Raw genomic sequence first — 141,582 nt, 5'->3', positions numbered from 1 at the left:
AATAGTTGTCACATTTGTGGTTTAAGAAGTAATAAATATTTTTTTTATAGATACACTTTGCATATGATCGATAATTATTATTTCAATTTAATGATTTTCTTAGTATTAAATTAGAGGTAATATAGTTAATTTATTTAATAATTTAATATAACTTAGACAAATTTAATGACTTTCTTAAGAAATTTAAAATTTTAAACATGTCAAGTATTATGAAATAGAGATGGTATAAAAATTTAAATAAGAGTAATATTAGAATAAAATAATTAATACTATTTTGATTTTCTAAAATATCATCTAGATGAAAAAAAATTAAAACTTTCAAATTTAACAAAATGAATAAAGTATATAATTTCGCGTATGAACTTTTCATAAAAAAAAAACTGACACTATTAATTTTTATTTTGATCTATTAAATACTTTAATCATCAATTTTAAAAATTAAACTTACTGAACACTTTAGCTTAGCTTAAACCATTGAATAAAATCAAATCAATTACATAATTATAATATAATTAAAAATATGTAAAAATTATTACCTTAATAACATGATATAAATAAATTGAAGAAGTGGCTTCCTAGGGAGCAAAAATCTAGGATGTGTTGTGTTTTTCTGACAAATAAAAATACTTTTTTTCTGCACGTGCTAAGCACTTTTTCTAATGATAAGCTTCGGGTAATTGAAATTATGAGGTAAGTAAGTTGAGGCAATTATACATACATGTAATTAAAGATGTTGAGTCCACAAAAGAACAAGCAGGTCACGTGCTTTCCTTTCACATTAAGATTCCAATACACTAATACAGAAAAGGCAGAAGCAGAGGCACTAGTGTTTTCTGAAATCTTTTATTGTCCTCTTCTGTATTTTTCATGCCTGAGTCTGACAAACCCTTTTGGTGCTGTACGCGCTCTTTACAGCTCTTTGCCTTTGATTGAGTACGTCCCAACCCACCCACCCACCCACCAAGTTATGTCACCTTCATTTGCCAATTTCTTGCCATACATCATTTTTTAGGTTAATACCCCTTTAATACTATTATTAATGTTTGACTTGTACATCCAACTTCCTTCTTAGCCCCACAAGACACGTACAAAGCATTATCATTGAGGCATTGACATTCTGTCTAATCATGGATGATTCTTATTCTAATTTCTGATTTATCAGCTTGAGAAGGGAAAAAAAAAAAGTTAAAAATCAATTAGTTTCAAACCAAATTAATTTTTAAAATAAAAATTTGGAGTCAAAATCAATAGGAATTGGATTCTGTACATTAAAATTGAGGAAAAAAAAAATAGAACTAACTAAAATCAATCGGTTTAATTTGGATCGATCTCAATTCTTAGTTTTATGATCAGAACTGTTGGTCGCGAGAATTAAACTTATTAGTTTCAAACTATAATCACATTTATTAACATTGTGATTTTACCCATTTGAATTTCAAAAATAAGACTATAGAGGAAAAATAAATCATGGGACCACGTTTCATTTTCTCTTCATTTTAAAAGGAAAGTTGGAGGAAAATGATCAAATTATAATTTTACCCCTATTTATTGTACTTTATTGAAAAAAAAAAGAATAAATTCATAATTTTACTATTCATAAAATCATTTTCCTTCCTTATTTCCCTCTCAAATATCCAAACATCAAAAGAAAAAAAATTCTTATATATTTTTCCTCTTTATTTTCCTTCCATATTTTCTTTCCTCCCTAAATTGTAATCCAAACAGACTATAACGGCTAAAGCTCTTGCCTCCCAACCAAATGCGAGTAGCAATTGAAATTGTTTTGGGCCAACATCAAGATCAACGGAGGCCCAATCTTTGACAGTGGCCCAGGCCTCAAAGTCGGTCCGATGTTTGTAATAATATCGTCTCATCGTTGCAATTTCATCCGTAATTTCCAGTAGCAAGAAACAAAAATCAAGCTGAAGCAGAAGCTGAAGAAGACGGAGCTATTTTGAATTGATCTCAGTCGCATCATATCGCATCCTCTTCTTGAGGCCAAAGATGCCTCGAAAATGTGGAGGGAAATTAGAGACAGAGAAGCGGGGAAAACCCGTCCTATTTCCTTCACGAACCGGGTTAAGTCCAACCGGATCGCTAATCTTCAACTCTCCAATTACAAAGACATCGTCTCTCCTCATAGAGGCTCCGTCAACTCTCTTCAGGTACATAAATTAAGTTTTTCAAATTAATTTTACTTAATCAATAGCGATAGGCGATGTTTTGATCATGAAATCAGGTTGATTTGACAGAGGGCCGTTATTTATTATCCGGTGCATCGGATGCATCAGCTGCTGTTTTTGATATTCAAAGGGCTGCGGATTATGAAGGAGGAGGTGTTATTGCTAAGCACAAGTCAATATTTGTTGTTGACAAGCGTCATGAAGCCGGACATAAATATTCCATTGCTTCAGCTATATGGTACCCTGTGGATACAGGGCTATTTGTCACGGGTTCCTATGATCATTATATAAAAGTTTGGGACACTAATTCCACTCAGGTATTTACTATGTACTCCCTTGATGGTTTTCCTGGTCGTTGCTTTGTGGTCTTTTTTTTTTTGTGCTTGAATTACAGTTATTGCTTTGGTATTTATTTTGACAATTATTTGTTTGTTTTTTGTATGTCTGGAAGGTGGTGATGCATTTTAAAATGCCTGGAAGAGTTTATAGAACTGCAATGTCTCCGTTGGCAACTTCTCATATGTTGATAGCTGCAGGAACTGAAGATGTTCAAGTTCGACTTTGTGATATTGCTTCCGGTGCATTTGCACATACACTTTCTGGTCACCGTGGTAAGCTAGTTTGCAATTAATAACTTGAAAAGGTAGAAACTTTACAGTTTAGATTAGTGTCCTGGCTCATAGATTGGAACATTGGTTTAGGTTGCTGTTTGGTTTGGGTTTCCACCTTCAATGTGTAATATGAGCAATACAATAGTCTTATTCTAAACTCTGTTTTATGAGTTAACTTCCATCAGGGGGATGATAAAGGGACATTGTGCTATTTCCTTGATGACAGCTAGTGTTATGTCAGTGGAATGGTCAACTTCAAGTGAGTGGATTTTGGTTACTGGAGGATTTGATGGTGCCATACGGTTTTGGGATATCAGACGTGCTGGGTGTTTTCGTGTTTTAAATCAGACTGAGTCTCAGCTTGGGAGACGCCCACCAATTCTTTCACGCTCCATCACAAATAAGGTCCAGTCTCTCTCTCTCTCTCTCTCTCTCTCTATATATATATATATATATATATATATATATATATATATACATACACACACATGCCTGTCATGCAGAGTTGTTCCTCAGTGTGCACTCAAATTCGTATGTCATTATGAGCTGGTCATCTATTAAAATTTGTTCAAAGTTAGTTTAATAATTTCTTCTGTCTATTTTTTATAGTCACTTTGCCTCAGCATTCAGTTACACATTATTCTGCTGGCACAGTTCGAGAGTCCTTTTTCATCTATTAATAATATTCAGGTTTCAATTTTAAGGCCTTATCTGTGGCTCAAAATTTGTCTTCAAAATCACAGGCAGCACAAAAGAAATCAGCTAGTGGGAATGAAATGAGGAAGTCACCTCTTGGTCGAACTCCAGTCAAGGGACCTGTCAGGCGCAGATTACATCCAGGGATGTCATCTATGCTGGACAGTGGTGCTGCCCATTTTGGTGCTGTTACTGGTCTAAAAATGACTGAAGATGGAATGTATATTCTAAGTGCAGGTTTAGTTGTTTTCATTACCTTAAAATTATTTTGAGACTAATTCATTCTATAAAATTTGAGATGATACATGTGGTACCGAGACATGCATAATGAGTCTAAGGTTAAAGTGGCATTTAGTTAAATTGTTAATGGTCCTTTTGCAGATTGATAAAAGTCCTCCTGAACCCATTCTTCGATCTGCTGCTTTAACTCAAATACTCAATTGGGTTATTCATTGATATTACAGAAGTTGTTCAAAAGGATAGTCACAGGCTGTGGCAGTGTTGCAGTTATGTTCTGATTAAATGTTAGTTGAAGAAGGTGCACATAGTGTCTCATTGGGATAAAGCAGTAGGCAGCTATCTAAACATTGTTGCACTGGGAATAAAATATTGGAAGAGATTTGCTCAAGAGCTTTACTAGTAGAGCTTAGATTAGAAGTTAATTAATTAAGGTTTCCATTTTCTTTATTGGCCTGAACGAGTTGTTATTCCTTCCTCTCATATTTCATGAATGTTAAGAACTTCACCTGTAAGAGCAACTTTTTTTTCTCTATTTATTATTTGACTTTATCTCTATACTTGGATTTCAGGATCTGATTCAAGAATGAGATTATGGGATATTGAATCTGGCTGCAATACACTTGTGAACTTCGAAACTGCTCGACTACAAACCACCAAGCCACTTCAATTGGCCACAACACAAGATTCATCCCTTGTTTTTGTCCCATGCATGACAACTGTGAAGGTAGATGTCATTTCTGCCTTTATTTTCTGTGCGTATAATTTTTATTGAAAACGGAACAAAGGTACAGTTGTATTGGAACATTAGTTGTTACTTTTTGTTCTTTAGGCATTTGATGTTTGGTCGGGTAGGACTTTCATGACTTTTCGTGGTCATTATGAGGAAGTGAACTGTTGCTGGTTCAACTCACAAGATCAGGTTAAATCCTTTTCCCATTAACTTGATTCACAATTCTAATTGTATTTCTTATAAACTGGAGAAAGCAACATCTTTGCTACAATGTCAATTAGGTTTTATCAAACAGTTTAGGTTCTGAATCCCCTTATCCAGTACAATTTGTGAATATTAGATCAGAACTCAAAATCATGATTTATTCTTCTGTAGTTATAGATTTCTTTCCTAAGACCCGAGTAGTGTTCATGCAAATGCAAAGAGAAGCTTGTGCTGTTATTAGGCCCGCTTCATCAGGGGAAGAAGAAATATAACTTGATTTAAGGTTATTAGATCAGAAATATTAGATCAGAACTCAAAATCATGATTTATTCTTCTGTAGTTATAGATTTCTTTCCTAAGACCCGAGTAGTGTTCATGCAAATGCAAAGAGAAGCTTGTGCTGTTATTAGGCCCGCTTCATCAGGGGAAGAAGAAATATAACTTGATTTAAGGTTGTTCTGCAGTTTTTTACTTGAAACTTTTTTTTTTTTTTTCCATAAAAAAAGCATCTACATCACTGTTTCCTCACCATAAAGATTCACTAATCATGTATATATTGTTGCAAGTTGTGACTATTTGACTGATTTATTCTGTGACAGGAAATGTACACAGGTGGCAATGATAACCAAATTCTAGTCTGGTCTCCATCCAGATTGATTTCTAATGAGATGGTAGAACCTCTTTATTCATTCAATTTTTAAAATTTTTTATTCTTGTCCATCCATTTTAATTGCATGTGTCTCCAGTAAACAGATTTTAACCATTAGTAGCTGCAGATGGTTGGTTTCTTATTAAGTTTTTAACACGGATGCAGGAAACAGGGCCAGCTGAGGATCGGGATAACTGGAGCGATTAATATCAGCGGCTACATCTTTGTCTGCCACATATTTGTGTTTTCGCACGCTGTAACCTACATGTACGTGCCGGCTGACTATTCTTTATTTTGGGTCAACTTATATTGCCTTCAACAATAGATTGTGGTTTTTACCTCTGTCAACTGTAATATAAAAGGTTTTTCCTCATACTGATTCTGTAATTTACTTTCTTTTAATAAAATTGTGAATTTACATTTGGTATTGGCAGTTATTAATTTATTTGTTCAAATCATTTCAGTAAATTAGTTAATGAAATAATTCACCGTTCACAAAATAACCCTCCGCGGACCGCAGTCTTAAATTTCAAGCAATGTTTATTATTTATAGTTATGCCTTAATCGATTAAACCCATAAACCGAGCATTGAATAAAAATTTTGTTAAAAACAGATAATAAACTATTAAAATGAATAAAACCAATTGGATTCGTAATTTAATTTTTTAATCTGTGTAATTTTTTATTTTTTTATTTAATTAGTTTTTTAAAAAAATTTATATAAAAATAAAAGAAATAAATTTGAGAACCTCACAGTATTTACACATTTATCTAAATCATTATAGGAATAAAAACTTACATTTTAAATTAACAAGAATGCAGTTATAAGATGATCTAACCATTCAATTTGCTAAATCCATATAACTTCTGATTTATGTATATTGGAAACATAATAGTTCTTTAAAAATTACTCTCTAATTTATCGCTTTTCTAGCCAATGGCTCTCAATATTCTCTTATAGTTTTTATGATTTTAAACATAATAGCTCTTTAATTCTAATTTTTTAGTTTTCTCTCTTACTGTGATTTGTGAATTTTATAACTTTAAAATTTAGACTTTTAAAAAAAATAATGGCTAGTATTTTTTTTTTTTACGAGTTTTTGAACTCTTGAATATTGATGTTTATATGCCCTTACTATTGTTCTCTCTTTTCAAATCTATTTTGTTTCTCTTCAGAAAAAATAACATACACATTATTAGCTTGAAGAGTGCGACTCTATCTAAAGAGTAAGACTCTAAAATTTGAGCATTTGGTATTAACTTGGATAGGAAAAATTGAAGAACTTGTAGAAAACTGCCTTACCTCTCTGATTTCTGGATATTATTAAACGTAATACCTCTTTAAAAATTATTCTCTAATTTTAACCTTTATAGCTTTTAAACAAAAAATAACTTTTGATATCCTCTTATGATTTTTATAGTTTTTATGCAGATTGCTCTTAGTAACTCTTGATATTCTCTTTAATTTGTAAGTCCTATGACCTTCAAACACAATAACTTTTAATGTTCTTTCTTGTTATATTTATAAAGACTTTAAAAATAATGGCTTTCAATATTTTTTTTATGAATTTTACAGCTCTTAAATATTACTGTTCATGTTCTTATCATTGTTCTCTTTTCGGATGTATTCTCTTGAAAAAAAAAAACCTACACAATCTTGCAAAGTACTGAAGACCTCAAAATCTAGTAGATTTTTAACTGACTACGATAACAATAACAATCACAATAAGAATAAGGTTGATGACAAAGAAATTGTTGAAATTAACCTAGTATTTCTATCTAGTATGAAAGTCCAATTCTGCCTAATATTACCTAATATAATTTTGATTTAGACAAAACAAAATGCTGGTTCATTCTTAGGATACTAATCTTTTTTACAACCACGCACTCATTTTTTTTACTCTTAATTTTTTTTTATCTATATAATATTAAAGCATAAATTTTTTATTTAAATTAAAATAAATACAAATTGATTAATTTGTATTGAAATTTGTTGTCCAAACTACTTATATATAATGGTACTTTTACGTACTTAATTCTATTTTATATAATGAAATTGTTTGAAAATAAAAAGTTCAATCCAATTTCTAGATCTAATATTTCAATCCTTAATTTATAAAAAAAGATTTTTAATACCAAGAAAAAAAAATCAAATCATGACTCAATCTTCAGCCTCTATCCTCAACTCCAAATCAATATTTATATAATACTATAGTGAAAAATAAAAATAAAAGTAAATCATTTTTTTTTTTTGCTAGGTAAGAAAGAAACGAAATAAGAAAAGTACATTAGAAAAAAAAAGTATGCACATAATAAATTCTTAACACCCTAAAAGGTAAACTTAAAACAGAAATAAAGTTCTTTTTTTTTTTTAAATGCACAAATACTATTTTCTTTCAAGTCAAAGAGATTTAAAATATAAGAGAAAAATATTTAAAAAATTAAAAATACTTAATCATCTATTTATTGCAATAGATATATAAATCTTTTAACAATTACAAATTAATTCAATAATATAAAAATTATTTATATATATTTATTTAAAAAATAATTTTTATAAATTTTATCTAATCAATTAATAAAATATAATTTTCTAATTAGACTAAAATATTCCAGATTTTATTAAATGCGCTGAGATGAGATCTTATTATTTCCCTATTTCCATATTTATATATAATATAGATATATATATTTATCAAGAGCAAAAAACTCCCCTATTCTTATATTTAAATATAATATACATATTGCCGTCAACATGATACCATGAAAAGAAAAAAAAAACATTGAAGTCATCATAAAAACTTTATAATTTAAAAGGGAGAGATTAAAGTGTCAATGGAATCATAATTTTAAAACTTAATAGTTTGTTGAATTATAATAAAAACTTAATATTTTACAAATCAATTTCTCAAAACCGACAATGAAAATAGACAATTTTCTTTAAATTTGATATTGAGGAAAGAATCAAAGTATTGATAAAATAATAAATTAAAAATCTCATTATTAAATTAAAACAAAAATCTCTTTAGCAGCAGTTTAATTTGACTTGGTTCGATTTTGCGGTTTAGGCGATAAATAACATCATGCAAGGAAATAACATTCGACATTTATCTAGTAAACAAGGAAAAAAAAAATAACATCATGCAAAATATGAAAAACAAATTCAGAAAAATTATACCATCAAATACATATGATTTCGAATAGCTATTAAAAGTTTTTCAATTAATTTTTGAATATGTATTTTTTTGGTATATAAAAGTGAAAAAATATTATATAAATATTAATTGTACTAATCTAAGTCTCTACGTTTAAGAAGACTATCTAAAATTAGTAACTATAGTTGACTTATTAAGCTCATAAACTCCCGAGTAGACTATCTGATGTTTCTAATCAACTATTATTACCTATAATAATAGGTATTAAGTACATATAGACCCTCTAACATTGCAAATTAACTAAGCTCATAAACTAAGCAAACTACTAATTAGGTCTCCATGATTAAGAAGACTACCTAAAATTACTAAATAACTATAGTTGACTAGTTAACTATAATATTGTATACTTAACTAATTAATTATAATTAACTCCACTATTGCTAATTAAGTATAGTTATCTAACTAATTAGTCATATACTATCTAAAATATAAGCACTTATTAAAGTACATATTAAAGTACATAAACTAAGTACATAAACTATCTAACACATTAACTAATTATAGTTAATTAGTTTAATTAACTATAATTAACTATATTATTTACTGTAGTAACTATAGTTACTTTACTAAGTATAAACTAAGTTGACTATCGAGATTATAAAATAACTACAGTTAATTTTATTAACTCATTTTGTCGAATACCGTCACTCTCCCTTCACATTGCATAGAGAAAGCCTTACCTATATGCTTCTCTCTGGAAAAATCATATCTTCTTTTTAACGATTTTTTTTTTTTTTTAAGTGCTCAATCAACTCAAAGGCAATGATAATTTATGCCATTTCTTACCTCTGCCCTTGACGAGGAAAAAAATTACAAAAACTACCAAATAACCTACAGCTAGTTACAAATCTGCATAGTTTATCACTCATGAGTCATTTGAGTCCCACCAAAAATTTTGAAAAACTCCCCGAAAGATGGTTCTCTTCGAATAATATATCACGGCTAGAAAGAAAAATTTCACTTCCATCGACATAATGGAACATCTCACATGCAATTTGGCCAAAAGTGACATATTTCAATAAAGTGATATGTATTAGAGTTAAAAAAAACAAAAACAATCAAAGCTTACCAATGTTGTCTTAACTGCAGTTAATTCAAAATACTTGACCATGTGGTTGCGTCAAGTTAGATCACCACCGAGTTTAAGAAAAAGGTTTATCTTTACCGGTATCATTTTCTATGATACCTGCTACACAGCAATTTGGCCAAAAGTGACATATTTCAATAAAGTGATATGTATTAGAGTGAAAAAAAAAAAAAAAAAAAAAATCAAAGCTTACCAATGTTGTCTTAACTGCAGTTAATTCAAAATACTTGACCATGTGGTTACGTCAAGTTAGATCACCACCGAGTTTAAGAAAAAAGTTTATCTTTACCGGTATCATTTTCTATGATATCATTTTCTATGATACTTGCTACACAGTATAATTCCCTTATTTTTTTCATTGTCTTTTCATCTCTCTAAAACTTGAATTGATAGTTCTTGAACCAGACTAAAATTGACAAATGCTACCAACAATATTCACCGAATGTAAAACTAAAGTGGACCTTGAATATTCAGAAGCTCACGAGTCACCCACCAAAGTTTGCTAGTGTTTATTCAATTGTCTAATTTTCACTTACAAAATAATAAGAACCATCTCAGCCATGCAAAGACACACAAGAGAGAGAAAGAGATGATAGAAAGATGATATGCATACCAGCTGTTGGTGAGTCCTTTGTTTTGTTTTCATTTTGACCTTTCTCCACTTTGATCAACAATGCTTCTTGATTGGAGAAAAATGCATATAATCTCATAAACCTCATTTTAGAGTGCATCAAAGCTTTTGCACATACTTTAACATAATGCTTTGACATTAAGACACTAAGCCATAAGTAGCATTTTTTCTTAGTTTTGACTAAAAGATTAAAAAAATTAACAAGCAGCTTTCTCAATTACTTCTCAATCTCAAAATTTGTACTTTTGGGATCACCACTACCACACAATAAATCAAACCGGACACAATAAAATGCATCCTATTCACTTGACAGTTAATTGATACAATAAAAGCATCAAAGAACGATACCTGCTACAGCAATTCTCATTACTTGACAGCATAAATCCCTTGGATTTTTTTTTTTTTATCGCCGTCCTTTCACCTCTCTAAAACTTGAATTAACAGTTCTTGAACCACAGACTAAAATTGACAATTGCAAACAATGGTTCTCAAAACCAATTCAACGCAATATCCCACTCAGCATTGCAATCAATCAGAGATAAAAATTATGCCAAACCTTGTTCACATACCAAGAATGTTCACAAAATGTAAAACTAAAGTGACCTTGATATAAGCATATTAAAGGAGGCTCAGATTCGCCTTTTTCAAGCAGAAAAGTGAACATACAACCATGGCTGCAACAAAAGAGCTCAAAATCAGAAGCTCCTGAGTCACCCACCCAAAGTTGCTAGTGTTCATCCAATTGTCCGATTTTCATTAAAAAAATAACAGCATCATCACAGCCATGCAAAGACCCACAAGACAAAGAAAGAGATGATAGAAAAAGATAGGTATAGATATTGACAAACAAGGGTCAGCTCTGCAATCAATCAGAGTAGCTCTCCAAGAGCTAAGCCTCACCCTTCACTTCAAATATCTCCCCGAAGCAAACAGAACCTAAACAAAGATATTTGGAGAAATGGAGGCTCATATCAGATAGCCCTAATATCAAACAAGAAAGAAACACCACCACATCATGGCTGCAGCCAATAGCTACCAGGAAAACAGGGTGAAACCCATATTTAAGGACTGCCAAAGGCTGTCTAAGTTCCCACGAGTGGAGTTAACCCGCTGCTTGAAAAGCCTACCCCGCCAGAGGATGGGTGTTTCTTTTCTAATCTGATTTTAGGTCACTGATAATATCATCATAGCCTCATTAAGTTTACTAAAACTTCCAATCATTCCATCCAAACAAAGGGTAGAAGTGCAAGTTGAGGGTAGATTTATGCATTTGGCCTCTCTGTATGTACAGGGAGAAGGAGCTGTTGGCAAATAAGAAGATAAATCACAGGCTCCACCTTTTATCAGAGAGACGAGGTCAACCGCCCTAAAACCTTCAATCTCACGAGCTGTTGGCAAATAAGAACCTCATTCTCAAACTAATGAGCTAAAATTTCCACTGCACAAAAAACAGAGAAAGAAAGAGAAAGAAAGAGATGAAGTGAGGCTGAGATACGATTTTAATCAAACAACAAAAGGAACAAAGCGAATGTGGCTGCAATGATGGATCTATCTGCAAGAGATAGAAAATATTCACATTGCGCCGCCAAACAATCAAAATTGTTCCTTTAACGTTTGGATCTTGCACTCTAGAAAATAAGAATCGTCATAGCTTCTTTGTAAGCAGCAACAGAACCTTGGCAGAGATTGAACGTATCAGATCTCCGATCAAGTTACGCCGGTAATATAGTATTCATGGAACAGAGGGAGTACTAATTGACAATATATATATACGTACACATACGCGATTGTTTTATAATCCGACGGTAAAATCATCGGCTCCGCAGTCGTTGAGAGAGAGGAGCAACCGCCATACTGGGCCATCTCTCTGAGAGCAAAGCCATTCTTAAGAACATCATTATTGTCCATGTGGCCTTGCATATTCTTAAACTAGTGATGGCTTTGCATATTCTGAGAGCAAAGGTAGCTTTGTCATTGCATGTTATGTATTGGCAAAATCGTAGTAACTTGCAAAAGATTAGGCGTTTTACGAAAATATTTGCCTACTTGCCCTCGTTTTTTCAGTCAAAGGATAAACGCATCAAAAAAGGAGAGAGAAACAGAGCAGAGCCAACTTTTTTATGAAGGACAACAGAGAGAGTCAGAGACCAACCTAACAGCTACAAGAAGGTGAAGAAGAGCCATGGTTTATATAATTAATTGATTTTGATAATACGTAAGACTGATAAGCCAGGCCTAACTTAGGCCCTTCAAGAAATCTACCAACGTGTATAAATGACGTTTTATTTGTTATTTTCTGGAATTTTTTTTATTACGATAATGTTATATTTGAATATCTGGTATCAGTATTTTTTTACTAATTATAAACTCCAAAGATTCAAACTCACAATGACACCAGCAAAACCACCAAGCTAGTGAGAAATTATATCATTTGCTATATCTCCAAATTGAAACAATTTTTTCCAGTAAACTAAATAAAGTAACAGAAATTATTCTTCAAACAAACATTGACATCAAACAATTTTCCAACCAACAAACAAATAAAAATCCATCTCATTGGCTTCAAATGCTGAAAGATATTCCAGCATAAGTTGCAGCAAACCCTATATAATAAGCACATTGTTTGTATCAACTTATCTTTCAAAGTTGCTAGAATTCAACAAATAAAAAAAAATCAATAGGCAATTTTAAAAATCTATCCATCAACAGCAGCTAAATGTAAAGGGAAAGAAACAAAGATCCTAAGAAACTACAAATTCATACAAACAATCATGTCAAAGAAGCAGAACAAGCATCAAAACAACTATGTAATAATTCTCCTTCGGCAACATGCTAGCATTGAAAGCCAGAATGACAAAATAAAAATGTGCAAAATCAAGTGCGAGAATGAAAAGGAACTGAAGTACCTGTTATGTTAACCATAAAGAAAACAGGAAAAAAATACAAGGGTAAGCAGGCAGCCTTTAGTTGTCAAAATACAAGTTGGTCGATGTAGGCCAGAACACTATCAAGGAAGTTACAATTAATTAAGAGTATACAAGTTCACAATCAAAGTGACACTACTAAGTGGGGATTCACTAGACCAGCAGCAAATAACTTCACTACATCGTGTGACAAATCAGGAGAGCTAAAACATCATACATGACTCGGGCTCGAAGGACTGGGAAGCAAATGCATAAAAAGATTTTAACGAAAAAGCAGAATCATTAAGAAGACACCTACCTGAATATGATACACTGCCTGCTATTTGTTTATGCACTATAGATCAAAACAGAAACGATAAACTAGCATCCTACTCAATTGATACATCTAAAGCATCAAGAAGGATGCCTACCACGACAATTCTTCATAAATTATAACTTCATTCTCACAGTTGGCCTTCTACTCTCACACGGACAAAAATTGACAATCTTAGTGCTGTTAAACATATTGGAAAAAGTGTTCAATATAAAATATATATATATATATATATAAATAAACTCACAAATTTGATTTTTTAATATTGAATTTTCATGTTCGGTATCAACTACAATGTAAAATTTAACATGACTAAATCAAATTATATGATTTAAATTAATTTAGACCAAACAAACAAAGGATAGTAACATCACATCCACAGCTAAGGCAAACAGCTATTTGTCAAACAAACAAAGCAAAATCAGAAGCTCAAAGTCGGATGCCAATGGTCGCATCTATTCCCTACAATCAAAGTCACCCAGAAAATCGTATCAGCACAGCCTCAAATACACAAACAAATGATATGATTTAAATTCATTTAGACCAAACAAACAAAGCATAGTAACATCAAATCCACGGCTAAGGCCAAGAGATATTTGTCAAACAGACAAAGCAAAATCAGAAGCTCAAAGTCAATCCAGCCAATGGTCGCATCTATTCCCTACAAACAAAGCCTGGCAAATGGTATCATCACAGCCTCAAATACACGTGCACATACACAAACAAATGATATGATTTAAATGAATTTAAGACCAAACAAACAAAGGAGAGTAACATCACATCCATGGCTAAGGCCAAAAGCTATTTGTCAAACAGACAAAGCAAAATCAGAAGCTCAAAGTCATCCAGCCAATGATCACATCTTTTCCCTACAATCAAAGTCACCCAGCAAATGGTATAAAAGTCATCCAGCCAATGATCACATCTTTTCCCTACAATCAAAGTCACCCAGCAAATGGTATCATCACAGCCTCAAATACACAACATGCACATACACAAACAAATGATATGATCTAAATTAATTTAGACCAACCAAACAAAGGATAGTAACATCACATCCACGGCTAAGGCCAACAGCTATTTGTCAAACAGACAAAGCAAAATCAGAAGCTCAAAGTCATCCAGCCAATGGTCGCATCTATTCCCTACAATCAAAGTCACCCAGAAAATGGTATCATCGCAGCCTCAAATACACAAACAAATGATATGATTTAAATTAATTTAGACCAACAAACAAAGGATAGTAACATCAAATCCACGGCTAAGGCCAAGAGATATTTGTCAAACAGACAAAGCAAAATCAGAAGCTCAAAGTCAATCCAGCCAATGGTCGCATCTATTCCCTACAATCAAAGTCACCCAGAAAATGGTATCATCGCAGCCTCAAATACACAAACAAATGATATGATTTAAATTAATTTAGACCAACAAACAAAGGATAGTAACATCAAATCCACGGCTAAGGCCAAGAGATATTTGTCAAACAGACAAAGCAAAATCAGAAGCTCAAAGTCAATCCAGCCAATGGTCGCATCTATTCCTACAAACAAAGCCACCCAGCAAATGGTATCATCACAGCCTCAAATACACGTGCACATACACAAACAAATGATATGATTTAAATTAATTTAAGACCAAACAAACAAAGGAGAGTAACATCACATCCAAGGCTAAGGCCAAAAGCTATTTGTCAAACAGACAAAGCAAAATCAGAAGCTCAAAGTCATCCAGCCAATGATCACATCTTTTCCCTACAATCAAAGTCACCCAGCAAATGGTATCATCACAGCCTCAAATACACAACATGCACATACACAAACAAATGATATGATCTAAATTAATTTAGACCAAACAAACAAAGGATAGTAACATCACATCCACGGCTAAGGCCAACAGCTATTTGTCAAACAGACAAAGCAAAATCAGAAGCTCAAAGTCATCCAGCCAATGGTCGCATCTATTCCCTACAATCAGAGTCACCCAGCAAATGGTAACCTCACAGCCTCAAATACACATGCACATACACAAGCAAATGATATGATTTAAATTAATTTAGACCAAACAAACAAAGGATAGTAACATCACATCCACGGCCAAGGCCAAGAGCTATTTGTCAAACAGACAAAGCAAAATCATAAGCTCAAAATCATCCAGCCAATGGTCGCATCTATTCCCTACAATCAAAGTCACCCAGCAAATGGTATCATCACAACCTCAAATACACATGCACATACACAAACAAATGATATGATTTAAATTAATTTAGACCAAACAAACAAAGGATAGAAACATCACATCCACGGCTCAGGCAAAGAGCTATTTGTCAAACAGACAAAGCAAAATCAGAAGCTCAAAGTCAATCCAGCCAATGGTCGCATCTATTCCCTACAATCAAAGCCACCCAGCAAATGGTATCATCACAGCCTCAAATACACGTGCACATACACAAACAAATGATATGATTTAAATTAATTTAAGACCAAACAAACAAAGCATAGTAACATCACATCCATGGCTAAGGCCAAAAGCTATTTGTCAAACAGACAAAGCAAAATCAGAAGCTCAAAGTCATCCAGCCAATGGTCACATCTTTTCCCTACAATCAAAGTCACCCAGCAAATGGTATCATCACAGCCTCAAATACACATGCACATACACAAACAAATGATATGATCTAAATTAATTTAGACCAAACAAACAAAGGATAGTAACATCACATCCACGGCTAAGGCCAACAGCTATTTGTCAAACAGACAAAGCAAAATCAGAAGCTCAAAGCAAAATCAGAAGCCAATGGTCGCATCTATTCCCCATACAATCAAAGTCACCCAGCAAATGGTATCATCACAGCCTCAAATACACATGCACATACACAGACAGATACACTGCTGAATTTAGGGAAACTTTAATTTTATATTTTTTAGAAAAATATTTTCCAAGAAAACAAACAAGGCCCAAACAGCAACAGAGAAATCTATAGAAAGAGAAGGCTCAGATCAGATATGCCTTCAAATCAGACAGGACAGAAACACCACAACACCATGGCTGCAACAACAAAAAGTTGCCTCGCCAAGAAATTGAGTATTTCTCCTCAAGTCTGATTTTTAGGCTCACTGAATATAAATCATCATAGCCTCGCCAGTCGCCAAACAGCCACTCACACACAAGAAAGAAAGCAGATATATTGGTATAATGGCTGTTGCCAACATAAGAAACATAATCAGTAGTCACCGGCTCCGCTACCTATCAGAGAGGACAGTGTCAACCACCCTGAAGCCAACCGCCTCTCACTAAGAGCAAAGCCTCCTACTTAAACCATTCACACAGCAATCTTAAGGTAAACATAATTTATGCAAAAGCAATTTGGAATTTTTTATTTTAGAAAAAAAAAATAACAGAACAAAAATCGAAGAAAATGAAGAGCGAGAGATCCTAGATGAAGAGCTATTTGTCAAACCGACAAAGCAAAATTAGAAGCTCAAAGTCACCGAGCCAAATGTCAGATCAATTCCCTACAATCAAATTCACCCAGCAAATGGTATCATCACAGCCTCAAATACGCATGCACATACACAGACAGATACACTGCTGAATTTAGGGAAACTTTAATTTTATATTTTTTAGAAAAATATTTTCCAAGAAAACAAACAAGGCCCAAACAGAAACAGAGAAATCTATAGAAAGAGAAGGCTCAGATCAGATATGCCTTCAAATCAGACAGGACATAAACACCACAACGCCATGGCTGCAACAACAAAAAGTTGCCTCGCCAAGAAATTGAGTATTTCTCCTCGAATCTGATTTTCAGGCTCACTGAATATATATCATCATAGCCTCGCCAGTCGCCAAACAGCCACTCACACACAAGAAAGAAAACAGATATATTGGTATAAGGGCTGTTGCCAACATAAGAAACATAATCAGTAGTCATAATCAGTAGTCACCGGCTCCACTACCTATCAGAGAGGACAGTGTCAACCACCCTGAACCCAACCGCCTCTCACTGAGAGCAAAGCCTCATACTTAAACCATTCACGCAGCAATCTTAAGGTAAACATATTTTATGCAAAAGCAATTGGGAATTTTTTATTTTAGAAAAAAAAAATAAAGAAAAAAAAAATAACAGAACAAAAATTGAAGAAAATTAAGAGCGAGAGATCCTAGACGAACAGCTATTTGTCAAACAGACAAAGCAAAATTATAAGCTCAAAGTCACCAAGCCAAATGTCAGATCAATTCCCTACAATCAAATTCACCCAGCAAATGGTATCATCGCAGCCTCAAATACACATGCACATACACAGACAGAATTTAGGCAAACTTTAATTTTATATTTTTTAGAAAAACATTTTCCAAGAAAACAAACAAGGCCTAAACAGAAACAGAGAAATCTATAGAAAGAGAAGGCTCAGATCAGATATGCCTTCAAATCAGACAGGACAGAAACACCACAACACCATGGCTGCAACAACAAAAAGTTGCCTCGCCAAGAAATTGAGTATTTCTCCTCAAGTCTGATTTTCAGGCTCACTGAATATATATCATCATAGCCTCGCCAGTCGCCAAACAGCCACTCACACACAAGAAAGAAAGCAGATATATTGGTATAATGGCTGTTGCCAACATAAGAAACATAATCAGTAGTCACCGGCTCCGCTACCTATCAGAGAGGACAGTGTCAACCACCCTGAAGCCAACCGCCTCTCACTGAGAGCAAAGCCTCGTACTTAAACCATTCACACAGCAATCTTAAGGTAAACATAATTTATGCAAAAGCAATTTGGAATTTTTTATTTTAGAAAAAAAAAATAACAGAACAAAAATCGAAGAAAATGAAGAGCGAGAGATCCTAGAGGATGGAGGCTCAGATTCACCTTTAATCAGACAAGAAAAGGAGCAAAGTGACCATTGCTGCAGAAATGGAGCTCTCTATTTGAGAAAAGAAAAAAGCCATTCTAGAATAAAGTCTCCATACTGCCCCGCCAACGATCAAACTATTCCTTAACGTCTTTCTTTTGCACTCTAAAACCCAAAAATCGTCACAGCCTCTTTACAAGAAAGAAAGAAAGCCCGAAAAAGAAGAGAATGATGATGATAATGATCTATCTATCTATATGCGGTTATTATACAAACGACGGAGAAATCATCGGCTCCGCAGTCGTTCTGGGAGGCGCAGCAACCGCCTTCTCTGCCGCCTCTCTGAGGGCAAAGCCTCATTCTCAAGATTGCGTACAATGGGCGCATCTTGCATTTTATGGTAACTTCGTGTTTTAATTTTATTTTATTCCGTGATTGCCCTTTTCAGTGTGCGACGTTGGGCGGTGGAGCATAACGGTAACTTGGTCATTAAAATTTTAAAATTTTATGATGGATATAGATAAAACTGGGAGAGCGATGAGTTAAGGATAATTTGGTAAATAAAACCATACGCGCGTAAAATTCACTTCTCCTCCTATCACTTGCATCATAAACAGAACAATGCCAAGTTTTGAATAGATAGCTTCTCGTTCAATTCCCTCGTAAAACAAATAAATAGATAAATAAATAGAATAAAAGTTTTGAATCAAGAAATAGTTACACAATTCATTTCATTCAGAATCAAAATCCTTTATTAATCCTTTATTCATTGCTATGGCTTCACATCTAGGCAGCAAACGGTTCTGTTACAACAAATGCAAGCTCAACCAGTTGAAACAGAACAACTTAATTAGCCTATCCTGCAGTGATGAAATTTCACGTAATACCGGCTCGATCAAGCATATCTACCAAAGTCATCCTTCTAGGGAACCTCAGAGGCAGTCTCAAATACATAGCATCCTCAATCTCAATTGGCAAAGGCGTTGCAACAAACACAATCCCTCTGTTCTTTCTATGCTCTGCAATAATATATTCGAGCATTTTTACCCCTTCATCATCTAATGCGACAGAAGGCTCATCCAGTAACCAAATTGGTCGGTCAATGGCCAATAGTCTTGCAAGTTGCAGCCTCTTCCGTTGGCCCATTGATAGCATTCTTGCCTTCTCTTTTGCCAATCTTCTAAGCCCCATCAACTCAATAGCAGGCATAGAATTCCCTTGCTTGCCTTCAAGAATCTCAAACCACTGAACATTGTCAAGGACAGTAAACATTGTCAAGGACAGTAAACTTTCCTTTGATGGCATCTTTCAAGGAGAGCCAATTAAGTTGAAGCTTATATTGGTGGAAAACTCCAGATTCTGTCACGTCATGACCGTTCCAAAGGATCTGACCTGCAGAAGGCTTAGAAAATCCAGCCAGCATACATAAGAAGGTGGTCTTGCCTGAGCCATTGCTACCAGTTAGAACACGTGCCCCTCCATCATGAACAGACACGTTTACATGTCGCAAGATTTATTGGGCGTTTCTCATGCAGGAGACATTGTCAAGAAGGATCTGAGGAAGTGGTGGCTTTCGAAGAGACATCGAGCTTTAAAAATAAAAAGGAGTTTTGGTACTTCCAATTTTGCAGAGACTTTCACTGTTTAGAATCTGAAGATGATGCTAGGAGCCAAGCCTACCAATCCTCTAAAATAATATCTTGCAGAACAACACTTAACCCAGCAATAACTTTAATGCGAGTGGGGAAAAACAAAAGAAACCTGGCATCATATATAATGAAAGCAAGTCATTAGTTTGAAGGTGGACTAGAAAAGGGGGACAACTAAAAGTAGATCACTGCGCAAAATAAAGTTCAAAATAGTAAGGGAAATGTGTTATATAATGAAACCAGCTGCTAGTCAATATTCTGAAAATAGGTTTCATTTGAACCAAAGAAGGAAGATTGATTGTAGGTGGTTACTTCGCAAAATGATATTATGCAAATCAACTAAACAAATTAGCAAAATCCAAGAGAGCAAACTGAATTAATTTTGTACATATAAATGAAAACTGAACATGAACTAAGCAAACAACAGAGACACAGAGCTTTAACAATTGGTTTTGGATCTATTAGCAAATGAGAATTAAGCTACCAAATCCCATTTAAAAGATCAGAAGACAAGATCAAAAAAAAATTGAAAGATTGACAACAGTCAATCATATTCTCAAGATAGCGTTGTATAAAGTAAGATGAAAAACAACTAATTTCTTATTAGAGAGCGATTTCTACATAAAGAAAAAACGAAAAACAACTCCATTCTTTATTAGGATAATGCACTCCAAATTTGGTTACCAGCATGCTTCAACCACTTCTAAATGCTTTGATTAACATCCAAAGATAATAATTCATAAATAATAGGACATTTGGCCTTAGAGACCTCAAGTATTATTATTCTTGACACTTGCACGTTGCATCCCCTAATATATTTTTATATGCAAAAGTAGAATTCGAAGTAAGCTATAAATAATAGAAATAATTTTATAGGCTTTCAAAATGAAATGTGAAGGAAACTGATGAATAATTATACTAAATCAATAAAAATCGATCTTTAATGATGATAAGTACTGAAAACCCTCCATTCAAGTGCATTCAATCAAATGATTATCAGAATTTTTCCAATTATTTGTATATGTCACTAATCACTAAATCAATATCAAAGGGTTAATAAAGTAGGACAATTTCAAAAATTAAAACAGTAAAATTTGTATGTGTCATACTCTACAGATAAAATGGGCATTCAGATTTTTATAATGTCCAAGATAGAACCTAGTTATTGTAATCAACAAACAAGTGAAAAATTAAAACAGTAAAACAGTAGTACCATTTTCCAATTCGTCTAAATTTTTCATGCCAAGAAAACCAACTCAAACTTTCCATTTGGATGTGCCATAAACCATCGTTGAAAACACAAATTATCAAAATTGGTTTGCTTCAAGATGAAATAGTGCAGCACGGAGATTGAAATGAGTCATGAAACTTATGGAGATGCAGATGCAATGTTAAAATTTGCAGAGCAAACGATATTCATATTCGAGGCCATAACATTTTTTCCTCATTTCCAAATGAATTGGGTAAAAAATCTTCCTCCTGACCAATTGGGAGTAGCTGCAGAGAAAAGAATGAGGTCTGTAGTTTCAGGGTATAAAGGGAAATTAACTCCCAACCAAATACAGGAAATTAATTGCATGAAAATCCACAAAAGAAGAGAGACCCATAAAAAATTTGAAACCCACTCATAGAGCATTAATCTCGTCACCAAACAAAAGAAAAGACTAAAAAATATATATATATTAAGAGAAGCTTACCTCAAAGAGAATCGAGTGAGCTAAGAGGAAAGAAGATCAAACACTGGTCTTGTTGAGTTGTGATTTGCGAGAGAGAGACAGAGAGAGAGAGAATCCAGAAACCAATAGCTGAAGAGAGAGACTCGATTGGAGACTAGTCACAGCAGAGAAACAGAGAAAAGCGAGACTGATGCAAAAAAGATTTGCGAAGCAGAAGCACCAACATTAAACATCCGAGAGTGCCAAGATTGAATGCATGAGCACGTGAGATTGTCGAGAGAGGATCAAAGAGCTTTTGGGCTTAGTGCTTCAGATGCGTTTGGGTTTCATTGATTCTAGCCTGAGAAAGATGTTTATGTTGGGGAGGCGCTAAGTTGAGAGAACGAAAAGAGAGAGAGATTTAATAAATCAGGCCGGGATAACCAAACAGAATCACTTTCCACTTTCCCATGTAATTAATTAATCAAAAACCAATTGGTATTGGCTACCATTTTGCGTGCTTTCTCACATGCAAGCTAAAACTGTATCAGGAGATAGAGAGAGATGACAGTTAAAAATTTTTCATTTTTAATCAATCGCTGACTGTAACTCATTCATGAAATACAGGATCTTCTACGTGTGTTTCCAACTTCTTGCTCAAATAAAAACTATGCGGAAAAAAGGGACATACAGATACTATATAGACTCACTAGTCCTCATCTACAGATACAGAAAATTTTTCTGTTTCTCCCTTTCCTTTCAACCTCAATTTCATCTCAACTTGCAGACCCTGGCATCTTCATGCGGTCCAGATTCTGTTTCCACCTACGGCCATTCGACAGGTCTTGCAATTCTAGTCCTCCGCTCCCTTCAGATTTCAATCTTAGTACAAATTTGAATCCACACTAAAAAGCAATTCTGAGCCACCACAAGATGGCAAGTTCAATGTTACATCTGTTAGTATGTACACAGTATTTAAATAAGTATGGGTTACAATATTATATAATAACTACAGCTGAGGTACATGGCCATTCCTGCAAGCCTACAGATATTATTATCATCCAAAAATGGCATGATCTTCAAAAGAATTGGATTGGGCCAAGCACGGATTTCCTCGCTGACAAAAGCAATGCATCTTAAATAGAGATTGCTGATTTTAATTTTTAGTTACTAATCCACCTTCGTTTCCGAGCTGGCCGCTCTGGCTTGACCTCTGAGTCCACAGGGGCGTCGGTTTTGACAGAAGGCAACGCTTCATTTCCTGATCTCTGTTTGTGGTGATATGAAAACAACATAAATGATCAAAACTTAAAAGATAAATATGGTATATAAATACATAAATGATCAAAGCCTAAAGGGATAAATATGAGATATAACAAGTTTTCCTGCTTGGAGTTATGGCTCTGAAAATATAGGCAGAGTCATTCGCTTGTCAGTTCAAAGGAACAGAATAGTGACTGAGAAAACTCTGAATGCACGTATAAGTTCTTAATATACATATCAGTTCTTAACCAACCAAAATTTACAATCAACAAGGCATATACTGTTCCAAAATTTAGTTTTTAACCAACCAAATTTACAAGAAAAAGGCATATACTGTCCCAAAAATTACAATCAAAATTCACTTGACAAGGTATATCTACAATCAAAATTTGTTAATTCCCTAGACTCAAACACATGACCCAGAAGAGCTATTTCTTAAGGATTTCTGGCACATGATAGTACCTTGGAAATCCAGAAACGAATAACCCAAATATTCATTTCTGTCATTATCTGTCATAACATTAAAGCCAAAACTGCCAATCCATGTGTCTAGTGTGACAGAAGCAGCAGGTAAAACTAGATGCTCTACTCCTAATGAAATTAGGAGCTTTTCAAGTTGATCCATCAGAATTCTGCACATCCCAAGTCTTCTATATTGAAATCTGGTGGCAATAAGAGGCACCTCAGCCAACTTATCTCCCAAAATGCGCACATTAGCAACAGTAATTACTTCATTGTCCCTCTCTAAAATCACTGTGTAGAATCCCTGGAAGTTCAAGCGACTGAGTTTGGATTCTTTACCAAATATCACATCTTCCATGAGATCTCTTCCTGAATAGGCGTCTTCAACTGGCTCAAAACATTCACGCATTGCTTCAAGAGCACGAGTAAGTCTGACTCTGTTATTATCACTCAACAACATTTCATCTGAGGTATCATTCTTAGAAGACTTCAACAGTATCCAACTTAGATTATCTTCACCTTCACTTTCACCTTCACCTACCAGAATTGGTTGTCCTATTAGCTTTTGAAGAGCTAAAGATATCTCTTCACATTTGTTGCTGCAATACCAATTGTCTTTTCTTTCCAATTTGATTGACCCTTTATCTCTTGCGCAGCCAAGATGAAATTTACGCATGCACTGGTGACAACTATGGATGCAACCATCATCTTGTTGAAGATTCTCATTCTCATAGTGAGAACATATCTTACAGCAACACAGTGGACAAAACCAGTCCCCATCTGGAATAACCTGCAAGCCAATACAATCTTTATGGAAAGCTGATGGGCACTTATCGCATAAAATCAAATCACCACCATCGAGACAAATAGAACATATATGATCATTGCCATCCTGAATATCTTCAAAAGGTTGATCCTTTCTCCTTTTAGAAGACTTTATAGTGATCCTTTGTCTGCCTTCACGTCCCAATTTCTTTTTACAATCTAACAATGACCTGCCATCTTCCAAAAAAATATGCTCAGATGGCCTGTGTCTTGTGCTACCAGCATGAGCTTCAAATTCACTAAGAGAAAATACATTATCACAGCAAATGCACTGAATTCCGTCACGAGTTATCCTCCCATATGATTGATCATAATTCTTGCCACCACTGTAATGCACTTTCATTCCTACAGCCACCACATTATTTTCTATCAACAAAGACAAGATAGTAGGAAAATTGACTCTTTTGCCTGATCTTTTTGGCAGTTTGTAATCACCAACATTCCACTCCAAGCTATTTCTGGGTCCCAAATCCTTAGAAAGCTGATTTAGTGAAAGATATTTCTTGCCATCAGGTGAAGTGTATCGAAATCTAAATATGTTTTCAGAATCTTTATACTTCATCCGCTCAATTTTCCAACCCAAATACAAAAGATGTTTTCTCATCCTAAGCACAAGAGGCTCTGAAGGCTTCTGAGAGTTGGCGAAAACACAAGCATAGTCAGTAATAGCATTCGGGCAATACTCTGCTCCACCTAACTCCATAGGGTCAACATAAATCCAACTCTCAGGTTTCCTTTTTCTTTTTCTGGATTTTGGTTTTGATTCTTTGCCCTTACTTGCTTTTTTCTGTACTGAGTCAACAACTACATCACTGTTTAGAAACTGACAAACTAGTTCCTTACACAGCGGTTTAGACATGTAATTACACTGCAGAAACTTTTCAAACATAGCAAACCAAACCTGCTTGGCAATGGCAGGAATATCAGCACCGGTAGGCAAATCCTTATCGCACTCCTCAATTAACCCGAGCAACGGCCAGCTTCCACGACGCTTCCATGTTCCGGTAAGGCGATCCCATTCTTGACTTATTCTCAAATTCTCAATTTCAGCCTTTATTTCACTGCCGCAATCAGGCAAAAAAACTGTTCTTACTTTACACTCATAATTATAATCAAAAATTACGCCTTCCCTCCATGCCTTTCTGCTATTCACATCCACATGCAACCCAAAAGGCAAATCCCAAATTCCAAAAGCCACAGGAGGAGGCAATGGCCTCAAGCGGCTAGAATAGGAACTGAGTTCTAATGGTGGTTGTTTGGAGTCTCCATCGATCAATATTCTGTTGTCGACTACAATTCCCTTGCGCCAAGAGGCTTCAAGAACATTGTTTCTTATTTCTATTTCTTGGTGGTTTTCAAACATGGCGGTGTTTATTGTTTGAATACATAAGCGTTTTTTAGGCTGTTTGGTCTATATAAGGGTTTCGATAGGAAGGAGGAATCCTAAAGGTGAACGGACAAGTAGAACTAGTTTATTTGGGTTTAACGAGGATTCCTACCGGTGACCGGATAATTAGTTTTAGTGTACCAGCCAAAAGAAGCCTGTTTGGTTTAATAATTTACTAAAACTAGTATGATGCTGAGAACTGATAGCTGAGAACGGTTAGTTGATAAATTATAGTTTTCAATAAAATTTTATTATCTGTTGTTAAATTATAAATTGATTATTTTTTATTGTAATATACTATATAAATAAATAAACATTACTTAAATATTTTAAAATAATATTTAATATTTAAAATAATTAAGAATAAAATGATCAAAAATAGATATTAATTTTATTAGTAATTATCTTCCGAAGTTTATTGGCTTGAAAATATTCATAAAAAGAAACAAATCTTCCACTCCTGAATATTTAAAGGAACTAACTCAAAAGTCAAACTTGAGATTTCTGGTTAATGAGAAAAGAAAATTTCCCTAAATATTTAAAGGGACTAAACCCAAAAGTCAAACTTAAGACTTCTAATTAATGTTGAGACTTCTAATTAATGAGAAAAGATAATTTCATTTTATCTCACTTCTCGGGAGTTTATCTCTATAAAGTTAATATCGAAAAAAACAAATCAGATAGCAATGAGTAAAATAAAACCTTTTAAGTGTCAACTAACAAGAAGTTGTATTACTACCAGCTGGTGTTTACAATTTTTATCAAACACCTCCAGTCTAGTCATTTGATATGAATATGCTAGTAGCTGTATAAATAATTATTAAAAACAATAAATTATTATTAAATACTATTATAATAACTCTAATTAACATTTTTCATTCATACATTATATTAAGATAGAAATAACGTATTTATCTATATATATAAGACTTGATATTTATCTCTTAATAGTTATTTTACTATCATCAACTGTAAATTAAACGTATTTTATATTTAAATATTGTCTATTTCAACACACCAAGAAATAATTTAATGTTAAGGAGTATAAGTTCTAATAATAGATTTAGGATCAAATTTTTCACTCCTGCTATTACATTTTAACATTAGTTCAGTAATTTTCACCATACCTCAGATTCAATTTTACTGTATATATTGAATGTTGATTTTTTCTTTCCAACAAAAAAAAACCCACTATGGCTTTTGTAGGAATTTGACCGTTTTCCACGTCAAGGAGGAAAATTAAAAGTCAACCTGACGAAGGGTCACAGTACATGTGCTCAGCTGCACTGCACATCATGGGATATTCGAAGTAGCTTATTAATTTGTGTGAAATTTGTTAAAAAGAACTTTTGAGACCCTAAGTGTGTGTTTACTTACTCGCAGAAAATAAAAAATTATTTTTTATTTTTTAAGAAAACAGTTTTTTTAGAAAATAACTACAAAATGAAAAATACATTCATTTAATAACAATAAAAATTGTATTTAAATTTACTTTCACAAATATTTTTCATAATATAAAATAAGTTTAGAAATTTTTTATGAAAAAGTTTTTAAATTTTTATTATTGATTATTTATAATAATATTATTATTTTCTATTATTTTGTAATTTTTTTAAAAAAATAAAGGATATAATGTACTTGTAATGATAAAATTAATTATTTATTAAAGCATAATATAAATTTTATTTTATTTAAATATTTTTATTTTTACAAATGAAAATATTTTATAGAAAAAATTATTTACAAATATTATAATTTTAATTATGAAAATATCATTTTTTAAAATTGAAAAACATTTGGAAAATATACCTTTTATTATAAAGGAAAGTTGTTTCCAAATCTTAGTTAAATTTTAGAAAACTAGAAAACTGTTAAATTTAGGGTGTGCTCAGTTGTAGAAAACTGAAGTAGTTTTCTAGAACAGTTTTCCAAGAAACCGAAAAACATAGATTTGTATAATAATTATATGCTTCATTATACTAAAAATAATGAATTTTAAGATTTTTTTATTTTTATACATGAAATATTAATTTTGTATGTGGTTGACAATTTTTGAAATAATTTTATAAATTCAGATGTTTAACAGATCAAATAAAGTATTTAATAGAATTAAAGTAAATAAATTAAGTGTTCAATGAGTTAAAATAAAAATTGAAATAGACACAATTTTTCGTAAAAATTAGAGAGATAAATTTATAACTTGAGTCACTTGTTGATTCAACATTCCCATTTGAATTGTTAACAAGTGAGCAATGCATTTTGACCATAAATGTCATGATGTTGGAATAAGACCACTGTGTTATCTATTTCTTTAGTTATTGAAAGCAAATGTCAAAAATTGTTCCAACAATATGTAAATTTAAAATTCAATCTTGGGACATGAACATAGAAAATTATTTTTATTTACGAATTTCTTAATACTAATATGAATGATATGAGGAGAACAGTCCAACTGTGACTATCATGCCTCTTTATCTATACGTATAAATGGTACGTATGATTAAAAATTCATTTGGTATGATATACATCATTCCAATACTCTGTGACTGTCATTTGAGTTTCAAGTTCATCCATGATCGTAATTCTGCACATTTCAAATATTTAACGTTGGAATTTGATTGCAACAAGAACTGCGTCAACCATTTTAATTATCTTCAGAAATTGCATGTTGCTCAACAGTTGAGGACATTAAAATTACAGCCCGCCATTAAATATCATTCTTCAATCGTCTCAACGTTGAAACATGAGCATTATTTAAGTCTAAGGGGTTTCATTTTTTTTATTTTTTGTTATTGAATAGGACCTTTTATTCCATTATATAATAATAAAATAATTTTATTAATTTGAAGCTTTACAAAATTATTATTCCCTATAATTATAAATTAATATTCTCCCTGCCCACAAATAATTCTATTTTTCTCGTTCTTTAAAAACCTATTTATCTTGTCTAATTTAGTAAATTATTAAATAAATCGACTACATTACCCTTGATTACAATAAAGATAAATTTTTTAAAATTACAGAAATTAATGTTCGTCATTTGTAAAGTGTAAAAATGAAAAAAAAAAATTATTATTTCTTAAAATATATAAATGTGATATTTATTCGTTATTTGTGTAAAAAAGAAGTACAAAATATTAATACTTCTTAAGTATTGAATAATCAACTCTTAACACCACAGCAACAGATTTGGATTCAACATCCAGCTCAAATAAACCACTCCCACGTCTGTTATTATCATCCTACAATAATTTTTTTTTTTTTTTCAGTTTTCGAGATACAGTGGGACAAAGCATGTTTGATGCCGCTTTTAATATATTCCAACGTGAAATTCTAAATCCAGAGCAAATAATTAATTAAGTGCATGCTTTTTCAATTGTTGGGTATTCAATCACTAAGCTGTGTTTGGATGGATCAATAAAGCATTTTTGGACGTTAACTTCGAATTAAACTCTATCCATAACAAGAACTGCTTAAACTCTGACATCGTTAACTAAGGACTAACCTACATAAAGAAGAAAAAAAAAAAAAAAAAAAGCCAAACACACTGTTAGATCTGTCAAGAAATATTACAAGCTCAATAAATCTTTGCACGAATTTTATTATTCCTATTACCATGTGAAATAAAGGATAATTTAGTACTTACTTCATCATATATATATGCGCATTTTCCTTTTTCGTCTATTTCAAAATGTAATTTTATTTCTTTTTCTGAAAGTTTATTTGTTATGTAATTTTTTTATATGCTCCTATTTAATGTGTATATCTATTCCCAATTGTATATACATCATTTAATATTATAAAGGTGTAATTTTAGAAAAAGCTAAACAAAAAATATAATTTAAATATATTAATTAGTTTTCCTTAATCTATATGAAAGTCAAACTATATCTATATATATGGGATGGAGAGAGTAATTTAAAATAAAAAAATATTATTGTAATTTAAGTAATTTAATTATTTTATTCATTATTATTAAAAAACTTTTAAAAATCTACTCCTCCTGTAAAATATAAGTCGTTTAGCATGATTATTTTGTTGCAAAATATGAGCGTTTTGAGTATCACAATGAGTAATAAATTATAGTTTTGTTGTGTTATCATTATTTATATTAAATACAACAAATATTTCTTTTTACTTTTGAAATAAAGGGTAATTTATTCAAATTATTATTGATTTTACTCTAATTTTTTAGAATAAAGGAAGTATTAAAGTGTTTACGAAGGATAATTTGCATACATTTTTATATAATTTAAAGTTTTATAGTTGGAGATTAAGAAAGTAATTAATTTGCAAAACTACTAAATAGCCTCATAAATCATTTGAATAACAGGAATTAATCATTATTTTAGATTTTTTAGATTGGGATTTTTTTAAATCATACAAATGAGTTGATGAAGAGAAAAGTATAAGAATGCTAGCACTATAAGACGTGTATTGAAATATAAATACGTTATTATAATTTTTATGTTTTGTATATTCAATCTCCTAATATAAAAGTAATCGGTGTAGTGTTTATGTATATATAAAGCGTTTGACTTCAATCTGAGTTGTATTACTATTGGGAATTAAATGTATTTCATACGTGTGCAGTGAGAGTTTTATTTTAGTCAAACTTATAGATAAGACTAAGGGGTGTCGATGTTTGATGAGGTTGAGTGGGTTTCATGTCCTTCCACTTTTCTTTCGAGATGAATAGTTGAATTTGATTTAAAGATTTTTTTTTTTTCAAAAGAAAAAAATAAAATAAAATAAAAATGGTGAAGCGATATTTGGTTTAATGGATTTACGTTGTAGATAGCTGAATCAGTAAGGGTTTTACAGAATAATTAAAGTGTCAAGTTCACGCAGACCATGTTATAAACAAGTTGAAGGTCAAGAAAATGTCCTTTTTTTTAAGGGAACCGTTAGTGTTAGGTCAAGACATGTTAATTAGCAACTATATATATATATATATATATATATATATATATATATATATATTTTTTGGTATGCATGAGAAAGTTCTTTTAAAGCTTTCTTTTTCTTTTCAAATTTAATTATATTTCAATAAAGACTGAACTTAATAATAAAAACTTTAATAATTAGATAGAAACTCATTCTCAACAATGAAATTTGTAATCAAATTCGCAAAAATAAATAATAGCATTAATTTGAACTTCAAAATAAAATTAAAAAAAAAATATAATATTAGATATTTTTGCTTGGAATTATCATGACAGAAGATATAAATTTTATAATATCACTGGATCTTTTATAACTTGATTGTATTTTTTAAGAATTTGTAACATATCACGAATATCCGCCACTATGCATCAATAGCATCAAAGGAGAAACATGTCATACTACTAAACTCCATTGGTCGAAAATTCACACCTGTAAATTATAATATAAAGTTTCTAACCAAATAAAATCAAATATCATAATTTTATTTTGTAATCAACTCTCACAATGAATAGCAAAAAAAAGAATATGGAGATAAACCAATAAAAATAGCGGGAATCCCAAACTAAAACTAGGGTTAGAAGATCGGAGAGAAAGGAAAAAACAAGTTTGATGAGGTTATTAATTATAAATATATTATGTAATGTACTCTTTTGATTCAATGCATGGAAGGAGAATTTTTGGGTCTTTGATTTTGTGGGCAAAGAATGGACTTAGTATACAATATATAAAACAAAACTAGCACTTGAAATAAACGTATGGCCTAGTTGTTTGCCAAGCCCAAAAGAAAAGACCACTTGCTGCTTCAACCATCCCATATTTCTTGTGTACCCATGTGACCTAACAAACAGAGCACGCTTTGTTCTTTCTTAATAAGTCAATGTTATCAATTTATCATATTTCCGTTTCCTGCGTGGGAAACCTATTCATTCTCGTTTAATTCACTCTTATTTAAGATGGGATTGTTTAGCTAAAGCTGACACTATTTGATTTTTCTTTTCTTTGTAATATTTTATAATTTCTAGATATGTTTCACCCTCACACGAATACCCTCAAACCAACTGGTTCTCTACCTCCTCTCAAGATCAGAGATCATGCTTTGATTTCAGACAGAGTTGGAGAAGCTACTCGATCGCCGAAGATGGATCCCGGGATATGGAGCCGACTGCCGGAGGAGCTACTTGATCATGTATTGTCTCTATTGCCTCTAAAAGCATTCTTGAATCTCAGATCAACTTGTAAGCGTTTCAGGTCTCTTATATTTTCTCCTTGTTTTATGTCTAAACACTGTTCTTCTGGTTCACCTTTCTCTTCTTTTCTTTTACTCTCTCACCCTCAGTTTTATCATCGTTACTGTTTATATGATTCTATGATTGGTACTTGGCGCAACTTAAACTTATCACTCTCTTTTTTGCTACGCTGCACCGCTGGTGTGGGTGGTAGTTCACAATCTTGCACTCTTGTGTCATGCTCTAATGGGTTATTTTGTTTCTCTCTCCCCAACTCATGTTCTTTTGTTGTTTGCAATTTCTTAGCCAAATCTTCGAGGGTTATTGAATTTCCTCTTTACCCTTTTGGTTTTGAGTCACTTACTTTTGTTTCAACACCATTTGGGTACAAAATCTTTGTGCTATGCTCCAAATTGTCATCACTTTCAGCTTTACTTTATGATTCAAAAATGGGATCTTGGGAAACATTTGATAGTCTTGAGCCAATTCTAAGTGACAATTGTCATCAAGAAGGTGTGTATTTTAAGGGGTCATTGTATTTTTCCACGCCAGAGCCCTTTTCAATAGTTTGCCTTGATTTGGAGGAAGGAAAGTGGAAGAGATTTACCAATGAATTGCCAGAAGACATCACTTTTATTAGATTGGTAAGTGATGGTGAAGGGAAATTATATCTGCTCGGTGGAATTGGAAGAAATGGGATTTCAAGGATCATGAAGTTATGGGAATTGGGAAATGGAGGGAATTGGACGGAAATTGAAAGTTTGCCAGAAATGATGTGTAGAAAATTTGTGTCAGTTTGTTACCATAATTATGAACATGTTTACTGTTTTTGGCATCAAGGAATGATATGTGTGTGCTGCTACACATGGCCAGAGATATTGTATTACAAGGTTTCAAGAAGGACATGGCATTGGCTGCCTAAATGCCCTTCATTGCCTGATAAGTGGAGCTGTGGTTTTAGGTGGTTCTCATTTGTTCCAGAACTATATGCTGTTGTTTGAGGCATTTGTCCTTTCTGTCTCACTTTCTCTGTGAGTTGTGTTTTTCTTTTCCTTTTTCTTTTTTGCTTTACATATGTTCTGTATATTTCTAATAAGTTAGAAGCTTATTAGATTTGTCTGTTTGGATTTGGTTCTTTTTATGGATATTGAGAATCCTGGTTTTTGGATGCGTTTGTTAATGGCCGTTGTTCATAGTTTACGCTTTACACTAATAAAGCTTGCGGAAAATTTATCTAGCTAACCAAAATAAGTTAACTACACGAGTTTCAAACCTGAATTTTGATTAATAATTAATTGTTAATTATCTTATTTTCGACTTTGCGTGCTCAATCTTCTATTCTAGAACATTTATTGCAATACCCTGCGTATAATTCTTGAAACATTTGTTCATCTACTTTTGACGTAAAAACCATTTCAATCATCGTTTTTATCAATTCTTTCTTCCTCAAATTTCTGATTGAACTTGCTTTAGCTGTGTCCTCACCATTATAGAAGTTATGTACTAAATAATGGTTGGATCGGTAATAGTTGACTGTTAACGTTACCCAGGAGATTCCAAATCTGGAATCATAATTACTAGAATAAAAAAAATGTACACAAATTGTACACAAGTTGTATCCTTGTCTAAATACTATCATGAAAGTACTTATTCAAATAAGAACACACGTTGTATCGAGCATCGGATAACATCAATAATACCAAAACTGTTTAATCGTTATTGAAAGACATTACAATCTTTTCACCCGATTACATTGTGAGGTTTATATATATTAGTCTATTAGGTGACTTAAAATCTCAATTATCGAAGATATTAAAGATGGATTGGAAGTTTAGTTGGGTGTCTATTACTTCTAATGCATACGCCACATCTATTGAAGAAGAATAATAAAAATACAGGCCTGCTTTTGCCTTTGACTTTGCTGCCTATATCAGATGATTTTGACTCCACGTAAAACACATCCCAGCCGTCGAAATATCTAAAAGGGCATCTAGAAACTAAGAAAGTTCAAAGATAAAGATGCTCCCTATCCTTTTCTTTGTTTGAGGACTGGTGCAACACTAAAGGTCGTAATAGTATAAACCCACAGGCGATGTTCATCGTGTCAGAATAGAGGAGGATAAGAATAGAAAATAAATAGATAAGGAATGATAATTTCATGGAAGCGGGTTAGATTATACAAGGAATTTTTTCTTTTTTAGCAAAATACCATTAAATATAATAATAGACATTCTCTTTCTAATCTTTTGATTTCTTTAGTGATTTCCGATTTTATTTCTTCTCTTCTCTCATTTCTATAACCAAATAAAATAATGAAAATCGAAATTCTTATTCTACGAGCGTAACAAACAAAGAAATAGACAAAAAATATTTTATTTTTTATCTATTTAATTCTATATAGAAATTATAGTTGAAAAATATATCGATAAATGAGCTAAATTAACTCGTTAAAAAAAAATATGTGAACTCATTTGATAAATTTAATTAGCTCTATTTAAATTTATTTATCAAATTTATTTAATAAATGAATAAAACTCAAACTCGAATTTAAACATGTTCAAACTCTGAGTTCAATGGAGCTTGGTTGGATTAGTTTGTTATACAACTCCAACTAAAAGAGTAACTAGCTAAGAGTTGCTATACCGTCGGACGCCAATTTTTTCCATGTTGGTTTTGAAAATCACAGTTGAAGAAAATTGAGGGTTTTGTCATAAATAAAAGGTTTTTATTTTTTGTCTTTTCTCTTTTATTTATTATCGTCGTCTTGGGCAACTAATGACTTGTATTAAGCAAGTAGCGGTTGCATTCCTTAATGGTTTTAAGTAGAGCATTCAACGGTTCATTGTCTTCATTATCTCTAGGTTTATGGTAATAAATTATCAATGACGTCTATCTCATAGCATTATGAGATGAAAGTAGACCATCTACTTTTTATTCTTTTTACATTTTCCGAAACTGACCATCTACCTTTGAATTAAAGTATAGAGATCAATTATTACTGGATGGTTATAGCATAAATAGAACAAAAAAAAATTACCATCAAACTAAGATGCTACAAAAGTAGTTTAAAATCACTACAGTCTATAGTGAGTAGATAACTATAGTAAATGGCTTTATAAACCATTAGGACTTGCTTTTTGGGCTCTTTTATTTTCAGAAAGCAAGTAAATATGTTTAACAATTTTCACTCATGGACACAAAGGTTCATTGTACCTATATTAACACGACACTTTCTAACACATCGAATACTTAGAAAAAAGGATGTCCTATTATTTTTGTAACTTTACTCATTTTGGATACTTCGCGACGAGTTCGAGGACACTTTAATTAAAAACATCTTTAAAATTTTATCAGATTTTTAAATAAATTCATTAATAAAAAATTTATTATAGATAATTGTTTATACTTAAAATACAATATTAAACTTGAACTATATAGTCAATGGCAGCACCAGAAGATGGGTGAGACCCTTAATCAAGCATATGATATTTCATATTTCTCTGAATTCTACAGTCACATCATAATGAAATAGGACCTAGAAACCAAGGGAGTAGGGACAAAAAAGGTGCATCTCTCCAAAGTAAAGTCAATAAAACAAACCTCGACAAAAACCGAGCAGATATCCTAGTCGACAGCAATTAAATGACTTTGGGCAATCAAGCAAGCGGAATGAAAAATCCTATCAAAAGGAATTTAAAATATGGAGCCATTTTTTTTTTAAAAAAATGCCTCAATGAGGGGAGAAAATTAAAACAAGTTGTATAAAATAAAATTGGTATGATCATTCCTGTTGCTATTAAGTATAGACGATCAAGGCTTGAGAGAGAGTGCCAACCCAAACTTGGGATTCTTATGCAAGGCTTTCGTGTCGAAGGAACCAGAAATTGTTAGGAAGGACTTTGGTTTAAACTCATGCTGTACAAGAGCTCCAAGACTGCCGTGATTGTTTAGCTTTGTCTTCAGCACAGTCTGAGGATCAGCTACATAAGAACATCCAACCGTCAATGTGTTCTCGTTGTTGGAAAATGTGCGGTTGATCTCTCCAACTACAGTAAGCTGATTCATCATTTCCAGATGACGCAGATAGGAAACCTTAATTGAGTTTCCTTTATCAGCCCTAAGAAAACAATTGTTGTTAGATCATGAAAATATTAGTATCTTAACTTCAAGGAGCTTCCATTTTAGCGTTCAAAAATTAGCATGTAATCCGGTTTGCTGTCCCAAGTCCAACAACACAAAAATTGCACATTTTCAAATATAAAAATGAAAAATAAAGGCTCCATAGAAAGCCAGTTCAAGTAAGTTGTCCAATCTTGTTAGACGATAAATCCTTCCTAGGAGGAATTTTAATGTTAAGTTATGGATGAATGCACAAATTAAGGAGACTGAAGAACGTGCAAATTAAGGGGACTTACAAAATCACTGAAGCATTGGTATCTGGGCTGGTGTAGCTCACACCAGCATTATACTTTGAAAATTCACCAGAAGCTGTAGCATAGGAAGTTTCAGCACCGAAGGCAATGGTGGGAGTACCAATAGTTGCTGAGAAATCAACAATTGGCGTGTGGTTCAATCCAGCAGCTGCAGTGATACCGGCATGTTGATGAAAATACTGTACCTCCAACTGTGTTAAATTTAATAGACAGCCGTCAGTCCTAAAACAGTTCATCGAGTGCATACATGTCCAATTTAAACAAAAGCAAATTCAGTACCTTCCCAGAGTTGTAATCCGGCAATTTTAAAGAAGCAATGACTTTTGTGGATGATGGGAAATCAGTGAGTCTGAGGGTTGTTAGAATCTGCTCAATCAATTTAGTCATGTTAGAAACAAGATTGTGTCCAACTCAGTTTTGACAACAGAAATGAGCGAAGGTGTTACGTTTGATTGTGTATCGAGTTTGACATCAAGTGAGCCATTCTTGAATTTATGTTGTGTTGACACATCCCCGATGGACAGACCTCCCTTCTCAACCACATTTGAGGTGATAGCCTGAAGAGAAAAGAGATGGCATTATTACCCTCATTTTGTACTGAAAAAAAAAAAAAAAAAAAAAGAGAGAGAAAAAAAGAAGGCATGGTCGAGCTCTTGCATCTCATGCAACTCCAAGTGCTAAATGCATATTGCCTAAGAACTGGCAACAACTTTGAATCACATAAGAATGTAAGAAGGAACATAGGCTCTAAACAGAACATGTTAATTGGCCAAAAAGATTATCAACCAACCTTAGTGATTGTAACAAATAAAGTTTAATATATTCACTAAAGGCATATTATTCACAAATGACTTTAAATTAAATAGTTTCTAAAATTTGGCAAAAGATATTTGATATGACATCATTCATCTCCCATCATCAACTTTGGAAGGTCAGAAACATCATATTGTACCATACAGTAAAAGGGATTTAACATTTTCAGAGACTTTCATGAAGACATTTTACTTGTTTGCAGAAGACTCTTTCCACTTAAAGCGCAGAATCAACAACTTTAGGCTGTGTAACACCCATCTATACTCAAGACCAATATCACAGCGCCAACATATTTTCTCTGTAATTTTACATCTGTCTCTTTCACCTTTAGTCTCGACTTATTAATTAATTCTACATCTAGCTAACGCAGAATACTTCCTGTTCACTAACAGGAGAAACTCTGAGTCGTTGGATTCTAAATCAATCTCAAGGTTACTGAATTACCAGCTTATTTTATGTTTCCAAACTTATCGAATCAGGACACTAAGGACAACACGGTAATTTGCTACAAACCTAAAAATAGCTGACAACTCATTTAGACAGTAGTGTCTCCCTTGTTCTAAGAGTTCAAAAGATCATCCGCCACATCTTTTGATTTGTGAGAACGCGAGTGCAGTATGGGACCATTAAACTAAACCACAGTGCTAACCATTAGTGCATGAAAGAGTGTATCACAGATACTATAAATAGATATATCATGCAAAAAGGAGAACTTAATTGGTGCTAATTAGTTCTTAAATTAGGCATACAGTTCCCATGTGCTGAACCAGAACCTATACATATTTACTTATGTGCGACCATGTGTGCGTTTTGAAATTACTATTATCCCTTAATCCCAATCCAGATTTAGCTAAACGACGAGTAAGTGCAATTGAATCACATGTCCATAGATCCATGGCTACGGCATCAATTTAACAACCACAAAGAAAACAAATCCAAAAACCAAACAATTTGACTTTTCAATTCGTATTCAATGCGAAAAAATTTCTACAGCATTAAATGCGAAAAGCTGGATCCAAGCAAGCAAAAAAAAGGAACGAGAAATGATTGGAAATTATAACGAGAGAAAATGAAACAGAATCAGAGAACTAACCACTCCAGATTCAGCGCAAGAAGAAATTGCAAATTTCTGGTCGGTGCTGTAATCCTTGAAGAGTACATCTGCAAATGAAAGAGATAAATGAGAGGTGAGACAAAGAGAAAGACACGGTGAGGGAAGATCTACCTCTAGCTTTCTTGCCGAAGTCAGAGAAGAGCCCGGGTCCCTTGCTGCTCATAGTGATTGCAGAAAGAGAATAAAAATTTGGGGTTTTTACAGAGGAACGACAGAGCGAGGTTTATTAAAACCCCATCATTTCGGGGGTTCTAATTTTTATTTTACATTCTTTGGGGCAAACTTTCATTTCTTTATTTCTTTTTAGTTTATTTGTGATTTTGTATGAGAAAGAAACAAATGCATGGTGAATCTACCCATTACAACTGTTTCTAATCCAGTAATTATTAAAACTTTAAGTATCGATATGGGATCATAAATAAATATATGGATGGAATGAGATATATATATATATATAATAGTAAAAATATATACATATGCACATACTTATAATAAGATAGATTATTAAAGCCTAAAGATTAATTTTCGAATTTTAAATGTAGTAATTAAAATTCTAAGTATAAAATTACTACACAAATCACTTCCAATACCCTTTCAAAAAAAAAAAAAAAAATTCCAACACCTAATGATACACATTAATATGTTTAGATTGCAAAGTTTTTTTATTTTTATGATAAAAAATATTTATTTTTAAAATTTAAACGATACCTCATCTAAATAAAATATAAAAAATAAAGAAAAAATCAAAAATTTCTAAAAAATAAATAATCAATATTCATATGCTAACCGCTAAAAACATCGAACTACAACTATACATCGGTAATTGCTATTGAGCTACAACTATATGTCAGTCATTGCTATTGGATACTAGTTATCATAAAGTACATATTTTGAAAAAAAAAAAAAAGATTTAATAATAGATATTTATTTTGTATTATGTACTCAAAAAATTAGTTTGACAGTAACGCGTTTCGACATTGCAATAGATAAAGTTCGGGCGGCGCCTTACAAAATTACTTATTCTATATTTAGTTAAGTTTTAAAGTAAATTTTAATAAAATGAAATATCAACTAAGACAAATTATAAGAGGAAAACTTAAATTGCAATATTCGATTTTATTTTTTATTTTTCCACTAACATTCAAAGCAAAATATCGGAAATCAAAGGAAGAAAATTATTTATAGATAGAATTCTTGAATTATCCAACCTTAGAATTACAGCATTCTAAAGCAATGGAATTGAGATTGTAAGCAACGTACTCATTTCAAAGTTGCATTTGTAATTTTTTTCCCCCTCTTGTTAATTTATTTCAATTGGCTCAAAATCGTTTCTTTACTATTCTTGAAACCTTTCAGAAATGTATTTTTGTGAGGAGATAGAGAAGAAAATATTCAATTGCTTCAAGACTACTCATTCATGGAGGAACCCACCTGTTTCTTGATCGGGTAAAAAGAGAATCTTCATTATACAGTAGCATACGATCGAGAATGACTATGCAGATAAAATCATAAAGGTAGAACCCACATACCTAATTTTAAAAAGATGAGTGGCTCCATAAACATTTCTCCAGGTGTCAATTAAAAATAATAATAATGATATTTTAGATACTTTGTCTATTTGATTGTACATATTTATCCAGACGAGCTTTCTAGTTTGAATGGCAAAACCTTTATATTTCTCGATTTATAAGTATATGAATAACAATCATTTGATTGAAATAGCAAATATTGCCTTGCGTTAAACTAGTTTGGCAGCAACCCCAGGGGTAAAAATTATTTACGAGATTTATCATCGTGATTTAGATTATATATTGAATCTCTCATCAATGTAAATATTTTCGAAGTCGGCTTCGTTGTCTCCAAATATAAATGAAGATTATTTAAATTTATTATGGACCGAAAAGTGAATTCTCATTGAATTATTAAAAATAGAAACTAGTTTGGCAGCCAATGTTGTCGGCAAAAGATTTTTGCTGGCTAGCACCGTGTCCATATAGAGCACCAGAAAGTCAGAATTTTTATCATTTTAATCTAAAAACCAAGCAAGCATTTAATGTGTTAAAGCTAGTAGGCAATTTTCATTTAAGGATAATATTCATGTGACATGTATCATTTTTCCTTTCATATGTTGCACTTCAATTTATTCCTTGTCTTCAAGTTCCAAAACATATATTTATAAATTTACATTGTGATATTACTGTTAAAGCCATATATACGGAAGAATAAAAAATATACTAACATAAATGAAAAAAATCATCCATTTTACTCTGTGTTATATATAATAATTGAATCTCATATTTATCCTTAAAGCTTTTTTTTTTTTTTTTTTTTTTTTTTTTTTTTTTTTTTTTAACTTTGAAATTTTTTTTGTGTCCGTTTCCATTCCCAACAATATGCATGTATAAATAATGTAGTATATGAAATTTTGAAATCTTTTATAATGGTATAAAATGTTGGATGTAATGCAATAAGTAAAACCCTTAAAAAAAAATTAAAAGTCCCCTTATCTACTTTAATTTATAATATTAAAAATTACAAAATAAAAATTAATAATATCAAATAAACTCTCAATATCTAATGACATGTAAGTCATATGATTATTTTTAATTTTTGCACGAAAGTTTGAGTCATCCGATTAAAATATAAAGAGATAAAGCAAAATAATTTTAAAACGTATAGAATATTAAGCAAAAATAGATAAATATATAGGCATAATATTAATTTCTAAATTTAAAAATCTAATCCAATTAAAAACATAAAATAATTAAATTTTTAGAAAAAAGAAAGATAGAATACTAAATAAAAATAGATAAAAATAAATGCTAATAATTATCCTAATTAAATAAATGTCACAAAATAATGTAGCAACTAAAATTTTAAATAGTAAAAACCATGTAATAGAAAAATGGTATTATATAATGAACTTTCAATATATAGATAATTAATATGATAAGATATTCAAAATCATAACTGATATAAGTAACCTATTTATGTGTCCACGTGTTGCACGTGCAATTTTTTATATTATTTTAAAAAATTCAAATAACATTATATGAATTTAATATTAATTTTATTATCATTACATTCCAGGATCTTGGGACATATATTTTAATTATTTATATATATTAATTAAATTTAATATTAATAATCCCACAATTTATTGAATTAATAAAAAAAGCTTTTTGGATTTTTTTTTTTCAATAATTGATAACCTAAACAATAAATTTACTGTACTAATGGAAAAACACTTCAGTTTTTTAACAATTAACAACCTCATATAAATTTTAGTTTTAAATTTGTTGATGCTTGGTATTCACTTTACAAAATTTGTAGCAGTATAAAAAAATAGTATAAAAAATTATTTTGAAATTTTTATTAATGGTAATATTTTTAGAAAATACTAATAATTTCATTATTTATTGAAAAAACTGAAAAGTATTTTAAAATAAATGCATCATATTATTGATTACTTAGCTAATTATTAATCGCATCATACTATTAATTACTTTTTTTTTTCTCAAAGAAAGCAACCATAAATTAATGATATGATTATAGAACTTTAGTAAAAGTAAACTAAAAAACCAAATTATAATCGATAATAGCTATCTGTCTATAATACATATTATTCTATAATATAAATTCAAAATATAATAAGCCAAATCAAACTAATTCTTATTTCAAGAAAATTTTGTTCGCTTTGTTTTACTTATTTAATGTATTTTATTTTTAGTGCTTATTTACTTTATTTCTTTATAAATTACATTATTGTGAAAATTAATTCTTTTTTGGTTGCTTTGTATTGTGATTTTTTAATTCGTTTGAATCTCAATGAAACAATAATAATAAAAGATAGATTTCTAAATATGCATACAATATTAGTACTGGGCCCGTTCTTCGTGTTTTTGTAAATGAAAAATTCATTCCCATAGAATTATATTTTTTTTAGTTTTGTTTTTTTAAACTAATATAGCAATTAAAATTCATTATTTCAATTTATAAAATATACAAATTAATATATATATATATATATATATATATATATATATATATATATATATAGTGAGAGAGAGAGAGAGACGTAGATACAGAAATAGGTATATAGATATACTTATCATGCACTTCACTACTTCAAAAATTTCAAGTAGTTTGTAGAATCATAGATCAACCTTGCAAGCTGTGAAACAATATATATATATATACTTTCTAGTTAAAAGTTCATGTTGTACTACTGTGTAGAGCCTGTCGGAGGCTTCTAGGCTTCTAGCGGATTTTGGTTGGTCGTTACACGTTAATCAAATAAAAGCGGGAAAAGGAACCATTAAATTAATAAATAAATTAAAGCAGCAATTATTATTTTATTTCCCCTTGGTTTGGGCCTTCTTGGCCGAAAGAAAGGATTAATTTTAAAACCCGGATGTATAATCACTGCCTGAGTTTTTATCTTGTGTTTTATGTTCATAAATGTAGCATATTAAGGGCCAACTGATTTAATTTATATGCACAATTTTGCCTAATTCAATTCTAAATAACAGCTAAATATTTTTTAGATCAGCCAACCATGGCGTGGCCTGACCTGTTTTGATACCTCATGATTGATCAAAGCATGTGCATCACAGTCAACAACTCTCTACGAAGATGCAAGATAACGTGGCACAAAATGAAACGCGCAAGCGTACCATAAGGAATCCTAGAACAACACCAAATTGCACCCATTAATCTTAAATTATCCTAACAATATTTCTTTAATAAAGCTTTAAATCAAAATGTACGCTGGTGGAAGAGCAAAATAAGAAAAAGACTCAACGTCTAAAGGCATTTATAGAATAGTGAACCTTCCACGCACGCGTTTAAAGAGGCCTTTCGCACGTGCTCACACCCGACTAGGATTTGGTATAGTCAAAATATGCACGTGTCAGCCCAACCCGCAATGACCCACGCACTCCTTGTCCAGGTGTTCTGTCTCCCTGGCCCTTTATAGTTTATACTGCCTTACGGCACTCCTTTCCCTAACTAACTAACGAATCTCTCTTTCTCTGTCGTTCCAGCCACCGCCAATCCAACCCGAATATCATCAGTTCGGATCTTTAAGCCCAAATTATACATTGCTAACCGTTTTGATGCAGTGAAATTAGAGTAACATAGTGATGGAGGCGGAGAATGGAACGAATTTCACTTACATGGGGAGGAGCTTCGGAAATACGAATGTAAACGATGATTCCTCTGCTTTCAGCGACTGCAATAGTGACAGATCCGGCGAGTTCCCGACGGCGTCTTCTGAGAGCCGGCGATTATTTCTAGCCTGCACATCAGAGAACTCAGATGATCTGATTCGCCAGCTCGTATTGGATCTTGACGCCTGTTCGATTGATGAGCAAAAGCAAGCGGCTATGGAGATTAGGCTCCTGGCCAAGAACAAACCAGAGAACCGCCTCAAAATTGCCAGAGCAGGGGCGATTAAGCCACTGATTTCACTTATATCGTCATCGGATCTTCAGCTTCAAGAATATGGTGTCACAGCGATTTTGAATCTCTCGCTCTGCGACGAAAACAAAGAATTGATTGCTTCATCAGGAGCGATTAAGCCACTTGTTAGGGCTTTGAGAACAGGGACATCGACGGCCAAAGAAAACGCGGCCTGTGCTCTGCTTCGCCTCTCGCAAGTAGAAGAAAACAAGGTAGCAATCGGACGGTCAGGAGCGATTCCGCTACTGGTGAGCTTACTGGAAGTTGGAGGAATTCGGGGGAAAAAGGACGCAGCAACAGCTCTGTATTCGCTGTGTTCAGTTAAGGAGAATAAGATCAGGGCTGTGCACGCGGGGATCATGAAGCCACTGGTGGAATTGATGGCTGATTTTGGGTCAAATATGGTTGACAAATCAGCGTTTGTCTTAAGCGTCTTAGTTAGCGTTCCGGAGGCGAGAACGGCGTTGGTTGAGGAAGGAGGTATTCCTGTGCTGGTTGAGATCGTGGAGGTCGGGTCGCAGAGACAGAAGGAGATTGCGGTTGTTATATTATTGCAGATTTGCGAGGATAATTTGACTTATCGTGTTATGGTGGCTCGCGAAGGAGCGATTCCTCCCTTGGTTGCTTTGTCGCAGTCCGGCACCAATCGCGCCAAGCAAAAGGTAAGCCTATTCTGACTTTCAGTTTCCGGTCATCATTAAACGGTCTATAGTTGGGGCAACTGGCTACCGACGTGACACTGCTATTTCCAAAATCAATGTCGTTTTGCTGGTTATTTTTTTTTGAATTCAGAAGGGACGACGGCATTGATTTGACTTCGGTTGGCCACGTCAGTCTGTCACATCTTTAATTAAAACTTCCCGTTTTTGTAAAATATCCAATTAATATAGTCTCTTAAAATATCAACCCATAAATTTTTCTGCCCAGGAACTTTAGGGCAACCAAAATTTATAAATTCCTTCCAATCAAAAAATGGGAGCTCAAAACGTCCTTTTCCGTACAATGGAGTGTCCCCCCCCCCCCCCTTTTTTTTTTGTTCCCATTTGGATGTGAGGGACTCAATGGGAAGGTCAAGGACATTAATTATGATTCATAAAATGCCATTGATACTGCATATACCAAGTTTTAACCAATTGAAATTTTTGATTAAAAATTGGTTTTAGTTTACTTGGTCAATTGAGTTGTTTTTTCCTTTCAGCGCTGATTTTATATTTGAAAAATATTTATACAGGGCAAACTTTTTGCGCCATTTTCATGTTCTAGTATATAATAATCTTTTGTCTAATGGGTGAGTGGGTTTTGTGCTGTCGTTTTGTGTGTCATAATGTGCGGACAGGCGGAGACACTGATAGATCTTCTACGGCAACCAAGATCCGGTAACGCCGCTGCCAGGACATCAGACGTGTTAGTATAAGTGGTGTCTCAGTCTCTAGCACATGCCCCATGTGTAATCATACATACCAAGTGTGGATATTTTTTCTTTTCTTTTTTCACTTAGAAGGCAACCAACAAGAAAAAAAAAATTGAGAGATGAAACAAACATGTAAATATCTCTTTTACGGAGCTTGTAAAATTTAAGTGGTTTGAGTTTGGTATATGGGCCTTGATTAGCCCTTGGCTTTGGCGGATTTTAAAAATGCATTTGGTTCTTTTCACCTAATTTCCCAATATTCTTTCCTCAGATTAAAATACAAGTTTCTTTTTCTTTTTGTTTAATTTAATTTAGCAGAGGTAAGCATATCGAAAAGCAAGTAACAATAGTATTAGTAGCAACAAGAACAATAATGATTAAACTAAAGAAAAAAAAGAAAAAGGAACAAAGGAACTGGCCATGGAAGGTTGGTGCACGAAATGTTGAATTTAAATCCACTTCCACGAGGAACTCGTGCATTAGAGCTAGAGCAATAAAAACGAGGCAGCGATAGAGTCGTGACCCACTTTCCCATCGTTCAAACAACAGCCTTCGGTTTTGAGGATTGAATCAATTATTTGATTGCCACGTGTTCAAGCTTCAGTTATTAATAGTGGGTCAGTCCACCAGTTGTCTCTATCTGGGTCCCTTCTTTTGACGGCTTTATTTTCTGATGTTTTCTAATTAAAAAGAACTATCTTTTCTTTATTGAAATTTATTTATTAACAATCTTGTTCTGTTTTGCTGTGCTTCTTATGTATCGGAAACCCGAAGGGAGATAGATAGTGATAAGATGATTCCAAAATCTAAAAAGCCTCTCTTAAGGATTTTGACTGTAATGAACGGTTTTTCAAGAAATTTTGAAAAGCAGTAGCAGTATAGGCACTCATTCCATTTTCTGACGTAGTCATAATTAAATAATTTGGCCTTTCAAAATTTGTCCCTTAGGCTAGGATCAATTTTTCTGTTTCAGAGGTTGACAGTTGAACTGTCGTATACACAATATCTATATATATATATATATATATATAAAAGACGAAGTCAAGATTAATATACACATATAAGCCCATTTCTTAAGCGATATCATCAATTTTCCACTGTCCAAAAGCTACGTAGCAATTTGTTTGTTACATGAGTCGTTGCAATTTGCAAAGTTTCCACGCGGTAACTTTCACTCGGTCGAGTTGAGTTGGACACTAGAAGCGAGTGGGAAGGGGGACTATTTCAGTGGGGACGACTGGGTCTAGCTTATATCATCAAGTTACTGTAGAATAAAGATGATATGATTTTATCTCTCTCTCTCTCTTTTTTTTTTTTTTTTCATTTATAAGTTTTTAACCCTATTATCGTATATTTGTTTATGTTATATTTATGCGCATTGTTATGTTGAAAATGAATTAGGATCTATATTTGTATTTTTAAAAGTATTTTAAATGAAGTATTAGGTTCTTGAATCTTCACACCCATTGTTAAACTAGTTCAACATAAAACATTTTAGAGCCAATGAGTTCCGCTAAAAAAATTTTAAAATATATAGAAGCTTTTCACTTAAGAATAATACAAATAATGAAATTAAAAATACATGTACCTAACTTGGAGGTGATGTTATAATAATTTGTAAGTGAGGAAAAACTAATATATACATATCTAGAAAGAGAACAAAATAATTAAAGAAGAGGTGCAATTTTCAATTGGTTACTTAACTGTTTTTAAAGAAAATTATATCATTAATTTCGTCTTTAATTATAAAATATTATTCATAAAGCTTAATTTAATATAATGAATTTTTATACTCATAAAATTAATCTATTATTAACTGAATAGACATAGTACAAAGCAGAGTTTAAGCCTCCATATAATGATTTGTGCGTCATTTGACATTAGAAACAAAAAGAATTGTGGGTTTTATTATTATTATTATTTTGGAGAAGAGGGTTTTATTATTTAAGGTACAAAAAGCATATGGCTAAAAATTTGGAGATTTGGCTTCCCAAACATCACTCAATCTCACAAACCAAAATTACTATCATCTAACTACCAAACAAAGTTAAGCCACCAAATTTGACCACTTCCTTCTCGACACAAAACCTCCAATTTCTTATTATTATTATTATTATTTCTTAATTTTTACCACTATCTCCAAATATAGAAAACTATATTAGCCATGGCTTGATTCTAAACTAGACACCTACACCTGTAGTTAAGCCCATAACTTTCCTCGAGTTTTCTGGGCCAAAAGTTCTTATCAAAACGCTTCATTTGTATTGGCTTTTTTTGAACTTTTCTTTCTTTAGTAGTTCCTCGTGGCTATGCTATTGCTTTGCAGCATGTGGGGAAGCTTGTAGGACACTGTCTCCTCCACAGGCATCAAACAATTTTCTTACCCAGAGGTCGATTCTTGGGTATGATATGTTAGACAGAAAGGACAGGGTAAAGATTTACCCAATAGAAGTTTTACCCTTCTGCAAAAGACAGAAAGTATCACTTTACATTTTCTTGTCTACGAATTGTAAGTACTGTGCTTCTCCAAATATTTCAATATATGCAAATACAATAATGCAAAAAAGAGAAACTGTCCAAACTTTATACAAACAGTTTGTGATATTTAATTTGTGTTTTCAACAAAATCACCTACTAATTTCCTCAATCAACAACCACTCTTATCTTCAATAAAATCACATCACAGTTTGACAGAATAGTCATGATTATTTAGTCAATTCATTAATAATTTAATTAAATTATCAGAGAAACTATACAATAATTATTTTATTGAAATCAATATACTTAAATAATAATCACAATAGTGTTTATTAACAAATTAAATATGATAAACCAAATTAAATTAATTTCATGCCATGAGGACAATTTTATCATATTGCGAAAGAAAAACAAAATTGGTAGATGAAAATAATTTGTTAGATTAGGCAACGATTTGTTTGTATTTGGTGTATGCATCCAACACATAAAACAGTCCATAAATTGACTAAATGGAAAATGGTTGGAAAGGCTTTTCTGTTTGGTTCTCAAAACAAGCAGTTGATCATTAAATCCGTTTATCTAGACTATCAATTATCCAACAGAGACAAGAGTCATCCGGAATCAAAGAATCAGATGGTTGTCCTCTAAAGACGAAGAATCTCTCTCAGAGCCCTTGAAGGCCCATCATCAACCGGTGGGTCAGTACAATTGCTTGGGGCTTCCCACAGACAAATAAATATTCCCTCATCCACAAAATTTCAAATACCGGCGTCTTTTATCGTAGAAAAGTGGAAGAAATTATTAATTTCTTATATGGAATTGGAGGCTTGAAAAATTAAATTTTACCTCATTATTATATTAGCGAAAATTTATCAGAAATACTATCAAAACAAAAGGAAATAAACAGTATAGTCAGCACGTGATTATCACGTGGCTATTCTTATCCTTTCGAAAAATATCATATCGGATATACATTTGACATATAATCCCGATTTGCAAAATTACTAACGACCACAAATTATTCGCCAGATGTCACCATCTACCACTCCCATTACAATTTTTTTTTTTATGGCTTGGACCCCGCCTAATAGCAATACTGTAGCAACTCTAGACTTAGCCCAATCGCCAAACAAACAAACGCACTTGAAATTGAAATACAGTACAGTACTTGTACTTCTCTCATCGAGAAAGGGCTCGACGGAGAACTTGGGCCAATAGCCCTGGAGCACTCAAATGTGGTAAATGACCTTCCGTTCTTAATATCTCCACCGTGCTCCGGCCACCTAAATGACTCTTCAAATACTCGGCTACCGATGCTGGTACGGACACATCCCTAGCTGTCTGAATTATGCAACAAGGTGCTTTGACTAAGCCTAATATCCCTCTTAGATCGCTGTTAAAAACGGTTCTTGACACAAATAATGTTATATCAGGTCTCATATTGAAAAGCGTCCGGCTAAATTCTCTAACGGCAGCCGGCACATCTGCTCCCACGGCCAACGGTGCAAAACCGTTGACCCAAGCTTCGTAATTCGCTTCCATTGCAGCGAAAACATTCTCTATATCAGCTCTCTCGAATCCTCCATGGTAATCTACGTCATTCAAGAACCTAAAAGCACAAAATTTAAGAAAGACTTAAATCAAACATAAAATTAACAAGTAAGATTGAGTAAATTGAATTTTACCTTGGAGAAGCGCCGATGAGGATGAGTTTGGAGAAGAGTTCAGGGCGTTTAATGGAAGCTAAAAGGCCAATCATAGCGGAGACGGAGTGACCAACGTAGGCACAGCGATGGACGCGAAGAGCGTCAAGAATGTAAAGTAAGTCGTCAACGAAAGCGTCGAGAGTCGTATATCTTCTAAAATCGAAGTAACCCGGATTGACACTGCCGGCGCAAACGAGGTCGTAGAGGATTACACTGTAGTTTTGAGTGAAAAATGGAAGAATGCGTTGCCAAGCTGATTGGTCAGTGCCGATTCCATGGGCGAGAACAAGGATTTTCTCGCCGGAGCCGACCACACGGACGTTGAGAGCTTCCAAAAGAGAGGTGCCCATTTTGAGAAGCTTTGAGACAACGGAGAAGTAGAAGGACGCTTGGAGGAAAAACTGTCTGAGAGAGAGAGAGAAAAAAAAAAGTTGAAAGGACTGTTTGTATAAATAATTGTAGCTTAATTGGGTAGGTGTGGGCGTGGTGTTAGTTTTATTGTCTACTGCCTACGGATGCATGCTTGATATGCTATTTATATTTGTTTAATGGTAGGGTGCGCTACTTCTTATCTTGTACACGCATGTTTGACTAATTTTGCTCCGAAGCTCCCTGAATTTCTATCTATCAGCATGGAATACTTTAATTTTTATTTCAAGAAAACTTAGTCCCTCTTTTCAATTAAATTTGACAATTTTGAACTTTTGAAAGAGTAAAAAAAAATGATTAAATCATTTTAATTTTATAAAAAAAATAAAAATAAAATAATTTTTTTTAATTCTTATTAAAATGAAATTTTAATATTTGAAAATATAAAAAAGTTATACTTGATCCTTTTAAAAGTTTAAATGGCTTCTCAAAATAATTATTTTAGCTCGACTGTACGTGTGATGTTAATTTTATCTATTAACATATAATGATAGAAAATAATGTGAATTAAGAGAATATTACCGATAAACTAATTTTTAGTTAATTAGTTAAAATAAATAAATAAATAGTTAATTAAAAATAAACATTTTATAAAAGAATGAATATTTCAATAACTAATTGAATTATTGATCAAATTGATATGACATCTTATTTTTATAAAGATGAAAATATAAATTTAAGTAGAAGTCATAGGAGCCATAGGAACTCTGGATATTTCTTTGACCAACCAGTTACATTTACAGTACTAAACACATTCTCTTAAAAAATAAGATTAAGTGAATATTTAGTTATTTACATTATTATTACATGCGGTTAACTTATTTGATGTGCGGTGTCGGCTGCACAACTTCGAATATTTTTGGACCAAAGTGCCCATTGATAATCCACACTGCGGAGTGCAGAGCTATCAAGAATGCTTTTGCCTGTTACCATCAAAAAAAAAAAAAAAAAAAAGAATGCTTTTGCCTGCGCTCCAATTTCATGAAAATGAAGCTTGATACCACTTTTGTCTGTTTGTTCAAAACAGGGCTGTGTTTCTTTTTTAATGATACTCTATTAAGAGAGATCTTTTCCAAATGAATCAAGATTTTAAACCTACATTATCATCAGATACTCTGCAATTAGTTGTGACCAAAAATTTGTATATATCTCTATTTAATTTTATTTTATATTTTCCTATTATATCTAAAATAACTTCAGCGTTACACAACGTTTGTAAAATAGGTCAAAATGCTCCACCAGATCAATTTGCCATATATAATAGTTGAAAGCAAACATAGGAACCGTTTAATTAGAGAAACGTGTCAGGATGACACGTGGATAGTGATGACATCAGCATGTAACTTTTGATTTTGAACCCTATCCTTTACAGAAAGAAAGAAGCAAGTATATTCGAAATTATTATTTTTCTCATGCAAGAGTGGAAGACATTAAGGGGACCCCTCTATGCCCTATCTTTATTTGATGTGCTCCCTTTGGTTGACAGTTTGTTGATTACCTCTACCTGCTTCTGTAACATGCCACATATAATTAATGGCAATATTTCAAGCCTTCTACTTTGTTACAAACGAAAATTATTGAACCAAAAACCACATCATAAGACAACATAGTATCGCTGACGTTAAGTAATGATTACCGCTAAAGAATCACTGGACTGATTAACATGTGGATGTAATAGAGTATAAGGCATGAGCATTAATGTTAATTTTTTTATAACAGGTCCAAATAAATTTTTCTTTTACTTATCAACTTGGTGAAAATTCTTGTATTTTTCACTCTGTACATAAACAAGAAAAGCAGTCACACCATGTCTGGTTAGCCTAACATTAATTGTTATTGTTGTTGATGAGATCGTTACCTTATTACAAGCTGTAGCTGAGCGTCAATGTTCCATGTTTTATACAGAATCTCCATCTCGTATTGAGTAATACATGCACATAGAAGAGAAATAAAAGCAGGTCCACGTACAGGAATCTGATTCAATTGGTTTGGTGGTGGCCTTCATCTATCTACTATAATAATATAATTTTATATGGTCCATCTTTTTCTTGTAGCCGCATCCAGCCCATTGGTCGCAGAATTGACTTCTCCACTCTCTTCTCCACTGTTCTTTTGAAAATTTTTCTCTTCTTTGACAAAGATTGGCAATGCCAAGCACTATTTTCTACTAGTTTACTTTAAAGTTGAAATCACTCGTGTTAAACGAAATTTGAATCTAAAAACAAAAATTCTATTAGTAAAAGGAAAATGATTTCTTACAAGATATATATCTTTTCAAAACTTATAATTCATTATGTGCATGCTTCAGTCTTCATCAAGTTTTCAATTCCTTGTCCACTATTGCTGACAGCAACTTAATTAGCGCTTAATTAGTAATTGGTAGAGAGGAGTAGAGTAACATCTGGCACAAATAAGCACCAATCCATGTGAAAGTCCTATAGGGTAATCCACTGAAACTAGATAATTTCACCCTTTTTGTTTTTCTCCTCATAATCTTATCTTATTATTTTGGAGTCAAACCAAATATGAGTGATATAGATATGGGATTTATTTTTTGTTGTGTATATATTTATATCAAATCTTATATGCCCTTTTGCTTATTAGGGTTTGTATATATCTTTATCAGCAATTGCTGCTAAAATCTATAGTGACATTATTGGCTTTAATGGCGTTTGGGCATATGTGCTGGTAGGAAAACTAGTGGCATTTGCAACTGCCAATTACGATGAAAAAGAATGCAGATAAAAGGTATATTTATGCTTTAGTGTAACCATCGCACCAGCTTGAGAACCCATTTAGGTTTTGTCAGATAGGAAAATATTATATAGAAGGAGATCACAGCATATGATTATGAAGACACAAAGTTGGAAAGTTGCAGATAAGTTAATAGGGTGCTGGGTCCCCCATGACCAACGTAAGAATATTACTGAACAATGACATGCAAGAAATTTTAAAAACATTGGTTATTTATTTGTATTTTCTTTCAAGAAATCTATGAATTTTTTTTTTTTTTTTTGGGTATAGGTAGAAAATTTGAACTTGGATTTATAGTCAGGTCGTAAATGCACTTACCACTAGACTATATTTTGATACACAGGAAATTATGAATTTATTTGGTATGCTTGAATGTGTTTAGTGTGAATTAATTTCTTGAAAAGTAAATTTTACATATATCAAGTTATAAGAGAAAAATAATATCCATAGAAATGTATTCAAAAACTTTTTTGAGTGCAAAATGTACTTAAAACTTAAACTTTAATAATTATTAAATAATAAATTCATAAATTCATTACAGTACTGAAGCGCAACTTTTCTATCTCTCTCCAAATTAGTTCCCCAACAAGTGAATTGATAATACAAATTAAACAAAAAGAGTTCATGCACTTCCTATTTGAAAGTCGCACTTTTTAGTCTAGCGTCCTCGCAGGGTCCAAAATATTTTAAATATTTACCTTATAAAATTGTGAAAATTTTTCATTTGGCCCCTTAATTTTTAAAAATCTGTTTTTAGCCCCTCAACCTTAAAGTCTGAATTCATCATTGTCCCTAACCAAACAAGGCCTAAAGGCTAAAGGTATAAGTTTCTTTTTATGAGTAAAAAATAATTATTTAAAAATATTTTTTATCCATTGATTGTGTATATAAACTCATCAGTAATAATAATATCAAGTATTACAAATACTTAATCAGATCGGACATAGAACTTACTATCATAACTAATAGAGAGTTCTTTGATATTTTAACAAAATAAAAGAATTATTTATATTCCTTTAAATAACAAAACCCTCACGGAAGAAGAGATAAAAAAAACTCCAAATATGCAGACAAAAGCAACAATAACAAAAAAAAAAAAAAGAAAAAAGAAAAAACAAATATATTAGAGGAAAAATTTATTAAAAACGAATAAAAGATCATGAATAATTAGAGTGAAAATTAGGAGTTATCAATGACTAACAGTGGCAACCTTAAACTAAAACTTAGCTTTTGATACACTAGAGAGAAAGGAAGATGATTGACTTATTTTAACTTATGTACAACCTTGTGGAGACCATTTTCCTTATATGGAGTCTTCCAATTGGTATGAACACGATGAGCCATTAAGCTTATCTTATCTATCCATAGATTTACCTTTTTTTTTTCATTCTTTCTTTTCTTTTTCTTTTTCTTTTTCTTTACTTTTTAATTTAGCATCTACTCATATTCTCGACCTTGTCTATGTTAGAATAGAAAGGACTTGATGGAGAGAGATATGTAACTAATCATATTATCTAATATAATATGATATGATGAGATGCGTAACTACCATCTCATTGAAATAGTTTTTTTTTTTTTTATATATATATTATTGATCAAAATTTTATTTTTGGGCTTAATTAAATTATAAAGGAATTTTCTTTTGGAGATTTATTGAAATTAGTATGAACAATTTACTTCTAAGTGGACTGGAAAAATGAATTTGACATGATAATTGAAAATTTAACAAATTTATAATTTATGTATTCATTTGTTATTAAAGTTGACACCTTTTTCCCAAATATTTCGAATTTGTTTTATCTAATATCGACTCTCTCTCTCTCTCTTTTTTATCTAATAATTTTATACTGGCAAAAGTTTAAACTTGAACTTAGCTTAAAAAAAAGAAAAAGAAAGATGATTCTAATATTACTAAATTAATAATTAAGCTCAACGGTCTCTCACTCTCCCTTCCATTTCAAAATACTATAGCATATAATTTCTTTTATTGATTTGTTTTCCATCTATCATGAAAATTCAAGAAAGTTGTAAATTGATTTTTGCAAAGAAGTTATCCACCAAAAAACGGGAATAAAAATCAACGGACAGAACTAAACCTAATTAAGTATTTAAATAAAGGATCAACGGTTGTTATTGGATTCCAAGTCAGTGGAAAAAGTGAAGTGATTGGAGTCAGTCAGTTTGTATATGATTGTCTATGAGATTATTACAATACAGAAGCGAAGTGAATTTAATTTTCGACAAAGTCATTTCTGTACAGGAATCGACATCGTTTTATCTATCATTCATTCCTTATTCCTTCCTTTCCACTGCTAAAAGGATAATATTAAAATAAAGAAAGAGTCTAAAATTTCCCTTTTTTGTCACGCGTGGTTGATACCACTTCGGATCCAATGTGGGTTAGTGCCTTACTTTCTCAGAATATGATTTAGGGTTTTCCTTCTTTTCTCTTTTAACCTTCAAAGTTTCAATGATTTGATGTCTTATGAAATTATTTTTTCCACCCCTTTTAATTAGTGGGTTTTTGCTTTATTTTCTTGAGGAACAATTAAGATTTGCTACTTCCTTTTTTATTTTTTCTTCTAACATAAAAAACGTGTTTTCCATTTCCCTGAAACTTGGAAACCTAATTAAACATACATATTACTGTTCTTGTCATTTTGTCCCCCCCATTTTTTTTTTTTTTTTTTTGTCTTCAGGCATAAAAAGAAGTGTCTGATAATACAAAAGAATAAGTACTATTTTTTTTATATATATTTTGTAGAATTTCGTTTATTCTACAAAAATTACACATATATAAAAGAAAATAAATTTGTTTGGATTTTTTTAATATGTGGGTGTCTGCTAGAAAGCAAATTCTATCTAATAGGAACCTGTGTAGAAATAGCTCAAAAAGCAAATTAACTCGAACTAGAACAAGAAGAAGAGGGATAAAGAAGACAAGAGAAGTACATTCCGTAGATTAATTGCAAGCTATAAGTAGGTAGGTTTGATTAGATTGGCTTTGCACGCGTACATATATGTTCTCTCTGTGGTTAAATTCATAATCATAGGTGGGGATACCATTATGTCCTATTTCGCTTCCTGTTTGCTAACTATTTCATCTGTTATCTTACGTTATCTTCTTTTTATCTTATAGCTGTGCCTGTCAAAGTTGTGGAATTTTGTGTCAGAGAATCCCCTAACAAATTCGACATATTATTGAGCATTTGAAGAAATATAACGAGTGATTGCAAATCGAGCTTGAGACCTTTGAGTAGTATTACTCCATACCTGGTCCTGAGCGTAGCAGGGCAAAATAATAAAAGAATGAGAAGAATTCTTCTCATACTCGGTGGGTCAAAATTCATTATATGGGCCCTCCAATTCCTCATGTACACGAACAGTTTCTTACTTTATAATGAGTCCACTTGATATAAATCCAGGATTTTGTTAGGCTCGTGTTAAAGCCTACACCGAACTTGAAATGCCCATTCGGTTTGGACAACCTCTTTCAACATATCCATGGGCCTTTTTTAAGTCCACCCTGCAACCAGAAAAGGTAATATTCCACTTCATCAAGTGGTCGTTCGATGACATGTGGGTTTAATGCCGGAACTCGGTTACGGCGTTACGGTCTTACGGACAAGTTGTTTTATTGAATTAAACGATGTTCTTGTTGAGTCCTTTACATTTTACACGTTGTCGTTCTATAGCTGAACAGAATGTCGTTCTCTGTCAGGGCCTGTGTTCAACTATCAAAGGGCACCACTTTATACAAAGAGAGATACATGTTGATAAATATTTTGAATCGACTTCTTATATTATTGGGATATTAAATTTTTTATCATTCAATTAATTGTTTAAAAACATTGTTAATAATATCTTTGGATATTATTTAGTGAAACTATAATTAATAAAAACATTATATTTTTATTTTTTTATTAACTGATTTTGAAAATATTTCATAATCTCTACTTTATTTTGTCCACTTAAAAAACCCAAAATGATTCACGAAGTTACCTGTCATCATTACCCATCAACTGTAGCACTTAATGTAACTTATTAGGACTTCTCTAATCTCCTAAGCGGAAACGTGTCAACAAGTTCCTCTTTGACTGATGATGTAAAAAAGGGAAAAAGAAGAGACAAAAACAAAACACAAATAGAAAAAGATCCGCCTAAAACAGCCCGCCCGCGCCCGCCGAGATATAAATTAATTAAACGAAGTGGGACCACATAAATGGGACACTCTGTCAGAATCCTGTTGGTCAGTAACACACATGCTTGAAACGCGTAATTACTAGTAATTGGAGAGCAGCGCCCTGTTTCACGCGGCAAACCAAGATCTCCTTCTCTCTCTCTCTTCGGACCAGGAAGTCACCTCTCCTTCCGGTCACCTGTTGCATACCAGAACTTTGACTTCCATTTCTCTTTTATCGCTGCTTGGTATTTGGGTATAGATCTCTACATCTATAGTTGTCTACTTTGAATCCTGAAGGCCAAGTTTGGTCTTCTTTATACTTTTCTTTCTTTATTGAAAGGGGAACGTTAGGTGCCGAAGGAATAAATCATTGCTTGAGAATTTTATCAAATCAAAATATCTTCTGGTTCTTAGCTTATCTTAGAAAGTTTAGAGCTATATTTACTGCTTCGGACAAGGCGAGAGGTCAGGATTTTGTCAAGTGAGAATAGTGGAAGAATACAAAAATCATTTTGTTTGATGGAGAGCTATTTGATTCAAAACTTTGAAGTTAAGCCTAAGAACTCATCGGAGGAAGCATTGCAGAGATGGAGAAAGCTTTGCTGGTTAGTGAAGAATCGGAAACGGAGGTTTCGTTTCACTGCTAATCTCTCTAAACGCTTTGAGGCCGAAGCCATCCGTCGCTCCAATCAGGTATTCCTCTCTCTATATTCTGTTGTTTGCTTGCCGTCAAAATCTAAGGAAGGAAAACTTAAATCTGAGTTAAAAGGAAAATAATAATAATAATAATAAAAATGAAATAACGTGTTCTGTTATTGCGATTCAAAATTTCATTCTCAGGTCTCCTTGATAGACTTAAGTACTCAAAAGTGCTTCCCGCGTTGACCAATTCGGATTGATTCTTGATTCATTCATTTTTTTTTTTTATATAAAAAAATGATTGATTTAGCTTTTAAGGATTTTATCTTACCATACTTAACAATCAGATTGGCTTACTTTCTATTTTATTATTATTTTGTTCTTTGTGTTCCCATTAATCAGTTACAGTTAATGAGGTTTTTTAATGTTTACTAAAATTTTGGATTTCCTGGTACTAACTATATTAATTTGTTTTCCTTTTATAAATTTTCTTCCTATCATCTAATTTGAAGCGTCTCTTGTAAGCAATCAGTTAATTTGATATTTCATCTATCTTCTGGTTAATTTAATTTGAAGCGACTCTTGCCAGCTATTTGCGTTGCCCTAGCCCCTTGATCGCCTAAGTTTTCCTTACGCGGATGCTTCAAAAAGGGAAATTGAAATTTAAGGCTTCCAAATAATGATTGAGAATGAGATGGTCCTGTGGAACTGTTTGGCAACTTACTCCGAGTCTCCTGCTTAGTCTAATTGACATTTCTTATGACCTACATTCGCAACACAAAATTATAATTACAGATATCAAACCTATAAGTATATTTGAACACGATCTGGGTTGATTATGAAGATTGTGAGAAAATAGGTTTCTCTCGTGAGTCATTTGTTACATAATATAGTAACAATATTATTCTTTCGAAATGCCTTGCGCTGTTGATGCTCTGTGATAAAACTTGGACTGGCTGTTCTGACAGGAAGAAAGCTTTGTTGAGATTATTATCGTTGCTATTTCCAGAAAATATTTTGGTTAATGTTTCTAAACGAATTTGTTTAGCCTATTAATGGTCCCTCAGTTTACTGTATGATATGAGATTGAAATTAAAATCAAATAAATATTGCCTGTCATGACACTGAAATTAAAATCAAATAAATCTGTTGAAGGCACCAAACTATAAGAATAATTCTTTCAGACAAGTAAAATTACTTTCTCATGTCCGTCATATTCTTGTTTTTCATCTCTAAATTTCAGGAGAAGCTTCGAGTTGCAGTTTTGGTCTCAAAAGCAGCTCTTCAGTTTATCCATTGTGAGAATTCATTACTTCTGTAAAACTCTGTGCATTTGATGGGTTAGCCTACCATGTTGACCTTTTCCTTGATTACTCTCAGGTCTTAATTTGTCCAATGACTACACTGTACCTGAAGAGGTTGAATCTGCCGGTTTTAAAATTTGTGCTGACGAGTTGGCATCAATTGTTGAAGGACATGATGTAAAGAAACTGAAAATTCATGACGGCGTGGAGGGTATTGCTGACAAACTCTCCACGTCAATTGCTGATGGCATTTCAACTTCTGAGGATTTGCTAAACAAAAGGAGGGAAATTCATGGAGTAAATAAATTCACTGAAAGCCCACCCCGGGGTTTCTTTGTTTTTGTTTGGGAAGCCCTTCAAGATATGACACTTATGATACTTGGTGTTTGTGCCTTTGTGTCCCTTATTGTTGGCATAGCTATGGAAGGATGGCCAAAGGGTGCCCATGATGGACTTGGAATTGTTGCAAGTATTCTCCTTGTTGTTTTTGTCACTGCCACGAGTGATTATAAGCAATCTTTGCAGTTCAAAGATTTAGACAAGGAAAAGAAAAAGATATCAGTTCATGCTACTAGAGATGGCTTCAGGCAGAAGGTCTCCATTTATGATTTACTTCCTGGTGACATTGTTCATCTTTCCATTGGAGACCAGGTTCCAGCGGATGGACTTTTTGTTTCTGGGTTTTCTTTGTTAATTAATGAATCCAGTTTGACAGGGGAGAGCGAACCAGTTCAGGTAAATGCCACTAATCCTTTTCTCCTTTCTGGTACCAAAGTTCAGGATGGAGCATGCAAAATGCTTGTGACTACTGTTGGAATGAGAACACAGTGGGGTAAACTAATGGCTACACTCAGTGAAGGAGGAGATGATGAGACCCCACTTCAGGTGAAATTGAATGGAGTAGCCACTGTTATTGGGAAAATAGGCTTATTTTTTGCTGTTGTGACATTTGCTGTCCTGGTGGAAGGACTATTTAGGCATAAACTTCAAGAAGGAAGCCACTGGATCTGGTCTGGTGATGATGCTATGGCATTGTTGGAATTTTTTGCTATCGCTGTTACAATTGTTGTGGTTGCAGTTCCTGAGGGCCTTCCTTTGGCTGTGACATTAAGTCTTGCTTTTGCCATGAAGAAAATGATGAATGATAAGGCACTTGTTCGCCATCTAGCTGCTTGTGAGACCATGGGGTCTGCCACAACTATCTGCAGTGACAAAACTGGGACACTAACAACTAACCATATGACTGTTGTAAAAGCATGCATTTGTGGGGAAATCAAGGAAGTTAGCAGCTCCAAGAGTACTCTTAATTTTGGGTCTGCAATTCCGAATTCTGCATTTAGAATTCTACTTGAATCAATATTTAATAACACTGGGGGAGAAATTGTTAGTAATAGAGATAACAAAGTTGAGATACTGGGTTCGCCCACTGAAACTGCTCTTTTAGAATTGGGGCTGCTACTTGGAGGAAATTTCCAAGAAGAAAGAGAAAAATCAAAAATTGTGAAAGTTGAACCATTCAACTCTACAAAGAAGCGAATGGGTGTAGTTTTAGAGCTTCCTAATGGAGGTTTTCGGGCACATTGTAAGGGAGCCTCTGAAATCATTTTAGCTGCTTGTGACAAATTTATAAACAGAGAAGGTGAGGTTGTTCCCCTTGATGAAGCATCCACCGATTATTTGAAGAATACAATTGAACAATTTGCTAGTGAAGCTCTTCGAACTCTTTGCCTTGCTTACTTAGAAATTGGAAGTGAATTCTCTGCTGAGAGCTCTATTCCTTCCAAAGGATATACTTGCATAGGTATTGTGGGAATTAAAGATCCAGTGCGCCCTGGTGTCAAGGAGTCTGTTGCAATTTGCAGATCAGCTGGAATTGTGGTGCGGATGGTCACTGGAGACAACATAACAACTGCAAAGGCCATCGCTAGAGAATGTGGAATTTTGACTGATAAGGGAATAGCAATTGAAGGACCTGAATTCCGGGAGAAGAGCGAGGAAGAGTTGCTAGAACTTATTCCAAAAATTCAGGTGCATCTTTTTGTTTTATTTGTATTATTTCGAGATCATTTACTTCAATATAGCTTTAAATGCAGTTTTCTATGGACTGTAAAAGGTGGGGAACTTGTCTCTCAAACAACCTCTGGTATTACATTTTGTAGGTGATGGCCCGATCTTCACCGTTGGATAAGCATATGCTAGTGAAGCACCTACGAACAACTTTTGGGGAAGTTGTTGCTGTGACTGGTGATGGTACAAATGATGCTCCAGCACTTCATGAAGCAGACATTGGGCTTGCAATGGGCATTGCTGGAACTGAGGTTTGTTCTGCTCTATATATTTGCATGTAGGTGATGTGTGGAGTTGTGCTAGTAACTTCATTTAGTTGATTCTTTATAGCTTCAGTTTGGCACAATTTAAGTAAATTTTAATGTATAACTACATGGAATGTAATTTGAGTTGAAGGGCTCATCTGTGCAGCACCATAAAAATTTACTAAGAGATACATAAGGTACCACCCGTGTTTCTCGTGTGAACTCACAGAACCTTTATACAAAGTTTGAGGCTGGATGACCATTGTGTTTCCAAACTTTTGTTATTAGAAAAATGCTTATTCCGCTCACTATTTATTCAGACGAGAAGCTCTAATTTTTTCATGTTGGTCTGCCCTGTGCTTTGTTTTAGCAAAGTACTTATTGTCATTCTGAAATTTTCATAAAGCTGTTTGATATACATTTTGAAGAATGTTTTTTGTCTTGCAGGTGGCAAAGGAAAGTGCTGATGTCATAATTTTGGATGACAACTTCTCCACAATTGTGACTGTGGCAAAATGGGGCCGTTCAGTTTATATAAACATTCAAAAATTTGTTCAGTTTCAATTGACTGTTAACGTAGTTGCCCTGATTGTCAACTTTTCTGCAGCCTGTTTGACAGGTATCAGACCGATAGTAAACATTGTGATTCAGATTTTTTTTCTTCCAGGCATTGTCTTTGTATGGCATTAACGTTTATTTTTTGGTCTGGCCTTCCAATAGGTAATGCTCCCTTAACTGCTGTTCAACTTCTCTGGGTCAATATGATCATGGATACTCTAGGAGCACTAGCACTAGCCACAGAGCCTCCTAAAGAGGACCTGATGAAGAGATCACCAGTTGGCAGGAAAGGAAATTTCATAAGCAATGTAATGTGGAGGAATATTCTGGGGCAGTCGATGTATCAGTTTGTGATGATATGGTATCTTCAGACAAGAGGAAAAGAAATTTTTCATCTTGACGGCCCAGATTCTGATTTAATATTGAACACGCTTATTTTTAATGCATTTGTCTTTTGTCAGGTAATTTCATCTTTAGATTTGAATCTAATAAAGATTGCTCTCTTTTGTTGTATTTCAAACCAAAAGACTTAGTTAGCTTTTCCAAAAGCTTTTTCCTGAAACTAACATTGCTAAATCCGATTTCTTTTATCAGGTTTTCAATGAGATAAGCTCCAGGGAAATGGAAACGATAAATGTCTTTAGAGGGATATTGACGAACTACGTATTTGTGGCTGTACTGACTTGCACTGTCTTCTTCCAAATTATCATTGTTGAGTTCCTCGGTACATTTGCAAACACATCTCCTCTCAGTTGGCAACAATGGTTTTTTACCATTTTCCTCGGTTTCCTTGGCATGCCAATTGCAGCTGCCATAAAGATGATACCAGCGGGATCAAACTGATACCTGATAAATGCGCTAGGTACTTTTCTTGTCATCCAAATGCCCGCATCTGAAATGCAATTTTCATGACCCATTCTTTATCATTATTTTTTTCATCACCTCATCGTACAGCTGTAGCATTGATGGGTTTGTAGAATTTTTTTTTCCACATGAAGTTGAAAGTCTAGCCAAAGATTGGTTTCGACTGCTTAGAAATGATGTTGATTATAAGCACAGAATCTGATTTACATGGCAAACTTGTTCTAACTGACTGCTGTAGCTTGTGTAGCCAAATTAAATCATCTCGGAAAAGGGGAGGATTATTCATGTCGTGCGGTCCATTAAACCATCTCATGAACCAAAAGAGAAACTATTAAAGTTTTTAGGAGAAATTATTATATGGTTTTATGCAGCGAAGCGAACCTTTTGTTGATCTTATTATTCTGTTCTCGTTTGTTTAACCAATTTCCTACTAACATTCTAAACCAATGTCTAAGTACATAAAAAGAAAGAAGAGACACATATCATTAATTCCATAAAAAATTTGTGAATAGTAGGGCATGCTTGGATGGGAGAGTAGAGTTACGAATTGTAAAAATGTTAGTATATATAGTTTTGCGAAGTGAGCTTTGAGTGCTAGACTGTTAAAATCTTGAGGATCTAGCAGTGCACTGGGGATAAACTCAGCAGATAAAATGCTTATGTGATTTTCTTTCTTAACCGAAGCAGATAAATGCACATATATAGTTTTGCCCATGATAGAATGTATTGCAGATTTTTTAATTAACTTCGCTTTAGGATGATTCCCGTATCTATTACCGTCATCTATCATTACAAATGACCGCGATAACGCACGATAACGAAGTCGAAGACGTTTTGAGTACTGCAGATGTGAATTTGCCGAACGACACACGACACGATGGCCGAATTAGACTTCTGATAAACGGAACTGTTTATACAGTCGCTTTGAAGCAATTCTTTACCTTGACCGTTTGACTATTTTGGATTTGCGGGACGATATGCATGATTGGATTTACTTGGGCCCATAGCAACCGTTTATATAGAGAATTGTTTTGAGATGACCATAGACGACGAAGCAGCCCAAATGGGCCCAATTGGATTCAGCAGTTAATCGGCTTCATTTAGGAGAAAAAAATGTAGAAAATCGAAAGAGATACAGATACTTTCATTGTACCGAATAGAGATGAGTTCAATGCATAAAAATACACCGCCTGAATTCTTAAAAAAAATATAAATAAATAAAAATAAATTTGGCTGTAAGAAGAGGGAAAGAGCCCGAACATCCAAACAGGGTTTCTCGTACACTTATTTATAGGCAAAACTTTCCAGACCATAAACATCGAAGACTGTGACAAACAAATGCCATCCACCCATGAAAGTACTAAGTTGGGTTAAAGTAAGCCGCACGAAACATATATACAACTACAAGGCGCCCTCCCTTAGCACCAAAAACAAAGTTGGGAGACAATAAAAAGGGTATCCAAAATGCCAGGCAAAGTACCAAGTACTTATTTGCCAGTTTTGACTCTACAGCTATACTTGTCTTCCAGGACCTCAAAAAAACTAAAACTGTTCAATGTTCACTACGTCAATCTAATTTGTTTCATATCTTGTGCTTCAGTCATAGGATCATGCAAGAAAAAAGGACTCCTTTTTCAATTTATTACTATTATTACTTTTCTTTTGTCTCTGTATGAGAAAAAGAAATTATCTCAGCAAATCCAGGAAAAAGAGATTACAACGAAATGATTATTGATTATAAACAATAATAAAGAAATAATTATCTTTTGATTAAGCAAGCAAAGTATTTTGAGTTTGTTGAGATATACAACAAAGTGTTATAGGGAAAAGATGAAAAGAAGGAAGCAGGACCCGCTTTTGAAAGGGTAAACCCCAGACATTCAAACAAATCCAATCAAATTCACCTTTACATTACTTTTTGGATGGCCAAGATTTATCAAATCACACTAACAGACCTTCTCTCCCATTCCACAATTACTACCAGCCTTTCTAAAGACACAAGAAAGCATCCATCCCAAGCATCTCAGCAAAAGGTAAGGTTGCAAGGGACATTATAAACCCAGAAAGAAAGTTCTTTTTTATAAAAAAAAAATAAAAATAAAGAAATTTTTTAGAAAAGTGCAAAAAAATAAATTATTAGAAAAAAATTGAACATGTGAGTAAGCAATATATGAACTGACTGTTTTATAAGTAGCCTTCTTCAAGATATCTAAGTTGTTCCTTTTTCTCCCATCTGGTGGCATTGTAATGTCTATTTGCAATCAGCTTTTCTATAATGAGCTCTTTTATTTCTTTGTTTTCTCCTTTCTTTTGGTCTTTCCTTGAGGAAACTTTTTCAACCAACTCAAATCTCTTATACCCATCATCAATTAATAATCAAAAAAACACATGAAATCAATAATATCCTTTTGTAATCAACCCATGAAGAAAAAAACCTTCCACAAATTTCTCTACCGGTGTCGTTTCTCTTCAGTAGATAACCCGTAATTTTGATTGAACGCAAATCTTTTCCTTTTAGTGTTAATATCACAAGTAACAGAAGAACTCTCTAAAACATCAATCGGTCTTAATTCGCCAGCCGATGATTTTGAGAGATTAGGAATTTTAAGATTCTCCATTTCCAATTTCTGTATTATACTGTAGCATTGAAACACATCATCCTGTTACAATAAGGCCAAGAAATTCCAATTCCCTTTAATCAGAATATAATCTTTTAATCTAATCATAAAGAATTAAGTCATAAATGAATATATGAAGCACTCACAATTTCAAGAAACCCAGAATGAGAAATTGAATTCATCTTACACTCCATTGCTTGTCTTGTTAGGCTTTGATCCAATGCCATCAATGTCGCTGCAACTGCTATAACTGATGGTCTATGATCCATCAAATTAATCTCTGCACTTGAAAGATTAAATCAATACATAACAAACTTCATGAAAAGAATATGGAAGAGTTGAATAAAAAAGATAGCTACCTCTCATTAAATCCAAAATGAATCCAACAGTTCTTGATACTATATGCCTTGGTGGAGATTCCTCGCTGAATTTTATAATGAAATAATGAAGAAAAACAAAAGGAGTGATGGAAATCATTCTCCATTCCATTGTGTTCAATACCAAAAGCTCCATTCTTTGAATCACTCTGCTTTCAAAATTGTAGTCCTCAATCTGAAACTCCGATAATGAAGGTACTTTTATCTCCTCCATTTTTGCTGCCAAAGAAAGACATGCCACTGATAGTAATTTAACTGCCCATGATTTCTCACTCTGCAATCAGAAATTTCAGAAAAAAATCAATTAAATGAACAGAAAATATTTGTAATTCTTAAAAATAGAATTGATAAATTATCTTACATCAATCGACCTTCTTGAAAGGAATCGATCAAAGTAGGTCATAGACAAATAAGCTGTTTGTAAGCGAAAACCAAAGAATGCTCTGGTCTGTATTGATTACCAAAAAATATTAATGAAATAATCAAGACAATTAAAATTTAGCATTTATAGGTTAATGAAACAAAAGAAGACTAACTTTGAGAATCCAAGTGATAGCTTCTAAACGGGCACATTTGACCCAATTGTCAATATCCATAGATTGATCCCTCTTGAGTCTAAAATTGATCTCTCTCTCAAATAACATTTCCAAATAATCTTCTTCTCTGCCTAAATCACCGCCATAACTCATGCTTATATCAATAAAAGCATCCTCATCTATCATCACTTCTTCTTCTTCTAGACAGGTTTCACTTTCTTGACAAAGAAGCCCAGAAAAAGACTCTCCTTTCATTTTCTTTTCTTTTATCCCCTTTCTCTTCTCTCTTATTTCTCTATATATGAACTGAATCAGATATTTTATTAATTGTTAAATCCATGATGTTAATAGAGAGGGAAAGAAATTGACCAACATGAGTATTGATGATCAAGAAGAAAAAGATGAAGATGAAGAAAAAGATGAAGATGAAGTTGAGCAAGAAATGCCAATGGGATTTACTTTACTGTTTTAACGGTTTATTTTAAAGATTGAAAGAAAATAAACTGAACGGGTTTTGATTTGGTTTTTGCGGTTTGGTTTGGTCTATTGCGTAACATGTATAATGTCTACTGTCTTTTAAATGTGGAGACTGTGTTGTGCATGTTAAGCCTTATTTTTATTTTTGGATTTTTTTTATTTTATTATTTTCGGAAATTAAGTATTTTCTATTTAAGTTTTGTGGACTGAGTTTGACTAAAAGAGTTAAGAGTATGAAGTACTGTGTGCTTGGTTCCAGGGCACGAGCAGTTCGGGTGGGGGATTTGTTAGATACACGCGAGTTCATCGCACGTGGAAATCACGGTCCAATGAAAAGCGGATGTCTGGTTGTTAGGTGGGTACCGTACATGGGGTCGTACCTGAACTCTCTACTGGATTATTGGTTATTGGTTAGGGTTTGCTTCTTACATGTTCAACCTCGTTGTGGGTCAATCAAAATTATGTCACGTTATGTTGAGGAAAATCAATCACAGTACTACGTTTTAATTGGTTTTTCTTCATATATCACAAAATCTTTAATTAAAAAAATCAGTATTTAAATATCTAATATTTACATTATTATTATAAGCAAAATAATGTAAATGAAAAAAAAAAATTCTTTTTTTCTATGTCACATGGTATCTCCGCTCAGACAGAGTGTTTTTCAAATAAAATTCTCCTAACAACATTAATTTCAATTAATTAAAAATATAATCTACTCTTGTTGATGAATAAAAATTGCTATTAAAGATAGAAATTAAAATAAAAGAAATTAAAAAATGTAGTTTTATCAACTTTTAATCATTAATTACCAAAAGAAACTTCTTTTAACATTGGTGTTAATTAAAAAAATAAAATAAAAAAACCATCTAGAGATTCCAACTTCTGTTTATGGAGTATAAAATTAGAAGATTACACAATTAAGATCCAAAAGCCAACTTCAAAAGATTTAATGACACATTGATTAGTAATGTTTTTATAATATCATTTGCTAATTAAATGTCATATGTTTAATAACCAACAGAATTCCACTCTAATAGTTTAATTGTTGAACTACAATTAGAGGATAATTTTATTTTATGGTATATTTTATTTGCTAAACTCTTACTTTATGCATCTCTAGGAATCTTTATTTGTCTTTATCAATTGTTTAAAAAATGCATGCCTCTGTGTGCTTTCATTTTTAATAACCTTTTTTTTTTTCTTGGTTCTGCTTTGACTGTTTAGCTGTAGATCAGATCATAATTTCATTTCTAAAGTCATCATCTTTTATTTTCCAGTTGCAAGTCCACACCTATATGATTTTAAAATCCTATTAGCTCTTATCTCTAAGTCATTTTGTTTGAATTGATTGTTAGGAGCTGCTGAGCTCATCAATATAGCTAGGTTAATTAAAAAAAAAAAAAAAACAGTTCTTCTACCCAATACAATAAATTTAAATTATAAATTAAAATGTATTTATATAATTCAAGAATAAATTGATAAAGAATAAGTAAATTAATGATTATCTTAAAATAAAATCTGTTCAACTTATAGATCAAAATTTGTTATTTTTGATAATACATATACTCGCAATTTAAATTAAATAAGTGTGACTGTCAGAATTCAAATATATATATATATCAAGTCTAAATCTTGGAGTATTTGAAAAAATGAGTCTATAATATATAAATATATATTATTCCACGTACCCTAGCTAATTATAATATTGACCAATTGTAATTATTCTAATATTTATTTTATGTTTTAAATTCCACATTCATTTATTGTTCAACAATAATTGTATTGCAGACACCTAGCTATTTCTCTTTCCTTGCAGGACAGAAAACAGGATTTAATGAAACTTAAATCACATCAGTAGATCCAAGTATTAGGCTGACTAAATATGAGGTCCAAATGGTGAGTTCTTCTATCTGTCCAAATTCTACTGATAAACTAACAAAATAAATATAATTTAACAAAAAACAAAATAAATATAATTTTCTAATGTAGAACCTCATTTGTCATTATAAACTAATTTTTATATGGAATATTAATTTCATATTGCAGATATATCCTTCAATACAGATAATGTAAATTTAATTAAAAGAAAATATTTATTATTGACTTGACTCACAGTCTCACATGCTTTGCCTATATATGCATATATTTTTGAAGTACTATACTCTATCTTTAAGAAATATATCCTCTGCAATTTTCAAAAAAAAAAAAAAAAAAGAAAAAAGAAAAGAAAAGAAAAGAAATATATCCTCTGCAAATTCTATTAATTGGATCTTTAATTAATCCTTTTTTTTTTCATTCCATATTATCAAATACCAAGAGATTTAGAATCTAATAATTTACTTCATACTTTTGTTTATTTATTTATTTATTTATCCTTAAAATATGATATATATATATATATATGCATGTCTTGTATAATAAATTATTAAATATTTTTTTCCACTAGTCTTTGTATATTACTAAATAAATAAATAGAGATATATCTCTGAAGAAAAATGGATGTAATGGAGTCAAATTTACTGCGACTCACTTTTTAATTTACAGCTGCATGCAGCATGCACTGCAACAATGAATGACGATACTAAGCTTGAGTTGAGTGCTTGTCTTTTACCTTTCCTAAAGCCTAACAAAAAAAGCAGAAGTGACGTCGTTTCTCAGTGCTCTTTGTTTTCTTTATAGCCACCAAGTAAAGGAATAAAAAGCTTTAAATTAAACTAAAGCCCCATTAGTTAATCATTAATCCAAACTCCAAAGGCATGATCTACCTACCATCCCATCCTTTATTATACTATTAATTTCTCCTAATTATTTATTTATTTTTTTTTAAATTGGAAAAAATACATTCTGATTGGCAATGGTTGTTCGTCAATTGACTGTTTAAGAGATTTTAATTTGATGTTACTAATTTCTGTAATTGCTGACTATTGAAACAAAATAAAGCATTAAATATTTATATAAACGGTGACCGACGCTAGCTTATATAAATATTATCAATATCATAATAAAACTTCCCGTTAAAATCAATACAAAAGGCTTTAACTGCATTTTTTTTTTCTCTTATTAATAACATTAAAAAACATAATTTTTTTTTTTACTTTTTATTCATTCCAATATGGATTGACATGAATTTATCAATTATATAGGTGTTATTGGCTGGATGGTAAGCAATCTCGATTCCTGTAAAGATGGGAATATAAATTCGATCTCTGAAAAATATATATTACCGAGAGAGTCGAAAATTTTTATACTCTAAAATTCGAAAGGGATTTAACCTCTTAGTTATACTAAAACAATATGATACAAATGTGAAGGGAGAGATGGTCCAGTTAAGCCGGAAAGTGCAGGCGAGTAACTATTCCGCACCTTTAGCAAGATCGTCGTTGAAAGAGGCAACAATTGCTCTGCAAAGTGAGCCCTATGTGCGTTGCCACCGTACCTAACTTATTTATCTAATCACCTTTTCCTCAATTCATTTTTTTTTTTTTTTATTTTCCTTTTCCTTTTGCTCTTCCCAATTGGGACCCAAACTATATTTTTCCCACATATTAATTGGTCCCTCTTCTTCATTCTCTTATTGTAACTAATATTATTATTGAACTCTCTTTTCAAATCATCCAACTCATCTCACTTATGTCGTTGGAATTCTATTTTTTTTTTCCTTTTTCCTTTTTATGATAAGGAATTCTAGCTAGTTTTTTAGTTGACGTGCATATATATATATATATATATATATATATATATATATATATATACATTTTCTTTCCTTTTGATTTTTAATTAGCGACAAAGGGTTTGTATGTTAAACCTAAAAACATTTAAGATGACAAAATTTGTACAAGTCCCTAATTATGTAAGTCTCTCATAATCAATTTCTCATAAAAGCTTGAATATTTGGTTGGGAATGTAGGAAAATTAAAATTGTGAAATGCATATATATAAAATTCTTGAATAGTTGAATAATAAAATTATAAGAGATTTACAATTTGCAAATTTGAAAATCCCTTTGTCATTTAATCTAAAATTGGAGAACGATATTTATTTTATTTTTATAAACAATCATATCTTTCGCAAACAGTTTTATTTATTCATAGATAATCACGATTGTCATTTTTATTCATAAATGATCGTATCTGTTTACGAACACGTGTAATTAAATTATGTCGCTTGCTTGCAAATATTACGCTAGAGATCTTAGAAAAAAAATTCTAAGCTTTTAAAATCAAAGTTCTTTTGAAAGTTCCAAAGCAAATTTTCAGATTTGTCATCCGCAGATTTTCAAGACTTTGTTATATTTTCAGTCCATATTGCTATAACTTTGCAACAGTTAAGTGAGATAATTAATACCTTAAAGGTAGTGATTTTTCATGCTTCAAAAGGCTAGACTACACATTTACTATGTAAAATAAAATTAAATTCATAGTATTTTAAATGATTAAGTTAAAGAATTTCAGTAATATGAATTTGAATATCAACAGTAATAATCTGTCTGTACAAACTTAATTCAAATGTACGGAATCATAGAACACCAATCAGTAATTAATTGTCTAAATAGAGAGTACGTAAAATAAAAAATATTAGTGCTGAATTTATGAATTTAATTCTGCTGCTCAGAAAAACGTATAGTTAGCTAGATTAGAATCAGATAGCAATAAAGAGAATAACATTTTTGGAGGTGAAAAAACAGTAGCCAGTAGGTACTATATAAACGCTCAAAGCCAAAAGCAACAAACAGTGTCCAAGAATTAGACAAATTTTCCCACCTGCGTAATGCTCTAATGCGTTTCAGAAACTTTTAAAAATGGAGGTCCCAAGCATCTAATAGCAACACCCAACGCATTAATTAGTTATACAACAATCGAATTCAATGTGTTTGGTACCTGCATTTCATAACTGTTATTTTAAACATCATCTAAAATAACGTTAGGGATGGGAATTAATATTGAAATGGAGCTTGCTCAGCCTCACAGCTGGTGGTATAAGTGTGGTTTGTCGAATTGTCAGGAGACATTTTCTTGACAATTTTGGTCAAATCAAAGCCTTGCAATAAAAAGCGAGGTTTCACCCTGCGGTAAATCGAAAGTAGTTGGATGGTCCTTTGTTGCGATTAATTATGTCTACTTGTGTAGAGAGGCAGCCCCCACTAGCCTTGTTTTTTCAAAGCCTGTATTCATGGGAGAGGAGAAGTGGAAATTAAGGTCCCATATGCATATATTGCATTTCAGACGAACCTAATATACACATGTCCATAACACAATTATAGCAATGCAAGAAAGAAAATGTAAAACTCTAAGAAAAGAGAAATTTCAAAAAACAAACGAAGCATATATGCCTTCTGCTTAACCCTACATGAAAGAAAGAAATGAAACTTCTATTGACCACCATTTTTATAAGAAATCAAGAAACTATTCAGGAGTACGCTAGGTCTGAACCTCACGAATTATTATCATTCTTTATAACTATAATCTTGTCCATAAATTCATATCTACTTTCATAACTGTAGTCTAAATCCCAGTAGTGCAATCTGAAGAGGAGGTTTTTGCTCAAAGTAAGAAGCCAAAACGAGAAATGGAAAAGATAGTATAAAGTGGAGACACAAAAACAGCAAGGTCGGTGAACAACATATATAGAATTTGGGAAACTGAAAATTCTGTCAGGCATGAAATAACACCCCAAGAAATAATTTTAGCGGGAAGAGAGAATACATAAGTGGGATAGAGCAAGCAAACACACTGCATAATTGTGGTTGGTGCCCTTAAAATTTCTGACACATAAGAGAGGTTATTGCCCCACAATAACGCTTCACAGTATCACTCACTAACTTCTATGCCCATTTCTTTCAACAAAAGTGCCCGCTAATCTTACCACAGACAAATTTAGTCAGGGAATAGGAGTTGGATTCCCAATTGTTTGACTGTGCTTTGACTCCCTTAGATCCCTTTTGAAATCAGTTCCTCTATATATATACTTCCAAAACCCACTAGGGCAGTGTGCTCACATGGGTTAGTGTTAGGATACCCTAAAATGTTTATAATATGGGTTTATGGGCTTCAAACTGAGTGTTCAGCTACTATTTGGGCCTCAAATATTAATTGTTTTTTTGGAGTTTTGTTGACAGTTGATACCATTAATGGCAACAAGAAGATAAAAAAAAGTACTAACAGGATGGATTTAATTTAGAATGGTACCCCTCCCATGCTTGATAATTATTCAGTTATTATTCTTTGTTTTGGACTCAACTTTGAATAGGATAATCATCAGTCAATTTCAGTTATGACTCATGGTCCCTCTTCCTGACATTGGAATCTGAATGTTGGGTTATGATCATTTCATCAATTTTTTAACCATGTCTTTGGTTAAAGCCAAAAACACACTAACACTATTGTCCTTCATCAAGTTCTATAGCCAATAAATTATATTCTTTCTTTATTTTCATAACTAGATTATGTAGCAACTTGTTGTTACTAATGACTGTTGTTACGGTTTAATTGATTAATTCTCACTCGCTTTTAGAGGCAAAAAGACTGATCCAGAGAGAATTTACGATGCGGAAGATCAAACCCATGTCGTAAATCGTGGTGATTAACCCTGTAAATGTTTTTTCCTATTGAATTAACCCAATAGTATTAATAATTTTGTGTACATTACGTGGCTTATTTGTATATACAATCCAAGCCTCAACCACTCTTTGTTTTCACAACTAGATTTCAGTACAATGGATTCATGCGCTCATTATTCTTCCAACAACTACAACACCACGAGCATATCAAACATAAAGTTTCCCCTTATAATATTATAATTCAATAATTAATTACATTTCTTTTAATTAATTTGTTATGGTTGGATTATATACTTAAGCCTATAGTTTAAAGCTTTTTCTTTAGTGGGTATAAAGGCACATCTCAATAATCTAAACCACGGTCCATAATGGTGAAAAAAAACTCACTTCAACAACAAAATTAATTCTTAAGAATAATTAAATTTCACTCTTTAAAAGCAAAGTCAATACTGATATACGTTTATGAGTTTCGTAATTCTTTTGAGTCTTAGAATTTAAGCTTATCATCATTATAAATAATCCCTCCTCCACTTTTTATTGCAAAAAGCATTAAACAAATGAGTATCAAATTAAAATAAAGAAAAAATAAGCAAAATTAGGTTCATCCTTTTTTGTTTAATTATGAAAATTAGTGTACTGTTTTAATATGTAAAAGGTCATTTAACATTATATTATAACAACTTGATTGTACAAATACATAAACTCATCCTTATACCTTATCCAAAAAATTTTGTGGCACTTTTTACTTTTACTTTTGAATATTTCAACTCATAAAATTACATGTATTGAACTTCAATTTGCAAACTTTTACTATCAAACAGTCTAATTTTTAAATTTAAATCAATTAAACAGTTAAAATATAAAAATTAATTATTCTGAAAATTATAAACATCAATCAATGTTTTGCATATACAAATTAAAAATATTAAAAAATTATTATTTCTAGTGTAGATAAATATGCAATGTTATCAAAATTCATAAATTTAAATATAAAAACCAAAAATATCAAAAAAATTTATTGTTACTAGTATAGAGAAATATGAAATGTTATCAAAATTTATAACTTTAAATGTATATAATTCATCGTAAAGTTTATGGTGCTATAAAAATTTTTTATATAAAATATATGAGTGAATTTATATATATATTTAGGAATTTATACACTTGACACTACTTCTCACTATAAACACACACTCTATTACAACAGAAACTATAGACTTTTCGAGCGCTACAGTGAAAAAGAATAGATTTGCTTTCTAGAGACAAAGAAGCCCAATATTAGGCCCATCAATGGCCAACATTTATTCTAAGAACGGGCCAGCTAAATTTCCAATTTAGTTTAGGATTCTCGGCTCAGACGAGGCTCGGATTCTCTTCAAGGCTTTTAACTTTACAACCACCTTATCTTCCCCTCTCTTCTTTGCTCTCTCCCTACATTCTCCGTGGTCATTCCTCTCGTTTTTTTTCTACGGTCAACTTCTTTCTTTACACGTATAAACACGTGCATTAACACACGTCGACACGCTACAGCCTCTAAAACTCCATCACGCAAGGTCCAAAGCCAATACCGAACTAAATCAGATGTGTCTCATTCACTTCCACGTGCGAGTCTCCAGACTACATGGATCCGAACAAAAAATCTACGGTCTATAACATGCCACGTAGTAGAGAACACATTAAACTCGAGTATTCGCGATTACACAATCACCGAATATTCCACACCACTCGATCTGAATAAACCCTTGACCCTTCTATACCTCTCGCCTGGAAAAAAAAATTTTTTTTTATTATATTTTTTTACCAATTTAAATTGGAAGCCCTCTTTTATATTGGCGTGCTGATTCTATTTATGCCAATTTCTCTTCCAAAACGATTTCTTTTAGTAACCTCAGGAATTTTAATGGCTATTTCCTCTTTCGGTTCAACTTTGTCGTCATTATCGTCGTCTTCTTTCCTTAATTCGGTTCAGTTTGATTTTGTCCATCGTTTATTCTCTTCAGAGTTCTATTGTTTTCAGATTCGTAGTCGACCTTGTATCGTTTTTTGACATAGAATTAGTCAATAATCGGAGCAGCATCTAAAGATGGGACGGCGTAAGTTGTATTTTATTTATTTATTTTTTCTTAGAATTCGAGTTCAATTCAATTAATTGTATTTTTTGCTCAAAAACAAGGTGTTTTATGTATGCACATCCGCTAGAGAGATTCTGATTTCTATTTATTTGAATAATTAGGAAATTATACCTTAATATTGATAATTTGGATGTTTGAAGTTGACTTGGAGACCTGACTTTATCTAATTCTTGGAGGATGTTTAGGTTTTGATAGTGGCTTTGTGGTAAATTTGGCAGGGAATGCTCAGCGTAGAAACATTGCGATTTTGGATACCGATGACGATGATAATAGTAGTGTCAGTTCGTCATCGACTAATACGGATCGTATGTCTGTGTCCGGCACCGAAGAAGTTCAGCTTGATAAAGATAGTATACTAGAACAAGCTCTCGATGCTTTATATGAGAAGAGGTCAACTAATCGCCCTTTTTGGTCATAATTAATGTTTTCCAGCTTATTTTGGTAAATTTGGAGCTTTAGCAGTGAATTATACTTAATTAATTGCTTTTTAATTTTGTGGATACAGGGGTGCTACGAGAGAGAAGGCGTTGGCATCAATTATTGAGGCTTTCAATAGCAATTTGCAGCATCAATTTGTGGAGAAGAAGTAATAATACATACATTTTTGTTTTCTATATTCATTCCGTTAGGCATCAAGCCTCTTCTGGACTGAGATATATGCGCCCGGATATTTTGTTGTCATACTTTCTCAATAAACAGCTTTTATATTTTTTTAATCTATCAATTGCATTGATGTGGGTTTCCTATTGACGCATTTTTATATAAAAATTTTGTTCAAGTTCTAGTCATCATGCATTATCTACACAAACTTGTATGTTGAATGGTGACTCATATTTTTATATAAAAATTTTGTTCAACTTACTAGTCGTCATGCATTATCTACACAAATTTGTATGTTGAATGGTCCTCATTTTTTTTTTCTTATGTTCTTTCAGATTTGCTACTTTACTACATCAGTGTCTTAGTTGCATCAAAAAAGGGTCTAGCAAAGAGGTAGCTCTTGCATCGCACACAATTGGTTAGTGCTCCACCCGTTTTGCTTATCCTTCTTTATTTTTAAATCTGTAGAAATGACTTTGCATTATAATATGCACTTTCTTGTAGGATTGTTGGCTTTGACAGTGGGCTGTGGGGATAGTTCCCGTGAAATATTGGAGGATTCGGTTACTCCTATTTCTCAGGCTCTTAAATCTGGATCTGAATCCACAAAGATATCGGTATGGATAAAACAACAAATTATTTTCCGAATTTGTGAGAATTATTCTTATGTTCTATAATTTTTTTTTTTTTTTGATTCACTACTACAATGAAAGCTATTGGAGAGTTTGGCTGTTGTCACTTTTGTGGGTGGAAATGAACCAGCAGAAACAGAACGGTCCATGCAAATCATGTGGCAATTGGTTCATCCTAAATTGGGCTCTAATGTATGTATCTGCTTCCAATTTATGTTGTTTAGCTTTTGGTAATTGTTAAATCATATCAAGTTCATATAGCATGGAGCATACATATTTTTGTAATTTTTTCATTACAATTACACTTATGGTCGATGTGCCTACCTATTAATTTCAGTGGTGCATGTTTATTTTTCTTGCTTCAGAAAATAATCAATATCATTTACTTTAGGTCGTTGCTGTCAAGCCTTCTGCACCTGTGATAACAGCAGTAGTGTCTGCTTGGGCATTTCTTTTAACAACCATGGATGGATGGAATCTTGATCCCAAAAACTGGCAAGAGTGAGGAAATTTTTATCTGAAAATTTTGCCCTCATTTATTGTGTTTTTGCCTTTAGGTTGACTCTGCTTTTGGTCTCTAGAAATTTATTGGACTTGGTTTCCTGCATACTAAATCATCCATGTGTTCCATGTATTTGTCCTTTTTTTAAATACCAGTGGAGGTTTTGTTGTTGTCCCATAATTTTTCGGTGTTCATATGATGGATTTATCTTTGACTAGAAGGCTAAACAGCATTGTAATAGCCTCTGCTTGAACTAAGAAATTCAAATCATAATTGTTGTTACTTACCTTTGGCATTTGATGCAGGTGCATTTCTTATTTTTCTGGTCTTCTTGATAAGGATGACCGGACTGTACGCATTGCAGCTGGCGAAGCACTAGCTTTAATTTTTGAGATGGGAAATCTTGAAAAGTTCACTACTGAAGCTAAAGATTCTAGTGATAGCTTAGCTCCAGAAGGAAACAAATCTCGGGATAGATTAATGCATATCCATGGATTGAAAGCAAAAATTCTCAATCAAGTGAGAGATCTTTCTGCAGAGGCAGGTGGCAAGGGATCTATTAAGAAAGATCTTAATAGCCAGCGGAACTTATTTAAGGATGTCTTGGAGTTTCTTGAGGTACAAATTTATTCTTCTTCATTTATGAGATCCATTCTTTCTTTGGGATTGTGATTACTTTACATCTTATCTTCTCAGTATGGTTATTCCCCTGAAGTGTCGATGAAGATTGGAGGAGATTCGCTACAGACTTCTTCATGGTCTCAGCTTATACGGGTTGTTAATCTCATCTTCATTTACTTTTTATCAGTGATTTTGATGTGTGCGAATGGTACTTAAACCCTTCAATTTTAATTCTTTGACAGTTGAACTTTTTAAAGCACTTTCTTGGTGGTGGTTTTGTAAAGCACATGCAGGTTGGTTTTGTTACCCTCAGTTCTGTCATCATTGGCTTCTGTATCAAGATTTAAGTTTTCTACTGGTTGTACTGTATTCTTGTCTGACTTTTTGACATATGCTTTTGTTGAAACAGGACAATGAACTCCTTCATGAAGTCTTTGGTTTCACGCCAAAGAAAAAATATCTTCAAGGTGTTGAACATCAAATGTCTAGTAGTGAAAAGGTGAGTTTCTTACCTTTATTCTTCAACACAGACACAGTCCCAAAAAAAAAAAAAAAAAAAAAAAAAAACCATAAAAATAAAAATAAAGATAAAAATTTCTGATGCTTTATCTTTTGAACTTTTTAAAATTCACACAACTTTCGTGCCTTTCTCTGACCTACTGCTTTAATATCTCATCAGCAACATGTTCTGATGCTTACTTCTTACAGAAGTTTAGGCTTTTATTTCCTTATCTGAAAGATTTTATAGATATTGACTGATATGAGGTGTGTTTTTGTGTATCCTTTCAATAGGATGATAAGAGCTTTTGCAAGTATCTCACTTCCTACATTTAGTTCTTGTGCCCTTGTGATTCAGTGGCTTTTTAATGTGATATGCGTGCAGTCAGAATTTATGGTTCTCTTGGGTCCGCTGGACCAGTTTCATATTGCCCACTATTATATTTTTAATTGGAATATAAATTTCTTTGGGAAGAGAGTCTGGAAAAAATGATAAGGAGAAGGACCTGGTGAAAATAAACAAAACTTGTGTTTTTGGCATGTGAACTTAAAAACTTTGTAGTGGGTTTGAACTTGTGCGATGTGATCTCACAGGCTGGAGTGTCAAACAACTCAAATACCATTGAGGCAATCCTCATTGGTCCACTTTTCAATGCTTTATGTTAGTTGGTCATTCCTTGGATGTATTGCCAATAAAATTTTCCTACCTTTGAATTTATCTTTTCCATATTAGTGATACATATTCTTTGTTGCAGAGGATGTTCCGGTCCCCAAACTCAGTTCTCAATAAAGCAAGGACTCAGTATCTGAACAAGCAGCGGATGTTATCTAAGGTGGTTGCTTCTCCACTGAATTGGCTTTATTGGTCATTTTGATTAGATATAAACTTAAGATGTTCTTAGGTGCAGCTATTGCTTTTGATGGTTTGATCATCAATTACTCTGTCATCTAACGTTGTTCAGTTGTTTTTCCCAATTTACAGGATAAAAATGTTGGGCATTTTGCAGTCAATAATGGTGATGAAGAGGCGTGAGGTCTCCAAGATAGGCTGCTGAATAAACATCTGCAGTAATAGTTTATAGGATTATGGGTTTAGCCTCCTAGAATTTCATTTTTGTGTTCTTGTGGACAAGGGTACCCTTCGGGGGCAAGGCTGGGTTGTCCAAATTATACCTGGATTAAGTTTTATTATCATCTGGTTAGATTATGAGCACAAATGAGAATATTGTATTTGTAATGCTATTGGTTATTGTGCTAAAGATAGAATGTGATGGACTGAGTTTTTTCAAAACTGGCTCACTTTGAATCTCTCTTAATGCGTTGATGATGGCAATATGTTGTCCTCGTTGGCTGTTGGTGGGGTAGATTGGGCTGTGGGAAAAGAAAAACACAACAGCTATATTGTCAAAGATCATTATATTTGCTTACTTGTAACTGCATCTTGCGATGCACGAATTTCTAATTTTATGATAGTTAAAAAAATGGCAGGAACATAAAACAGAGAATGGCAGGATGGTAATTTGAGTAAAATTCCGAGTCGACCGTTGAAAAACAACTCAAGAATTCACGCAGCCACTGCGCGGATTATTCGCAAATCTGAACATTTGGCGTTTGAAACAGGTTCATATGAAGAACCACATGTAAACAATCCGCCAAAAGAGGAAAAAATAATTTAACGTATGGCATGTCAACTTAAAAAAAAAAATTTCAGGGTGTCAACCATGCGCATGACAAAAAAGGAAGGGGGAAAGCAAATTTGCACGCGCTGGGCACCAACACCGGCACTGGCACCCTCTTCTTCATTTCCTTTCAAGGACGCACTAAAACTTGGTAAATAGGAACAGTGCTTTGCTTTTGAATCAAAATCCCTACTTAGTGTAATGGTAACCAAACTATACAGTTGTGTTTATATCTGAGGTAATAGGTCTTTGCTAAAATTGAAAACTTTGCTCGTAGGATACACTCTCCAAGAGACCTAAAATCCAGATAACCCAGAAAAATGCTTATTTATGGCTCTGTCCTTCCTGTAATGGTTATTTCCTCTTCCTCTTCTTCCTCTGCCCCTGGAATTTCCTGCATTTCCTCTCCCTTCCACTTCAGAACCCTCAGATTGGTTATCTTGCTCTTCATGTGACTCCTTCAGCCTTCCACCTCCTCGTCCTCCACCCCTCCAACCTCTACCCGTGGGATTCCTTGCATTCCCCCTGCCTCCCATCTCAGGTTCATCAGATTCCTTTTGTGCTTCCTGCTCCTGATACTCTGTCAACTTCTTCACTGCACCTATAGGAATGTTACCACCTTGCCCAAGACCATAAATTAATTCTCCCTGTGCTTGGCTAACTAGTGAAGCTTCATTGTAATTTGCAACCGCAACTGAACCTGCAACCTTGTAACTGTAATTCTTTCCATCTTTGACATAATATTGCGGCTTTTTCCTCGATCCCCATTTTGTATTAGGAGCAGCTTGAGCTGAATTTTCTGTTTCGGAGCTTGTAGATTTCCCCAAATTATAGCTGATTTTGTCACTTAACAATCCGTTCTCCTCAAACCCTGATTCTGCAACACTCAGACCTAGGTCATCAAAGGAGTCATCATATTCATCCTCATACTCATACTGTTGAGTCATGGCCATAGTCCTGGCAGCATCCATGTCATCTTTATTATCAAGGGTATAACTTGGCTCATCATTAGATTTTCTAACAAACCTCCCCACTGTAGATGACGATGAAACAAAGGGACTCTCAGATTCCCTCCCTCTGGCCACCACTGTATTAGTAGAGTCAATTGGATTTGCTGAGGGGGCTGGTGTAGATTCAACTAATTTTCCTTTCCCTTTATCCTTTTTGCTCATGGTTGAAGCTGACTTAGCAATTGGCATCGTTTCCAACGATGTATCCAAGCATTTCAGATCATCATGGAGAGTCCCCTCAAGTATCCTCTGAATAACTTCTTCTGGATCCTGGTTATAGACTTCAAGACAGGCAGCTAAGTATCCCTTCCCGTAATCAGGAAATAGGTCCTTTATTTGACTGATTTTGGACTCCTTGATGGCTGTATCTTCATCCATCTCAACTTTGCTGTTTGGAACAGGGGTTGGCAAAATCAGTTGCTCCTTAACAGTACCTTTTAGAGAAGATGTTATTATCCCCAATAAAAAGTGGAAGTGTTCATCATCCATGAATATCCATCCTGGAGGAAACAAGTTGAACAATAAGCATCAATATGCTTTTGTCAGCATTACAAGATTCAGTTGTATGGTACAAAGACTGACCATCCATTGACTTATACCTTATAGTAGATTTGAGCTGCATAGCAACGTGGTCATTAGAAAGAAAATACAATTTCAGTATTTGCTTAACCGTGAGCCAATGTCAAGATACCTTGAACTATGGGGCAATTTCATCCTACGCATGAATCATCCCCATGAAACGTGCAAACAAGATCATTACCAGTAATGATGTGGAGCCAACCCCTCCCATTTACATTAGTTCTAAGATATTGATAATTTTTTATCCAGGAAAATGTTATTGCATTTGAAAACAGATAAAAGGATATTTATTTTTAACTTATCTCTAAAATTATAAATGCACAGGGGAAGGCTAACCTTGCAAAGTAATGAGCCAGGTGCACCAGGGACACCCTTTAACTTATCTATAAACTGATGTCAACGTCTGTGTATCTTAGTCCACATGATTTTACATGGAATAAACTTTGTAAGAAGGGCACTTACCAGCACTTTGTAAGCTCTGTAGTCTCTTCATTAAATGGTAATTCTTATCAATATTCTGCAGAAATGTATCCCTGTGTTGGTTCTCCTGAGTGTACAATAGAACTCCACTGATCTCTCTAAAGGTTTGAATCAATATATCTGCTCTTATGACTGGGTCCTCTACTTTTGCTGGAAACATTTTTGTTATAGCTGGAATGGGAAGGCAATCTGAGGACATTTCATTGCTTAAATAGCAAAAATCCAATAATTTCCAACCAAACTTGACAATCCTAATAGACAACATCTTCAAACTAACAGCAACATTTGATATAATTCCATCATCATCTCCCGCAAAGATGATGCGAAAGCCCCGCTGCAAGGAGGGAATTAGAGTATCATGCAATTTCGCAAGCATGATCAACAATTCCTCATTCCCATAACTGCAAAGGCAACAGAAATTGGAATGCCGTCCAGCCAAAGTTTGAAGAATTTTCTAAAATTGAAAAAGAAAATATGCAGAAGATAGACCTAGTCACAGCATTATAGCTCCAATACACATACAGACTGCTCCAGCAGATTTATAATTCTCAATAAAGCAATTTCATCAGCAAAAGCAGAAAAAAGACAAACCCCATGGTAAAAGCTTAGTACTTCTATATGAGATGCAAGAATATTTTCAGATCATTAAAAACAGTTTATGGCTTCCCGGTTATATAAATTTAAAATTCCTGATCTAAACAGGTTACCTCATTTCTATAGGGCATGAAAAGAATACAGCTGCTGGTTTGTATGCATTAACAAAAGCATCCATGGAAACAATTGCATCATTTATAAAGTCCATCACCTGCAAAGAGAACAATAGGGCTTAAATAACAATGATATATCTGATTAAACAACAAACGGTACATAGAACTCAATCTAAAAGATGGCAGCAACTAGTTTCATAATTTCACAATAGAAACAATAGAGAACAACTCACCTCTAAGAAATCATAACGAAGAGAACTAGATCCAAGGTCTTCATGGCTTCCAGAGGAAAATAACGCCTATTAAGAGATCATGCAGAAAATTTTAGCATCAGTTGCACAAAATAAGCCATAATCCCATTTATCTTACTCTGCAAAAACAAGAAATTTATGGTTTTAATCCTTAAATGTTTCCACAAAACTAGTGCTCATGGATTTGAGTGCAAGGCTTTCAGTATCTAAAATCTCTTTTTCATCCCACAAGAAACAGCATACTATCCTTCAAGTAAATGAAGAGGAAAACTAAAGATACGAGTTATGAAATAAGAGGCTACTAGAAATACAAAACAGAATTAAAAGGGAGAATTCAGTAAGTAAACAGGATGTACCGATTATTGCATGGGTGATACTACAAATGAAAGACCAGTTCCAAATAAACAAGCAAAAGTAACAGATTAATATATATACCACGTCAGTTCATACAGAAGCCAAAAGCAATTGAAGGCCCCAAGAAAAGTAGAAAACAATTTAATTAATGAATGTTAAACATTATTAAGACACAACATGTTCAAATCTGTCTAGAGAATTTCATAGTTAAATAAATTGCGGCAATATTCCTTTAACAAGACATGAGATTCAATGCTGATACACTGTGTGAAAATTCAACATACAGCTATATCAATTCGGCACGTGATTCATAAGGAAGAAAAGGATATCTTTATATAGATCAACAAATCACCTCCAAAGATGAGATGCAACGCTGATACATTGTGTGAATGATGCCCAGAAAATGAGACATTACAGCAGTTAAATTACCATGGATCCCGGGCTGCGCTAGCAAAGCATTCTCAACCTGGAGAAAAATTAAGTGTATTCATGTGTGACAGTTATAGAGCATTAAAATTCAATTTAAGACATAACAAAATCAGTTATAGGCTAAATGTTATAGCATGCTTTAAGAATTGGTAATAGTACACCGAACTGAATAAAACATCTAATGAATATCCAAGTGATGATAGAGACAAATTGTGACATGCATACCAGCAATTTTGTCAATTCTTCATTCTCATGACCATATATAGCACATATATCTAACAATTTAGGCAAGTCGAGCAACCTTTTTTCCTGCAAAAGAACTACATGAAGAAAATAGTGAACAAAATGCACAAGGAAAGATACAACCAGAGAAGCAACTAGCAGAACAAAAATTCAAAAGCCAGTTGAATCCTAGCAGGCCTATGCTTCCAATTTTATGCTTTTTGTTTGCAAAAACTTTGTGTATATCTTTTCGAATGTTTTTCTCTTCTTTTTGTGAATATTTTGTAAATAGCAAACTGGGGTAGATTCCTTCATTTCATTCATTAAGAAAATGGACACACATTATAGTGATGGAGTGAGACAGTCCACCTGCATGATCTCTTGAAGTAAGGGTATCAGCAGCACGTGCACCTGGGTCCCTGTTGGAAGATCTGCAACAATATATTGGCAAAAATCAAGTTATATAAAATAATAAAAATGAATGAAGAGACATAGAAGCTTTATATAGAGCATGGGAACCTACATGCGATACAATACCATGAAAACACGGCGACATAACTCGTGCTCTCCGACTATGATGCCTGCAATCATGCCCTTAGCTCCACGATGTGGGAAATCATACCATCTAGTCCTAAATTTTAGGAAACTGTCCAGAAACTCATGCAAGGAAGTGTCACTAGCCACTGAGAAATGTGTCAAAAGGTAAAAAAATAGAAGTCGGCATCAAAACGCTCTAATTAAACCAGAGAGATAACTGTAATAGTAATAAGAATAAGAAGTGAAAAACAACAAAAACAAGGCAGTAGTGATGACTTTCGTGCATTAAAACTAATGGTAAAAGCAACAATACAGACAATCACATTTCTAAACTAGTGCGTGCAGTAAATTTCATGTTGCTTGAACTGTTGGCAACAAAATGCTAGGTTTGAATCCCCAAAACCAATAATCTCCAATCTAGTTTTACTTTCTTATGCATTTCATTACAATCAAACTATCAATCAAACCTTGTTAATATCATCTAAAACTCCAAAACCAGTAGCAACAATATGATTACACCAAGTAAATGAACTACCTTCTCTCCAGAACTCTCTAGGGCTCAACTTGAGCAACCGAGACAACTCCCTGTTCAAAAGGTCCACAACTCGCTGCGACTCCACTGGATCCAATCCTCCTTCCTCGGCACCAAGTCCAGCTGCCACCGCCTCATCTTGCGGCAAGTAGTTCACGAAATTGCCAGTGTCCTGAGGTCCAGCTACTGCTCTGCTCGACACCCATTTTCCATTATCCCCCATCCGGACCCTACTGGATGACGCTGCGCCAGTATTGCCGGTCGATGTTGGAGCAACGACCTCGGATTGCTTTGAGACCGATTCTCTAAGAGAATTTGAGAGCGTAGGATTAGGATTAGGGTTTTGATTTTGATTTTTAGGGACAAATTTCTTGTTGTTTTTTGAGAAATTTCTGTTGTTGCTGTTGTTCCAGTCATGCTGAGACTTGTTTTCATTGTGAGAGTTACGGCGCGACATGTTAATATGTTTTCTGAGTTCGCAATAAAGAAATGAGAGATGAGACGGACACACAGCGAGGAAGAGAGCAATAGCGGGTAAAATATGAAGGTTTGGCTCCCAAGCTGAAGCAGTTGACACAAGCCAAGAAACGCCTCTCTGAATCCTCCCCTTCTAGGCTTGATTCCTGAGTTACGGGCTTTTTTTGCACTGCTCCCTCCTCCACGTAAAGAGAGGTACTTCGACACAAATTAAGAAGATATGGTTAGTTTTATTAAATCATAATCTTTCCTTAATTTTTCTTATATATCCTTACAGTTAATATTAGTTAATCTATATTATTTCATCAAAATTAAATAATTCTTGCTAAATTATTCTTAAAATTAATCAGAATATAAATTTTTAGGACAAAAATCAAAGAATTAAAGTTATTAAATTGACTTTAATGACAACAATAATACTTTTTTTTTTTTTGGCAGGAGCAAGAAATAAAATGTAAAGATTATCCTCTCATAAAAGGAAAATAAAATATGGAGCAGAGGAAATATCACCTTTTTTTATAAATAAAGTATGATATAAATTTTGTAATTTTATATTTTACATTGAAATGGGGGAATTACCTGAAAGAAAATTTGAAAAAGCTATAAATATAATTTGCATGCGTGGTCTTATTATATTCTAGACAATTAAGTAAAAACCGTTAAAAGCGAATAAAGAGAATAATATCTACATAAAATCAAATTTAAGTCCGATAACTATCTCATCCCTGTGATAGTTCATGAACCAAAAAACGTTTTCTTTGTCCACATTCAAACGAAGAAGAAAACTGAACCATACATACAGTCACAAATATATACAGAGTAAATGAAATTACTAACACAAATATATACACCATAGAGTACAAAATGCTGATCTGTATTTGATCATGTTTCAACTTTCAACCTTCAATTAGATTATTACACTAACTTGTCATGTCAGCTTCATGACTTTTACCGTGTTCCACACTCCAGCAAACAGTCACAAGTTAACAATAACAACCACAAAACAAAATTGAACCTGCCTATAATCCCTAAAGATTGCAGCAGGATTTCATATTGTTGCCTATTCTGAAAATATGCTGCGATATAGAAGTACTTCATTGTTTGTGCCAACCACCGTACTGGATAGGTAGCAGAATTCGGTAACAGCATTCTATCAAATTGATTTTTGTCTTGCAACCATTCTGCAGTTGGTAACTGGAAACAGTTTGGTTTCTTCTCATCATCACAACTGTTATCATATAGATGGCATGCCTTTACAATGATCATATTTCCCAATCTAAAGACTTCAAAGAACACTTATACAGTAGAACGGAGACTCCAAGGCTTCTTTCAACCATATATGATCAAACCCATTCAAAATTCGTTTCTTTGGGCAAAACCAAAGCTATCAGGCAGTTGGATGAATCTGGCTTAATTGAGAGCATTGAACATATTTCATGCGAGTAAGGAAGTATGAAGAGAAGCCTTGCCCATATGAATTTCACAGCTGGGATTTTAATAACTCCAGCACATTCCCTTTGCTTCAAGTATGATATGAAATCCTGAAACTGCAGACTGAAAAGTTTAGTGCAACTGGATGTACATTCACAGTTATCTTATTGGGGAAAGAGATATTATCTAAATTTGATAGTAGGATGCATGTATATGGAGATATGATCACCCCACCATCTAGGTTACGACTTCTCATTTTGCTTATGAGATGAGTAGGTTTAACATCACAACCCGGGGTAAGAATTTTCCCTCACCACTGATGTTCTTTAACCAACAGAAGTAAAAGCTAAAGATGCAGCGGAAGTGTTATCAGAATCTTACCATTCACAATTTGAATCGTATGATTTTTCATGCTACATGATTTGAATCTTATGGCTGAATCAGAATTGAGCATGAATGGTAAGATTCATGCAATTCAAATTTTTACAATTCAAGTCGATTCTCTTGTCAAACAATTGTCTCACCCACAGAACAAGTGGAAAATTCAATGTAGAGAAAGAAGAGCTAGAAAATATAGTTATATTAGATGATGAAAATGATGTTTGGAAATAATAATGAAAGAACATAGATTTGGATATGAAATTTAATGGCTTGATAGTTTTTTTGTTTTTTTGTTTCGAAATTTTAACTTAATAGTGTGATATTTTGAACTTGGCAGCTGCACAAGTCATAAGGTTCTCTTTCACTTTGTGTTCAATACATGATTTGAAATTGAAACTTGTATAAATACATCATTTGCGATTAAAATTTTAGTATCTTTTGATAAAATTAATGGAAATATATCCATAAATGTATATGTATTTATTTTTAATCGATTTTGAAAAGTTATATTGAATCTTATGATTCGATTCGATTCGATTCTCAATTCTGAAAATAAAAATTTTGATTCTCGATTCAACAACAATGCCAGCGATTAAGATCACAGCCTGTACATTTAAGAGGAAACAAATTCTCAAAATGTTATTGAAAATTTTTACTTGGCAACACATTTGATCGTTCTTTGGGTTATTCACAAGGACAAAAATTTCTAAAGTCAGCCATAAAGTTTAAAGAAGACTATCATTAGTCACAATACCAAAGGAAAAATCACCGTAAGCTCCCAAGCAGTGGGAGGAGCGTGCTTGGGAGGAGCCTGGGGCTCTGACGTGCAGGACTAAATGAACCATTACTAGGAAAAATAGATAACAAATTAATGAATATAAAGCATAAAAAAAAAAAAAGAGTAACTTACGCCTTTTTGGTCACTCATTGAAGAGGGGATCAACTGGCACACCTCTCTCTGCATCAAGAATTGAAACCCCTAAAAATCATATGTGGTGCATGCCCGCAAGATGTGTGTGTGTGAGTGTGTGCGTGAGAGAGAGAGAGAACGAGGGTTATATTTATCAACTCACTTTATGTGGTGGAGTACTCATAAATGTTGATTTCACATGCCGAAAATCTGTGCGTTTGGTCATATCTAGTCTGGAGGGCCATCTGCACCAGTAAAAGTCAAGACTGTAATTTTTCCATTTTCAATAAAAGTGAGTCACCAAGAAGGAAAATAATAGGGAATAAAAGCTCTTACTCCACTGGTTCAGAAAGTGGATTTGAATATTTGCAAATATCAGAATCAACTCTATATGCATAAATAGAGCAATAATGAACCCCGCTTTTACATAGTGTGCCCTGCCACTGATGTTGCTTGGATCTTCCAGAGCTTTCCACATCAATTGATTCTGAAATAGGTGGAGGCGGTGGAGGTGAACTAGGTGGAGGAGGAGCAGGAGGGGGGGATGGTGGCAATGGTGGGGGTATTTCCGGCTGAGGCACTAAAGACAGCGATACAACAGGTGGAGGGGGCAGTGGAGGTGGAGGGGGTATGTCAGGCTGAGGCGGTATAGATGACAAAGGCGGTGGAGCAACAGGTAAGGAGAACATTTGGTCAAAATGCTGCATTGGGGGTCGTTGTAGCTGTGCCAATGGAGTGACAGAAGCAGGTATAAAAGGAGGAGCAACTGTAGCGCCCTGAAAGCTATTAGGCATTATCACCGGCGGAATTGGGTTCAAAGGAACATGATGATTTAAACCTCGTGGATCCCATGGACTGTTTGGAGGATGGTAAACAGGTCTGACAAATTGAGATGGCTGGAACTGCTGTGGTGGGGGGATAGGTCGTCCCTGAGTTCCTATTGGCATGCTTGGAATGATCCCAGGTGCAGGATGTACCTCAATCTCATTTTTCTTGTACATCCACATTTGCTCAGTCGCACTAGAAACAGCACGACCACCTACAAATAAAGAGTTTTAGTAAACTAGGAAAAAAAGAGAGACCAAAAGGAAAAATGAAAATTTACCTCCTTGTGAAGGGTCAACCCCACTAAATGAACGTGAGGCTTGTACTGCAGTCCCATGATTCTCTGATTTCATTCTGGGTGATACAAGCTCCATAGGGCTTCCATCAGACTTTATTGAGAATGGCACAGTATAGTTCTTTCCCGGTTGACTGACAAAACAAATAATTTTTTGTCAGGTTAATCTGCAAAAATTAACTCTGAAACAATGTTAGGAAAGAACCGATGACAACTTTGTGCACATCGAACTATCATGCACTTCAATGATGAAATACTCTAGTGGACATGACTTCAATATTCAAGAGATTGTATCAAGCACATACATACATGACGAAGATGCACAAGGACAATAAACTTGGGGGGGGGGGGGGAGAAGAGAGAGAGAGAGAGAGAAGAGAAGAGAGTTTGGCTGGATAAACCACAATCAAAAGTTGAATTTCAAGCCTAAACCAAGGTGGGGGAAGAGAGAGAGATTATTTGGATGATTTAAAACAAGAGATAAAAAAATTGAGGTAATTTTGTTTTGCTTTTGGAAATGGAAATCGATCTCACTTATTCCTACCTCAAGTTCACTTTTCAGAAAATCAAATATAACTTAGGGATTGAATTAAAATAGAAATTTTACTAAATATAAATTCAGGTTATTAAAAATAAAATTATTACTCCAAAAAAAAAAGATATTTTTTTGTACCAGAAGAAATTTGGATCCTAGTCTAGGACCTGCATTCTGTTTCTATTTCCAAAGGAAACTACACATGGCCTTGAGTTAATGCTCGAACCATCTTTCTCTTGTCAAGAGAGTAAGTGAACCCAGGGGGGAAAATATCTAAACTTTAAGTTTCTTTATAAGAAACAGCAAACTTCTACCAATTAAAAATTCAGATCTATATGAAAATGCAAAACATCAATTTCAGGAGGAATTAATGTGTGTGTGTGTGTGTGTGTGAGAGAGAGAGAGAGAGAGAGAGATCAGTATAGAAAGAAAACTGAAAGCCAATCCCAGATAGAGAACTTGCACAAAAACAATTCAGCGAATCAGCACTTCATACACACTTGTGTTCAATGGAGGATTATCATGAAAGTAATTTCTCAAGCTCAGATATTGAAACGGTAGATAAGTAAAAACATCCACTAAGAAATGAAAATCTAAATTCTATTTTGCTAAAATAGTTTGTAGAACTTTTGTTAGAGTTAATAGAATAGAGAATCCAAACCTGAATTCAATCTGCAAGAACATTCCAGGACAATTTCGAAGATTTTTCAAAACAGTGCTTGCGGCATCAACGTTGCTGCAATCAATAATCCAACCAGATCCCATCTGCATGTTTACTCTCATCAACCTAATTATAGATCCAACATTAGCAATAGCAAGATTGCAAACAGCCATTAGTTCATCATCTGTGATGAGAGGGGAGCTAACATTTGGAATGTAAATCCAAAGCGTGCTAGATGGCAGTCGGTCTGCATCACTTGCTGAAGCCACATTGCTGCTTCCAGATTTATTATTGTCAAAATAATTTGGGTTTTGGTTAATGTTATACTTCGTACGTAATGATGCAAGTAAAGAAGACAAGTGAGACATCCTTGTCCTACAACTGTCAGCAGGGCTTTCAATTGTAGTTTGAGCACGAGGAGATTCGATCTTGCACATGCTTCCAGAATTATTGGTTCTGATGTCAGCAGGGATAGGGGCTGTCATTGATCTTCCACCATCAAATTGAGGCAAAGCAACATTAGATGATCCGGCATTAAAAAGAGGCAGATGATTACTTTTTTCCTTCCGATGCTGCCGGAGATGTGCCATGACAGCAGTAGCTTCTTCAGGAGTTTCAAACTCCATTAATAATGCTCCTTCATTGCTAAGGTCAGTGACCATGTAAGGGCCCTTGTAAATTACTTTCCTTGATTCATGCAGAATCTCATCCCTAGCCCACTGGCTAGATATATTTCCAACATAAACGTGACAACTAGAACCAATTGCAACACCATTCATGGCACCCCTAGTTCCCAATCCTATATCCATGAACTTTATCTGCCAAGGAAAATGGCAACGCATATATTCCCGGGCCCTTATGGAATCAATCATGCTCCTGTACTCCACCATGGCAAATCCTTTCATTGGAAACATGAAAAACTGTTCTATAGGACCAAACCTCTCAAGTTGAAACCTCAGATGGGCTTCAGATGTATCAGGGCCTAAAGAACCCAACCAGAGCTGTCTAGAAGCAGAGAAAATATCCACTGCAGCAGGGTCCCCATCACAGAACCAGACACTTTGAGGCATTGAAGCATGTGTTGCCCCCAAATGATGTTTAGGAGAAGCAAAAGCATTATTTATGGTTCCGCTAGCAGATCTTAAGGCAGATGAGCTGAAATCCATGTTTGGAAATGAATTCTTGTCAACATGAACATTGTGGTTTCTACCTTCAAATGAATTGCTCCTGGAGTCTAATGCGGTTCTTGATACAGGTGAAAGCATCTGTTGGTTGAATAAGTCTCTGCGCAGGGAAGACCTGACATGTGAAGAATCTGCAGGATCACTCATCTCAAAATCCATGGACCTTGACCCTCCATTATCATGAGAAGTGCCTGCATTTAAGTATAGATCAGTTTCAAGGAGAAACATTGAGCAGCATGCATTTGGACATTGACCTGAAAATTCACCAGCAACACCGTAATTGCTGGATCTATCCTGAGATTTTAACTTACCATCTTTACCAGGTAGTTCAGCCAAGATTTCATGTTGATTAGAGATCTTAGATACCATGTGTTGCCAGCTGACAAGTTTTGAGGTATCAGAATCATCCTCATCGCTGTCCATTTGGCTGCCTTCTAGTTTACTAAGTTCTGTATATGAGTCAAAGATCCCTTCTAGAGAAGATCTAATTTCTGATGCATCTACGGAAGATTGCATGTTACATAGATTTTTATATTTTAAAAACATCCAACTTCTCAACGATGCATTGTTACCAAGAACCTGCGTAAAGAAATCTCAGTATGAGAAAATATAATTAGGAGCAATAAAATTAACATATATGCCTGCATACTTTAGATAAACCAAGAAAATATGTAATTAACTAAATGAATCCATTAGTTACCAACATCAACTAGGTGGGAAGTTTATTCAGTGCTCTTACCAGTTAAATAAATCAAGAAAGAACAGTATGCACTCAATAAGGGTCACACTTGCATCATATTATACAAGTAGATATTCATAAAAAAAGCCCACCAAATTGACCGGCAATCTTTTATGAACAAAAAGTATGAAAAGTCAGACCAATAATTTCTGAGTCAGTATTGCTTGTCAGGCATACCTCACTTCGACTAATATGAATTATGCAATAATATTTCCTAGTTTCTAAAGCTGCAAGTTTATTTTCAACCAATTACCACTTTTATAAACGATGAAAAAAGAGTAATATTACATCTAGAGTAGGCATCAGGTACAACAACTTCCACGTGTCTTGTCATAAGCCCAAAATCGTTAGATCTTAAATCTATCATAAGCCTGGATTAAATTAGCAGTACTAAAAACATCAGAAAAACGGTTTTTCAATCTTTAATCATATGCATAAATAAGTACCTAATTAACCTAGCATACATCATAAGAACAATAGAGTCATAAAAGAACTGTTTAAGGTACGGAGAAATGTAAAAAATTACCATGTGCAACAAGCAGTTCCGTGGGACAGAATGGGAATCAGCTGAAACATGGTTGCCATCAGATAGTAGTTCCTCACCATTACCTTCACTGCCTCTCACACTTGTTTCATTACTGCTTTTGCATGATGCTGATCTATCACATGCTTCATTTAATGGATGAGGTACAACATCATCATCATCATCAAGCCTGCTGGTCACCCAATTAAGAAAGCACTGTGCTTCATGTATGCCTTCAGGAGAAGCAGATTTGAAGAGTTCAAAACATGCGGCAAGCATATTTTTCGGACAAGAAAAGAATATCCAAAGCATAGTTAATGCGTGAAACTTGGATAACTTAACCATTGAAGATCTATCTTCCCCAGAAAACTTTTGCTTTAGCTCAGAGAAGACCTCACGAGAACTCTGCATCTCCAATATTTCCTTATCAACAATCTGAAAGATGTCCTTTCCCTGAAAGGAGGAGATGAAAAAGGAGAGCACATTCTGAAACACGGCAGAGCAGATGCCTCGGATTACAGATGATGTTCGAGACTCCGAAGAAGCAGTGTGGCAGATATCAGCTAAACCAAAAATACAGGCTTTAGCAGTTTCCATTGCCATACCATCAAAATCCTCTCCTCTATTGACTATTGCCATGCTCCAGTTATGCATATTGATAACAACTTTAGCACCAGCTTCAAGAGCAGTTGGACAGTACGATGCATATCGAGGAATGAGATCAGCTACAATACGTTGTGCGCTAGTACAACCTGCAACACTAGCAGCATGTATGTCGTTAAATTTCTTCCTCCTGTTTTCCCCCTTTTTCACTTTCCTTTTGGTATGTGAATGAACATCAGGGGATCTCAAGATATGAAGATTTCAATACCTCTTGTTACGGGAGTCAATTCTATCAATTCAGGTGAAGCTCTAGTGAAGCAAAGGTTGCACACATGGTCTTAACTCTTAAGCAGAAAACAATGTTATTCATAAAGTGCTCTATACTAGACATTTCATTTATTTGCAACAGGCCCAACATTCTTATCCAGAAAAAAGTTTGGTAAATTGATACACAAAAATACATAGTTGGCAAAAAGCAAACGCTGAAAGACAGAATAGACTTTGTGGAATATGTAATTAATATAAACTAGTCATCATGAAACTCATTTATGTCAACTAATGCAAACATAGCACACACGACTCCACAAGCACACAAAAAAAATTTCAAGAGGATTGAACTCATGCATCAACAAGCCAACATATCAGACAAGGAATTCATATTTTCATTGTACAAGGCAAACAAAAACGAATTTCACTACTCCACATGTGCAACTACTCAATCATCTACTTATTAGGCCCAAATCTTAAATTTTCAAAGTATAAGAGGCCATACCAATAGGTAAGGTTTCTTAAGTCCTAAGTGAATGACTTGGTTGCCTAAGCATTTTATAGGTCGTTCACATCTCAATATAGGCAGTAAAGAGATCAAATCATTGTCCCTCCAATCAATTTAAAAAATAACATAAAAAGAAGAATTCTCAGTTGAAATGTCAGATCGCCTGTTTCTCAATGACAAATAAGGAATTATTTTACATTATGGACAAGAATATTGTCATTTTGTCATGTCGAGGCTTTGAGGCCAGCACACCTTTGCAGTGCAATGGTTGTCCGTTGTCTTGTCTGCCAACATGACTGGTTAGTGTTTAGTTCACAAAGTTTAGTGATGCTCTCCTAGTATTCCAGCTAACCAACATGTATTATTGCATCTAACCATGCACCAAGAAACAGGCTCCAGCTTCTGTTCCTAAATGCATTTTCAATTTTGTCTTTAAAAGCAATCAACTTATCATATTTAAATAGATTCATTTTCACTTTCCTAGTTTACAAAATTCAAATTTTTTCAGCAATTTCAATATCAATATGGATCCAAAATTTTTATCTACTAGTTCCTTAGGTAGGATTTCAGCAATGAAAATGAGCATTAACTTGTGCCAATAGCAGATGAAATTACAAACTCGAACACAATTCAACCAATTATAATAAACATACTAGAACACAGAAATTTCCCAATGTTTAAACGGAAAACAGGGAAAATTTTCTAAAACATAAAAACTAAAACGAAATGACCTACCTCTCGAAGCAGTAACGAGAGAAAGATAAGATTGTTCGAGGTCTGGCATGTGGCGCCCCTCTTTCTGAGCAACGCAGAACTTGAGGCGCTTGTAAATATCGTACACATTTTTAATCTCATCTCTGTTTCTCCGTCTAGCGAGAATTTCCTCTTGGGACAGTGGTGGCGGTGTTGGTGGTGGAGCTAGAGTGCTATGCGCTGAGGTTTCCGGCGGTTTCTCTGGTGGCGGTGTTTCCGGTCGAGTCTCGTAAAGCTTTCGCTTCTTGAGGGGCTGCTCTGACGAAGCCATGGCTCGAAACGGCACAGAGAGGGCGCCCCTCTATTCTCAGTGGTTCGATTATGGAGCCACACGACGAAGTCTGATTGTTGAAATTACTCTAGTAGCGCTGGCAGTAGTCCACACAAAACTGAATGGGCTGGAATTCGTGGGTTAGAATTTTTTATTTTCAGTTGACAGAACAGGCCCTTATAAACAACGTGGCATTACGGATTTGTAACTGGGCTTGCTCTTCTGGATCTGTAACTTTTACTCTTTTTTTGCTAATAAAGTAATTTAGAAATATTAAATTATCCTAGGGGCAATTTTTTTAAAAAAAAAAAGGTAATTAAGAATATTAATATAATTTTATTTTTTTTAAATCATCTTATTTCTTATAGAAATTAAATTTTCTCACTCTTTCAAATAGGAATATGTTTTATTCATTTAGAAATTAGATTTTTCTAAAATGTAACACTTTTACACCAACCAAACACCGAAATCTCACTTTCAGTAACTGAATGCTTCTAATTTCTAAGCATACGAGCAATTATGATAATACATTCTTTGCTTTTCTTAGAATAAATATTTCTTTAAATATATTTTTCTCTTTGTATTTTTGTAATTTATTTATTTGTTTCTTTAAAAAAATATTAGAATAGTTATTAATTATTCCTAATTTTTGGAGGATGGAATTTTGCTACTGAAGTTTTCTGTCGAAATATAAATAGAAAATCACAAAGATCTATAATAAGGATGAAAAATCAAATACATAATTGCTTTTTTTTTTACTATATTAGCTTTCATGCATTAATTATGAAATATATATTTGTATTTAACTTTTTCTAACACTTTTTTTTTAAAATACCAGACTCAATTACCAAGACCGCCTAATCCAACTGGAGGCTTAGTCACAGTTAGGCTCTTTGCCTTTCTTTATAGGTGCCGAACTGCCTAATCCAATTTAGAAGTTAAGGCTCTTCGTCTCTCCCTGCAGGTGCGGGACTACCTAATCCATCTGGGGACATAGTCACAATTAAGTCTATTTGCCCTTTTCTACAGGTATATTTAGTGGGAATTAAATCTGAGAGCTCTTTCCATATGTTCAACCTAAATTACCAACTGAGCCACAACCTGTAGATTTTTTCAACACTTTTTTGATAAGTCGCAACATGGTTTTATTGTATGTTAATTTTCATAATTATCAAAGTCGTATCCCATGTCTCCTTTTGTGGCCAATGTTCATATTAAATATTTTCGAATAATAGAATATTGATGAAAGCAATAAAAAAAACATTAATAAAATATCATGACACGTATATATTATTGATCAATTAGAATTTCATGAAAATAAAATTAAAATTCCTGGCAACATTTTATTTTATGGGAAAAATCTCATTAGAAAGGAATATCAGATGAATGTGAAAGAAACATATAATGCAATATTTGGGGCTTTTTTATTATTGCTTACATTGATCAAGAAAAAGATGATGAATAATACACTATCTGAATATAATAAGAATAGAAAAGATCTTTGCCCAAGGCATAATTGCTTCATATATATATATATATGTATATATATACATTTATGTATGATAAGTGAAAGGACAATAAGAATATCAGAAACATTAATTCAAAGTTATGGCAGCTTCCTTCAACATTAATTATAGCAGCATGGAGATCTTCTGGTTAAGGCCAATGTCCATGCCATTGTAAGCAATCGGAGCATACATCCACAGGTCATCTGAGCTCAAAAGCTATGAACCAAAAGGAAGAAGAAGACAAATAAGCAAATGTGTTATACCAAGAATAAGATTTTTTTTTTTTTTTTTTTTTTTTTTTTTTTTTTTTTTTTTTTTTTTTGCTGAGAAAGTATTAAAAAAAACCACAGTTGCTCTGAATTAATTACCTTGATCTGGAGCTGCAAAAACTTTACGTAATGTACTGCCTCCTCTAGCATTGTACTAATATCAACTTTTGTTCCATTAGGAACAAGAGTCTGTAAAATTCTCAATCGCTCATTTATCCTCTCCCTTCTTTTCTGTAGGATTTAATTAAATTCTGAAATCAATATAAACTGAATTGACATTGAAAAAAATAAAAAGAAAAGCTTCAATGTAGTGGCATTAGTCCCTTACCCGTGCATAAAGGCTCTGGGGATCGGTAGCAGATCCACGACTTGCTCTTGTTTTGCCATTGGAATTGAGAGTTTTGCAATCATTAGAATCCTGAGAGGCATTCTCTCCGTCTGAACTGCAACTGCTAGAGGCCTGTACATCTGGTCCAGCATTAATCTCTTCTTCAGGATTGCAATTCGGAGTGATCAATTTTCGGTTTTTGTTCGATTTTACATTTCTGTTACTCTTCTGAACCTGCATTCAGAAATTATGATAAGAAAGTTATTGTTTAGATAAAGTACCATCTATTGTCCTATCTTAGATTTTCAAAACATTGAATTATGTATTTACATCTTTCGTAACCCGGGTTTTTTTCTTTGCGCTATCTGATGGATTAACTTCTAATTCTGAGACATCAAATTTTCTTTTCAGCTGCGATTCCTTTGCAGAAACAGCATCAGCTCCTGGTGGCTGATTCTCATCTAAATTTCCCATTTCTGCCATTGCAACTTCAGGATACATAGCGAGAAATGAGCCTGGATTCCTCTCATCCATGATACAAAAATCCATGGACGTAGAGATATCGTTTGTTGCTGGAAAATTGTTAAACAAGTGATTTTGATGGTTGGGAGAAGGCAAAATACTAGTACTGCTAGAGTTACTGCTGCTACTATTTTCCTGAGAAATAAAATGCAAATAAGGATTGAGAGTATTCCAAGAATAAAACAGACTCTCATTAGCTTCAGGATTTGATAAGGGAAATCCTGATGGGTTAGTAAAGTGCAATTCTGAAGTGAAATCAAGCTGATCTTCTGTTGAGAACATTCTGCTAAAGTCCCATTCTCCATCAGGAAAAGCTGCCAAAGACTCCATATTCATTTTCTAATCAGTTAGTAGGCCTGTGGAGAAAGAGAAGCTCCTGCGTTCTCTAGTGATAGTTGCTGCTATTTGAAGCTTGATAAGAAACCAAAATAGAAGAACATATTTATACCCAGTCCAAACAAAGAATGTTAGTAAGTATTGACTTGATTAGTATATTAGCATTAAAAATTAATCAAGACTGTGATGTAAGTCCTGATTCTCTGTAACTGAACTCAGGAGTCTAATGTGGGGCCAAGAACAGGCAGAGTACAACTAAGATGATAGATTAAAAATGCTCAGTGCTATTAAACAAATAATTTATATATATATATATATATATATATATATTTAAATGTAGAAAGATAGATAATTTTTGAAATTAAAAGTGCAAAAGAGGGTCTAAGAACAATCATTGAGAGGAGACTAATTGTGTGATTAATTAGACTCTTAATGACAATTACATTTTGATAATTATGGAGAGAAGCAGAGTGAGAGCATGGGTTTTTTTGTATTGAAAATGTGAAAACGTGTAAAGAGCCTTACAGTTATTGAATAAAAAAAAGGTAGAGAGAATTCTTATTCTTATAAATAAATAAAAGGCCAGAAGACTGGGACGGCATGAACGTGGAGATGAGTCTGACATTAAATTGTTAAACAAAGGCCGACATTTTCGTTCCTTGTCTCCTTAGTTACGGTCCTTAACCTAATCTGTGTTTCTCACTTTTCTACTACTTGTTTGTTTGGTTTTGTAGTGATTTAACAGTAGCTCACAGCACCTTAATTGAGTAATCTTGATAGTAACGTAATAACCTAAAATTACACCCTCGTTAACAATGCACTTACCTATATATATTAAGCCGATATAACATATTAATTAGCTTCTTCGAGTTCAGTAAACAACATTTTAAATAATCTTGATATATAATATAGTACTATACATCTTTGATCACGAACAAAAACCTCAGAAACCAGAAAGTCTTCTTACACAGTAAATCAACTGAGATTACCTGAACTAGGACATAAACACATACCTTCTTCGCCCTTAGATGCCGCCGATTCTTTCGTTTCTTTTCCACGCGTCAGATAACGACAGCTTTTTCATGAACTCCATTTTTTTTTTCCTCAAAAAGTTTGTCTCTAATACTGTACAGACTACAGAGGAGTCTTAGTTCTTAGTTGTATTAACATTAATTTACTAAATAAATTGCACCGGCCATTGCACGACCTTTAAAAACCCTAAAATGGAATTTAAAGGAGAATAAAATCTAGAAAAGCAGGATTAAAAACCATACAGAAATCAGATTTTATTCGAGGTATTGAAAGTTAAGCCGGCTTGCACGATTTGGGTTGGGGTTTACTTCTTGCACTCGTCCAGTTCATGCCTTATCATCATATTAAACCATTCATTTCGTTAACATTTAATTTAACAATAAGATAAATAGATAGAATGACAGCTATTTCTGTCTTATCAAACTACTACCACCAACCTAAACTTATATAATTCCCACCCAACCATTCAACTACTGCCACGTGAGCCTCTTATATACGGCCACGTATACCTTTTTCTTCTTCGTTTCTTCTTTTATCATGTATTTAGTGGTATATTTAAAAATTTCAGACAATCCCAAACTAGCATAAAACTAGGGAAGCCGATCGAGCTAACCAGTGAGCCTCCATATTTACTTGATAGAGCCATTACTAAAGAAAAATCCCATTTCTATGACCAAGTATTGTTTTAGAATCAAATACACTAACACCCCATTCCGACCTATCTTCTTTCTCGGACTGAAGTGCATGAAGCAATTCTTGAGCATCAATAGTTTAACTGCGTACTATTTACTTATCTTAGCTTGATACATTTAAAACTATTGTTTCATTGTTCTATATATAATATATATGAAGAGACTTGACATGCTTTGAAACTAAAGACGTGATTGAGTTCATTTTTAAAACAGTTTCATTTATTTATTTGTTATTATTGTTTTTTGAAGAAAACAAAAGGCCACAAATAAATTTTTTAATATATTTTGTTATCCTCAAACACTTTTTTCGTCTTTTGTATATGCATTATGATGATAATAATTGATAGTATAAGAAGTGGAAGGTTCTATTCTTACTCATCAGAGAAAGAATGAATATGAAAACGAAAGGCCCTTCCTAGAATAAAATAAATATATCGTTTAAGACGATGAAGCGTCAGTCAATATACAGAGAACAGCTTTTCTCACAGTACAGAAGCCAAATAATTGAAGATGGTTTTCTTACACCAAACGTTCAAATAGAGATTTTGTTTTTAGCTAGTTCATAGCTTGAAAATAGGAATTGCCTGCATTTCAGACATTGAGTACACCAACTTAAAGATTAAGTGTATTATCTGATTTCTAATATTCGAAAGATTGTGGAGACATTTCCTCTAAACATAGAGGTTGATCGTGCCTGAGAAAACAGTATAGGGCTCCTAATTTGCCCCTAGCATAACTCCATTTAGATTTAAATAATAAATTTCTCTCCCTTTAAATCCTTATTATTGTCCATATAAAAAATTATATATGTTTTTTTTTTTTCTGCTGATTTTATATGTAGATATAGTACATTATGTCTCAAAATGTTTGGGGTAAATATTAATTAAGTGCTGTATTAGATGATAAATGGAATGTTAAAAAAAAAAAAAAAAAGATTGTTCTCCAACTTATTGGGTTTGTGCATATAAAAAATGAATAAGATAAATTTTATACAACCAATATGACAATAAAAAGAATATATATTAAAATAATAAGTAAAGAAACAAATTGGATAATATTGAAAATATGCATACTCCTAGAGTTATAGGAATGCAATAAAATTAAATGAGAATAATTAAAAATATATTAATTTGGAACTTTATTTATATTAATTAGAGACTATGGAAGAGCTACTTAATTTTAATTTGGAAGCAAAATATAACGTAAGCAAGATTAAAATCAAAAGGTAGGTTGTTAATAAATGTGATTATTGAAAATATTTATTAATGTGTACCAAGAGAAGTATTCAATTACGGCTTTTTTGTTCACACACACACAATATTGTGATTGGAAATTAAAGATGCTAGTTTTAATTAAACAGCTTTAATGATTAAAAAATCCTTAAAGAAATTATTTTACAAGGAAAGAAAAAAAAAAATATTATTTGCGAAAATGCCTTATCTTGTACGCGTTAATTATTTGCTTAAGAGATAAATTAATGACTTGATATTAAAAAAACTATATATTGCCATCCACGCATAAAGTTATGTTCAGAATATGAATATCTTAATCTTTTTACTTGTTTATTTATTTTTAAAATAGTGAAGTGCCAAATGCTACTTCCTGCGAGAATGGCCTTGTTAATTAATTAATTAATTTCCTCGAAATTAATTTATTTTATCAACAGAGACCAAATCGTTTTATTACTATTAATTCATGGAAAGCAGACGCTAATTATTGTCGGTTACATTATTATTATGAAGACATAAAATAATTACTTTGCTTAATAAAAAAATAATAATTGAAAAGGGACCACTCCCAAATTCCAAGTCAATTGGAGCGCAAGGAGACATAGTCTTGCTACTTTCATTGGCTAAATAACACAATTAATTAGTCTCTCTCAACACTCAATGTCTTAACTAGCATACAAATATAAATATATAATTGCTTTTAAAGATAATTTTCTTTAATCATGATATACGAGAATATATATTATCACAAATTCACATTTCAACTCTCAAATTTAGTATATAAATAGAATTTTGTTCATATAAATAAATTTTGAGTATACTATGAATGGCAAGGGTGCTTTCTCTCTTAATCGAGAGTTTCGAATTCAAATTCTGAATATGGAAAATCTTTAAAATTTAATAGGGAGCGATGCTTTACTTCTTTTGTAGATCGAATCCGGATTGATTGTTAAACTTCGGATACTGAATGATTTATATATATATATAACTGTGTAAATTAATATATACTAAAATTTGTCACCAAAAATATAAACATATACAAATTTTAAATTTAATCAATTCTATTTGAAGTTCTAACAATGATGACTTATATAACGAAGCAAAGACAGAGTTTACTCCAAAATCAGTTAAAATATCTAAAGTTTTCCATATCTATGCTTCATTTAGTATAAATGAATTCAAAATATGAAATTCAATTATAAATGAATTTTAATTGAATTCAATTATAAGTGTTTGGTATAATTAATAGGATTTATTTGTTAATGTTTAGTATAATTAATTTAAAACATATAATTCAATTCAATTTCACATAATCATATATGGATTAAGTTTATAATTTAAAATTCATTTGCTTTTATTTCCTAAAATATCTTTCAAATATCAATTTCACAAATAAGTAATAAGTACCAACTATATTTATGTTATGCTATATAACGTTTTAATATGTTTATTTTATTAAAATAAACATATAATATAAAAATAATATTAATAAAATTATTGCATTTAATTTGGTAATAAATATATATTTAACCTAAATCTCTCTCATCGATAGTAAAAAAAATATTGAAAAATAATAAAATAAAAGATGAAAGTATTAAAATAAAAAAACACAATAATAAGAAAATATTATTCTAAAAAAATAAAACTTTTGAGTGATTTTGGTCAGATTTACTAAAATAAATAAGTTAAATAAGTAAAAAATTGAAAAATTAAATTTATAAAAGAAGAATGGTAGTTTTGTCATAAAAAATTAGATTGCTTAATTCTGTATAATTCATTTGAAAATTGCATATATTTTTGTGAAATTTAGTGTAGTTATATTTAATTCCATAGAATTGAATTCCTAGAACTTTGATCTATATTTTTTTTTTTCATTCCAAATTCAAAAATATGAATTTCTAAATGAATCCCACAAAATTTCATGGAATTCATTTATTCCAAACAAGATTAAAGGAAATCATTTTCTAAGGCTCCTTTCTGTCGTGTTAAATTAAGAGAAGTCTTTTTTTTTTTTTTTTTTTTCTAGATAATTATTTAATTTCTTTAACCAGTTCAAAGTCCAATTTTTTTTTTCTTGGTTGTGTTAAAATGAAGAGAACTCTATTGACATTTTTTTTTTAAAATCTGCATATTCTACTTTATATGACCGACATTTTCAATTTTCAAAAGCTACAGAAAATTTGCACCCGTAATTCACAAAAAAAAAAAAAAAAAAAAAAAAAAAAAGCTATACCCAAAATTGACCAAATAATGAAATGTTATCATCTGTATATATATATATATATATATATACATAAACATATATTTAAAAGGGAATGTTATCATCTATATCGAAAAAGAAAAAGTGTTGCTGCTAATTATTTAAACAATAATTCTAGTCCTAAGTCAATGTCTTTTTTATTTATTTTTTAGCCGAAGTCAAAGCTTTTCTGATATTTTGTAACATTGGCATATAAATTATATAAATAAAATAATAAAAATGTCAAACTTTTCTTAAAAGAAAAGGTTCCTGATAAAAAGTAAACCCTCTTTTTTTAGGTGACGGTCATAATATATCATTATTTTATGGAAGCATGAAAATTTATTTAAATAAATATTCAAACAGCAAGTCAAACAGGCTGCGCAAACGTTGTTTCCTTGTTAAAGCCGTCGGCTTTACTAACAAATAAATATGAATATGAATCGTACAGATTAAATAACAGAGTTATAGGTACTTTCTCCAGAATTGAATTTTGGAAGTCCAGTCTATGTGTAAATAGACAATATAATGTTTCTCTTACCTCTGTTTTTCTTCGTTTTTAAGTTTCAGAGTAGAATCTTCTCAAAAGAAAGAAAAAAGTTTCAGCATAGAATTCTTTTTTAATTTTGATATTATGTACAAAGAGTATTATGTCAATGTATATTATCAGCAACTTTTACAACAATGTAAAAGACATGAATATAATGTTACAAATTATTAATGTCGGTATTGTCCTTGCACTTGAAATTAGGCATTATTTGCTAGAATAATTCAGTACAAGCCAAAGTATGTTCTTATAAATTGTTTAGTAGTCATTTAAAATTAAATTAATACCTCTCTTTGGCAATTTAATACTTAAAGTACTATTTTCGTCGTATAATACTTATAACATTTGAGAAAATAATTTGTTTAAAAATACTTATTATATTTATAGTTTCAATAAATAATAAATATTCTTTTTCATATTTATCCTTTCATATGATCAATAATTATTAATTCCTCTTAATAATTTTGTTCGAGAATTAATATTAAATTAAGAATAATATAATCAATTTACTCAATAATTTATTATAACCAAGTAAATTTAATAGTTTTCTTAAATGATGTAAAATTCAAAATATAACAAATATTATAAAACAGAATAATACATGAAAAGCAATAAATTTTTGCTTTTAACATTTTATAATTTAACAATTTTAACATATACCATTAAATTTTTACCTATTTTACCAAAAGCCTTATTTTTTTGTGTTTTTTAAAATATTATTAACAAAGTCATTAAATTTCTATCCTCAAGAAGAAAAAAAAAAGACCAAATCGTTAAATTTCTGAATAAATAAATAAACGTTCTGAAGGTCGACATTTTGATGATCAATCCTCTGGTAGGAGGATCGGCTCTTTTTAACCGCTTGGTTAAATGAAAACGATATTCAATAAATAGTTAAATGCTGCTGCATATTCCGTTTATTAATTGCTATTTTTTTGAACATACGAGTATAAACTCTATGTGGACAACCCCAATTAATTTAGAACTAAGGATTAGTTATTGTTATTGTATAAAACTGAATTAAATCGGTTTTAACCAATCTGTACTCAGCCTTACCAACTGCCTTTTCCTTTTCCATTCTTGGAAGCAAAGCAGGATTTTGGCAAGGTTTTGTGACTTCTGTCGTCCAACACACACGACCAACCAGTCCGCATGAGGACGACAGACATCACATCAAACGGCAAAGCCTTTTTCCTCTTTATTTTTTCCTGCAAGGCTTACCTGCAAATGACTGATAGAATTCAGAAGCTTATTACCACAGATGTTAACACAAAATAACATGATACCTGAACTCAACAAGTAGACTCCTTGCAGCTCTAATTAGCTGTTTAAGCTCCACTTATGGAGTTATAAACAGGTATCAGTTCAGCTACAATTTTACACCTCCACGAATATTTTGTCAGTAAACCTCCCTTATGTAATATATACTCCAGAAATGGAGAAACTATTTTCTCATTCACCCTGAAACCCACTTTAATCTGCTCTTATAATTTTGCCATCCAAGCTAAAACAGGTAAACAAACAGTATCACTAAGCAAAGAGACTGATTCAGCTTCAAGCACATTAAATCTTTGAAAAGCATTCACACCAACCATAATTGTAGAATTTGACACAGAAAAGCACACAGGCAGACGGGCAAAAGTGGGCGGACGTCTATTTTTCTGGGAACAATGCTAGTGCTCCCACTAATCCACTCACCAATATTAAATGACTGGTTGAGATGCAAATGAAATTGACGTGCGGTGTACCACATCCATCTCCTACCCCAAAAATAGACACCAATGGTGGTCATTCCCCCACCGCACGCCCACACAGATACAAAACTGACAATAAAATTAGAGGTTTATGCAATCTACTGAAAAAAAAAAAAGGTGAAAAGAAGAGACTGCTGAGTGTATCCAATCCTTTATTACCAACGAAGCTCCTTCACCTGAATCAAGTCATCTATTCTCATTCTGCTACAACAGAAACAACAGACTACTCGGAAGGACTTACAAGAACAAACAGTGGTTTGTCTCCTAGGCGTTCCCGACCCTGAAACAAACGGGAAAAGCAAACACAGATGAAACTAATAAACAAGATATGCTTCAATGTAACTAGTGACAAAATGCAAGTGAGAGAAAGTGACTGGCTCTATATAACTGACAAGTTTAGTCCACAACATTAGCCATAGACCAAGTTGCTTGATAATCTAGGATGTCAGCATTAGCAAACAAAGTGGATCGGAGATAAGATGGATGGAATCCACTCCAAAGTTGACATGACCTTTCTTGTCAGATTCTATGGCTGGCATAGTAAACCTACTCTTATGTAATAATCTCACATGCAACTTGGTAGCTTTTCTAATTGACAATGAAATCAAGGGAATGAAATGCAGCAAATAGAAGTTGTTGAAGCAGGCTTAGCAAATCCACTTGGATTTATAAATATTCTACAGGAAGCATTCTGATTCTACATATTTACTAATGATACAAGCAATCAAGTAGATTATTAACTCATTTGATTTAAATTACAAAATCTATTTGTAAAATCAATTGCTTCTTAAAATAAGATGAAAACATATATTCAAAAAACGGATGCAAATAATTTTCAAATACAAGGAAATGAAGGAAACTTATAAAAACATGTGAATTCAAAGAAGTTAAATCTAAACTTTCTATATTAATATATGAAATTTTCTAGACATGGGGGAATGCTTCTTTGTACGACTGAGCAATCTTTGTTTGGTAAAAAAGATTTCTACCACCAACATAAACAAACCAAACTGGTTGCTGATAAACCAAATAATAGTAATCTGATTTTTATCAACTTAATCAATTTTGAGCTTAGATATATTCATAAAATCGCTGGAGGATGAAATTTGGTTATTTCAGTTTTTAAAGGTGAATGACAACACTAAAGAAATGATATTCAGTTTGATAATTTGATTTAAATTTAACAATGCTTAACCCCACTTCTCTATACATCAATTATGTAGATGAAGTAATATCACTCATCAGACCCCAGAAACAATTAACAGCAAGTTGTAATAATTGTTGAAATAACACAAATGATGTCCTTGGAACATCAAAGGTCATAACTGTTAATCCCCAGGCTATGAAAATATCAAGGTCATGTTGAAAAACCGCATTGATAAAGAGACAACTCACAGCTGTATGTAACTTTTTGATAGAAATGAGAATATTGAAGAGAAGAATTAACTCATAAATAGAATGATATGACATTTTTGCAAAAATAGACATTTAAAAAAACAATGCCAAAAATGAAATGGAAGAAGTGAAACTCTGATCTGGTACAGAGGCTTTTCGAACAGCCTTTGATCTTAGGTTCGCAGCTACTAGGTGCATACAAGCAGATTATCAAATATTTATGTATGATAAATTATGGACATACCTTTAGCTCTGGCAATTCAATGACACAAGCACACTCAACAACATCTACCCCGACACGCTCTGCCATAGAAAATGAAAAATAATAAAAGTATGTTAAGATGCACATATTAGCATCAGAAAGAAGAATAGCTACATAAAAAGAGGAGGGGGGAGGTGCACATGTTTTTGGCAAATTTATGAGTCGGCAGACCTCAAGGTCAGTGAAATTTGTCATTAAACCTAAATGAAAGCTTCAATTACCTCCATATCAAAACTCCAATTTTTTCCCCTGGGAGGGAAGGAGATCATTTCTAAAGATTGAAAAAAAAATAAAAGATGAGCCATTCCTTTAATCAGTGATATGTGAACATAATCTTTGTGCATAAAAATGTTTTACAAAATAGATAGCCCTAGTTTGATTGGTAAAATGCCCAAGTCCAACAATACACTTCCTCCCTTGCTCCCCGAAACCCTTTCCACTTGAAAAGAAAAATAATAGTAACTGCAGCCCCTCCGCTCAAGTCAAAGGAAAAAACATTGAAGAATAAACAGGCAGAAAACACAGATACATAAATTACACTAGAGTTTAAGCGTTAAAACACTACCTAGTAGCCTGATTGCTGCACATAAGGTGCCACCGGTTGCAATTAGATCATCTATAACCAAAGCTCGCTCTCCTTCTTGTACTGCACCTACATGCATCTCCATCACATCTTTCCCATATTCCAACGAGTACTCCTCTGAGATAACTTCTCCTGGAAAAGATAATCAAACGTCAATGATGAAAAGTATAACTTTTCACAAGATGAATTTAAAATTAGCTCCATTGTCATTAGAGTAGATTATAACAAATCATCTAATCATTCCATTCATGAATTGGAATAATAAAGTAAACACTACCAAGTTCCTGCAGTGATCAATCCAGGATTATAGGCTATCAATTACTTTCAGAAAGTCCAGGAAGTATATAATTTATGAAAATAGAAAAAAAATAAGATTTAAAAGACATACCAGGCAACTTATTAGGTTTCCTCATGGGAACAAATTTTGCCCCAATAGCCAATGCAATAGGAGGGCCAAATATAAAACCTCTTGCTTCAATTCCTAAAGATATACCAAAGTCAGAAAACATGAAAGAAAAATTATAAGTAGTTTTTAGCAAATAAAAGAAAAGTCAATCACTAATAGCGTCTGCTTTTCTAAATTCTTCACTTATTTCACCAAGGTCAAAGAAATATGCATTCACTTTACTTTTGAGAAATACACTTCACTGCAGAGTGGCTAATTTTCTAACTTGTTCACTTGCTTTAGATGCATTAGGCAATACATTTTCGCACCAGCCATTCAAATTAAAACATATTTTTCAACAATTATTTTTGTAGAATCATAATTGATCGGGTTAATACTCTCAAGCATAATTAAACCCACCACCTTTTCCTGCCACCACTGATATGCATCCCACAATGGGCTTAAAAGTAAGACCCATAAGCATTCTCATTCGACAACAAAACTGAAAGACAAGCATGCTTTTTTAGAGAAAATGGTAAACAAAAAATAACCAAAATCGGTGGTGAGAGGGCTATGAAGATCTTAATATTAAAGACAAAAAAACAGCAACAAGAACAATGTTGAGTTAGTAATGATCAAAACAAATCCTTATAAAATGAAATGAAATGACAATACTTTGTTTTCCATGAAAAAAAGATTTTATAAGCACATGGAGAACATGTTAAGTTTGTGCGAGTTAGTCCAGCGTTAAATAAACAACAAAAATTACGAAAGCTTAGTATCGTGTAAACAAACAATACCGAAATGAAGTAATATAAAGCAGCAATCAGAAGTACTTAAAAAGCAAAGCACAAAATAACCTGCAACAACAGATATATCTTTCCCTTTGTATCTCTCTACAAACAAATCAATTGTGTCCTTGAACGCCCTTGTATCGAGAAGCAACGTTGTTATATCCTGAAACAAGATTCCTAGTCTCCCCAAAAAGAAGTCTCTGCTTAGTGCTAAAATCACCAAGTAAAGAGTGAACAAAGTAGAAGAGAGAACAAAAACCTTTTTTAGGGAAGTCAGGAATAACTCTAATTGAAGAGGAAATTCTCTCTATGCGAGGATCTTTCTCGTCTTGACCAGCCATTCCCCGAACTTGCAGCGGCTGCGACTTGCTGTCTGCTCAACAACAAGTGGGAGATTATCACAGAGACAGAGAGAGGGAAGAGAAACAGAAAAGAGAAGAGGCCAATAAATTATCGACGCGTAAACCCAGCGAAAAAGAAAGATTTCACCAATGAGGATACAAATTTTTTGTTTTTGGGACTAGATTACCCTCTGACTATATATATCGCGTCGTTAACATTTTTAGCCAAATCAATTTTACTTACTCGGTTCGAGAAGGAAGTAACTTACCGACACCGTATCGGCCTCTGTTACAGCGGAGAGATCGGCCGGCAGATCGGGAATTTTTCGAGGGAGCAGCGATCCAAGCAGATAGGCGATTTGGAGACGGAGCTAAAATTTCCTTCTGGTGAGAGAGCGCAATCGAATTCGGACCGGAGAGAAGCAGTGTTCGGAGCGTGCTCATTCAGTCAAGGGTCAAAGTGATGGGTAATTGGTTACCCAGCTGCAATATATACATGAGGTGGGCTATTAGTGTGGCGGCATGGCAATCTTTGTAATTCCTTTATTTCTTTACACCAGCTCTATGATAAAATATTAATAAATTTTTAAAATAACAATTAATTATTAACAGAACAACTTAGTACGTATATGAACAACTAAAAACAAATAAAACTTAATGAAGTATTTCTACAGGAAATTCTCTCTTTTATTTTACTTTCATTCCTTTTTTTTTTTTCTCTCTCAAAATTAAAATGGTTCAAATAAAGTGGTTTCAAGGGAAAAAAAAAATTTCTATCTCTTTCTTTTCTTTTCTTTTCTTTTCTTTTCCAAACAACTTTTGCTTTTTCTTTTCGCCTTTTTCCTCTTATTTTCTCCTATCCAAACAAGGAGTTAAATGAATTTCAAATAACAAAAAGTATGTTATTAATATTGTCGGCTTCATTGCTTGTGCAAGTGCCTAAACTCTCATACGCATGAACCATGGCTGTACACGTTTTTTATGATTTGTCTATGTGAAAAGCATAAGTTCTCTGTTTCAAAATTACGCATGACACTTTTTTTTTTTCTTTCAATAATAATTGAATGCGTCTTCATTAATTTTAATTCAGTAGTTTCAACTTCTAATCAAGCGTGACATTAACATAATTAATTCAATTGTGAAACAATTATAAAAAAAATAATAACAAAAAAAAAATAACTACATTGAATTTTTTTTTTTTTTATATTTGACATATACGAGACTTGTTCACAAAATAATCCATTCAACAAATATTAAATTTTGAAATAGAATATATAAGCATTAGTTCTGATGAGGAAATAGAAAAAAATAGTCGGAGGATGAATGATTTTTCTAAAAAAAAATTTGAGCGGCAAAAAAAAAATTATAAATATTTTTTAGGATATTATGTTATATTTTATCTTATAAAATCTTCAATTCATCTGTGAATTTAAGTGAAATTTATAGTTTTCACTCAACTGTTTACCTTGTGAATTCATATACGTATTCAATTATATTATTTACGCATAAAATTAGAATGTTGTTTTCCATTTATATTTTATTATCATATTGGAAAGATTTGATAATCCATCATCATCATTGATTTGTATTAATGATATTATTACTATATTTAGTGTTATACAAATAATGAAAACATTACTTTCTATACTTATGACTATATTTATTATTTTAAATCCAATTATGAAAATTTAAATCCAATAATTTCAATTCAATGTCAAACACCCCATCTTCAATTGTTTGGGCTTATTTCCATTTTTGTTTGGGCTCTATGGATTTACATTTTTTCCCATTTACATAATTGGGCTAATAACCCAGCCTAGATAGGACCAACACAAGTAGGATCCATCAAAACGAGAAAATATGAAATGGGCTAATTCTCTCTCTCTCTCTTTTTTTTTTCTTTTTTAATTTTCGTACATAGAAAAAAAAAAAAGCATTCTCTTCGACAATGAAAGAAATAAATAATTACATTGATGAGGTGATCTAATAAGCAACTCCAAACTAATATAATATTTTATTACATGATTATTGAAAGCTGATTCTCGTGCTCTACCATTGGAGTTATCCATATTATTATTATTATTATTATTATTAAAAATAAAACAAAAAACGCATGTTTTCATTTTCAAAAACTGCTGCTAGCTAGGTAAAGTATTTAAAAATTACAGATAAAAGTTTGGCTATGTTATAACCTTATCGGTTAAATGAGGACCACTTGTAAAAGGAAAAAAAAAAAAAAATGCAAGTCGTTTCGGGTCACTATTTGGCACTCAGTTTTCTCGGTACCAGGGGCCGGGGGCCTTGCACCTGCAACTTAAAAATGACTTGATTATGTAAGCAATGACCCATACTTATCACTTAATAAGGCTGAGGTAGCATATTCTAATTCTCAAACCCTATTTAAACAATCGGATCCTTATTCTACATGCTTATCTAGCTTTACAAAATTTCCTTTAAAAAACAATTTATGGCCAACATCAAAATCAAACCTCAAACGTTAAATTTCAGGACATTAATTTTAACCATTTAGATAAGAATCATTTCCAGTTGCAAATTGAAATCATTGTATTTTAGTTATTAAACGACGAAATAAATACAATTAACAGTTTAAATTCATATAATAAAGAATATGAGAACCGCAAACTTTCAAGTCAAATAAGATTAGTTGATTTTGATATTTTGCCAACCTCAATTAAATAAATTTGCCTTCTAATCTAATTTCGTGACTAAATAATTATTGCTTATAGTTGGACTGCTGTTATCTATGTCAAAGTGACCTATATATTCTAAAAAGATAAGAGTCGCTGACACATGTAATTATCTGGATTTATCTAGAATGCTTTTTCTTGACTAGCTGTGAATAAACCTCAGTTCGAATTTTTGCGATCACAGATCAAATAGTGCAAGTTATGAAACAGAAAGGAAAGTCCATATGTAGCAACCGTCTTTCTTGATTAAGCAACCTTAGCCTATTGGAAGCTTTGCTACTTACTACTATTTCATTTCCAGAAAGTAAACAACCTAATTTCAATGGTGATTTTATATTTCAGTGCTTTGAATGTGTAAATAGAAGTAAAAAAGAGAATAAATAAATAAAATTTAATAAAAAAAAGACAAATACATTACGTTTGTATAATACCTAATTGTCCAACTGCATAATATCAGCGTATATGAATTGTATTCATAGGCAAAATTTATCTACAGTTCTAAGGGTTTAAAATTTAGAGTATGCTAGGAGCAAGAAGAAAAGACGACAAAGGGAGGGTGGGAGCCATGGTCCTACTTAAATCCAATTTTTTTTTTTTTTTTTTAATTTTCTATGAAATATATATATTTTTTAATTTGCTTTCCTAATTTTTCAAATTTTTGCATAGTGTAAAATTTTTAAGTCACCGACTTAACTTAAAAAGATCAATCAGTTAAGGTTTTACACAAATACAATTTTCAGTGTAAACATGAAATTATGTATATAAATTATATAAAAAAAAATCTAATTATCGGAAATTAAATTATCGAAAAGTAAAAATTGCACATGTATTTTTCATAAAGGAAATGAAAATGATCCATAGGATCGTGATAAAAATATTGATATGACAATCGCATAAAAGATTGTTCTTATCCAATTAGAAAATTTTATGAATTATTTAAATTTTTTTAATAATTTATTTTATGATAGGATAGCATCAAAATATGCTTTAGCAAGTAATAATAATTTTCTCTTTCTATCCTAATAATTGTACTGTTTGGGTTGCTTTATCTAAGTCGTGTCCAAATTTAACTTTACAAGAAATAAACAAAATTACAATAATAATCTATCGATTCAAAATTTAATATACAAGTCGCAACTTCTTAAGTGAAAGCAAGAATCCCATCTAATTTATATGGCACACAGTTGAACAAACTCACCCACATGCACACGTGTGCGGTACCCCTAAATGAAAGTTAATGCCATTCTTCCACTTTGGTTAGATAGTAGGTTCTCCACCACACCAACAAAAAGCTTCCATGTGATTTGGCTCCTAACAAATTTACAATTCACATTTCAATTCCCTGTCTTGTTTTGTTTGACGCTAAAAGCACGCCGCGTGTGCGTAAATGCATGAACCGTCGGCTACAAGTTGAAAAGGGAAACTCTGTTTGGCTGCCGGCTGCTACTTGTAGAAAGGTGGAGCCACCGAGTCCTCTCTAATTTCTATTATCAAATTATAATATAACCGCGTTAATTTTGAAAAGAAAGGGAAGGGAAGAAGGGGTTTCTGTATTTGACTTGGAACCTGGAAATAGTCGTCCACCTCAACTAGTTCACTTCACTCACTCTTCCTCCTCCTTTACAAATTGGGACCCACGTAGAAAAATAAATAAATAAATAAATTAAGCAAAGTATCAGTCCTATCTGTACTTATACTATTCTCTTTCTTTGACCGACTTAGGGTCAGTCACTCAACTCTTGGCTACCAAGAAAACTCAAAATTGGCTACCAAGCATTTAAACGTGCTCCACTACTGCCTTCGTATTTTATAAGATTCTACTCTTTAATTAATTAATTAATTAAATTACTCTTCACACCTCCTCTTTACTTTCCCACCACTTGTCCCGCAACTTCCTGCTCTAGACTTCACTCCCTTCCTTTATAAACCCACCTTGCCCTTCCAATCTTACTCAAAAACTCAAACGCACTCCTTCGCTTCTCTCTCATCTTTGTTTCGAGTTCAGAACTTCAGTTCAGATCAAAGGAGAAACTACTTTTTTAAGATTCAGATATGGCACTGGATGCTCTCAACTCTCCAACTACAGCAACTCCATCCTTCCAATTTGAGGATTCCAGTGGTCTTCATAGCTACTTGGCTGAGCCATGGACCAAGCGCAAGCGATCTAAGCGTTCTCACCACCAACCCACTGAGGAAGAGTATCTAGCTCTTTGCCTTGTTATGCTTGCTCGTGGTACCACTGCCTCAACTTCTACCTCGACCTCCACCGCCTCACACCGCCACCGCTCCCCTACTCCATCTCGACAGATTCCAGCTGCGTTGAACAACTCAGAGGAGAAGCCTAGCTATAAGTGTTCCGTCTGTAACAAGGCCTTTTCTTCTTACCAAGCGTTAGGCGGTCACAAGGCAAGTCACAGGAAACTCGCAGGAAACGAAGACCAATCAACTTCAACTACCGCGACCAGTTCCGCCACAGCTACTGTATCTAACGGAAGCGGTAAGACTCACGAGTGCTCTCTCTGCCACAAGTGCTTTCCGACAGGACAGGCTCTCGGTGGCCACAAGAGGTGTCACTACGAAGGCGGTTCAGCAGCGGCTGAAAAGAGTGGAGTAACTTCAGTCTCTGAAGGCGTTGGCTCAACTAACACTCACAGTCTAAGCCAGAGCCAACGTGAATTTGACCTTAACCTCCCAGCCTTGCCGGAATTTGCAGCGGATTTCTTTATCTCCGGTGACGATGAAGTTATGAGCCCACTGCCGGTGAAAAAGCCCCGTCTTTTGGTAGCGCCCAAAATCGAAGTCTAAAAGATCAGTAGGAAAAATTATAGGACTTTTGCAGTCAATTCCTAATTAGGAAAATGGATTTAATTAGTTAGGCGAGATTAATGAAACATGTTCCTCCTTTTCTTCTTCTTATTTAAATTTTTTTCTGTAAATAGCAGTTGAACTCTCTGTTTCAGTTGTCAGACTTGAAATATTCAATTCAATGGATTCTTTTTTTTAATTCTTGTGTACCGCTGTTAATTAAATTATTAATTAAGTGTGAGGTTTGTAAATTCTGACTCGGTCTAAAATGCGCCTGGACAGTTGCCGTGCGCACTTAACCTACGCATCCTGGGTGACTTGCAGAGCACAACCGCGTGAACGGCGGGGCAGAACAGCGGTGGCAGAGTTTGTTAGGTTTCAGTTGAGGCCACTTAGCGCATTAGTCGTGACTCCGCGAAAAAAAGACTATTCATATACATAAAGGAGGGAAAGAGAGTGACGGCTTCAACTGTACGGTGCATGCCCTGGTTGCGTACAGTACATGAGGTTCACTGGTACGTTAAAAAAAAGAAAAAAGAAATAAAATCAAGTTAAATTTAGATATTATTTTCCTAATATTAATATTACTGGAAAAGAAATTATAAATGGAGGTGAGGTGGTGATGCGTGTGATGAGCGATGCAATGAAGATGAGAACGAGAGAAGGAAAGAACGCGTTGGTGCGTGTGGATAAGAAGGGAGAAAGATCTGGGTGGGCATTGCCATACTGTTTCCTAATGGAAGTGATTAGGATGACAGGTGGTCTTGCTTAAGCAAGGCAACTACTCTTCCTCTTATTTATTTATTTATTTATTTATTTAAGTTTTGGGACCAGATGAAAAGTCCGAGTATTTTATATATATCAGCAATATATTGTTTCTTTCTTTACGTCCTAATTATTTTATTTATTAACTTAAACGGAGGATTTGTTTAGTATTTCCCTAATTGTCCGTAATTAATACCAAACATATTCGTAACTGTGTATCTAGTCACGAAGACCACATACAAAGCCACACCGTTTTACACATTCATAAAAATCGCTTGAATAAAAAATATTTTAATGGTCGGAGGTTACTGCCACTTGAAAAATGTGCTCAAATGAATTCAACGAGAATGTTCATAATCCTGATATTTTGTCCTAGTTATTCCACATTTATTGAATGCTACTATTTTTATAAACATCTAGAAAATTATATCGAACAAAAATTTGAATTCCGACTCCGAAATTGGTAAAATGAATACATCAATTTTTTTTTTTTTTAAATGACAATTTTTGTTAAGGGGACTAAAAGGAAAAAAATTATAAAAAAAAAAATTCAAAAAATGGCATAAAAATGAGATGGCAAGACTTGTAGATCTGTTTGGTAGTATTGCATTAATTATGATGTGGTCATACTCATGTAATGAGGTAAACTGCAGCCAATGCAAATGGCTGTGTATAGCAGACCAAAACAAAAAAGAAAGCAGGGCAGAATGAAAGAAGCGAAGCTCTTTCCTTTCCTTTCCTTTCCTTTCCTTTTAGGTAAAGTTTAGATTTATAGAGTGTAAAAACGACAAGACAAAAAAGAAAGAGTTGAATCGCCAGATGCCAATTGCAGAGAGTTCCTAATTTCTACAAGAAGCGTGTGAATAATTTTCGGCATAACCAACGGATTCACCCATCTGTTAGTCAAGGTTACTTCTGGAGTGGAGCCTAATATCCAAAAGCCCAATAAATTTTTGAAAAAAAAAAAAAAGAATTAATCCTGCAAGTTCCGATAAGGGTGATAGTGGCATTTGCGTGTGGGTCAGTAACAAGGAAACTCCATATTCGTCCAGCAATTCAGCAGTAAAGTATCTGAAAGTTATTTGAAAACTGCAAGTGAAGACGGGGTTCCAAAATTTGGAACTTGAACCGACGGAAATAACCCAAATCAGTTGGAGCCGGAATAAAAACAAAGTTCATCATCAGCGGAATCAAAATCGGCTCAAACCAAATAGCTGGTTTCAGACCGTGAAAAACCAATTAAAAATATTATTTAATTTTAAATAATTGGGATTTTACTTTTAATTTTATTGCTTATAAATTATGCAGTTGGAAAGAAAAGTTAAAAATACTGGGGTGGACTGGAGAAGGGAGGGATTGTCTAGTCTAAGTTTGTTGGGCCTACCAACTAACTTAAAAGACGGTTACTTTTAGGTTAATTTTTATGCAGGAAAAAATAGCTCGTGTTAACCAACTAACTGGATCTGTCTCGCCATGGACAAAAGCTTGCAGTAGGTGGCCACATTGTTTTTCCCTTCCACCTGGTGAGTCAAGAGTGGCCCATTTGGAAAATCTTTCCTGATGAACAACACACTTGGTAGCAGCCCCTGAATCATTAGTTGGACGGCAAAATTTGATACGAAAGCCAACGTATCCGAATAATATTATAAATCATATAATACTTGTAATTTTTTATTTTAAATATAATATTTACTAAATTAAAAATAATTTTTACGATGGAAATGATTAAAATTTAAAATTCGTTACTTTTTATATTTTTTGCAAAATCCTAAAAGAATAATTGTAACACACTTAATTAGCATATGATAAAAAGGGTGGGCAATAAGGGAAATGCATGACTTGCATTAGCGAGGGAATAATCAATGGCAGAATGTGGCAACTGCCAACGTAATCGGGGAATTAAAATGATAAGAGACGGCGATGGGTTAATAGTCGAGCAATTATCTGTGACGTAAGAAACCTGCCAACTTGTCTAAATACTAACATGGGAAATGTTTGTTCAGTTCCAGATAATTATATTTAGCTAAATTATTAGTTCTCAATTAATAATCCTCTGAGTAGTAGCAATGACAATGACAATGACTTAAATAATGAAACGACATTGATGACTATATATAAAGAAAAACAATATATTATTTTTCTTATAAATAGATAAGGATAGAAAATGCTATTTGGACTGAATTATCTTGATATTAAATCTATAAAAAATTATATATGAGAAAATATCTCATTTTGTGATTTATTTTTAATAATTTAATTATGATTAATAAACCAATTATCATACATATTTAGTTTTTTTTATTGAAAATTAGTGAAAAATGACTCCTTGCTCTTTTTTTTTTTTTAAATAATTATCTAACAAGTTCTATATCCTAGCTAGTAGGTGTCAATTTTTTAAAATTTTTTAACAATGAAAATTATTGTTTAAATTTAAAAAATTATTCATTTTTTTTCTCTAAAATTTAAAAAGCTATGTTTTATCCTTAAATTCCAACTTCTAATTCCATCCCGATTCATAGAAATGAAATCTTACAATTTATCAATTTATATTCATATAATAGAATTAGTAGATAACTTCTAGATGGGGATTGACCTGCCAAGAATTGGACAATTTTTATAAGTTGATTTCACACCATGGTTTCTCTTCTTAAAATTCATAAAAATGAAATGAATTTTGCAATATTTTTAACGCATTTGGCAAACATGAAGACCTAAAACAGTAAGCATGGAGCGATCACCTAATTCCAACAGTTAATTAATGAAATATCTACCCTTCTATCCATCTACTCTTGGAAGCTTCTCCTTGCCAAGTTCCTTGCATCAACTGGTCGTACGGTATATGAATTTTATAAGACGGCGTTCAAGTTTGGTAGGCACAGAAACCCCAATCTAATTTTTGCCCGTGACAAAATTTGAAGTCAAATCATCGATTTTTTGATTAAACTTTTCCAAGGGGGGAAAGTCATGAATCTATGGTCTTATTAGTTACAATTTGCTGATCATATCATGAGATGTACTGGTCTTTACTTACCGATTATAAAAGCTCTTATACATAAATTTAACTCTAAACTTTAACCGATATTTTTTTGTGGCTTTTTAAATTTTGTAGGATAATAATAACAGTAAAATTGAAGGACTATAAGTAAAATCGATCAAAATTGAAAATCAAATTTATAAATGAAGCCAACTGTTGGGATATCCTCCCAAGTCCCACATCGAAAAAATATGAGAAGAGGAAACCAAAAATATAATGGTTCAAATCCAACCCATTAGTATGAGGCCTTTTGGGAGGTGTCCAAAAACAAATCCGTGAGGACTTGACACAAAGTGGACAATATCATACTAATTCGAGGTAGAGTGCGCGCGGTCCCATCACCAGCTCAGTGTTCCTCTCCAATTACTCCAACCACTTGCGTTGTTTTCTTGATGTATTTTAGGTTCTTCAAGTGGAAGTACCACCAAATGTATCAAATTGGTCTTTTATATATTTTATTAACGTTTCTGGAAGAAGACCAATGATGATCCTATCAATGATGATCTGGTTACATATCTACACACATCTGATACAGTTAGATCTAGTGGATAACAGGTGGCTGCTAAACGTTGTTAAGGCCACACGTAAAGCTTCAAATGGCAATTTCTTTCTTTCTTTTTTCCTGAGTTGATCTCTTTTTGAGATGTAGAAATTTAGGTTTGAGTTTGAGGTTGGGAAGGTTGCCAAATGGAATTTGCTTTTAGTAAAAAAAAAAAAAAAAAAGTATATATTTTCTTAATATAGATTATTAACCCAAGTTTGTTCCAGCACAAATGAGAAAGGGTCAAACGCAAATTTTGATGGAATGAGCCAAAAGACTAAAAAATGGAAAATGATAATAGCTAAGTTGTAATAAAACTGAGAAATTTACGTTTGGATTGTATTAATTAATTAACAAAGCTAAAACAAAGCTTTAATTTGCTCAAGTTTAATCGAGAAGTGAAAGAACATAATGGGCTTATGATTTTCGCCTTAAAGGCCCAAGAAAAAGCTTGGAGTGACCCAACCAATGGACATCTTGTTCTCCACTTGTGTAACATCTTTTTAAATGTTGTTGTGAAAAAACAGTCTTAAAGTGTTATTTAGTTATTTTGTATATTCAGTAGTATATATGAAAATTACCTTAAAAACAAAATTTAATTACTTTTAATTAATAATTTCAACAAGAGATTTTGTAAAATGTATTTTTTTGATTTTAGTGGTTGCCATTTGCATTTGGGCCCATGATCCACCAAGTGAGAGATTGATGGGTCCAATCCTATAACATGGCCTAACAGTTACCATGGATGGATTGATAATAATAGGACAAACATTAGGTGCTTGCTTAGTTGCTAGTGGGAAATAGGAGGAGAGAAAGTTCAGCACACCACTAATAAAGTCTCAAATCCATCAAAAAGCCCTTTATTAGGATGTTCTTGTCTTTTCCCTTGGATGGTTTCTGTTGTGCCATTTAGCTTTTTCCTCTTTTAGGGGAGAAGGAAGGAGCTTCAACTTTATTTTTTATCTCTAGAATACAATAGGAGGAGAAATGAAATTTGATTCTAATAACTATTTTATATTTCAAGAAATTTGTACAATTTTCAATTGTAAATATTATTATTACCTTTTTTTTTTGTTGTTAACAATCGAATGTCTTAGCATTGTTTTTACTCCACTATGATCATATTTTGGTTTCAAGGTAATAGATACTGTTATATGGATAAAAATGAAAAGGTTTTCAAAATTTTATAATAAGTTTAGGTTATTTTTTCTTTTTTGATTCCAAAGAATTCAACCAATTTACTTTTTATTATTTTATATTTGTATGTCCGATTTAGGTCTATATGATATGACCAACTAATAAAATTACTCGAATACTCCATTTTTATTATATATTCCATACATTATATTAAATAATGCATTGATATAAAAACTGAATTTAAAATTATATATTAGATGTTTTCTAAAAAAAAAAAGAGGAAAGAAAATCTCAACATTAGATGCATTTTATCAATAATGTAAATGGTATAGAATTCATTTCATGGCAAGCTTTTTAAAATTATGATATTGGATTTGCACGTGAACAAAGCATCAGGAAAAAAAGTTAGATCGGATTTCTTGCGCATAGCATTTTAAAGATTCCTCTAATAGGTTATTGTTCTGAGTATTTAGCTTATCTTATCATTGCCATTTTGTATTACTTTTTTCTAATAATATTTCATTTTTTAATACGATTATACATTGGTAAAAAATAATCTTATAGGTAATCAGTCATTTTTCGAATAAGAATTTTAATTGGAGTATTTGCATAAAACTTTTTTTTTTTTTAGAATTAAACGAAAGAGAAAATAAAATTTGAGATTGATTAAGAAAATTATTTTTGACTTCTTTCAGAATTGAGAGTTTTAATTTTGTCATGGAATCATATAAATTTTATTAATGTTTAATTCAAATCAACAAAGATAAACTTATGCACTAATTAAACTTTTTTTTTTCTTATATACAATTTGCTATTGGAAAAAAAAAATCAGTTTAAAGCAAAATTAATAGAAATTACTGGCAAAATTTAATCTCATTTTTGTTTCATAGAACTGTTCATATTTTTCTGTAAGTTTTTATTATAATTGTTGGGAACCTAATTAAAAAAAATGATGCCAATAATATTTAGTACATGAGCTCTCTGAACTTATTTATTATTTAGCTTTTTTTTTTCAAAAACATTGATTTTTTAAAAATTTATTTTTGATAACACAAGCTAATAAATATTAATGTTATTAAATATGAATTATAGTTAAATAATTAAATAGAGTAAACGAATCAATATATTTAGAAAAAAAAAAAAAAGAAAGGGAGAAAAGTTAAATGGGAGGGATTAAATAGCATTTATTCCTTAAAAATAAAAGATCACAAACAATAACTAGTTCTTTGTCACTGTCCACTTATATGGGGTGGCTAGAGTTTCGTACCCGAACTTCAAGAAAAAGTACAAAAAAGAAATTGAAGGGGAAGGAAATCCAACGGTCCAAATGAAATTATAAATAAAATCCAACGGTGCATACCTTGCAGAACAAGCGACGCGAAAACACGGAGCCGCTCGTGCCCAGAGTTTGGAAGATATTCGCCTCGACAAACACAAATATCCTGACCCCACCGTATTCCAAAATTAAAATCCCACCGTTCAATGCCGAAATCTCAACTTAACCCCAGTTACTTTAACTAACCCATAAACTACACCCTCCTTTTCCTTCTCTTATGCCATCATTATTACCACTCCTCCAAGCTCACTCTTGTGCCTTTAGTTTTTCTCTCTCTCAATCTCTCACTCCATTTCCTTACTCTTCAAGAAATCCCCGCCAGTATATAACAGCCAAATACCAAAATCGCGGTTTTTTTTTTCTCGGTGGTCAACGGTGGAGATGAGCTGCAACGGTTGCCGAGTTCTTCGAAAGGGATGCAGCGAGACTTGTATTCTCAGGTCGTGCTTGCACTGGATAACTACCCCTGAAGCCCAAGGCAACGCCACTTTGTTTCTCGCCAAATTCTTCGGCCGCAGCGATCTCATGTCTCTCATCTCCGCCGTACCTGAATCTCAACGGCCAGGTATAGAGAAGTCTGTCTATGCACTGATACTTGTGAATATGAGTTTAAAGGTCTTAATGAAATGGTTTTTATTTTAGCTTTGTTTCAATCACTTTTGTTTGAGGCGTGCGGACGAACGGTGAATCCCATAAACGGAGCGGTGGGACTGTTGTGGAGTGGTAACTGGCACGTGTGCCAAGCGGCGGTGGAGACAGTTCTTTCCGGGGGAATTCTGCGGCCATTACCAGGAATCCTCGCCGGTGTGTTGGCGCCGAATTACAACGAATCATCCGATAGTTTCTCTGCTGAGGCATGTAGGTTACGAGACGTGTGGACTCAATCAAAGCCGCACGTCAATGTTGCAAGTGGAAATCAAGCGTCCGATCTTAATCTCTCTCTCACGCCAAAGCTGGTCGCGTCGGGCAAAGCTGGGAGAAAGAAGAGAGGCAAGGATACGATGTCGTCGTACACAGAAGAATCATCGGAGACGACAACTTTCGAAAGCAGTGGCGGGGATAGGAAGAAACTATTGAATCTATTCGTTTAAATGGAAATTAAAAATGAAAGAGACGGACGAAGTATTTTGTACTATGAGTGCTCACCTTAGCGGTGTAACCTTTTTGTTTTTCCAATATAAATATGAAGCCGGAATTTTAGCCCGGCGAGGTTTTGGAAGCGATGGAGCTACTTTTCCGGTGAAAAATTTGTGTTTATTATTTTTATTTATTTAAAATTTCTTTGATAATCATAACGGTGATGGCAATGGAATTGTCAACTAGCGACGGGTTTGTCCTGTCCGTACATGTAAGAGCAGAGGCAATAAGCTGCGAAAGGCAAACACAAGCCCATGTAGCTCTTAAATTGAGAGATGTATGGTTTGACACGTAGTTGGCTTCTTATTTTTCCTACACCTATATAAGACAGAAACTGCATGTGCTTCGAGATTTTCGAAAGTTGCAACTTACAAATGTTAGTATAGTTGTTTTCATATTTTTGGTTTGTTTGGATCAATATGGTGGAAGCAAATAAAATGGTTACCTTTGTTCAATACTTGCAATGTTTATGCACTATTTCTCATGCCAAAAATATAAGCTTTAAGATAAGGTAGTTTATAATATTTGTATGTTAAGACTAACGACATTACAATATATTTTTAAAACTTTCTAATATTTAAAGTGTTCAGAAAAATAATTTATGAAAAGTATTTTTTTATCAAAAAGAAAATATTATACTATGCACAATCTGAATCCGAATTAGTTGACTTTGTTGGATATCGGGTGTTTTCCAAAGAAAAAAGAGAAAATATTACAATCAAACAATATTAAAGTATGAGTTACTTGATTTTTTTTTTTAAAATTATTTCTTAAAAATAAGTTATTTCCACAACCAAACATGCCAAACTCTACATTCTTCCAAGACTCCAAGCTCTTTGAAATTAAGATGATGTTTGCTTGTGTTGAAATTTCTTGAACCAAAGTATTCAATTTACAATTCTAAGATAATAAGCAAAGTATAGAATCAAAATAGAAATAATAAGAAGAAATTAGATAATATAGTTTATTGTTTCATACTTTGTGCCACTAGTTTTTTTTTTCTTTTTTTTTTTAAATTCTAATTGAGACGAACCTTTTATTTTATTTAATGTGATCTAAACTTTTAAAAGGAGAAGAGAGACAAATTTAAATATTTGAGCAAATTGACAATAAGGCTAGCATAACCTCAAATGCTATGGCATCTCTAAAGCAGTTTGTCACTACAGTACCAAATATATCCTTACTCCTTGGTTAAATGATGTGTGACAAACAGTGATCTACCTTAAATCAATATTATAATCTCCAATCTGTTGTCAAAAGTAAATCTAAATACTTATCAACTATTTATTAAATTTTGACAAGTAGCAAAGTTTAGCTAGACGCCAAATGGAACACTAAAGAGAATGACCATCACATGAAGAAGTCGGATGAATTTTTGACCTATGGTTTCATCTTATGCTAACCAAGCATGTCAAATTTGCGTACTTGGCATGGAATTGAAATATTGAAAGAATGTGGGACCCAATATTAGAATTAGAGAAGAAAAAGAAAATTTGTTTATGGTGCGGTGCACGTCAGCCTCCTTCTATAGTCGAGTCCTCCTCCGTTGGAAGTGGGTTCCACGACATCAACACCTAAGAAAAACAATTGTCTTTCAGAAAAAATAAGAAAAAGTTAAATGTATGTGAAAACTGAAAAGGACATAATTAATGAAATTGAAAGGAAGTCTTAATTATTCCAATCCATTCGAGTCGCCGCGTCTGGTGGCATATGCTGTGGATCCCACATCATCTTCGTTGGATCACCACTCGTACCTGTTCAAAACTAGTGGGCGATGCAAAAGATGCAAAAGTTGTAAACCAAATGTATGGTACCTACACACAGTGACATTAGTATTTGATTGTTGAAAGAAAAAGGATCAAATGATTTGAGATGGAAAAGAATGATCCTTTTAGAGTTTAGGATTGCAAGAAAGACAAATTCCCTTGTTTAACATTTCGTTTTACCATCTCCAACTGAATTGTCTAATTCAAATTTATAATAATAAGATAATAAATTTGTTTTAATAAATGTTTTATGGGTGTTGATCATAATCAAGCTTAAGAAAATTTTGGTTTTAATAATTAACACATAGTTGAAGAGAGAATAGAGAGCAGCTGTGTCTCCAATTAAGAGTCAGGTAGATAATACGTTCCTTGAACTGATTGGGCGTGCGTCCTTAGTCATGTCTCCTTAAAAAGAGGGAGGCCAAAGGGCTATTGAGTTTGTATATAGGAAGGTAGATTGCTATTTGCTAGATAGCAGCTGTGGCCTGTTGGTCTGTCTCTGTTACTTTAGTAATGTTTATTTCATAAAGATTAAACTAAAAAGGGAACTAAGTGATACTTTAAATTTCTAAGCTTAAAAGGAGAGAGAGAGGCTATGAAACAAAACAAAAATGAAAACAGTTAATAAGCGAAAAAGATGCAGGAAGTGGGTATAGAGTAAAAGTTGCAGAACCACAGATCCAATAAGGTGGAGGGACTTTTAACCTTTTATTACGCCATTACTCCATTAGTGAGTAGACAACAGCAAAACAAAGATGTAATTGCATGAACACAAAGGAAAAAAAAAAAAAAAAAGAAGTAAAATCATCAGGAATAAGTCAGCTAAATAAAGGCCAAACAAAGATTAAACAGATGATAAGAATTTTCCATTCTTACTAATAAAAATAAATTGCCTAATGCTATCTCCACCAAATCCAAGATCAATACATAGACATCCTTCATTTAACACATGGCGTGGATAAAGAGGAATACTAAATTTTAACCATTCACCAATTCAAGATATATTCGTTTCAACCTTTCCCCATTATTTAATGGGGTAAACAAGTTGCAGATGGTGACAGAATACATTGATTTTATTTATACATATAGAAATCGTGTCGCAAATTAATTCACTGGACTAAGACACCTAATGCACGAGTAGTAAATAAACGCACAAACAAAACGTCAGCAAACGAGAACTTGATCAAGAACACTATTGAATGAAAAAAAAAAAAAAAATTGGAAACATCATTACAACATATTTACATATATTTTCCTCTGCCCTACAGAGAAAGCATTTCTGTACAATCTAATCTGAATATTGAGAGTGACAACTCTTCATCCCATCTATGCATAATAATATATAATAAAGCCATCTTTTTCTTACCCAACAAGCCAAAAGAGCAATCTTCTGCTTTTACAAGCAATCAAAACTATTTGATATAGTTCTCTTATTGTTGTGTCTGGCTCCTTGAATCCGAGGAAAAAAGGTCTGGTTTCATGTTAGCATTTAGGGTGGCAGTCAAGTGATGTAAGCTTTACACTTTTGTTGTTAGGCTGGAAGGTAAACGTTTTAGTTGTATAAAATGTGTTCTGAGGCTAGATTCCTTCACCTGGACAAAAAAGACATTTTGAATTTTACAACCAGATACTGGATCGTGAAACAGCTCCTCTGAGCATGAATAATGACTAAAATGAGTTCTACTTCCTATCTGCTTTGCGATTATTCCAGAAAGTAAAACCTAACACAATATTACCTCCATAGCAGCAGTGATTGACAAGAGGTCTCTGCACTGATCAAGCAAAGCACGCTCCTTCGTAGCCACATTAGCGAGTTCAGCCACCAGAGAGTTTACTTCCCCAACCTATCAATAAGATTCCTTTAGACACATACAAATATATAGAAAAAGTACTACTCAGTAGAGCAGGGGTTGATGCATGATAATTACTATTAATTGACAGCCGCAAAACCACAATATGAGAAAGAAAAAAAGGGAAAAAAAATGAGTACAACAGGAGAAAAATTCAAAATCACTCATGAACTGAGCACATCCTCACGGAAAGAAAAGCATTCTGCTTCCCGATTAATGCCTTTAGTCCACCCTCATCTAAATAAGTCACAGAACTTTGGCCCTTTAACTTGGACAACACTCGTTAAAATGAGCACAATAAAGAAAGCTTCACTATAGAAAGAAATTATTATTTTGACTAGTAAAATAAGCTTATTCAATTTTGCCGCGACATCGTCTTACTGGGAAGTATGTAGGTCATATTAAATAAAAAAAATTATTAGTTCCAGTAAATGGCTGGCATTCTTGTTATTGTGATTAGAATATGAGAAATTAGTAGTCCCTTATATGGCTGGGGTAGGGTACCACCTTTGATAACAATAAGCATATTGATGATGCCATTGCCTGCATCACATCAACAGCTGAACAGATAGCATCCTTCACATTTTGGACATCTGCCTGCAGAAGTAATAAACAAAATAAGAGAAAATTAGGCCCAATGTTATGTCACTGTTGAAAATCAAGCACAAGAAAGATGGAAATTACCCTTGCCCCACCAACAACAGGTAGGCGAAGTATGCTAGCCCGCAAAGCTTCAATAGCCCCAGATAAAGAGCGGGAAAAATCATGGTCCAAAAGAGCAAATTCTTCCAAATATAACATCTGTGGTGATCAAGGATAATCAATTTAAGATATAACACAGCAGCATTTAAGCAACAAGAGCACATACAAAATCCCCACCCCCAAATACATCCAATGAGACATTAGATCAAAAATAAAAATTGAAACTCCCAAGAACCAGTTTTAATAATGTTATTTAGGCCAAAAGCACATATAAAACAAATGAAACAAAAATGTCTTTACCTGTCCTTTGAGAATGGAAATTAGCTTCAGATTCTGCCTCAGACATTGTAACTCAATTCTTTTTGCTTTGACAGATTCCCGCAGTCTTGAGGTTGTTATACGTGCATCATACAGACTTCTCTGATACAGAGAAGAACATTTATATTAAAAAAAATCCTAAAAATTGAATATGAAACTAAATGCAGTTGTTTAAAAAAGAATTAACATAAAAACAAACAAGCGGCAAGCATTCCAACTATAATACATACTTTATTTACTCATTTCCATAAATGGACAGTCTTATGAATTACTATATCCAGATATATTACTTTGGAGTTTGTACACGCTAAATGCAAGACATAAAATAATGGATGCTGTTGCAATCAACCAAACATCTTCACAACAACATATCAACCAGCTTTTACTTTAATCAAGGTAGTTGACGACCTTTAAGATGATCAGAATGAGGGAAATTTCATGATAGTATTCCGTATCACTTAAGGAAAGTGCAAAGTGCAGTCATTTGCACATATCTGGATAAGAGAAAGGTGAAGCTCAGCTTTCCAATGATAAATGTCATCGACCAACCCAAACTTAATCACATATTTACTGTCATATGTATTATATGCTGCTATTATATCCCTCAATCACTAAAATCAAATCACACAGATCATTTACTTCTCCATGGACATTTCATGCAGACAGCCAACACTAAATTTGCATACCATCAGTAAGACTCATAATGCAAAAGATTCAGGAATCCATAAGAAATCAAAATCTCTGCCATTGTAAATAGAAAAAAAAAGGCCGTCACATGACTGTTACCTTCATAAAAGGGCAGATTCCTCCTCCAAGGAACAACAACCATTTCTCCTCCCTCCCCATTCTTCTATTCACCATTTTAACTATGTTGCCAATCTAAATGTTTCTGAAATATTGTTGCATGCAATTTTAGCTTGATTTCACTAAGTACAAGGCAAAATCAAACAAATAGGAGGTGCATTTAGGAACCAAAACTCTTAAACTCAACAATGATTCAGATAATTAGAGAAATCCATGGGAATTGAATTAATTAGTTTCTGGTAGATTTAGAAATGAGTTGGGGTATATCAATAAATCTTCAGGTTTCAGCATTAATTTTGTGTGTCTACACCCTGTTCAGTATAAATGATCCCAAAACATATTGAGAAATTCATTTAGAACTCTACATTTTTATGTTGGGTAAGAAAAATAATGCTCATTCCGCTTCCATGAATCCAATTATATAAACTGCTCAAAATATGTAAAAATAAGTGAAAATTCCATAGGACTTCCACAAAACCAAAAACTAACATTTTTGGATTGAAATGGCAATACCCTCTCTTTATCTCTTTCATCACTCTTTGATCTGCAAATTATGGCCTATGAGCTTTATTTTCAGCAAACTTGTCTTTGACTGGGATTTCAATTAAAAAGACGTTAAACCCCTTTATCATTTGTCCAAGAAGTTGAGGCAATCTCTTTGGAAATTGATTATGGAAGTAATGAAGACAATGAAGCATGTCACATATAGGGCATCCTTCAGACTTTTTAGTTACAATTCTAACCAATACAGGAGTCAAAATGTAGGAGTCATGTCCAAATTTCATATAGAATAGGAATCGAATTAAGCAAATTTAAGATTCCTTTTTGAGTATATGAAAACCATGCTTGTACATCATTACGAGGCAGTCAATAACATTTTAGAAAATTGTGTTTTTACTTTTGGTTGTGTGATTTAATTAAATCTGAGAAAATGTGATGTTTTCTTGATAGGAGGGAGTCCTATATCCTACTAGTGAGACTATTTTATTTTTGTTAAATTTTTCCTTTGCTTTTCCGGTATACGGCCAAATCTGAAAATTTAAATTAACACCTCAGTTCTACAATCAGTAGTCCTAAAACACTTTCATATCAATTCATTTATGTTAATTCATGTATTTAATTGAGAGGAATTTAAAGTGCAAAGTACATATGATAAAGTAATTTGAAATCTATTATAGTTGAGCCTTTAAATCTTAGTATGAATTTCATTCAAATCCAAATGCACAAATACTTGACAATCCAAACAATGAATTTATTCAAATCCACAACTTCAAATACATCAAACCAAACACAAAATTAATGCATTTTGCATTTTAAACAAAATTAGCTTACAGCTAATGTGATTTAAATCTATAATTAGAACTAGCAGCCACCTCATTTTTCCCCAACACGAGATATATAATCTAAGAAGGAGTTGTTTTCAAAGTCCCTCTCCTTCCAGTTATAAGCAAGCCACTTACTTCCTCATTCTTGTTAATCAACCAACTCAACACTAGTGAGAAAATCATTTTGATTAACCAGGCTATTTATTTTATGTTGCTGTAACTACTTCTTTTCACTATATGACCAAAACAAGCACACTCTATAAAAATCATCTTCCTGTATTCATTAAAGAATTTGTGCCTTCAGCTAAATTGCCCCATCAACTAAACTCCTTCACTTCCATGCTGAATGAAATTTCATGACCATATAAACAAAACTCTCTTCCAAACATTTTTATCTCTAATTTTCTTTTTCTTTTCACATCCAAATGAAATGAATTATTTCACTTAGCATTATAACTGCTACTTCCATAAAAGACGGCTATATTGATCAACCCCCACTATCTTTGGTATACATGAAATTTTGAATGAACTTGCCAGTTATGATTGATGCCATCACCATATTTGCCTTTTGAAATAAATTTCTTTTGAAGACTAATTTGAAATAAGTTTTATGCGGCTATATTTTAGACCAAAAAGAAAAAATTTTAAGTTAAAAAAAGTCAACGATGTCATCTCATCCATCTTTCCTCAATAAGCATGAAACATCAACGTCAAATAGTTTCACTATATTTCCCATGTTTCATACAAAAATATAAATAGTTCATTTGCAAAAAGTTGCAGTACCAAGAATTCCCACTCGCTATTTAAGTCAACCAAAGAACATCAAAGCACCCAACAGAACAGTGTGGAAAGAAGGAATAAAAACAAATAACAATAGGAATACATAGAATGTATGGGATAACTTAAATTGTATGCATAAACTGATATAGGTTGCCATAGAACAGAATTGCAAAAGAAAATAAAAACAAATTAGCAGACAACAGTGAATTTCAATTTCAGCAAACAATAACCATACCTCTGCATTAAGCCTCTGGGCTGACAAGGTAGTATCAGCTCTGGCATTGACAAAACGCCATTGCAACAAGCGATTATATAAAATCCTCAACAAATGAACCTCTAGGATCCTATGCTCCCCACTCTTACTTCTTCGAATATCCGCCGCAAAGCTCAAAATTGAAGGTGTATTATTCAAATTGCTTAAATTGCTACTAACCACAGCTCCCCCGTTATTCCTCATCCTTGATGGGCTCACTCCCCTCATTGGGGACAGTGTAGCCGACATTGTACCAAGCTTACTAGGAGATGCAGGCCGTAATGCTCCCCCACGAATAGGAGACAACTGTCCTCTACTATTCACAACTCCTTTTGGAGATGATGTTGGATTATCAATAAGCTTCTTGGATGCGGTAAGTTTAGGCGGTGCAGTTCCTTTCAATCCAGCCGTCTTGGAGACTGGAGAGCCAGGCTCCGGCTGGCGGCGGAGTCTGTTATTTGTCTCTTGCCAGAATCGCGCCGGCACCATTATGCCACGTGGTCCACGCTGTGCTTGTCCAGCAGCATTACCAGTACCCTCAGAAGTACCACCGGATGACACACTCTCAGTATCAGAAGTTGCAGGAGGATCGCAATGTCCATTGGATCCATTGACCTCAACCGGCGTCTCCGAATCAATATTGCTTGAATCAGAGCTCAATCTGCTCTCAATTGAAGACCTGTTATCTACCAAGGAGCTCTGCAATGCCCTGACAACGTTCATATTCACTCCAGATCCAATTAATCTCTTCCTGTCATCAGTGCAATCCATACTCCTAGTCAGAGAATTCGGCTGTCGCAATCTCGCAGGCCATCGTTGATGCTCCACCGGCCTTGAATTCTCCACCTGATCTGCTACTCTAGCTGGCGTAGGCGTAGCCTTTCTCCTCTCTGGCGTTCCTTTCCTTGAACTTATCGGAGAGGGCGCTGGCTTTGCTTTACTCACTTGAAGCGAGAAGGACTCTCCCTGAAACGACACCGACAGACTTCTCGTAGAAGTAATCAACATCCTCTGCGCATTGGATACTTCACCAGCGTTACCATTCCCAATCCTCAAATCAAAGGAATTAGGACGTGGTGTAGTTGGCCGCTTCCGCTCGACGGACTGTGCTCGTTTGATTGTGGAAGGAGTGGAGGACATCGGGGTCATCATACCCGTTGGCCGCGAAATCAACGGCGACGGGGACCGCTTTGCAGTTGAAGACGAAGAAGAAGAAGACGACATATACCGAGAAGTAACTTCTCGGGATTTGGGGCGGCGAGGAGCGAGAGCATTGTCCGGGTCTGATGGTAACAAAGGGGGCCTGGTTGGGTTGTGGTTTTGAGTTGCTGCTGCGACTGTCGATGTCGTTTTGGGGTTTATCGTAGTAGAAACCGCAGCTACCATAATTGAAATCAAAATTCAAAAATTATTTCACATCTTAATTCTTCAAGCCTCACTATCCCAAAACCCTATGTTCACTTTATGCCTGTTTATCACCATAAACCTCGGCAAACGTTTTGAAAAGAGAAACAGGTGGGGTTACAGAGATAGACTGAGAAGCGATCCAGTGGATTATGAGAACAATGAGAAGCCTTCCGCTGAACTTTAAAGATAGAGTAATTAACCGGCGAAGCGACCGTTATCGATTACCGGCGAACGAGGGAAGAGTGTGACTGTGGGGGAAGCTGTCTAGGCGAGATTTGGGAGCATAACTGTCGCACTAGGCTCTTCTGTTTTTTTTTTTTTTTTTTTTTTTTTTTTTTTCTCCTCCTTTTAAATTCCAAATTAAGTACTATAAATAAGAAACACGGTATTGACGAGTTTAATATTACTCGCGGATTATATAGGGCACTTGACACTCGCGTGCTGAGGAGGGTGACGTTTTATGTATAAGGGCAATTTTGGGAACGCAAGAAAAGGAAATCGGGAATTGTGGTGACGTGGCTACACGTGGAAGCGAGTTACAGGTTTGATTCATACGCTATGAGAGTCTTCATTATATCAAAAGGTAGTAAAGGGACTAAGGAGTGGAAGCTGGAGTTCTGTGAATCTTCGGAGAGACGTTACGCAAACGACACTGAATTTAAATTTTTCTTTTTCCTTTTCAGAAAAAGAATTTATGAGTAATAAAAAAATGCAATTAGCCGTTTTGATTTTGCGCGTTTGATTAGTCCAAAAGTGGCGCTTTGCAAGTCTGATATTAACTTTCTTTTTTCCAACAACTTAGTTGCCAACATTTTTTCTATGCATTATAATTATTAATTATCATCTGTTTCATTTTTTATCATATGACTAAAAAAAAAATCTAGTATATAAAAAGTAAGCTTTATCTCAGAAAATTTTATCTTAAGATTTTATCCTATGCTTTACAATCTAAGGGATTTATTAAGTTGCGTTCCATGTAGTTGTCAAAAAAATGCTTAGAGGCAACCACAATTACTGTATTGCATGTAGTTGTCAAAAAAATGCTTGGAGGCAACCACAATTACTGTGTTGTTGTGGAAAAAGCCTTCACCGAGAAATACTGCAATAGTCAAGACTGAACTGCTATGCAACGGTTGAACAGAAAAAGACATGGTATTTGAAATGATGAGTACTTTCAAGCCATATCGAGGAATAGAAAAGACTGGTAATGGTTGGTAAGGGATTATATTTGCAGGACATAATGTAATAAGAAAATTTAATTATTACTATGCTGATATAAAATTACTAATTTAATTATAAAGTATTTACTAGCTTTTATTTTATTTTTTTAAATATCATTGAAGTTGAAACTTGTTCTTGTATTAACATCCATAGAAACATTTTTAATAATCTTAACTTGTGTGTCTGGTTTTTATCTTATATGCATTTGTATATATATATTTAGTGTTCTTTTGAGAAAAATACTAATAGATTAAGGTTTTCTTATAAACAAATTCAATAGTAATAGCTAACAACAAACCTTTGATCTTTTATTTGTTTCAATTTGGCTTTGACTAAAATTCAAATTAGCAGAATGATAAATTATGTAGATTAACAAAAATAAAGAATTTTATGCCTCGCCTTGGAGGTGGGATGAGAATGAAAGTAAATGTTAAAAATCAAATAAGTTTGGAATTGAATTTAGAATGAACATCACTTTTAGAATCCCCATCCATAAGTTTTGATTATTAAAAAAATGATGGAATCAAAATCCATCCTGTATTTATTTTTATTTTATTAATCAATACTCTTTATATATATTTTTTATTATTAACTTTGGTCTGTGTTCAAAATCTGATTAGATACAGTTGAGTGATAGAACTCCAAGAGTAAAGAATTTACTTATTGAACTTCCGAATTGCTAATAGTACAAATTACTCGCAGAGGACCCATAAAAAGTTTGTTAGTCGAGAAATGATATCAAATTATTTGAAGCTTATAATGGGAAGAATATGAAATTGTCTAAACATGTAATTTTCCAACTTAGAAATTTTTAAAAACAAGAATGAATGACTAAAAAACAACTATATGAATATGAGATGACATGTTATGGAGCAAACTAACGACCAAATAAGTAATAAACTTCAGTCTTAGGTAGATACCGTAATTGACAAAAAAAAAAATGATAAAATTAAAATTATTAACTAAAATTTGTCAAAAGCGTCAAAGTTCGATTTTTTTTTCTAATTTAGCCAATGATAGACGAAATTATTGAAAAAGATTAAACCAATTTAATTAAAAGTCTTACAATTTATTTAAAAAATTATAACAAAATGAAAAAAGAAAATTTAGATATTCTTTGAAAATATTTTTGTTCGTGAGTTTAAAACAAAATTGGTTTTGACTTAGAAAATGAGAAATCAAATTGAACTGCAAAAAGACAGTTTTGATTAAAGTTTACTAAACCAATATACTTGCTTGAGGTGAAAATGGAAAGTATTGTTGAAGGTAAGCATTGGCTGCTAGACAACCTAGTTTGACTGACGAGACGTGCATACGGCATACAAAAAAAAAGGACTTTTTTACAAGTTTGTTTCTTTGTTAGCTACAAGACGTTATTTAATGAATAATTCATCATTATATTTTGATATTATCTACACAAAATTTTATATGTACAAGACAAGAGCCATATCAAAAATTTAAAAAAAAAAAAAAAAGGAAACAACAATGGTTGGATTCGTGGAATTACTATTTTTAGACTACATAAAATAAATTAAAATTAAAATTTATAACTACGATTTATAATTTACTGTTAAAAGGGATTTATTGAATATAAATTCTAGTAATTTTCATCAATATAAATGGATTAGATGTTTTGCTTCTCATTAAGCCTTTGATTTGGAGATTTTTTTTTTTCTTTACATCATTGGACCAATATAGGAAAATTGTGTCCAGCAATAACTTTTTAAGTAGTTTTTAGTGTTTTAATATTATTTTTTTATATTGTTCATATAATGCTACTGTTTTAAATGTTAAGATAGCATTAAATTAATGTATATAACGTTTAGTTTTTAGCTTTTTATGCAATGCCATTAAAATAGTTAACGGTTATCAAAACAGTTTTATGAAAAGTGGATTCATAATATAATATTTATTTTTTAGTTTTTTTATGAAACAATGCTAAAATGGTTGATACTCATGAGAACAACTAACTAATTTTACATATGAGACTCGAAAAAGAGAGAAGAATTATGATAGCTAACTAAATAAACATCATGATTAAACTAAGCAAATCACTTGCGTCAGCAATGATCAAAGCTTAACGAACCCTTAATTAATCTTCAGATTTTGAAAAGGACAAGCACTTTTCTTTGAGTTTTTTAAACTCTAACTCCTTAAGTTGACATCAAGTAATTAATTCCTGGGATATCAAAACCAACCAACCCAACTCTTTCTACGTTGAACAACAAAATTACATTTAATTAACCTAACTTTAATTATTTGCTTTAACTAATGAAACAATATTAGAATATCCCAAACCCATTATATATCCTAAATAAGATCAAAATCAACGGTAAATCAACAATAATCTTTTCCTTCATTATATACCTTGTTGAAAGTGGAGGAGCTTTTAATTAATTAATATCGCTGGAACTTTTGATTGCCCACCAACCCTAACGTCCTTGAGCTAAAATTAGTTCTCATTAAGTCATAACCACCCTCTAATTATGTGAAAATCACTACCCTAATCAATTATATATATATATATTAAGGCCCCGTTTGGTTCAACGTGGATGACTTCCTGGAAAGTATAATTCTCAAAAAATACACTTTCAAGGAAATTATTTCTCAAGAAGTATAATTTGTATGTGTTTGGTATGCAAATCAATTTATTGGGAAGTCAATTGCTATCAAACTACAAATTATAATGATATCCATAATATAAATTTGAGTGAATTTAGAAAATATTATAAATTAATAAATTCGCTGCATTTAACTAGAGAGGTGTAACTTCTCTATCCGTACCTAAAGAACTTACTTCCCTTGTACAAGGAAAGTCGAATAATCTACTTTCCAGAAATTAGCATTGATAATGCAAACCAAACGCAAGTATTTTATGCACTTTCCTAGTCTACTTACCTCCAACCAAACATCACCTAAGAGTAAGAAGCAAGGTAGGAAATTAATTAATTATTTTGAAAAATTAGGTTAGTGAGCTATTAATTAGCTAATGATCTATCTATAATATGTAGGTCACCATAATTAGAAAATTATATATATATTACAGGTATGTTGTTCATTAATTTTGAATTTTGATATATATAAAAAATATCAAGAATGAACCAATCAAATATGGTATCATTGGTCTTCTCACTTATACGAAGAGTTTGAAGTTTCGAGTTTAAGTCCTTTAAATTACAAGAGTAGAAAATTACTTATATCGTATAGTCCATAGTATTATTTTGGCTCGTTAATATAATTAGAATTTCTTATTTCTAATTTGAAATTACAATTAATACAAGAAGGAAGATTCTAATTCAGGGGAAATTGAGTGTCAAAATTGCTAAACTTTATATAGACAATCTTCTCTATCATTCAAAGGCCACTGGTCCTATATATCCTAATGCCATCTGCCATGTCTATGAAAATAAAAATCTCTAAAATTGGAAGGTTTATCGGTCTAAACATCAGAATGACATTGATTTCGACATCAACACATGCACTGCAAAATCAATGCACAAAGCAAATCAAGGACCACTTTACAAATCCTAATCCTTTCCTTCTTTAACACTCTATTCTAAAGGGATTCCCCTTATAATAGGAATTTTTGTATTATTGGAATCATTTCTCTTTTTCATTTTTAAATTTCTAAATTAAATAAAAACAGGCGATTGGATGGACAGAAATAAGTTGAATCCGTTATGAGAGTTTAAATTTAGAATCGTCACTGGGAGAAAATTTTTTTCCGTATTGTTTGTATCTAAAATTTCATTTAATTAGCTAAGAAATATAGAAAGAGTAGTCTTATAGATCAAATGGAAGACAGATAATACTATAATGACACTATTTATGAGAAATGATGATGCATTATGAGCACTATATACTTATATATCAAGCAATCATTTTTACAAATATTTATGAGAAGTGCATAATTACTTGGCCAAATGGATGGCTAAAAAGAAAAAACTCCTTCCATCTGTTATGCTCTGGCTAGCTACTTGACTTTGTTTTTAAGCACTGTTTTATTGCCAACATAAAGGAAATCTTAATGAAGCACTTACTGTATAAAACAGGAAAGAAGAAAAAAAAAACACCCTACATGTCATATGTAATTATCATCAAAGGCCTAAAATCAACTAAAAAGACATCTCTTTTTCTAGGATGCTCCGTCCCATACTGTCTGTTTCTGTCTCTGCTGCCTCCTTTTATATATATATATATATATATATATATATTTCTTTTTTCGTTTGTTTTAAAATTTCTACTCGTTTTTTGGCCCCACTGTAGCACTGAAACCCCAGATGCACAAGGTAATTATGTACTTTTATGACCAAATCATCAATCAGGATTGAAGACTGAAGAATCTGGACGGTGATTGATAATTGCCAGGATACAAAAATCGACGACTGTTCTGTGTTGAATCATGCTGATTCTTCATTTTTTTTTTTCTTCTTTAAATTATCATCATTAGAATGTGGAATAAAAGAGAAGGGCATAAAATTGGTAGCAAGTTTCTTTGTATCATGGCAATTATCAATGAAGGCAGATATATATATCCAACCTACCAAGCTGCTAGCGTTACAATGGACAAGACGTTAATTGGTTGGCCTTGGATGGGATATGTTCAAAACTTCATGATTTAATGTAACAAACCACATGTCCATTTCAAATTTGTAGCAATGAACTAATCACAGTTAGCAATTCTCACCTCTACTGAAATCAGTTTCATTTCATCAATATAATTTGACAACAAGAATGTAACTGCGTTAAGAGGTATTTATTTGGGTTAATGCTGAATATCGAATCTAAATCAATAGCTTATTGAACTATATGATTAAAGACAAAACCTGAAATTATTATTATTAAAAGGATCTTACATAAATATCTCTGTGTGGTCGGCTTTAGTTACAATTAAAAGAATAAAGAAATTCATCAGCAACTATATGAAAATGAAACCAAGCAACTGCAAAAGTGTATGAAATATGAAATGATGAAACAAAATTGAAAAGTTGATTAGGACAGCAGCTGGGGTCTACAAACTAATCATCTTTGGATTAATTCGTTAACTTAATAACATTAATTAAGAAATTATGTTAATTAGGAGTTAGAAAGCGTCTATGACTTGAGCAATACTTTATGTTATAATTGGTTTTAAAGTAACTAAACCTTAATAACTAATTCTTGCTAAGCTTATAAGTACAAATAGCCCATGTTGAAAGTTAGGATAAAATTATCTTTTCCTTTTGGATTGGTCCCATTTGCTTTAATGAGGATGATACTTCTTTCTTTCCACCCTAGCAAACCCTCAAAGAGTGGGAAAGAAAGAAAGTGTAAGACTTTATTATAGACTTCAAAAAATAATACTAAAAAAAAAAAAAGAGTTGAATTCCATCTTTTAGTTTTCAAAAATAAAAATAGACGATTCAAATAAAAAAATACCTAAAAAATTTCATTAAAAATAAAATATTACTAATTTTATGGTTTATTTTGCAATTCTCATAATTAAATAATACTTTATGTTCATATTGAGATAGAGTATGAGCTAGAAGAAAAGCTAGGTGAGATGTTGATTGATGGTATTAAAAGGAAGAACAGAAAATGGGTGGGCAATAAAATTAGCTTGAAGAAGAAGAAATCAAACCCTTAAGTTTTTGGGTGTGATCAATAAGGTTGGTGTATTGATTATTCAACTTTCCTTTTATGTTTATGTTCTTTAGTTTTGGTTTTGGTCACCCTTGAAAAAATATCCTTAAGATAGCCACTATTCATCCTTAGCACTCATTTTATAGGTCCCTTTCTATGACACCTTTATTATTATTTGTAACTATAAAATTAATCTTATTTCAGATTCCAAATGTTTCGCCGGATCATAAATACACCGATTAATCTTATTTCAGATTCCAAATACTTCGACGAGTCATAAATGCACTTAACAGTACGCTGTACATAGTCATTTTGCAACCTAATGTATACCAACTAGCAGCACAAAATAATTTATTGTGTCAACATTGTCCAAGAGTACGTGACACGTTAAGGTCATGTTATATAAAAAATATTTTATAGTAAATAAGTGGAAAGTTAAATCATTGGATTTTTTACCATCAACTGAGTAATTGGATGGCATGGCTAGCTTGGATTTACAGAAATGTAGAGATGGTAAATGGCAATACTTCATGAAAAAACCTTAAAAAAAAATTTGAAAGTTCTATAATAAATGACAGGAGTAGTTAGATGTAGATGAAGAGCAGTTAATGTTATTCCATCATATAAATCTCAGCCATTGATGTCAGAGATTCTGACTGAACCTATAAATAACAAATATTAATGGGTCAATTACAATATAAATCCTATAAGTTGGTAAAATTTACGAATTAAATTAAAATTTTATATTTTAGTTAGCAAACTAAAGTCAAATAAAAATATTTTTTGCTCTCATTTTTTTTTTTACTCGCACGATCCATTTTAATAGTCCACAAAACTTGACTAATCCCCGCTCGCCGGTAAAGAGGCTGGTCCAGGAAAATTTGCGTCGCGGAGAATCGAACCAATAGTCTAAACCATGAAAATTAATTCTGTAGGTACTCTTTGCCACTAAGCTGCACTGTTCGGTTATTTTGCTTTGATTTTGCTTTGGAGAATAAGAAACTAAATTATGTTGCCAAATTTGATCTAATAATTCAAACTAAACGTACAAATAGCTAATTATTTTTAATGAGTTTTTACTTTTAAATTAGGATTAGTGATATTTAAGATAAAGAAAAAACTCAAGGTTTGAATTAATAGTGATATGTATAAAAGGACAAAATTTTATTAACATGTCATTATAATTTAATGAAAAAATAAAAATTAACTGAAGAATTCTTCTAAAAAAAACCTGAAGAGCTATTTATTTTTTGAGGGATGGCAAATTCATTCACATAAAGGTACAACTATCAACATTGAACAAACCATACTAAGGAAGATGGAACATAAGCTGGCTAATGCAGACAATATAACAAAAAAGCTACTAAAAACATCACATAAAAAGCTAATTAAGTAGCTACATTCTCCTTGTTATTACCATAAATCTCACTTTTTATAAATGGATTAGCAAACTAACCAATTTGCTTTGGATGAGGAGGACTAGGAGGAGAATGCCTAGGAATATATGGATTCAGAGGAGTTCCATGCTCAATGGGTCCAGGTTTTATGGAAGCCTTTGAACTTGGAACCGGATCTATAGGATGGTAATCGTCAAGATCCAAGCTGTGAGCGTCGCGATTCTTGTCAGTGCTGTGATTATAGCTATTCTCCTGCAAATTATAAGAAAAGACAAAATCCATCATGCCAGGGTTATCTTGAACAGCTTAAATTTTTTACATTGTAAAATTTTGAACAGCTTATGTAGTACTTTCTGGCATATTTTGAGTATTTTTGTTGCCATCAATTATAGAGCACCTACCTTGAGTTTCCTGCTCATTATCATTCTGCTGCTTCCGTCAGTCATGGCCATATCTGGAATAACATAGTGTCAAGATACTCATTAGAAGAGGAGAAGAAGAATAAAAATGTTCCGTTCCATTCTCGCCTGAACTAATAACAAGCATCATTGCATAAAAAACTTTTGGCTATCTGCCAATTGGAATTCCTCAAGCCACAAATTATGAAATGTTGTGAATTATCTTCAATATTATCTGTATCAGAATTGAAAACAGGGGATTTTTACCAAGAGCAGATACAGCCATTTGGCTAGTCAGTTGAAATTAAGCAATCAATTAAGGGTTAATTAGTAGTAAGTAGTTATAACTGAAGGTCTTATGAACAAGGACATCACATATAATTGAAGGTCGGTCCCCTTAGTATTAAGTTAGCTATTTGCATACTACAGAACTCGTAAAAATGCATTATATGCAAGATAACAAAGAACTGTGATGGTCTCTTTCACTAGCTGTTTAGCAATAAAATGCTTGTTAATAAAATCCTTTCTTATTAATTTATAGTTTGATAAAAACTTTATGAAGTTCCAAAAACATGACCAAACGTTTGTATATGAACAATTGCATCCTGAAATGTATGGTGGAAGAATTCAAAGCTAAAGGGGCTGCATGTGAACATTTATACACAGTGGACGACAGAAAGAAGCCAAATACATTTAAGGCATAGAAAAACATTTCTATAAAAAAGGCAGAAATTAAACACAATTCATCAATGCATCTACTTTCCTTTCATGATCTAAACCCAAATAAGTAAAAAGCATGTTCTAAGAGAAACTGTAAATCTTTGCATGTGTGAGAAAACAAAGAAAAAAGCAGTTTCAGACCCAACAATCCAACTCATAATAAGAATACTCGATCATAAGATCCTTAAAAAACAATAAATATTTTCCTATATATGATGTTTGGCCGACATAAGAAACAAATACAGTTAAACTGATGTCCTTATATGGCAGCAGTACAAAACACAAGACCCACAAGTATACAACTGTTGGGAATTACTACTACTTACCAGAAATTGATATGGCGGTTGTAACACAAGAGAAGTTGAGGAAAATTAAAGCTGTCCCAACCAGTAAGTACGAAACCCAGATTCCAGAAACCTTCATAATGCGA

General features: G+C 33.0%; 17 protein-coding genes, 1 long non-coding RNA gene and 1 pseudogene across 23 annotated transcripts in view; 7 read left to right on the top strand and 12 right to left on the bottom strand.

The window, feature by feature from the left end:
• Window positions 1-1,882: 1,882 nt before the first annotated feature.
• LOC105630848 (WD repeat-containing protein ATCSA-1) lies at window positions 1,883-5,740 on the top strand. 2 transcript variants are annotated; one of them, XM_089726454.1, is made up of 9 exons: window positions 1,883-2,165; window positions 2,240-2,500; window positions 2,635-2,794; window positions 3,021-3,199; window positions 3,538-3,727; window positions 4,300-4,454; window positions 4,560-4,649; window positions 5,264-5,335; window positions 5,479-5,740. In XM_089726454.1, the coding sequence occupies exons 1-9, from the start codon at window positions 2,016-2,018 to the stop codon at window positions 5,518-5,520; spliced, it is 1,299 nt and encodes a 432-aa protein (XP_089582580.1). In that variant the 5' UTR covers window positions 1,883-2,015; the 3' UTR covers window positions 5,521-5,740. The 2 variants fall into 2 exon arrangements, with proteins under 2 accessions (XP_089582580.1, XP_089582581.1); XM_089726455.1 differs by lacking the exon at window positions 4,560-4,649.
• A 4,774-nt stretch (window positions 5,741-10,514) lies between these two features.
• On the bottom strand, window positions 10,515-16,984 carry LOC149493470 (uncharacterized). The gene is made up of 2 exons (XR_016322644.1): window positions 12,024-16,984; window positions 10,515-11,684 (listed from the first exon to the last, which is right to left on the bottom strand). It is a non-coding gene; the product is annotated as an uncharacterized LOC149493470 (long non-coding RNA).
• A 2,114-nt stretch (window positions 16,985-19,098) lies between these two features.
• Window positions 19,099-22,897, bottom strand: LOC105630849 (ABC transporter I family member 1 pseudogene; annotated as a pseudogene). The gene is made up of 2 exons (XR_016322452.1): window positions 21,687-22,897; window positions 19,099-20,101 (listed from the first exon to the last, which is right to left on the bottom strand). The product of XR_016322452.1 is annotated as an ABC transporter I family member 1 pseudogene (transcript).
• A 251-nt stretch (window positions 22,898-23,148) lies between these two features.
• Window positions 23,149-25,687, bottom strand: LOC105631008 (hypothetical protein). Its single transcript, XM_012213001.4, has one exon. The coding sequence runs from the start codon at window positions 25,555-25,557 to the stop codon at window positions 23,314-23,316; it is 2,244 nt and encodes a 747-aa protein (XP_012068391.1). The 5' UTR covers window positions 25,558-25,687; the 3' UTR covers window positions 23,149-23,313.
• Window positions 25,688-31,363: 5,676 nt separating this feature from the next.
• Window positions 31,364-32,934, top strand: LOC105630850 (F-box/kelch-repeat protein At5g43190). The gene has a single exon (XM_012212834.4). The coding sequence runs from the start codon at window positions 31,553-31,555 to the stop codon at window positions 32,753-32,755; it is 1,203 nt and encodes a 400-aa protein (XP_012068224.1). The 5' UTR covers window positions 31,364-31,552; the 3' UTR covers window positions 32,756-32,934.
• A 2,282-nt stretch (window positions 32,935-35,216) lies between these two features.
• LOC105630851 (mitochondrial outer membrane protein porin 2) lies at window positions 35,217-38,406 on the bottom strand. The gene is made up of 6 exons (XM_012212835.4): window positions 38,226-38,406; window positions 38,094-38,161; window positions 36,634-36,744; window positions 36,467-36,553; window positions 36,170-36,378; window positions 35,217-35,871 (listed from the first exon to the last, which is right to left on the bottom strand). The coding sequence occupies exons 1-6, from the start codon at window positions 38,275-38,277 to the stop codon at window positions 35,565-35,567; spliced, it is 834 nt and encodes a 277-aa protein (XP_012068225.1). The 5' UTR covers window positions 38,278-38,406; the 3' UTR covers window positions 35,217-35,564.
• A 4,717-nt stretch (window positions 38,407-43,123) lies between these two features.
• Window positions 43,124-45,237, top strand: LOC105630852 (ARM repeat superfamily protein). Its single transcript, XM_012212836.4, has 2 exons — window positions 43,124-44,239; window positions 44,914-45,237. The coding sequence occupies exons 1-2, from the start codon at window positions 43,259-43,261 to the stop codon at window positions 44,989-44,991; spliced, it is 1,059 nt and encodes a 352-aa protein (XP_012068226.1). The 5' UTR covers window positions 43,124-43,258; the 3' UTR covers window positions 44,992-45,237.
• A 3,129-nt stretch (window positions 45,238-48,366) lies between these two features.
• On the bottom strand, window positions 48,367-49,684 carry LOC105630853 (alpha/beta-Hydrolases superfamily protein). The gene is made up of 2 exons (XM_012212837.4): window positions 49,152-49,684; window positions 48,367-49,075 (listed from the first exon to the last, which is right to left on the bottom strand). Exons 1-2 carry the CDS (start codon window positions 49,520-49,522, stop codon window positions 48,646-48,648), a joined length of 801 nt encoding a protein of 266 aa, XP_012068227.1. The 5' UTR covers window positions 49,523-49,684; the 3' UTR covers window positions 48,367-48,645.
• A 6,992-nt stretch (window positions 49,685-56,676) lies between these two features.
• ACA1 (autoinhibited Ca2+-ATPase 1) lies at window positions 56,677-62,500 on the top strand. Its single transcript, XM_012212838.4, has 7 exons — window positions 56,677-57,231; window positions 58,421-58,475; window positions 58,558-60,509; window positions 60,641-60,799; window positions 61,241-61,412; window positions 61,514-61,812; window positions 61,946-62,500. The coding sequence occupies exons 1-7, from the start codon at window positions 57,058-57,060 to the stop codon at window positions 62,192-62,194; spliced, it is 3,060 nt and encodes a 1,019-aa protein (XP_012068228.1). The 5' UTR covers window positions 56,677-57,057; the 3' UTR covers window positions 62,195-62,500.
• Window positions 62,501-63,963: 1,463 nt separating this feature from the next.
• Window positions 63,964-66,310, bottom strand: LOC105630855 (cyclin-D5-1). Its single transcript, XM_012212839.4, has 5 exons — window positions 65,747-66,310; window positions 65,572-65,658; window positions 65,193-65,484; window positions 64,980-65,113; window positions 63,964-64,875 (listed from the first exon to the last, which is right to left on the bottom strand). Exons 1-5 carry the CDS (start codon window positions 65,999-66,001, stop codon window positions 64,666-64,668), a joined length of 978 nt encoding a protein of 325 aa, XP_012068229.1. The 5' UTR covers window positions 66,002-66,310; the 3' UTR covers window positions 63,964-64,665.
• A 7,965-nt stretch (window positions 66,311-74,275) lies between these two features.
• On the top strand, window positions 74,276-79,058 carry SAT32 (interferon-related developmental regulator family protein / IFRD protein family). The gene is made up of 13 exons (XM_012212845.4): window positions 74,276-74,875; window positions 75,133-75,304; window positions 75,420-75,500; window positions 75,850-75,932; window positions 76,019-76,131; window positions 76,228-76,338; window positions 76,538-76,647; window positions 76,954-77,266; window positions 77,345-77,422; window positions 77,512-77,562; window positions 77,679-77,768; window positions 78,523-78,600; window positions 78,750-79,058. The coding sequence occupies exons 1-13, from the start codon at window positions 74,866-74,868 to the stop codon at window positions 78,798-78,800; spliced, it is 1,341 nt and encodes a 446-aa protein (XP_012068235.1). The 5' UTR covers window positions 74,276-74,865; the 3' UTR covers window positions 78,801-79,058.
• A 464-nt stretch (window positions 79,059-79,522) lies between these two features.
• On the bottom strand, window positions 79,523-85,239 carry LOC149493469 (Ubiquitin system component Cue protein). The gene is made up of 9 exons (XM_089726265.1): window positions 84,551-85,239; window positions 84,002-84,161; window positions 83,848-83,909; window positions 83,482-83,576; window positions 83,180-83,293; window positions 82,456-82,521; window positions 82,223-82,320; window positions 81,498-81,916; window positions 79,523-80,956 (listed from the first exon to the last, which is right to left on the bottom strand). The coding sequence occupies exons 1-9, from the start codon at window positions 85,002-85,004 to the stop codon at window positions 79,743-79,745; spliced, it is 2,682 nt and encodes an 893-aa protein (XP_089582391.1). The 5' UTR covers window positions 85,005-85,239; the 3' UTR covers window positions 79,523-79,742.
• A 596-nt stretch (window positions 85,240-85,835) lies between these two features.
• On the bottom strand, window positions 85,836-94,989 carry LOC105630857 (nucleic acid binding protein). Of its 3 annotated transcripts, none has more exons than XM_089726262.1 (9): window positions 94,622-94,989; window positions 92,512-93,260; window positions 91,558-91,825; window positions 90,063-91,437; window positions 88,852-89,000; window positions 88,083-88,785; window positions 87,910-87,991; window positions 87,747-87,815; window positions 85,836-86,571 (listed from the first exon to the last, which is right to left on the bottom strand). In XM_089726262.1, the coding sequence occupies exons 1-9, from the start codon at window positions 94,908-94,910 to the stop codon at window positions 86,368-86,370; spliced, it is 3,888 nt and encodes a 1,295-aa protein (XP_089582388.1). In that variant the 5' UTR covers window positions 94,911-94,989; the 3' UTR covers window positions 85,836-86,367. The 3 variants fall into 3 exon arrangements, with proteins under 3 accessions (XP_089582388.1, XP_089582389.1, XP_089582390.1); XM_089726263.1 differs by having other exon boundaries at window positions 87,747-87,794; window positions 94,622-94,988; XM_089726264.1 differs by having other exon boundaries at window positions 92,512-93,268; window positions 94,622-94,762.
• A 1,552-nt stretch (window positions 94,990-96,541) lies between these two features.
• Window positions 96,542-97,873, bottom strand: LOC105631009 (transcription factor bHLH84). Of its 2 annotated transcripts, none has more exons than XM_012213002.4 (4): window positions 97,346-97,873; window positions 97,016-97,249; window positions 96,787-96,918; window positions 96,542-96,634 (listed from the first exon to the last, which is right to left on the bottom strand). In XM_012213002.4, exons 1-4 carry the CDS (start codon window positions 97,871-97,873, stop codon window positions 96,542-96,544), a joined length of 987 nt encoding a protein of 328 aa, XP_012068392.2. The 2 variants fall into 2 exon arrangements, with proteins under 2 accessions (XP_012068392.2, XP_089582515.1); XM_089726389.1 differs by having other exon boundaries at window positions 97,016-97,243.
• Window positions 97,874-105,484: 7,611 nt separating this feature from the next.
• On the bottom strand, window positions 105,485-109,663 carry LOC105630860 (adenine phosphoribosyltransferase 1). Its single transcript, XM_012212846.3, has 7 exons — window positions 109,396-109,663; window positions 109,045-109,158; window positions 108,852-108,962; window positions 107,995-108,087; window positions 107,589-107,738; window positions 107,006-107,064; window positions 105,485-105,646 (listed from the first exon to the last, which is right to left on the bottom strand). The coding sequence occupies exons 1-7, from the start codon at window positions 109,568-109,570 to the stop codon at window positions 105,590-105,592; spliced, it is 759 nt and encodes a 252-aa protein (XP_012068236.1). The 5' UTR covers window positions 109,571-109,663; the 3' UTR covers window positions 105,485-105,589.
• Window positions 109,664-113,769: 4,106 nt separating this feature from the next.
• STZ (salt tolerance zinc finger) lies at window positions 113,770-114,838 on the top strand. The gene has a single exon (XM_012212847.4). The coding sequence runs from the start codon at window positions 113,887-113,889 to the stop codon at window positions 114,637-114,639; it is 753 nt and encodes a 250-aa protein (XP_012068237.1). The 5' UTR covers window positions 113,770-113,886; the 3' UTR covers window positions 114,640-114,838.
• Window positions 114,839-121,687: 6,849 nt separating this feature from the next.
• On the top strand, window positions 121,688-122,747 carry LOC105630862 (LOB domain-containing protein 37). Its single transcript, XM_012212848.4, has 2 exons — window positions 121,688-122,017; window positions 122,095-122,747. Exons 1-2 carry the CDS (start codon window positions 121,834-121,836, stop codon window positions 122,541-122,543), a joined length of 633 nt encoding a protein of 210 aa, XP_012068238.1. The 5' UTR covers window positions 121,688-121,833; the 3' UTR covers window positions 122,544-122,747.
• Window positions 122,748-125,310: 2,563 nt separating this feature from the next.
• LOC105630863 (QWRF motif-containing protein 2) lies at window positions 125,311-132,140 on the bottom strand. The gene is made up of 6 exons (XM_012212849.4): window positions 130,370-132,140; window positions 127,208-127,327; window positions 126,890-127,006; window positions 126,713-126,802; window positions 126,092-126,199; window positions 125,311-125,947 (listed from the first exon to the last, which is right to left on the bottom strand). The coding sequence occupies exons 1-6, from the start codon at window positions 131,771-131,773 to the stop codon at window positions 125,873-125,875; spliced, it is 1,914 nt and encodes a 637-aa protein (XP_012068239.1). The 5' UTR covers window positions 131,774-132,140; the 3' UTR covers window positions 125,311-125,872.
• Window positions 132,141-139,852: 7,712 nt separating this feature from the next.
• LOC105630864 (Glycosyl hydrolase family 35 protein) overlaps window positions 139,853-141,582 on the bottom strand; it is a 1,954-nt gene continuing 224 nt past the window's right edge. Inside the window, exons 1-3 of the mRNA XM_012212850.4 lie at window positions 141,479-141,582; window positions 140,436-140,488; window positions 139,853-140,286 (exon numbers count right to left, since the gene is read on the bottom strand). The exon at window positions 141,479-141,582 is cut by the window's right edge and continues 224 nt beyond it. Coding sequence (XP_012068240.1) covers window positions 140,089-140,286; window positions 140,436-140,488; window positions 141,479-141,575 — 348 coding nt within the window. The 5' untranslated portion in view covers window positions 141,576-141,582 and the 3' untranslated portion in view covers window positions 139,853-140,088. The remainder of the gene's footprint in view (window positions 140,287-140,435; window positions 140,489-141,478) is intronic.

The sequence above is a fragment of the Jatropha curcas genome, chromosome 9, assembly GCF_041381405.1.
Source record: "Jatropha curcas cultivar XTBG-Jc1 chromosome 9, XTBG_Jcur_1.0, whole genome shotgun sequence".
NCBI lineage: Eukaryota > Viridiplantae > Streptophyta > Magnoliopsida > Malpighiales > Euphorbiaceae > Jatropha > Jatropha curcas.
Note: the sequence above shows the minus strand (reverse complement) of the source record. Positions and strands in the feature narration are given on the sequence as shown.

Bases quoted from the DNA above. Each gene is read 5' to 3' on its own strand.
- LOC105630852 (XM_012212836.4), top strand. From the start codon at position 43,259: ATGGAGGCGGAGAATGGAACGAATTTCACTTACATGGGGAGGAGCTTC. The intron at 44,240-44,913 runs GTAAGCCTATTC...ATGTGCGGACAG, and splicing joins CCAATCGCGCCAAGCAAAAG to GCGGAGACACTGATAGATCT.
- LOC149493469 (XM_089726265.1), bottom strand. From the start codon at position 85,004: ATGTCGCGCCGTAACTCTCACAATGAAAACAAGTCTCAGCATGACTGG. The intron at 84,162-84,550 runs GTAGTTCATTTA...CACATTTCTCAG, and splicing joins TAGAGAGTTCTGGAGAGAAG to TGGCTAGTGACACTTCCTTG. The intron at 82,522-83,179 runs GTGATTTGTTGA...ATCTCTTAATAG, and splicing joins GTTGCATCTCATCTTTGGAG to GCGTTATTTTCCTCTGGAAG.
- SAT32 (XM_012212845.4), top strand. The intron at 76,339-76,537 runs GTATGTATCTGC...CATTTACTTTAG, and splicing joins ATCCTAAATTGGGCTCTAAT to GTCGTTGCTGTCAAGCCTTC. The intron at 77,563-77,678 runs GTTGGTTTTGTT...TTGTTGAAACAG, and splicing joins GTTTTGTAAAGCACATGCAG to GACAATGAACTCCTTCATGA.
- STZ (XM_012212847.4), top strand. From the start codon at position 113,887: ATGGCACTGGATGCTCTCAACTCTCCAACTACAGCAACTCCATCCTTC.
- LOC105630853 (XM_012212837.4), bottom strand. From the start codon at position 49,522: ATGGGCACCTCTCTTTTGGAAGCTCTCAACGTCCGTGTGGTCGGCTCC. The intron at 49,076-49,151 runs GTAAAATTCAAT...TTGTGCTTTTAG, and splicing joins CTCATCGGCGCTTCTCCAAG to GTTCTTGAATGACGTAGATT.
- LOC105630850 (XM_012212834.4), top strand. From the start codon at position 31,553: ATGTTTCACCCTCACACGAATACCCTCAAACCAACTGGTTCTCTACCT.
- LOC105630848 (XM_089726454.1), top strand. From the start codon at position 2,016: ATGTGGAGGGAAATTAGAGACAGAGAAGCGGGGAAAACCCGTCCTATT. The intron at 2,501-2,634 runs GTATTTACTATG...TATGTCTGGAAG, and splicing joins GGGACACTAATTCCACTCAG to GTGGTGATGCATTTTAAAAT. The intron at 3,200-3,537 runs GTCCAGTCTCTC...TCAAAATCACAG, and splicing joins CACGCTCCATCACAAATAAG to GCAGCACAAAAGAAATCAGC.
- LOC105631009 (XM_012213002.4), bottom strand. From the start codon at position 97,873: ATGAATATGGAGTCTTTGGCAGCTTTTCCTGATGGAGAATGGGACTTT. The intron at 96,919-97,015 runs GTAAGGGACTAA...TAAATCCTACAG, and splicing joins CCCAGAGCCTTTATGCACGG to AAAAGAAGGGAGAGGATAAA. The intron at 96,635-96,786 runs GTAATTAATTCA...TTTGGTTCATAG, and splicing joins TTTTGCAGCTCCAGATCAAG to CTTTTGAGCTCAGATGACCT.
- LOC105630860 (XM_012212846.3), bottom strand. From the start codon at position 109,570: ATGAGCACGCTCCGAACACTGCTTCTCTCCGGTCCGAATTCGATTGCG. The intron at 109,159-109,395 runs GTAAGTTACTTC...GTTGTTGAGCAG, and splicing joins CAGAGGCCGATACGGTGTCG to ACAGCAAGTCGCAGCCGCTG. The intron at 105,647-107,005 runs GTATGTCCATAA...CGTTTGTTTCAG, and splicing joins TTGAATTGCCAGAGCTAAAG to GGTCGGGAACGCCTAGGAGA.
- LOC105630851 (XM_012212835.4), bottom strand. From the start codon at position 38,277: ATGAGCAGCAAGGGACCCGGGCTCTTCTCTGACTTCGGCAAGAAAGCT. The intron at 38,162-38,225 runs GTAGATCTTCCC...TTTCATTTGCAG, and splicing joins CTTCGGCAAGAAAGCTAGAG to ATGTACTCTTCAAGGATTAC. The intron at 36,554-36,633 runs GTAACACCTTCG...TTGATTGAGCAG, and splicing joins AACTCGATACACAATCAAAC to ATTCTAACAACCCTCAGACT.
- ACA1 (XM_012212838.4), top strand. From the start codon at position 57,058: ATGGAGAGCTATTTGATTCAAAACTTTGAAGTTAAGCCTAAGAACTCA. The intron at 60,510-60,640 runs GTGCATCTTTTT...TACATTTTGTAG, and splicing joins AACTTATTCCAAAAATTCAG to GTGATGGCCCGATCTTCACC. The intron at 60,800-61,240 runs GTTTGTTCTGCT...TTTGTCTTGCAG, and splicing joins TGGGCATTGCTGGAACTGAG to GTGGCAAAGGAAAGTGCTGA.
- LOC105630857 (XM_089726262.1), bottom strand. From the start codon at position 94,910: ATGGCTTCGTCAGAGCAGCCCCTCAAGAAGCGAAAGCTTTACGAGACT. The intron at 91,826-92,511 runs GTAATTTTTTAC...TTCTTTACGCAG, and splicing joins GGAACTGCTTGTTGCACATG to GTTCTTGGTAACAATGCATC. The intron at 91,438-91,557 runs GTAAGTTAAAAT...ACTTAAATGCAG, and splicing joins TGAACTACCTGGTAAAGATG to GCACTTCTCATGATAATGGA.
- LOC105630855 (XM_012212839.4), bottom strand. From the start codon at position 66,001: ATGAAAGGAGAGTCTTTTTCTGGGCTTCTTTGTCAAGAAAGTGAAACC. The intron at 65,659-65,746 runs GTTAGTCTTCTT...TAATCAATACAG, and splicing joins CTATCACTTGGATTCTCAAA to ACCAGAGCATTCTTTGGTTT. The intron at 64,876-64,979 runs GTGAGTGCTTCA...TTATTGTAACAG, and splicing joins ATTCTGGGTTTCTTGAAATT to GATGATGTGTTTCAATGCTA.
- LOC105630863 (XM_012212849.4), bottom strand. From the start codon at position 131,773: ATGGTAGCTGCGGTTTCTACTACGATAAACCCCAAAACGACATCGACA. The intron at 127,328-130,369 runs GTATGGTTATTG...TCTCTGTATCAG, and splicing joins CCCAGAGGCTTAATGCAGAG to AGAAGTCTGTATGATGCACG. The intron at 127,007-127,207 runs GTAAAGACATTT...TGATCACCACAG, and splicing joins TTTCCATTCTCAAAGGACAG to ATGTTATATTTGGAAGAATT.
- LOC105631008 (XM_012213001.4), bottom strand. From the start codon at position 25,557: ATGTTTGAAAACCACCAAGAAATAGAAATAAGAAACAATGTTCTTGAA.
- LOC105630862 (XM_012212848.4), top strand. From the start codon at position 121,834: ATGAGCTGCAACGGTTGCCGAGTTCTTCGAAAGGGATGCAGCGAGACT. The intron at 122,018-122,094 runs GTATAGAGAAGT...TTTTTATTTTAG, and splicing joins ACCTGAATCTCAACGGCCAG to CTTTGTTTCAATCACTTTTG.